This window comes from Medicago sativa, chromosome 3 (assembly GCF_051527215.1).
Source record: "Medicago sativa cultivar Bolivia chromosome 3, Bolivia_mono, whole genome shotgun sequence".
NCBI classification, from domain to species: Eukaryota; Viridiplantae; Streptophyta; class Magnoliopsida; order Fabales; family Fabaceae; genus Medicago; species Medicago sativa.
In genome coordinates this window covers 84743864-84888042 of record NC_140751.1, presented here as the reverse complement: position 1 = coordinate 84888042, position 144179 = coordinate 84743864, and the positions used below count along the sequence as shown (strand labels likewise).

At 34.6% G+C, this 144179-nt stretch overlaps 10 protein-coding genes, 1 non-coding gene and 1 pseudogene across 20 annotated transcripts; 3 read left to right on the top strand and 9 right to left on the bottom strand.

Annotated features, from left to right (window-relative positions):
• Positions 1-7536: 7536 nt before the first annotated feature.
• On the bottom strand, positions 7537-9863 carry LOC146941196 (putative indole-3-pyruvate monooxygenase YUCCA10; annotated as a pseudogene). The gene is made up of 5 exons (XR_015032270.1): positions 9180-9863; positions 8531-8764; position 8347; positions 8083-8208; positions 7537-7974 (listed from the first exon to the last, which is right to left on the bottom strand). The product of XR_015032270.1 is annotated as a putative indole-3-pyruvate monooxygenase YUCCA10 (transcript).
• A 28744-nt stretch (positions 9864-38607) lies between these two features.
• On the top strand, positions 38608-38679 carry TRNAQ-UUG (transfer RNA glutamine (anticodon UUG)). Its single transcript has one exon. It is a non-coding gene; the product is annotated as a tRNA-Gln (tRNA).
• Positions 38680-39935: 1256 nt separating this feature from the next.
• Positions 39936-43218, bottom strand: LOC146941194 (F-box protein SKP2A-like). The gene is made up of 5 exons (XM_085754976.1): positions 43125-43218; positions 42244-42532; positions 40937-41285; positions 40697-40838; positions 39936-40535 (listed from the first exon to the last, which is right to left on the bottom strand). Exons 2-5 carry the CDS (start codon positions 42492-42494, stop codon positions 40171-40173), a joined length of 1107 nt encoding a protein of 368 aa, XP_085611102.1. The 5' UTR covers positions 42495-42532; positions 43125-43218; the 3' UTR covers positions 39936-40170.
• Positions 43219-51481: 8263 nt separating this feature from the next.
• On the bottom strand, positions 51482-57156 carry LOC146941193 (ACT domain-containing protein ACR3-like). Of its 9 annotated transcripts, none has more exons than XM_085754968.1 (9): positions 56614-57156; positions 56413-56518; positions 55690-55807; positions 54918-54963; positions 54472-54586; positions 53584-53652; positions 52771-53390; positions 52254-52358; positions 51482-52122 (listed from the first exon to the last, which is right to left on the bottom strand). In XM_085754968.1, exons 7-9 carry the CDS (start codon positions 53119-53121, stop codon positions 51802-51804), a joined length of 777 nt encoding a protein of 258 aa, XP_085611094.1. In that variant the 5' UTR covers positions 53122-53390; positions 53584-53652; positions 54472-54586; positions 54918-54963; positions 55690-55807; positions 56413-56518; positions 56614-57156; the 3' UTR covers positions 51482-51801. The 9 variants fall into 9 exon arrangements, 7 of the variants coding, with proteins under 7 accessions (XP_085611094.1, XP_085611097.1, XP_085611101.1 ...); XM_085754971.1 differs by having other exon boundaries at positions 55690-55813; positions 56614-57132; XM_085754975.1 differs by having other exon boundaries at positions 52771-53405; positions 55690-55813; positions 56614-56907.
• Positions 57157-61947: 4791 nt separating this feature from the next.
• Positions 61948-65445, bottom strand: LOC146941192 (putative cyclic nucleotide-gated ion channel 16). The gene is made up of 6 exons (XM_085754967.1): positions 64965-65445; positions 64094-64306; positions 63693-64006; positions 63450-63561; positions 63070-63306; positions 61948-62832 (listed from the first exon to the last, which is right to left on the bottom strand). The coding sequence occupies exons 1-6, from the start codon at positions 65415-65417 to the stop codon at positions 62083-62085; spliced, it is 2079 nt and encodes a 692-aa protein (XP_085611093.1). The 5' UTR covers positions 65418-65445; the 3' UTR covers positions 61948-62082.
• A 1727-nt stretch (positions 65446-67172) lies between these two features.
• Positions 67173-69961, top strand: LOC146941191 (uncharacterized). The gene is made up of 9 exons (XM_085754966.1): positions 67173-67379; positions 67497-67616; positions 67714-67781; positions 68345-68453; positions 68548-68616; positions 68775-68832; positions 69256-69491; positions 69594-69645; positions 69737-69961. Exons 1-9 carry the CDS (start codon positions 67377-67379, stop codon positions 69802-69804), a joined length of 783 nt encoding a protein of 260 aa, XP_085611092.1. The 5' UTR covers positions 67173-67376; the 3' UTR covers positions 69805-69961.
• A 1028-nt stretch (positions 69962-70989) lies between these two features.
• Positions 70990-75976, bottom strand: LOC146941190 (proline-rich receptor-like protein kinase PERK14). The gene is made up of 10 exons (XM_085754964.1): positions 74206-75976; positions 73855-73991; positions 73642-73739; positions 73228-73553; positions 72405-72857; positions 72156-72316; positions 71911-71984; positions 71672-71822; positions 71376-71525; positions 70990-71290 (listed from the first exon to the last, which is right to left on the bottom strand). The coding sequence occupies exons 1-10, from the start codon at positions 74375-74377 to the stop codon at positions 71213-71215; spliced, it is 1800 nt and encodes a 599-aa protein (XP_085611090.1). The 5' UTR covers positions 74378-75976; the 3' UTR covers positions 70990-71212.
• LOC146941189 (2-oxoisovalerate dehydrogenase subunit alpha 1, mitochondrial-like) lies at positions 75837-81506 on the bottom strand. The gene is made up of 9 exons (XM_085754965.1): positions 81224-81506; positions 78032-78169; positions 77771-77953; positions 77233-77390; positions 77030-77129; positions 76820-76931; positions 76505-76644; positions 76224-76409; positions 75837-76108 (listed from the first exon to the last, which is right to left on the bottom strand). The coding sequence occupies exons 1-9, from the start codon at positions 81461-81463 to the stop codon at positions 75941-75943; spliced, it is 1425 nt and encodes a 474-aa protein (XP_085611091.1). The 5' UTR covers positions 81464-81506; the 3' UTR covers positions 75837-75940.
• Positions 81507-84758: 3252 nt separating this feature from the next.
• On the bottom strand, positions 84759-87366 carry LOC146941188 (Tetratricopeptide repeat (TPR)-like superfamily protein). The gene has a single exon (XM_085754963.1). It carries the CDS (start codon positions 87061-87063, stop codon positions 85174-85176), a length of 1890 nt encoding a protein of 629 aa, XP_085611089.1. The 5' UTR covers positions 87064-87366; the 3' UTR covers positions 84759-85173.
• A 291-nt stretch (positions 87367-87657) lies between these two features.
• Positions 87658-89471, top strand: LOC146941187 (uncharacterized). The gene is given in 6 exon segments (XM_085749930.1): positions 87658-87938; positions 88609-88720; positions 88828-89013; positions 89015-89087; positions 89169-89270; positions 89362-89471. Coding segments are annotated over 6 exon segments (864 nt in total).
• Positions 89472-91761: 2290 nt separating this feature from the next.
• Positions 91762-94889, bottom strand: LOC146941186 (putative pentatricopeptide repeat-containing protein At1g77010, mitochondrial). The gene has a single exon (XM_085754962.1). The coding sequence runs from the start codon at positions 94696-94698 to the stop codon at positions 92674-92676; it is 2025 nt and encodes a 674-aa protein (XP_085611088.1). The 5' UTR covers positions 94699-94889; the 3' UTR covers positions 91762-92673.
• A 19878-nt stretch (positions 94890-114767) lies between these two features.
• Positions 114768-118812, bottom strand: LOC146941185 (Tetratricopeptide repeat (TPR)-like superfamily protein). Its single transcript, XM_085754961.1, has 4 exons — positions 115599-118812; positions 115465-115496; positions 115281-115362; positions 114768-115172 (listed from the first exon to the last, which is right to left on the bottom strand). Exon 1 carries the CDS (start codon positions 118736-118738, stop codon positions 116609-116611), a length of 2130 nt encoding a protein of 709 aa, XP_085611087.1. The 5' UTR covers positions 118739-118812; the 3' UTR covers positions 114768-115172; positions 115281-115362; positions 115465-115496; positions 115599-116608.
• Positions 118813-144179: the final 25367 nt, after the last annotated feature.

The window sequence follows — 144179 nt, the reverse complement described above, 5'->3', positions numbered from 1 at the left end:
GCATCTCATCACACCCGAACTAGTGGGTATCTCATATGGCTTGACATAAAGGAGTGAATCAAGCTGTTACTTCATGCGATAATCTAATAATCAATGTCGTAGTTCACATGCTCTTGAAATTTTTCTACTAAATCCATTTACACTTGTATTGAATGCTTTTAACACAATTTCGTGTATCTTGTATGATATTAGCTTCAATACGAACATTGTCGTTTCCATAACATGTGCATACTTTCAAGTGTCGTCTCTTGTTAAATGATAACGATACGTGTTCTAGCATCTTCCTCAAAGAAATTTTCTTAAGCTGCTGGTATTCGGGTTCTTGGAACGAATAAATACATGACTAAAAGATTTTATCATTTTCCAAAACTGAATTTGTAATAATACCACAGAACCATCGGACGAGTTTCTATGTTTTGAAAAAGATTTAACAACTCGCCCCAAACTTGTCCACAACAAGTTGGTCCTGAAGTTTGTACGTCTTAAGTGAATTTACTTAAAACGTATCTTATTAGTTTCGAAAATGTATAATTTCATGAGTTAAACAAAAACATCGTTCCCAGAGTTCCATAATACCAATCCTAGCTTTAAAAGTTATAAAATCATGGCTTGACAAGTCTTAACAAGTATCGTTTTCACTTAACAAGTATTGCATACAAAGGTATGAATTTCATAACACACTACTCAAAAGTTGCTCCTCTCTCATGATAACATGCTTAACTTTGAAGATAGGTTCTTCCCTTTTTTATCCGAGATACAAACTCGCAATACCGCTTACATACCCGTAGGAAATCCTTGGACCTCTTGACATTAACTTGTTCCTCTTCTTTAGAACACTAATCTTGATTCTCCACATCATCTCATTCGGTTATCGCTTGAGCGTTAATACCTTTTCCGGAAACCGGTCATCATTCTTGATGCTTTGATTCTTTACTTAAGTCACGAAATGTAACCTTCTGAACCTTACATATTTCCGTATTTCATGATTATCGTTAACTTCCATGGCGCTACTCGATTCCCACCGGTTGGCTTAAACCAATACTATAATCCATTAGAGCGAGTAAACTTCACATTCCCGACTACCATTTGAATACTTACTTCTCGAACTATTCTCAAGATCCGCCTTGTTGCAACCAACATCATAACCTTACACTTATCTTGAAATTTCAAACTCCCGATAACTTATCTTATGTTCATAATACTTAACTTGGGGGTAATCCTTACGTTCTTGCTGGTTGCATTTACCATACATATCATACTTGAACGTGTTTCTAAGTAAACCCATATATCTTTGACAAACTAGTCTTGTACTTGAACATATCTTTCTTAAAAATTTAACATTTGCATTCTCGCATACTATATTTTGCTTAATCTTACCAATGCTTGCTCGTCAATTTTTTTTTCTTTTAAAGAAAACTTCGTAAACTAGCGCACGGGTCATTGACGTTGATGATTTTTCTACTATATACAAAAGCTGAGTTTAGGCCCCGGTCGTTACTCTAAAATCATAGAGTAACCTTTCTTGCAAACTAATATACCTTGTCCCATATCCATGAAGAATTCACCTCTTGAATCATGTTTGAACTTACAACAAACAAACCCTAACTCTTGTTTTCAAAGTAAACCTATGTTTGATTCTTGCTTGATTCATCAATCTCATGCAACATATTCATCAAAAGCTTCCAAAATAATAACCCAAAGCCCTAGCTTCTTGATCAAGACCAAACCCTAGATTTGAATCAATTCTTGAGAAAGAGAGAGAGTAGAGGAAACAAACAAATCCCAAGCTTCCACATGCTTTAGAGATCAAGAGGGAGTAAGATGAATTCACTTATCTTGGAAGGAAGAAGATTTGGAAGGATTGTGAAGAGAAGAGAGGAAGAGGGCGTGAAACTAGAGAGAGAAGGGAGATGAAATGTTTTCCAACATTTTAAGAGAGAGAAAAGAACAAAGGAAATGAGATATTTTCCCATCCAAAACATATAAATAATCATTCTGTGAAATTACAATAATGCCCTTGCCTCGAGCGTGTTTAAAACGATACGAAACTTATTAGTAAAAAGTGACATGTCATAAATATTTTCCATTTACTTACTTTTCCATAAATTTAATTCTTCGGCACAATCAACGGGTAATATCTCGATGCGACGGGGCGGGATATTACATTCTACCCCCTTAAAAAAATTTCGTCCTCGAAATTTAGAGACCATCTACCAATCATCATGACAAAGAGCTAAACATACGTGGTCTAAGCCATACATATCTATCAAAAGGGTTCTTCATATCATGATTTGAAACTTACCTTGCTACACATGAACTCATTGTCTTGAACTCATATCTTACCCGCTTAACATAAACCATTCATAAAGATATCTTATCATAAACATGAACACTCAAGATTTGCCTTTTTAACGGAATCCTACGGAAGCCGGGTTTGCCTGCGGTGCTTACTTATAACATATTAACATCTTTCATACATACATCTTATCTTGAATACATAATTCATGAATCATTCACGTCTTGTACCTTGAGGCATATGTCCCTTACTTCCATTACTCATCTAGACGATTCCACGAATCTCCTTCCGAGTCTTAAGAAATCTTCGTTCTCATTGAAAACTTATTGCATCTCATCACACCCGAACTAGTGGGTATCTCATATGGCTTGACATAAAGGAGTGAATCAAGCTGTTACTTCATCGATAATCTAATAATCAATGTCGTAGTTCACATGCTCTTGAAATTTTTCTACTAAATCCATTTACACTTGTATTGAATGCTTTTAACACAATTTCGTGTATCTGTATGATATTAGCTTCATACGAACATTGTCGTTTCCATAACATGTGCATACTTTCAAGTGTCGTCTCTTGTTAAATGATAACGATACGTGTTCTAGCATCTTCCTCAAAGAAATTTTCTTAAGCTCTGGTATTCGGGTTCTTGGAACAAATAAATACATGACTAAAAGATTTTATCATTTTCCAAAGCTGAATTTGTAATAATACCACGGAGACCATCGGACGAGTTTCTATGTTTTGAAAAAGATTTAACAACTCGCCCCAAACTTGTCCACAACAAGTTGGTCCTGAAGTTTGTACGTCTTAAGTGAATTTACTTAAAACGTATCTTATTAGTTTCGAAAATGTATAATTTCATGAGTTAAACAAAAACATCGTTCCCAAGTTCCATAATACCAATCCTAGCTTTAAAAGTTATAAAATCATGGCTTGACAAGTCTTAACAAGTATCGTTTTCACTTAACAAGTATTGCATACAAAGGTATGAATTTCATAACACACTACTCAAAAGTTGCTCCTCTCTCATGATAACATGCTTAACTTTGAAGATAGGTTCTTCCCTTTTTTATCCGAGATACAAACTCGCAATACCGCTTACATACCCGTAGGAAATCCTTGGACCTCTTGACATTAACTTGTTCCTCTTCTTTAGAACACTAATCTTGATTCTCCATATCATCTCATTCGGTTATCGCTTGAGCGTTAATACCTTTTCGGAAACCGGTCATCATTCTTGATGCTTTGATTCTTTACTTAAGTCACGAAATGTAACCTTGAACCTTACATATTTCCATATTTCATGATTATCGTTAACTTCCATGGCGCTACTACTGATTCCCACTTAGGTTGGCTTAAACCAATACTATAATCCATTAGAGCGAGTAAACTTCACATTCACGACTACCATTTGAATACTTACTTCTCGAACTATTCTCAAGATCCGCCTTGTTGCAACCAACATCATAACCTTACACTTATCTTGAAATTTCAAACTCACGATAACTTATCTTATGTTCATAATACTTAACTTAGGGGGTAATCCTTACGTTCTTGCTGGTTGCATTTACCATACATATCATACTTGAACGTGTTTCTAAGTAAACCCATATATCTTTGACAAACTAGTCTTGTACTTGAACATATCTTTCTTAAAAATTTAACATTTGCATTCTCGCATACTATATTTTGCTTAATCTTACCAATGCTTGCTCGTCAATTTTTTTTTCTTTTAAAGAAAACTTCGTAAACTAGCGCACGGGTCATTGACGTTGATGATTTTTCTACTATATACAAAAGCTGAGTTTAGGCCCCGGTCGTTACTCTAAAATCATAGAGTAACCTTTCTTGCAAACTAATATACCTTGTCCCATATCCATGAAGAATTCACCTCTTGAATCATGTTTGAACTTACAACAAACAAACCCTAACTCTTGTTTTCAAAGTAAACCTATGTTTGATTCTTGCTTGATTCATCAATCTCATGCAACATATTCATCAAAAGCTTCCAAAATAATAACCCAAAGCCCTAGCTTCTTGATCAAGACCAAACCCTAGATTTGAATCAATTCTTGAGAAAGAGAGAGAGTAGAGGAAACAAACAAATCCCAAGCTTCCACATGCTTTAGAGATCAAGAGGGAGTAAGATGAATTCACTTATCTTGGAAGGAAGAAGATTTGGAAGGATTGTGAAGAGAAGAGAGGAAGAGGGCGTGAAACTAGAGAGAGAAGGGAGAGGAAATGTTTTCCAACATTTTAAGAGAGAGAAAAGAACAAGGGAAATGAGATATTTTCCCATCCAAAACATATAAATAATCATTCCTGTGAAATTACAATAATGCCCTTGCCTCAAGCGTGTTTAAAACGATACCGAAACTTATTCCGTAAAAAGCTGACATGTCATAAATATTTTCCATTTACTTACTTTTCCATAAATTTAATTCTTCTGGCACAATCAACGAGGTAATATCTCGATGCGACGGGCGGGATATTACACAAACAAAGGTGGAATTGGTTTTCATTTTATCCCGTGTAAAATTTGTCAAATTTTTTCCTTTGTATTTTTTACTATATTTATGGTTAAATTAAAAACTATTTGAAAAACTAAACAATGCATGGAATTGAATTATCTAGAAGGAAGCAAATAAGGTGAAAATTCTAAGTGACGTTTTTATAAAATATTTAATAGTTTTTATGATTTTTTTTTATTAGTATTAATTAAAAGTGTGATAAATGTTATAGTGTTTTTTATAAATGATAAAGGTTATAGAATTATTAATTATAATTATTATAAAAATCATACAGGAGACAAATTTAATTTTTCCCTAATCAATTAGTTAAAAGATGGTCATTCATGAGTGAATTAGTTTAATGTGACAAATGTTTTTCACTAATATGTAATATAAGAAATTTTGTTTGGAACCTACACGAGAGTAATCCAAACTTTTTTTTTTGTTTCTACAAAAGAGACTAATCCAAACATGAAATCAATGTGTGTAACTGAGGAAGAAAATTATAAGTTAATGTTTTGATAAAAATAAAAAAATAAATGTGTCAAATCTTTTTTTCTTTTCAAGAAAAGGTGGAAAAGAGCCACCCTTAATATATTAAAAAGAAAAGGTAACAAGAAACACAGAAAATGGGGGGACTAGGCCAAAACCCCATCAAGCAACAAACCTAAAGCATGGCAGCCCTAGCTTGTTTTTAGCAAAAATCATCTCTAATGCTATTGTGAACATCATTAAACCAAACCAAATCTATCAAAGAAAGACCTAATTTGCTAGCTTGTCTGCACAATGGTTACCTTCTCTGAATATATGAGACACAAAGAAATCCATAGATTGAATGAGAAATAAACAATGATTCCATCTCTGTCTTAGCTGCCAAGGCATTATGGAAATGGTCTGGAAAGCCGAGACCACAAGTTTGGAGTCCGTCTCCAACCATAATTTCCACTTTCATAGCAAAACTGCCCAAGTGATTTGCATAACCATCTCTAAATATTCCACCAGCTCCAGCCAGGCCACTGACTGATCCCAGAAGCAGCCCCATCTGCATTACATTTGACCCAATCAAATATTGGAGGTTGCCAAATCACCTCCTTGATGGTAGGGGCCCTAGGAGGATTGATAATAACATTAACATTAAAAGTCTTCAGAAGCAGAAAATCAGAAATAGAGGGAGATGAAACTTTACTAGTGTAATTGCCAGAAAGATTAACATCAGTAATAATTCTAGCAATAGAAGACCTCCAATGTATCTTAGTGTTGTTGAATCTAATTTGGTTTCTTGCAAACCAAATAGCATTCACTGAGTGAATAACTGCTGAAATCAGAACCACCTTACATTGAGGAGAGAGTAATGCTTGTTCAACAAGGTAATCAAGTCCTCTATTGAGGATATGCTAACATTGCAGTTTATGATAGAAGTTAGCCAACTCCAAATACAAGAAGCAAAAGTGAAACCAAAGAAAAGATGCTTAGATATTTCAGGTTCCTTAAAACACAAGTTACACAAGCAAAAGTGTCAAATCCAAACAAGGGTAGATTAGTTTTTCTTTTATCCAATGTACGATTTGTCAAAAAAATTATTTCTACTTTTTGTTTATATATGTTTTAGAATTATTTGATAAAATAAATATTAAAGGGAATATTTATCTAAAAGGAAGCAAATAAGGTGATAATTCAAAGCAACTGATATTCTAAATATTTAATATTTTGAATAGTTTTTAATAAAAGGATAATGGAGACAAATATTTATCCAAGTGACATATTTTTGAAATATTTAATATTTTGACTAATATTAAGTAAAAGTGTGATAAAGTTTATAATATTACGAATTACTATAATTTATTATAGAAACAGTAGTGGAGACAAATATTTATCTCTAATTAATTGGATGTAAAAATTTCATTCACGAGTAAATTAGAGTGTACAAGAGGTACTCGATCCATATAACAAGTACATAAGATACCTTCCAACTGATTGAAATTAAACTGCAACCTAAAGTGAAAATTTATTGGGTCAAACATCATTCATAGAAAAGACAATGACCTATGTTTGTCTTGGTCAAAAACCATTTCCAAGACCGATTAGTTTTTTTTTTGAATGGCAAAATATATATATATATATATATATATATATATATATATATATATATATATATATATATAAATAAAAGATGAATAGTACAATATACACCCAAAGGGCCGTCAAATAGACGCTCCAGGCAAACCAACACCAAGGGATGCACTCGAAAACCCTACAAACGAGGACATGAGCGGACCTACGACAACACGAGAACAAAACAACGAGAAAAAAAACCAAGAAACACCAACAAACCGAGAGCTACAAACGGCAGCAACCCGGCAACACTGCGGGCACAAAAGCAAACAAAGATAACACGAAAGCCACACCGGGAAGGGAGGAGATGCAACCCCACCCAACCCCGCAAGCAACCCCGAAAAAACAACCACTACAAAACCCTACCGGTTCCAACACGGGACGGGCTGCACCTCCCACTCATAGAGAGAACATGAACTACAAAACCCTAAATATGTGAAAATGATAAACTAATTGTGAATCTACTATATAAGTGATGTTCATAATGCATAGTATCTACTTATATAGTAAATTCACAATTAGTTTACTATTTTCACATATTTCTCTCTTTTAACGGCAAAAGCATTGAATTAAAAACAAGAGTTTGAGCAAGTAGGGAAGAAAAAAAAACAGAGAGCATAGAAACATAAAACAAACTACATTTATTTGATTTTTGAGACGAAAAGTACATTCATTTTTTTCGATACAATGCAGTCATTTTATTTCATGACAAAACTTTAGACACATTTGATTATCTTTCATATAAATCTAAACCATATGACTCATGCATGCACCAAATTCCCAAGGAACTATAACTTAGTCATACACTTAAAAGTAAACCAGCAGCAAGTATAAAAACTCATTCATCCAATAACTTGACTCCAGCATTCGCCTCAGCATCATGTTCCTTCATTGCATTAACGGTGAGCGATATCATTTGCAATTTTACGAGCATCAAAAGAAATGCCTTGTAATCCATTTTGTGAGAATCCAACACAATAGATTCCATTTTCTCCTTTCCGTGATTTGGAAAACGTGCTTTAGGCATTCCATTCTCATTGAACAGTTCTTTGTAATCTTGCATTATATTTGCATGTCACATAATGAGTAATGAATTATTGTTTTAAATCTACATTTTGGTGTAATTAATTACACATAATATTATATAAGATTATATTATATTGCACCTTAAGCCACTTACGAACGTTGCTTCGTATCCGATAGCAAAGACTATGACGTCAAATTGACCACTTTTTCCATCAGCAAACTCAATGATCTTGCCCTTTTTGATGCTTGTAATAGCCGGGTACACTGAATACATAACAATCAAATCAATAATATTTCTTGAGTAAAATCAATGGATCTGAATTTTTTGTGATAAAAGAATCACACATTTAAACGCGATTAAAATCTCAAATGAGTGTTTTTTTTTGTTGGTAAACCCTAAACCCTTATACAAAAAAGATCATCTTACAAAACAACGGATCCAACATCAAAACTAACAACAATAAAATAAAATGACTTAAACAACACAATAAAAAAATATTAAACATTTTTTACCATTTACTTAGATGGAACAATCCGGATATAATACGGTATTAAAATGTATTATCTAAATCTTAATTGTATATACCTTAACTTTGCCTTTCTTGATCTTTTTGACGCAACCAACATCAATGGTAGGTGTACGGCCTCCCTTCTTTTTCATGGCAAAGGGTCCTTCCTTTGGTACGACCAAGCCGTACTTAGACATATCTCCGTACACCATTTTGCTCATAAACACCATGAGCTTGTCGATCTTTTCAATACTTATGTATTTCGGCAAAGACATTCCAATGTACACCATTTCTTTTGTAAGATAATGTACCTAAATGAACCACATAGATATTTGTTAGAAGGCAAACATACAAAAACATATGATTTGGTATATTTGATACTAACCAAGAAATTGAATTTATTTATTTACACAATTATTAAAAATTGATTTTTTTTAAAAATGTATGTCTTAATTTTGCTGTCTCTTACGCTTATCAATCTTACAAAAAATAGACTATCAATATCTTGATTGAGTGAATACGAGAGAACCTTCAACCGCTACTTGTTAAAAAAATTGAATTGTTGATTAAAATTAACGACAAAAACAATAAAAATTATTTCGATTCCGTCGGTAGACGTTAGAAATGACAAAACGAAAGACTAATTTCATAATTTTTATCTTGAATTTTTAGGGTTAATTCAATTTTTTCTAGTAACTTTTGTTTTTGAAGAGATAGAAGGCTTACGGGACTTCTTATAACCATGGAGGTATTTGCACCCCAAGTAGAGACATCATAAGCGATCTCCATGCCGAATTTCCACTACCAACAACCAAGACATTTTTATCATACCATGGCCTTCCATTCGGATATTTGCTTGCAATGAAGGTATTCACCTTCAAAGCTTTCAAGCCCATTTATCATGGGAATGTAAGGATCACAATTTTCTCCGGTTGCAACAACTAGATAATCGGCAACATAAATCTCATCAACATTCAATGTAGTATCATGCACACAAACCCTCCATTTTCCCATTAGTGACATCAAAAGAAGCATCATTGACATACCGGTTATACCGGATGCAGATCTTCATATGAGTCACATAATCGTCCAAATAACGAAGGAAATCAACCCTAGGGACAAAGGTTGGGAAATCAGATGGGAAAGGCATGTGAGGTAGGGCACAAAAATCTTTGCCCAAGTGAAGTTTCAAACGGTCATAGGCTCTTTTCCTCCAAAGAGATGCATGACAATCATCTTTCTCTAAGACAATGTTTGGGATTGAAAATTTGTTAAGACATGTTGAGGTTGCTAGGCCACCAGGCCCAGCACCTACAATCACAGCAGGAATTTCAGCTTCCATGGCTTGGTTTTTCTTTTTCTTTTTTGAAAAATGGTTTGGTTTTTTCTTTTTGATGATGTTTTATGTGGTTAGCACCTGAATTTATAGCCACCTACGTATGTTTTAGTTAGCATATGTAGTCAGTTGCATACAGAGAGTATGAACCTTATTTTAGTATTTTCTTTTTTTTTATTCTCTGGTCAACAATTAATTAAGTACAATGAATTTGGCCAAAATAATAAAAAAAAATTATTGTGTTTTTTTTGGTGAAAAAAAATAATTTTTCTATTGTCAAGTATTAATGCAACGAGGATAACTATATATATGTTTTTAACAAAATTGTTTTAAGAGGTGTCTAATATGAATTCGGTTAAAAAATAAACCTAACAAGCCATTCTTCACTAAAAATGGTAAAGATCCATCTTTAAAAGTTTTTTGAGAGGCTCATATTAGACAAATCTATAATTTTATATTACTGAGTTGCTTTGTAACGGTCACCTTTTTTTTATATATAGTTACGATTTACGGTTAAAACTCTATAAATTAATAATGTCGGGACCGGAGAAATTTATTAATTTAGAGAGTTATTAATTTATCGATAAATTAATAATTATTAATTTAAAGAGTTTTTAAGTAATTTTACTGTACATACCAAACAAAAAGGCAAATTAGTCTATGCCTCTTAGAATTACGTTGCGGCGAACCTTGGGATTCAACGTAAATTAGTAACTATTGTGTTCATATGCATTGGAAATCAATAATGACTTTTGAAGTACAGTAAATGTAAACAAAAGGAACAAATGTGTTCAATGTATTCTTAATATATTTTTTTTTCGAGTTTCTATGAATTATTAATTTATGATTTTCTTGGGACCGAAAATTATAAAGGGATCTCCCGAAAAATTATTATCTTATTATTTTATCGAGTTTTTCAATTTTTTACATTGGCCCAAGTCGGGACCGGACAAATTTATTATTTTAGAGAGTTTATTAATTTACCGAGTATTAAATTAAAGAGTTTCTCTTGTATTTGTGATTTTTTTTCTTCTTTTAACTAATTAGGTAAAGTTTTTCTTTTCGAAAATTACAATTTTTATATTTGATACAATGTATTAAAATAGTTTTTGATGCTTTTAATTTTTTGGAATCTTCTATATATTAATTACTATAATTTAAATATATATATATATATATATATTAATTAGAATATATCTTTTCAAAGAATACAAAATAAATATTTTGATACTTTTTTTTTTTTTTTTTGATAAGCAAGGAGATAGGACGGGCTTCGGGAGACAACATCGACATCCCAACTAGGTTGGCACCCCGAGTTGCCGCCATCCTAAACCGCCTACTTCAAAAAAAATTATTCAATAAAGGGGAATTTTGATACTTTTTTATTTATTAATTAAAATGACATTAATGATCATTTTACAACAGTCGAGAATTTGAACTTTGCAAGGTTAAACTCTTACCCTTAGCACCTCAATGGTTAAAATATACATTTCTACACTTGTTTCAAGTTTTAGTTTAAATAAAAATGTAAATATTTTAAGAAAAAAAAATCCCATGAACACGGGTTCAAAATGAACAAAGTACATACCTGATGTTAGATCGTTCAAATCAAACCTTAAAAAATATTGCTATGTTTTTTTTAAAAAATTATATATTTTCTTACCTTATTTTTAATCAAGGATATTTTTATGGCATGTTTTGGAGAGAGGACTCTTTGATTAATATGTTCAATGTCTCAGAAACTGATACGTACGGGAAAATGCACCAAGGGTTAGAAAGTGAAAATATTTTATTAAAAATTAACATGTTATATCAATTATTTCTTTTCCTCTCAAAAAAAAAAATCAATTATTTCTTTTTATTAAAGAATGTTATATCAATTCATTGAATAGAGGTCTTAATTATTTTTACATTTTCTGGAAGACAATGTACGTACCCTGCTTAAAACAAAATGTACATACCCAAAAAAACAACTTTTTTTAACTTGAAAGGTATATTTTACTAATAAACATAATTAAGTACAAAGGATATACTAGCCCCCGAAGAGAATAAAATACAAAAAGTATTAAATCCGCCCAAAAAAGAACATATTTAAAATGCAAACATATGCATGCAATAAGTCCATAACCATACGTACCGAGAATCTCAGTCAAATCGTTAAAAAAATTGGTTGATATATTGAAGTTTTAGGCAAATATTTTTTAGATAAAATTAAATCAAAATATATTTTTACACCCATAAATTGACCGTTTTAAAGAAAAAAATATATTTTATACCAAAAAAGAAAAAATATTTTTTTTATAAACAATTTCCTTCGAAAAAAATATATTTTAAAAACAAACATTAATGTGCCTCTGTTTCAAAATGAGTTTCATTTTAGTCAAAAAAATTATTTTAAAATAAATGTCACTTTCAGGTTTACAATGCAATAATAATTTTTTCTTTTCAATTGTACCCTTCAATTAATATTATATACACTACTTCCAAAGTATTATCTTTTCTTTAATGAAAAACAAACCAATAGTTTATTAGGATAATTTGGTAAAATAACATCTCTATTTCTTTTAATTAATGTATTTTTTAATATGTGTGTAAAGACCTTAAACGACATCCATTTTATAATGGAGAGAGTAGTATATTTAGGGTAAATTGCTTACCATAAAGAAAATTGCTTTGGTAGACCACCTTCATAAGTGGACTACCGTGGATGAGTATTTGAAATTATACGAAATTGTAACGACGATCGATGATACTATCATAAATAAAAATTCACAACCCTTCTCATATTTACGGCTAAGATGTTAACTCAATTATGTCCGATTTAATACGAACTACATGTTTATTTTTTGTTGTTTTTATCAAACTAGTATCAATTAATCATTTTTCAATTGTAAAAATGAAGAAAACCAGTAATATTTACTACCATAAAAAAAAAAAAAAAAACGTCCATCGCCGTTGAAGTTTTAACATTTTTAAGTGTGAATCCATGGTAGACCACTTATGAAAGTGATTTATATTAAAATTTCTCATACAATAATTTTTTTTTTTGAAGGACTCATACAATAAAGGGTTAATAGGCTTTTATCCCCCTGCCATTTGGGGGACTTTTGGTATACCCCCTGTAAAAAAACTTGGAGATCCCCCTCTGTAAAATGAAGATTCTTTGGTTTACCCCCGTACAGACCAACGATCAACATCGGCTTGGACAAATTTGATGACATGGCGGGCTGACATGATATTTCTTTATTATTTTATTTTTTTTAATTTCCACGTGGCATAATTTAAAAAAATTTAAAAAAAAACTTTTTATTTTGAAAAAAATCTGAACTTTTTTTAATTTTGATTTTTTTCTATTTTTTGTTTTTTAAAACCCCAGATTATTTAAAAAAATTCAGATTTTTTTAATTTAATTTTTTTCAATTTTTTTATTAATTTTGATAATTAAATTTTTAGAACTTTTAAATATTTCTTAATTTAAAAACCCCCAGATTTTTTTAATTTCGATTTTTTTCAATTTTTTTATTTTTTATTTTTCAGATTTTTTTTATTTTTAAATTAAATTTCCAAAATCTCTCTCTCTCTCTTCTTTTCCTAAATCGAGCCTCTTCTTTTGTTCTTCACCATCATCAACACAACGTACAACACCACCCTCAACAAACACACACTCCCATTTCTCTCTTTTCCCTCTCATCAAACAAAATGGAACGGCGGCAACAATCACCACCGTACCGTCACGCATCATCTTCGGTAAATACCAATCGTCACCGTAAAAGTCATCGACAAATCCAAACAACCCATTATTTTCTCCAAATCCACCACCGGATTCGGATTTGAATGGGTTGAATCGGATTCAATCAACAACAATACACAGACAACACACAAGCATTCTACTTCTTCTCGAAACACAAACATACAATATGAGTTCTTAATCCTTTTGTTCTTCAAATCACAAACCAAAAAATAGAAACAAACCAAAAAATAGAAAGGGATGAACAAAGAAGAATAAAAAAAACCGGGAAAGCACACAAATTTCACATGGCTCGGTTGTGTTGTTGTGTTTGGATTTTTTTTTTAATTTGATGTTGTTGTTTATGAAAGGAGGGTTGTGGTTTAATTTGATGTTGACGAAATTCCTTCCCCTTTAGATTTGATGATGTTGTTAATGAAAGAGATATTATGAAATGAAGAAGATAGAAAACTGAATTGTTATTATTGATTAATGATGAGATACAATGTCTATTTATATACAAAATGAAGGAGCACTATAAGCTACGTAGAATTTGAATAGCACCAAACTAAACTAATGCTAAGTGACTTGAGTAGCAAGTAATTGAGTTCTCTTTGTATCTTTGGATTCATTCTCTTTATCTTGTAATAGCCCCCCACAAGATGGAGGTTGATAGATGTCTATCAAACCCATCTTGGACAAAAGAATGGAAAAAGGGCGAGGCAAGAGGGATTTGGTGAAAAAATCAGCCAACCGATCCCGAGAGGATATGGGAAGAAGCTTGAACGCCCGCTTGAACCTTTTCTCTCACAATGTGGCAAATCAATTTCTAAATGTTTGGTCCGTTCATGAAAAACGGGGTTAGCGGCTATGTGAAGAGCGCTTTGATTGTCACAATAGAGGACGAGGAAGCTTGGAACAAGTAATGTGAAGATCATGAAGGAGATATAAAATCCATTGAAGCTCACAAGTTGCTGAAGCCAATGCCCTATACTCGCTTCAGAGGATGATCTCGGAAACAAGCACTCGCTTCTTAGTTCTCCATGAAATAAGAGAATGTCCTAGGAAGAAACATTGACCGGTGATGGATCTTCTTGTATCTAAGCATCTGCCCGGTCGGCATCGAAAAACCACGAAGAGTAAGAGATGAAGTTACGGGAAAGAACAATCCTTTGCCGGGGACAACCCTTCAAGTATTTGAGAGTTCTTAAAGGCTGCTTGATGATGATTGACAGTGGGATGAGAAAGAAATTGACTCAATTGTTGTGTAATAAAGGTTATATCTGGTCTAGTGGTATTAAGATATAACAATCTACCAACTAAACGCCTATAAGCGGGAACATCTTCAAAGGGTTGTTGGAATCATGATGTAACTTGGAAGAAGAATCGAAGGAGTGGAGACGAGGTTTAGAACCATCATGACCTGAATCGATAAGAGATCAAGGCAATACTTCCTTTGACATAAAGAGATGCCAAGCTTGGAGTGTGCAACTTCAATACCAAGGAAATATTTAAGCAACCCTAAGTCTTTAATTTTGAATGCGGTATCCAAAGCTGACTTGATATGTTGAAATTCATGAAGAGAGTCACCGACGAAAATGATGTCATCAACATACACCGGTAGGATAGTGAAAGAAGAAGCGGTCTTCTTGATAAACAAAGAGTGATCGGAGAAGATGCTTGAGTGTAGTGATGTTGAATGAGAACATATGTGAGCTTCTCATACCATTTTCTCGCCGGCTTCGCTTTAAACCATAAAGAGATTTCTTCAATTTACAAACTTGATTGGTTTTAGCGGTTTTAATGCTGGAGGAATTAACATATACACATCTTCTTGTAATTCCCCATGGAGAAAAGCATTATTTACATCAAGCCGATGTAAATACCGATTATTGATTGAGGCTAAGGCAATCACCAATCTTACGGTAGTAAGTTTTGCAACAGGTGAAAATGTGTCAAAATAATCGAAGCCCCTCAATCTCTGTGTGTATCCCTTGGCAACCAAGCGTGCTTTATACCTCTCTATAGGAACCATCTGCATTATGTTTAACCTTGTAAATCCATCTGCGGCCAATGGGTTTAACATGTGGTGGTATATCCACAATATCCCATGTACCGATCTTCTCAAGAGCTAATAACTCAACTTGCATGGCTTGATTCCAACAAGCATGTTTACTTGCCTCGGCATAGGTGGTAGGTTCGGTTTGTGTATGCAATGCGACAATAAAGGAAAAATGAGAAGATGAAATATTATTATATGAAAGATAATGATGCAAAGGGTAGGTGGATGCGTAAATATTACTACAAACAAACTCTTTAAGGTGTGTAGGAGGGTTTCCGACTCGGTGGAATGTCTAGGAGCGAGGTATGATGGGTGAAGAAGAATCGAGAAAGTGATGAATCATTGGTGGGAATGTCATCAAAAGTGAAGGGTTGACAGTTATTGGTGGAAGAAGTAGAAGGTTGGGAATGCGAGGAAACTTGGAATGGGAGAAAAGTATTCCCAACTCAAAGTGGTGGAAGTAGAATCAATATGATAAGGGAGGATGTTTTCATGAAAAGAAACATGTCTAGAGACAAAAATATCTCTAGAGAGCAAATCAAGAAGGACAAAACCCTTGTATCCTGGCCTATACCCTAAAAAGAGAGATTTGCGAGCTCTAGGGTTTAGTTTCGTTCTGTGATTGGTGAGAGTAGAGGCATAACATAAACAGCCAAAAACCTTGAACAAATGAACATCGGGAAGTTGATTATGAAGGATAAAGTAGGGGGATTGATTGTGAAGTAATGGAGTGGTAACTCTTATTGATAAGAAAAACTGCATGTAAAATAGCATAGGACCAATAGGAAGGAGGCAATTTTGACTGGAAAAGCAAGGCTCTACCAACATTAAGAATATCGGGTGTTTACGTTCAACTCTCCCATTTTGTTGGGGAGTTTCAACACAAGATCTTTGATGAATGATGCCATGAGAGGCATAAAAATCGGTGAGCAAAAATTACGGGCCATTATCGGTTCGACATATTTGGGAGTGATGTGAAATTGGTTTTGAATCAAGGCAATGAAATTTTTAACATGAGTAGATACTGATTTAGATTTTAAAAGAATGATCCATAGAAATCTGCTATGATCATCCACAATGGTAAGGAAGTATCTATGACCATGAACGAACAAAGTTGATAAAGGACCCCAAATATCAAAATGGAGAAGTTCAAAGTTGCTAGAAGCATGAGAAACACTATGAGTAAAAGGCGAGATGCGTATGTTTAGCATAATGACAAAGATCACAAACATCATTTTTATTAGCTTTGATAGAAGGATACAATGAAATCATATGAGATAATCTTGAATGAGACAAATGACCTAGTACGAAATGCCACAAGGCATCGAACTAATAATATTGCTAGAAATACAAGGAACTTGAACAGCACTATTACAAGTTTTATTCATAGAACTAGAGAAAACAGGAGATGACTCGAATTGGGTGGAAGGTACTTGTACAATCCATCCATCTCGTTTAGCAAAACCAATCATCCTCGGGGATTTGTTGTCTGTATAAGACATTTATCAAGTGAAAAATGGAAACTACATGATAATGAATCACATACTTTAGCAACAGAAATAAGGTTCAAAAGGAAATTTGGACAATATAGAACTCTAGTAAGGTAAAATTGAGGAGTAAAAGAGACGGTACCGGCTTGAGAAATGACGGTAAATTAACCATTAGGTAAAGAAACTCTAATTGGGGAAATAGTATATAGAGAAGTAAAACAAGATAAATGGCAACATATATGTTCATTGGCTCTGAGTCAATGATGAAGTAGTATTTCATACTATCAAAAGTAAGTATTTTTATATCGTCTCCACGGGGATGGTGTATATCTTTAAATATTTCCACAATATTTGTCACGTTAAGGATCTGAATATAATTTGTTTATTTGTACAAAACTAATTTAACTACTTGACATAAAAGTAAAACGAGAAGAGATAGAGTAATTCCGCTTGAGGTCGAGACATCAACCAAGCGTAACAACTGCAATTATCTCGATCAATTAACGGAGTTCTAGCATATTCAACAATATTATCACAATCATTTCTACAACATCCTTCGTGTCCAAAGTGATATTGTTATTTCCAAGTTATCGTTTAAACATTTGTGCCCAAAACATTTAAAAGATAACATAATCGATCGTGTCATAAAACGATATAGTTATTTCTAACGTATCTTTTAAACATTCGTGACCAAATCATTTAAAATATAACAAGGTCGATCGGATAACTTAACCGACGATTTCCCAACCGATTAAATGTCCGAAAGCATTAAGTTCTTGATTAAAAGTGATTATCAAAGATTAGTCAAACGCGTCAAGAGTGATAATTTAAGATAGATTGTTATTCTAGTTCTAGATTCAAGAGTTCGTGTCCAAATCATCTTGAATCTCGATGAAAGTATTAAGAACGAGAATAACAACAATATTGAATAAATAAGCTAGAACCTAAATTAAAAGATCAAGAAATTACATAATAGCTAGGTTGAATACCTCAAAACCACAAGTTAGATGCAGCTACATATGTCTATGATAGCTTTGCAAAGGATGAAGAAAGATGAAGATTCCATGAAAAGATCCATGATGTCTCAATGAATCCATTATTGAATCTACTCCTAACTACCTTGCTTGGTGTTTCTCTATGGAACTAACTCCTCTCTTACAAAACATAAACTACCTAAGAAAACATATATTACAGAATAGAATGAAGATGGGATGGAATGGGATGCATAATGGTATATTTTGGAAGAGAGGAGAATGCTATATTTATAGGACGAAATTTTCGCTATTAGCGACCATTTCGCTAATAGCGAAATATTTTGATGACGTGCCCGACAAAATACATTGAGTGGAGTGAATCACGGAGTGGGCATTATCTTACGAGTGGTGTAAACGAGTTTCGACCTAACTTATTTCGCCAATAGCGTGCTTGTCGGCGATAGCGAAATTCTTCAAGATTTGGCTTCGGCTTCGCTAAAGGTTACGCTATCGGCGTAACTCCCTGGACTTTTCGCTATTAGCGACGGTTTCGCTAATAGCGACCTTCTTTGCCTTTTTGCCATTTCCTGCTCCTTTGCTTGCATTTTCTGTAAAACTTGAGTAGAGTGAAGCATTTAAAGCATAAATGGATAATTTACAACAATGGAATGCTTTTCCTTGGATAACTTGCATAACAAGTTACAAAAATGCTTCTTTTAAAATATGAAAAGTAATATTTTTGAGCACTTATCAAACTCTCCCCAACTTAAAATTTTGTTTGTCCTCAAACAAAAGAATAGAGATAAAATTTTAAAGGTTTTTCGGACAATTTACAATGCCAAGCAAAAAATGAATTTCAAGTTGTGATTGAAATGTGAATGGCGAGCAAGCATGAAGTTCTGTTAATCCAAGCATAAATATTGAGTATAAAACAAGTCCTAAACACAAAATCGTCTCTTATAGTTCAAGTCACAAACATAATTTATCTATGAACCACACCTAACACACTTTAAAAGTAAAAAACAAAAATGAAAAAGGGTTAGTGTACACACATCCAATAATCGAAGCTAACATTACCGATTAAGTTATATGTCCATCTAAATATCATCTCAAAAAGTACAAAGCATGGATCAAAAGGTCTTTATAAGGTTATAACTTGGCTGGGCTACAAAAGAAATGTCATATGTGGGAAAATTGAAATCAAATAGTCGGACACATTCTTTGTAATAGCGAGATAAAATTAATAAACTTCCCTACCAATTTATTCAACCTTTGGTGATTGCAATCTAAAATATAACCTTGACAACTTATTCTATTTTTGATTTTTCTTTTTCTTCTTTTTCTTTTCTTTTCAAATAAATGTTGCTACTACTAATATATATGTACTTCAACGTTGTCAAATTAATTCTAACAAATCACCATGATACTTGCCAAAAATTACCTCCCTTTCTCCCCAACTTAAACCAATATCACCCTATTTGAAAGTTTCCCTATCCTTAGATAAGGGATATAATACAAAAAGGTTTTAGGGTTCAACAATGTAAAAACATCAAAGTCCTTTAAGTGAATCAAACATGAACTGAATTTTTCAAAATTTTGGACAATAAGCATTGTGCTTATGAGTATTGCTAGTTCATGTTTGAGGACTTAATTTGGCTCGATTGGGATATCAGATACTCACTCGTCTTGCGGGTAGGCTTTTTGTGGTCAAGTGTTTTGCTCAAGTTTGAAAAATGCCTTGATCCTTTCCATGCTTTCATACAATTTAAAATAATTATTAGATTTAACATAACAAAAACAAGTTAGTCAATGAATATTGGTCTCCGGCATATAGTATATAGATTGAGGCTACCTCACATTTAAGCTAAGTTCTAAGTGGTTCAAGAGTAAATATGTTTATGAGAAGAACTAAAAGAGAAAAATTTGTGCAAAGTACTTGTTCGAAAATTTTTATATGCTTTGGAAAACTAGGAACTAATACCTTGGCTTTGCGCTTTCTCAAACTTATCACTACCTGTAATTGTTGCTCATTTCTTTGGCTCTTTTGAGCACTTGATCAAAAACATTCATGAGCCATTTTCTTCTTTGAAACACAAGCAAGGATTTTTATTCACAACAACAAACTAAATTATTTAAAACAAAATAAATATTAACAAAAAATAATAATAATAATAATAATAATAATAATAATAATAATAATAATAATAATAATAATAATAATAATAATAATAATAATAATAATAATAATAATAATAATAATAATAATAATAATAACAACAACAACAACATACTAACTATTAAACTAAAAAGTTAAGAGGACTAAAAACAATAAAATTTAACCAAATCCAAAATAAAAAATAAAAAAATAAAAAACTAATAATTATAAAATGCATAGAATCATAAAATACATAAAGTCAAATGAAAATAAAAGCAAAAATGCAACATAACTAAAAATAGAATGAACCAAGGCAATGAAATTTTTTTTTTCGCCGAAATTTCGCTAATAGCTCGGATTTCGCTATTAGCGAAATTTTCCGAACAAAATTTTTCATTTTGATGTTTTAATGCTTATGACTTGGTCCTACATGCAATTAACGAGAAAATAATTAACTTACAAACCGGGTTGCCTCCCGGCAAGCGTTTGTTTCACGTCATAAACTCGACGCCTTTTTCTCGAAGAATTCTTGGTTCGTTTAATGAAATTGTCATGCTTGTTGATCAACTTCACCAACAAAGTAAGGTTCAAAAGGTTCTTCTTTAATCATAAACGGACTGGTCCACTTCAATTTGAGTTTCCCGGGATTAAACTCAAAATTGTTTCACAATCTTACCATAACGTTTAACCTTTTCTTTTCAAGTCATGATTCTTGAGATCAAATTCTTGCAACAAAAGATCCACCTCAACAGCCGAGGCTTTGAATTTTCTTTTGTCAAGCGACATTTTATAGCCGATAATCTGTAGAAACAATGACTTTGGAACCTTATTAGATTAAGAACAAAATTTTCTAATGCAAAATTCGCATTGGAAGAATTTGTTCTTGTGTTGGCTTAGGATTGCACAAACAGCATAATCACTTGCATCTTATATAAGTTAAAAAATTAAATTTCAATTAGATGCAAGAATTATTTGTACAATTACCAACTTGGTTTTAATCAAAGAAAAAACATTTAAATGTTATGAATCAAAATTAAACTTATTTTCTTTGATCAAGATGTTATAAAGGGGCTTGGATATTTTTGAAAATTTTTATAAAACACCGATCGAAACCGATATACCCACAAGAAATTCCTCACTTCATTAAAAGGTGTGGAAATTTCTCTATAACATCTATCTTAGCTTGGTTTACCTTGATACCCTTGAAGAAGTTTTATTACCAAAGACAACATCCTTGGTAACAATGAAGTGATATTTCTTACCTTTGAGTACCAATTTAATCTCTTTACATCGCTTCGGTACGATGTCCAAGCTTTTCAACAACGGGTTAGACAAATAAAAAAAAATATATATGTATATATACAAGAAAGAATTTTGTGCAAAATTGCTTAAAATGACAAAATTGTTTCCATACTTAAGATAATTACGCCATCCCCGGCAACGGCGCCATTTTGATGAAGTAGTATTTCATACTATCAAAAGTAAGTATTTTTATATCGTCTCCACGGGGATGGTGTATATCTTTAAATATTTCCACAATATTTGTCACGTTAAGGATCTGAATATAATTTGTTTATTTGTACAAAACTAATTTAACTACTTGACATAAAAGTAAAACGAGAAGAGATAGAGTAATTCCGCTTGAGGTCGAGACATCAACCAAGCGTAACAAGCGCAATTATCTCGATCAATTAACGAGTTCTAGCATATTCAACAATATTATCACAATCATTTCTACAACATCCTTCGTGTCCAAAGTGATATTGTTATTTCCAAGTTATCGTTTAAACATTTGTGCCCAAAACATTTAAAAGATAACATAATCGATCGTGTCATAAAACGATATAGTTATTTCTAACGTATCTTTTAAACATTCGTGACCAAATCATTTAAAATATAACAAGGTCGATCGGATAACTTAACCGACGATTTCCCAACCGATTAAATGTCCGAAAGCATTAAGTTCTTGATTAAAAGTGATTATCAAAGATTAGTCAAACGCGTCAAGAGTGATAATTTAAGATAGATTGTTATTCTAGTTCTAGATTCAAGAGTTCGTGTCCAAATCATCTTGAATCTCGATGAAAGTATTAAGAACGAGAATAACAACAATATTGAATAAATAAGCTAGAACCTAAATTAAAAGATCAAGAAATTACATAATAGCTAGGTTGAATACCTCAAAACCACAAGTTAGATGCAGCTACATATGTCTATGATAGCTTTGCAAAGGATGAAGAAAGATGAAGATTCCATGAAAAGATCCATGATGTCTCAATGAATCCATTATTGAATCTACTCCTAACTACCTTGCTTGGTGTTTCTCTATGGAACTAACTCCTCTCTTACAAAACATAAACTACCTAAGAAAACATATATTACGAATAGAATGAAGATGGGATGGAATGGGATGCATAATGGTATATTTTGGAAGAGAGGAGAATGCTATATTTATAGGACGTAAATTTTCGCTATTAGCGACCATTTCGCTAATAGCGAAATATTTTGATGACGTGCCCGACAAAATCTGTTGAGTGGAGTGAATCACGGAGTGGGCATTATCTTCGAGTGGTGTAAATAGTTTCTGACCTAACTTATTTCGCCAATAGCGTGCTTGTCGCCGATAGCGAAATTCTTCAAGATTTGGCTTCGGCTTCGCTAAAGGTTACGCTATCGGCGTAACTCCTGGACTTTTTCGCTATTAGCGACAGTTTCGCTAATAGCGACCTTCTTTTGCCTTTTTGCCATTTCCTGCTCCTTTGCTTGCATTTTCTGTAAAACTTGAGTAGAGTGAAGCATTTAAAGCATAAATGGATAATTTACAACAATTGAATGCTTTTCCTTGGATAACTTGCATAACAAGTTACAAAAATGCTTCTTTTAAAATATGAAAAGTAATATTTTTGAGCACTTATCAGTCAATGAGCCAATGTGTAAGATGAGAAGTGTTAGAAGTTATACCATTGGTGGAGGTTTGGGTGGAGGCAATTGAAGAAGAGATCAAAGGTGAAGCCGTGATATGATTGGAAGTAGGGTTAGAGGAGGATGATGCCGAGGTAACCAAATTTGCTTGTTGAAGCAAGGTAACAAGTTGAGAGTATTGCTGCGAAGAGAGACCAGTTGATGGACTGAACTAGCAACACTTGGTTCGAAGTAACGACTTCGGGAATCGGTATGAGAAACAACATTAGAACGTGCTTGTTGTTGCTTGATAACATTGGGATACCCATGCTTTTGATAGCCGAAATCCACCGTATGATTGGTTCTATTGCAGAAGGTGCAAAACCTTGGAGGTTTGTTTGAATTAGAGGGAAACCGGCCTTTACCACGAGACCGAAACTTTCTAGCATCGGTGGCATTCAATTGCACGAAGGATCCTCGGCAACACTAACGGGTATCAAAGAAGAGGTATTGCTCTCTTCTTGTACAACAAGAGAGTAAACTTTATTGAGAGTAGGAAGAGGATCAAGTAAGAGAATTTGCGTTTTAACAAGCCGAAAAATTCTCATTTAAACCGATTAAGAATTGCATGATGCGGTCTTCATTTCTATGAGTTTTAGCAACACGTGATGCTTCACAACGGCAAGGATGAACACATATGCAACTAGGTATAGGTACGTGTGAAGATAATTCTTCCCGAGAGAGACTTCAATTCGGTAAAGTATTCAAGAACGAGACTTTGCACCTTGTTTGAGATTGTGAATAGAAGCACGCAAATTAGAGATACGAATACGATCAACCTTGGAAAATCTTTCCTTGAGATCAGTCCAAACCTCAAAAGCGGTATCACAAAATACAATAGTTGGAGCAATCGAATCGAAACGAGTTAATAAGCCGGATCGAACGAGATGATTGCATCGTTCCCAAGCAACACGATTCAAATCATCCGGATCCGGTATAGGTATGGAACCATTGATGAACACCAATTTGTTCTTCGTTCCCAATGCGCGTTCAACGAGTGCGACACCAAGAAATGTAATTGGAACCATTGAGTTTGGGAGTAATGGATAAAGAAGTAGGACTTTCACTCGGATGAACATAGTAAACTGATTCGGTATCGTGTGAAGAAGAACGTGGAGCCATGATCAAGATGAAAAAGTTGCGAGAAAAACGAGTAATGATGCAACAAAGAAGATGAAGCAAGAAGAACGATTGAATCGAAAAATCAACCGAACAAAAGATGAAAATTGAATCAACAAACAAGAATCACGGTGCAAAAGAAGAATCGAAGCACCAAAAAACGAAGAAAATCGATCAAAGAATGAAGATCGATTGCAGAGACGCAACGGAAGAGAAGAAGAAAAAACGGTTACAAACCGTTTTGGATCGTAACAACCTTTCCCGCGAGGGAGAAGGCGCGTGATACCATATTATGAAATGAAGAAGATAGAAAACTGAATTGTTATTATTGATTAATGATGAGATACAATGTCTATTTATATACAAAATGAAGGAGCACTATAAGCTCGTAGGTGAATAGCACCAAACTAAACTAATGCTAAGTGACTTGAGTAGCAAGTAATTGAGTTCTCTTTGTATCTTTGGATTCATTCTCTTTATCTTGTAATAAGAGACGTTCAAGAAGGAGAAAAGGAAGAACAAAAACAGAATATGGGAGAGAAGAGAAGGAAGAAGAGAGAGAAGGGGATTTACGCGGGGAAAAGAAGAGAGAGAAGGGGATTTACGCGGGAATTTTTTTAATTTATCATTAAGGGTATTTTAGGTATTTCACTTTTTAAAAAAAATTTTAAAAAATAAAAATAAAAAATTATGACGTGTCGGTGCCACGTCACCCATCGTTACACCGTCGGCATGCCAAATCATCAAATTTGTCCGGTCGGATGCCGACCGTTGGCCGTGGGGGTAAACCAAAGAATCTTCATTTTACATAGGGGGATCTCCAAGTTTTTTTTACAGGGGGTATACCAAAAGTCCCCCAAATGGCGGGGGTAAAAGCCTATTAACCCTACAATAAATATTTGAAATTGATAAATATTGAATTGAGAGTGATGCAATTAGTATTAATTAAAGGATACAATTAAAAAAATATAACTAGTGTTGTATTGAAAATTAAAATGAGTCTTTTAGATTAGGATTTTTTGTGCAAATAAGTCGGGTAATTTGAGATTGGATGGAATAACTTATATTGATAGAATACATTGATACAATACAAATTCAAAACCGCTAAAAAATAAAAGGGATGAATCCGCAAACAAACTCACATCATCCATGCTAGGAGCATAAAACGGCAAAGTACATATGCCTACAAATATAACTATATTCAAGTCTCCGAAATACTCATGTCTCGGGATCCGCAACATTGACGACGCAAAAGTCATTGATAGAATATGCACTTGCTCAACCCGAATCAAATAAACAATGCACTAAGACGGGAAATCAAAAATCACCTTTTGCACAAAGACGTGAAATCAAAACAAATAGAGTCGTACAAAGACGACAAAATCACAAAAACAAAGGAAATAAGATTGGAAATATGTGCAAATCACTTATTCAACTAAAAAAAAGATGAAAAACAATTCGGATGAGTGATTTTGGATCAAAATTGATGATAAATCATCCCTCTTGGATAGATCAAGGAGAAAAAAGGTGGTGATGGGTAGGGTTTGAGAAGGAGAAAAGAGAGAACTCCTTTTAATTGGATGGAGTAACTCATAGTTGTTACATAACTCGTTGTATTTCTTAATGAGGAATGTTAGTAACATTCACTTTTTAACATTCTTGCACTCACTCTTTTATATGATGACATTAATGTAAGATCCATCACTTTGTATGGGTTCAATTTTCAAAGTGTTGACCCTTAATGATTTAAACCAATAAGAGATTGAATATTAAAGAATATGTTCAAAAGAAAGTGCTGCTAGCATTGCTATTTCTTAATTTAGGTAAAATTACTAGTGTTTATATAAAGAGACACCGGTAGTGTTTATTTCTTTATCATTACATCATTGGGCACACTTATTTTTTGTAACCAACCCTTGTCAATTTTTTTTTTGAAAGAGCCAAACTTATCAAATGTTAACAAGCTTATTAATACTACTATCTTTCTAATTCAGTTAACAAATCCTACATTGAAATTGACCACCTAGCTTACTGTTTGGAACAGATTGTGGAAAACTTCTTGGCCTTCAACTCCTTGGTGTATTTGGTTTGAGAAGAATGAAAAACAAATTCAATGTAAACGTTGCAAATTTGATAGATGTGGTTGATAAGTCAACACGATGTATAGTTTATAAGTAAAATATAGGTACATGCAAAATTTATCTATTTTTAAAAGGTTTGTAAACGAGTATCAACTGACATTTTTTTCTCGGGATTTGAACCACAAACCTTACATATAATGTACATTGTCGTTATCAACTGAGTTAAGCTCATAAAGACATAAAAACTTACTTTTTTGTGGTGTCCGGGATTCGAACCCTAAACTTTGCATATATTGTGCATTGGCCTTAGCGGCTAAGTTCACGAGGACATAAAAATTGACATTTAAAGTCATTAAAAATTGTCCATAGACAAGCGTTAATATTTTTTATTTTTAAATTGATGAAATATCTAATTATATTGCCTACAAATCGATTTACTTTGCGAATTTTTATCATACATTTTCAGTAAATATTGTTTAGGGGGAGCTTACATCAATAAACTCTGCATGCAAAACTTTTACACGAAAGCTTCCCACCTAGCGATTACTTGAGTCATAGTTTGCATGTCTTTCTTATTCTGATTCTTTGAAATCGTGGCACGTACTTTATTAATTAGTTTGACATTGGAGATGGTCATTAAACAAGTGAGACAAATTTATTGTTTTTAAATTATATATACTCTGACATCATAGGATGTTCTTATTTTCCTCCAATGATTCAGTTTTAATTCCCTTTTTCTATCATTACTTTTTGACTAGGGATGACGAACTTAATTTGAATGATAAAGGTTGAAGGATTCAGGGAATAACGATTAGGAAAATGCAGATATGATCAACAGTGAGGGAATGCAACATGATGCACGCATGTTTCTTGCTTAAAAAAACAGCATATAACATTTTAACTATCTCTTAGGGTTGTGAATTCAGTTTCAATTCACATCAATAAACGAGTAATGCTAAAGGTGCTCGAGTATTGTTTAAAGAATACACAAATAAAAAATTTGTTTAGAAAATACAAGCCAAAGTAGTTTTAAGGTAATAATTACATCTCTTTCTAGACAAAAGCTATCATTTTTAGTTGCTTAAACAATTCTCTAAGACCATCTACAATAAAGGTCCTTCCTCTATTTACCACCATGTTAAATAAGCACCCTTATTGTGATATCAATAAATATGGTGTTTATAAAGATGGGTGCTTTTATAGACACTCTCTCTCCTATTACTCATGGATCCCACATGTAAAATTAATTATATTTTTTCTCTAGATTCAATTATTGTATTATTTAAAAATTAAAAAATAAATTATATAATACTAGTTGAATTTGAATTTGCTTGATTGTAGCATATAGCATTTGGAAATTTTACACAATTGGTGGTTGACAATTCTTGAATTTGGCAACGCTTTGGGATTGATAGTCAACAAGATTAGTTGTTATTTATATTATGTAATTTATCATCTTTTATTTTATATAGTTTTTTCAAGTTTTAACTTTTTCTTGAATTATTAATAAAAATAAAAAATGTTCGTTTTTTTATAATTTATAATTAAATTACTTCAACATTTTAAAATTATATAATTATGAATGATTATATAAATTATTGTTAAAATTTAATGATATAGAGTTATTGTTGGGACCCAATTAATAATTTTTTTGAGGTGTTGGGTACGTTGGAGAGATTGGGTGCTTATTAAGTATTAATTATAAAACGAATGGCGTGTACGGTCGGGATCAATTTAAGCACCCAAATGGGGTGCCGCATTATAGATTGTCTAAGAGCACTTGTTAGCATTTTCTTTAACTTTAATGTGTAGAGCAAGTATATGTGACAACCAATAATCAAAACGTTATCAACTGGATTTTGAGCTAAGTGATTAAAAGAGTTGATGAGTTTTAGTTTAGAGTTAGTGATGTAGGCAAACCGACCGGACGTATTGAAGATGAAGTGGCGTCCAAGAAAGACTCAATGGGAATAATGCAGATTTGGCATCCGGTGTCGGATAAACTCGAATTAAACCTTTTCGAAAAGGGAATTCGCTCACGAGCAAAACTCACCGCTTCACCATGATGTATAGGTGAATTTAGCCATTTGAAGTCATCCGAAGGCTCAAAGCTGCATTTTTATTATTCCGGCAACTTTATTATTGTTCTCGTTTTGTGTCGGTTTGTTATTTTAGCCCATTAGGGTTCGTTATTTTTCTAGTATTTAAACTAAACTTTCGTAGGCTAAGAGACGAGTTTTTCATTCAATAAAAATATCGAGAACTTTTTCTCAATTTTGGTGGATTCCGAAAAACCTTTTTGACAAGTTTGTCGCATGCAACTTGTCTATTTATCTTTTAGGTTTAGTGTTTGTTAATCCTTGCTTCCATTCTGCGTTAGTTAGAGTCTTGACAAGGAGAAAACAAACATAACAATTAACATTTGTGATTCAATTAACACCATTAATTTGGTTACTTAATGTGGTCCAATAATGACCTACATTTAGGGAGTAACATCTATCTAATTCACTGTCAAAGAGTCATTATAAAGATTTACAAGAGATTAGCTTCAACAATCTCTCTAAAAGCAAACCATTTCTACCACTTTTTTCACTATCTTTCCTTGATCAAGTGAGTTACAAAAATGAACAAGAAATTTTTCCCAAGAGTCTCATGATCTTTTGGTTCTCCATAATTCACATTTTTCTAACTCTTTGAATATCATCCAAAGACCAGCCTCTAAGGTTTCAAAAAATTTCCTCCTTTAACTATCATGAAATTACACTAAAAGAAGTCTTGACCGTTAATACACTTCAAAAGCCGAAAAAACAAATCTTTATACTGCATTATTCGCCTAGCCCACAATCCCATGCGCCTAGAACATGACTAACGCTAGTGAAGTAAGAAGAATTCTGCTCTTTACCCAAATGGTTATGCTCATTCCCAAAGTAAATGATCAAATTGCCCCTACGTAAGTTAACATGCGCTTCGTGAGTTAACATGTGTTACGTGAGTTAAGTCACGTAGCGTGAATTAACTCACGCTAAGTACTATTTTTGTTAAAACCCAAGCAGGCAAGCACAAAATGCCATTTAAGTACTATTTCGTTAAGAAAATAGCATTTAGCCGGAACCAACAAAATAGCATTTTCATTTAGGTAAAGAGCAGAATTCAAGTAAGAATTGCATTTAGCCGGAACCAACAAAAAATTGCAAAATCATGCACCTGCGCATGAGAGAGAATGTCACATAAAATTTTCAACTTCCACATGAGATTTCAAGGCATAGTTCAACACCTATCAAAAATACAAGAATACGTGGATTATTAAATACTACAACAATTGAAAAGGATGACTTAAGTATTAAATTTATGTTTAAATGTACTTTTGATCAGGGGCGGATCCAGTGTTACATGAGGGTGTGCACCTGCACACCCTGAACTTTAGAAAATTGCATAAGTATCCTTATATATTTGCACTTTGCACACCCTGAATTTTGTATTTTGCACCTTTAACCCAAAGAGTTTACATTTAAACCCCAAATACCTATTAGGCTATCACCTCGTTTACTACCCCTTTCTGACAAATATCAGCTCTCTTTTAACTTTTTGTGTACTATACTACCAACGTTAGCTCTTTCCTTAGTATTTAATTTTTGGGTCGTGTTAACCGATGTCTGGAGACCTTTCGGTTAAAGTATCTAAAAAAGGAAAAATTAAATAAAAAATACATTTTTTTGACTTTTGAAGTCTTTATTACACAATTTTCAATATAAAAACTTCTACATTTGCTTTCTTAACCGGTGCCCCGGGGCACTTGGTTAACATTTTCCTTAATTTTTCTGTACCCATGACATGACAAATGATTTTCCAATCTTTTTTTATTATACTTCATATTCTCAAATTGTTCTAGATCTAGATAGAGCTCTATTTTCTTTCCATTTTTTATACAATAATATTTTCATTTTTATACACAATTATGTTTCAATCTTTGGATACATTAATGTAAAAGTGGTTTTAACTATAAATATATGTATAAAAATCAATTATAGAATTCAAAATTACAAATTTTAACTTGGAGTAAAATCAATTACGGAGGCGGAATCAATTCTATTTTATAGCAATTAAACATGTCACAATCAATTCTACGTCTCCAAAATCAATTATGGTCATTCTAGAAGTGGAACCAAATATACACTAAATAAACGGCAAAATAATAGTAATAATAATAAGTTATTATGTTCAAAAAATAAAATAAATAATTATACGGAAACTTGTTATCTCTCTCATAGCCTTATATATAGTTTTAAATTTTATTTAAATATTATAATATATTATATTTACGTTATAAATTTCGCACCCCCCGACCCGGGGTCCCGGATACGCCTTGCTTTTGATCATTCTTTTTTACCTAGAACTTGATTTTAGTCCTTTCATTTTAAAACTCAGATTTTTGACCCCCCAAAAGTAACAACTTCTTCCAATTTTCAAATGTCTAGTTATCCATTTTTTATTACTTTTTGTTACCATTTATTGGATTTAATTACACTTTTGATCATATTATTTTTATCAAAATTAACTTTTAGCTCTCTCATTATTTAAAGGGTTAAATATGTTTTTGGTCCCTATAAAATTGCGACCTTCTAAATTTAGTCCTTACTTAATTTTAATAGCTTTTTTAATCCCTACAAAAAAAAATTACTTATAATTTTAGTCCCTGCTAAAATAAATTTTGTTTAATTATCCTTAAACTCTTAAATTTTTTAACGATTCTTTTTATACAAGTTTAGAACACTATGAAAGGTTCATTTACTAAAATCTATAATTTTTTAACATGAAATAAATTAAATATGAATTTTTTAAAACGACAAAAGTTTAAGATATAAGTAACAAAAATATGGACGTAGAAATCAAATTTTTGCGATATTTTTTTTCGGAGGACCTTTTAATAACGTTCTTAACACGCCTATAAAAAATTGTTGAAAAACTTAAGAGTTTAAGCATAACTTAAACAAATTTGGATTGAGTAAGGACTAATATTGAGTGCAGAAAATTTTTGTAGGAATTAAAAATGCTATTAAAATTAAGTAAGGACTAAACTTACGAGGTCGCAATTTTGTAAGGGCCAAAAACATAATTAACCCTTATTTAAATTGGAATTTTAGTCTTTCCATTTTTACAACTTTCGAAATGTTTTTAGTCCTCCGTCATTTTTGAAATCGTCATTTTTTATGATGTAGCACAATCAAGGACGGATCTACTCTATAGATATTGGGCCGACACCACAACTTCAATATCTTGTTAACCAATAATTACCATGAAACTGCAGTAGTGCTTCAAAATCAAGTATTGAATTTAAAACATACATGTTAAGTAGAAACATATACCCCTCACTTTAATACTTTAATAGAAACAAAATCATAAAAAATGCATTCATCTTGTTTTGCGATCAAAACTGTTACTTCCACGTTCACTTTGATAATAGCATTCATCAAATCCAGATCAACCTCGTGAAAGAACCTTACATAGACATCATAGATATATACAATTTGCCACTACTTACATATCACGATATCAGGCAACAAAATTAACAATGTAAATAAGGATTAAGCATCCACACCCAACCCAACCATGTATTGGACCTGTTATCATTCAAGTATACTAGGATAGACACGTCAGAATTTTAGTGATTTGACAGAAAATATATTACATGGAACAGAAAAAGATGAGGTGACAGCACAAGAAAGTTGAGAGCTATTTTAGTAGATAACGGCGAATTATTTAAAGGGTCATGTTAACCGGTACTCTTGAGACATTGGTTAAGGAAGTTAAAAAATGAAGTTTAAGTCGAAAAAATACATTTTTTAGACTTTTGAAGAATTGAGTACACAACTTCTTTATACTACTATATTTATTCCTTAACTAATGTCTTGAAGTATTAGCTAGCATTTTCCTTATTTGAATATGTACTATTAATTATTTTTCAGCAATGCTATTCATCTAGAATGAATTTATCCCGATTTGATCCCGAAAGGGCTTTTAGCCAATCACAATTCATTGAGGCCTGAAGACAAGGGAAGTTATGGATGAAATTTAAAAATGATATTTACAAAATGGAAAATGCTACTTCTCAAGAAAAATAGCTTCAAGAATTTTTCAAGACACAGTTGGCAAATTTTAATTGGATGATTAATTTGTCCACTTCCTATTTTTCAGCCACACCTCCTTGAATTGTGGCAAATAATGCATTGTGATTGGCTATTCTTTATTCTTGAAGAATTCTTGATGTTATTTTTCTAGAGATGTAGCATTGCTCTTACAAAATACATGGTCGTGAAATCATCTTGAGATATTCTCTCGCGATACTTATCAATTCCCATTATTTTTATATCATATTTTGTAGTCATATTTGAAAATGAGGTGACAGCACAAGAACTTCTCTTGATCCAACAACTTAACTTATCTTTAGAAATTCAATTGCCTTCCGCTATTAATTATTTTTATATCAATTTAGATAGAAACTAATCTAACATCCAATGAAATATTAAACACATTGGACATTGATTTTAACTTCATCGAGCAACATATAAAATTAGGATTCCTCAACTTCACACATACATTCTCAGTAACAGCTAGCAACATGTAAAATATAATATATTTTAATTTAAAACGTCTAGCTAATAATCCATTATAATTCTCATGAGCATGCTTCTTTAACAGAAGTTTGAAGACAATCTTAGTCCAAACAATTCCTCAAGCTGTTGATAGAGTTCTAATTCTTCAATGCTTCATGAAAAAGAAAAAGAAACCTATATAAGCCATATAAAACATACTTCATCCGGTCTATTTACAAGAGAAAGTTAACTTTTTAGATACATTGAATAATATATGTATCTAGTCAAGAACCTAACCCAAATACATAAATTATTTAATGTATCTAAAAATTAAATTGTCTCTTGTAAATAGGACCGGAGGGATTAATACATAAGTGCCTACTTACATTACTAGTTGGTGCAATGCATTGAAATTATCAAATATCAAAACCACATATAGCATGCAACATCACAGTAGAAAGGATTTTAAGTTGTCAATCATCATAGTCAACTACACGAAACATTGTGACTTTTAGCACCACCGGATTCTTCTCGACCAGCTCAAACACGCAATAATCTCCAGCTGACATATTGTTGTCCCTTTGAAATATAGAAAATCCCTTCTTTATTTGCATTGTACCTTTGGAATCATAAGATACACAACAAACTTCCCACTGCTCTCCATGAGAATTTTGGAGCTTTATTGGAACATTTGACTTCAGATGGTTTGAAGCAAAATCAGAAGTAACATAAATAACTCAACATTTACTTTAAACCAAAAACTATAAAGTAAAACTCTCACCGCTTAATTTCCCTTTGTGCATTTTGAAAGGAAATAAGGATTTTTTGGCTTGAATGCTTCGGCAGCCTCCCTTACTCTTTTAGACATGATTTTCACCTATTGTTACAAATGAGTGTCACTTGACGGGAAGGATAAGAGTCAAGGAACAAAAAAGAAAGAAATGGAAGAAGAAGACGAAGAAAAAAAAGCAAAAGAAGTTTTTATGGGAAAGAGAGGAGTCAAGCAACAAGATCAGTGTAAACATTAGGAGAAAGTTACACAAATAAAGAATGTTAGCAATGGATATAAAGAATGTGAGATGAAGGGAATATTAAATGTGAAAGTGACTGTCAAAAATCAATAAATGCAATTTTTAAAAGTTGTCCAATTCCCATCGGTTCACAAAATTAATGCAATGTGAACGTCAGTAAAAAAGGGGGTCTTACTAGCGAGTGCCTTTCTCAATTAAGAAACTATTCATTGAAAATAGGCTATAAAAACTTGCTATATAAAGTCCTTAAAGAGTGGCTTAGGGCACTGCTAGAATTTCCGATAAAACAAATAGGCTAGTAATGTATGAGATTGCTTTTTCCAATCTATCTTAATCTTGATATATATAAATATTAGACGATCCGACCTAACCCTAATCCCGCCCTTTTTGGCGGATGCGAATATTTTTTATGAAAAAAAAGGTTTTTCAAGGATTTGAACCGAGTACCTCTTGGCTACACTTTACAACTCTCCCCACTAAGTCACTTCTTTTTTGATTGAAATATTGTTGCTTCCAAAATTGATATACCACGAGTACTAAAACATTTTTTTAAAGACGCAAACGCCCTAGCGGTTCCTTTTCTCATAACAATTTCTTTTCATTTTTAATGGTTCCTTTATTGATGGCGGTATTTATTATTATTATTATTATTATTATTATTATTATTATTATTATTATTATTATTATTATTATTATTATTATTATTATTATTATTATTATTATTATTATTATTATTATTATTATTTTTGTTGTTGTTATTATTTTCTCGTCGTTTACCACATAAAAGTTCCTTTTCATATTTCTTTTTATTTCGGTTACCACATAAAAGTTCATTTTCCTTTTCATTTTTATAGTATTAACGGCCCTTGCGGTTAGGATCGGTTTCTTGGTGTATGCTTACTACGTGTTACAATATTAAAGTTGTATTTTTAAAATTGTTGATAATTTGACTGATTCCGATGATAATTTTGTCGACCTCTTTGTTTCTCATATATTATTACTTGAAGTTATTTATTCGACTTTTTATTTGCAAAAATCACTACACTAGATTATAACATTACTTTGATTTCTCCCTCGACTTTTCAAAAATGTTTACTATTTTCAATTTGTTTATTTTAGTTGTTCTTTTAACATGAATGTAATCGAATATGAAGATTGAGAAAAAAGAAATTCAAGAACACAACCTCGGTAATATTATTTGGTAAGAAAATAAATTTAATAATTTAAATTAATGTAATTTTTGCATTTTTTGTTGTTGTTTTTTGCGGTCGTTTCATAGGATAGTATTGAATGTACAATCAATATAATATTTATATACAAAACCCGTGCATCGCACGGTTAGAGTCTAGTTGATATAAAGATAATAACGAGGCATATAATAACGCTCAAAATGGGCGTAAAGAATAGGGATGGCAATTAGACCCGTGACCCTATGGACACCCGCAAAAAATACCCGCTATTGGTAGGGTAAAACCCCGTTTTCATGGGTCTGGACTTGGGTATGGGTAATTACCCGCAAATTTGAATGGGTATGGGCACGGGTATGGACACGTACTACCCACCCCCGCAACCCGCATATATGTATTTTTATAATATGAAAAATAATTTATTTATTTTTTGTGTACAATTAATTAATTTATTTAACTATTTAAGCCTAACCCTAAAACATCTTAATGCAACTTAATAAAAACTTTAGTAACAATTTATTATGACTTTAACAAGCAATGCAACTTTTTAACGTATAACCGATGTAAAGTATCTATTTTCTCTTTCTTTCTAGGGATATTTTGGATGTTTTTTTATTTGGCTAAATACTACTATTCATACTATTTTATTATTTGATTTGAAATTTTTTGGATCATAATTTTATTTCAATTGTGGTGTTTTTTATTGTCTTTTCATGGTTAAAGTGCGGGTAACGGGTGCGGGTATGGGGACTTAAGTACCCATAGGGTATGGGGAAGGGCAATAAAGTTGTTGCCCACGAGGGTATGGGTTCGGGTACGGGTATTTTTTACAAACGCGGGTATGGGGATGGGTATTGTAGTACCCTACCCATTGGGTACCCATGAAGATAATAACGCTAACAACCTTTTGATATAAAGATAAAGGAATAATTCTAATGTTATTGAAGGGAATAATTCTAACGCCAAGTAAAATGCGAGTTAAATTTTAATGCCTTTTTTGAAAGGTAAAATAAAAGAGTAGACACAAACTAATATCAATGTTATCGAAAAAGAAAAAATTCCATCTACTATTTTAATGTGAAAAAAAAAATAGAGTAGAACACAACCTTTGCTCTTTCAGATATGCTTTTCCCCTGTTGCTTCACATGAATGTCACTTGTTTCAACCTTGATCCTTTTGCTAGGATTATGACACTTTGTGCTTGGCTCTCCATTAGTACTGGGAGTTTTGAGAGGATAGCAAATTTCAACAGAAGTCGCATCAAATATAATAACACTAAAATTTGAATTCCCTTCATATTTGAAAGTCAAGTAGCAACCGTATTCTATAGAATAGTAATCAGCAAACTGTTGCCATTTGTTGCAAAAGAAAACCTGCCCACCACGTTTCTCCATACTTGACCATCGGGAACAATAATTGTAGCAACATTCTTGAGTTCGATCGTTTCCAAATCTTGTTATAAATTCATGTGGAATTCTCTGCAGTGATAACAACTCATCTATTATTATACTATTGAAAAGAGGGTGCTGAGAATAGTTAGTTAATTAATTCATGTTAGTTAATATAGTTAGAGATCAAAATTTTTAAGTTAATTTAGGGCTGAGCAGCCAATCCAGACCCGCATAGACAAGTATGCATACGGATGGGTGCAATCAGATGTGTTCGGCCATCCGATGGAAGTTACAGTTTCTTTTCTTGTGGTTTGAGGTGGTCGAGAATGGTTTTGCGCCAAAACCAAATTGCTACAACCAAACCCGGCCGTTTGTTACACCAAATCAAGGCCCAATTGTACCATGCCCAAACAAATCTATTATCCAACTCAAAATATATATATCATTTCAACAACTACTCTCATCTCATCAAAACTCTAGTTAGAAACAGGCACAGCGGCGCCCCTCTCTTCTCTCTATAGTCTATACTCTCTAACCTCAAACATCAATCTCCATTGTTCTTCAAACCTTAGATCAAAACTACATCGTCCTCTTCTCTCTTCACCCTCATCTTCTGCTCTGCTTCTCTTTGTTGCAATTTGTTTGACTCCCACACACACTATTTTTTTATTGTATGTTTGTCGTTTTCAGTAGAGGTAAAAATAGAGGTTCAATTTATGTCCACTGTTTCAGTGCTTCCTCTTTCCTATTTCTCTGTAATTTTTTCCTTGTTGAGGCACATAACCGATCCAACCCACCCGTGTGGAGTTCAGGTATGCTCCAAAACTAAGAATCAGCCATATCAAAAACCTAGAATTGATTGGAATCATAGTTATTCTTATAACTAATCCCAAATTCAATTTTAATTCATATCACTTTTGTGCAGATTTGCAAAATCACAATGCTTATGAAAGAAACATCACACAAGCACCTCCTTTTCTTGAAAATCACCACACAGTGAGATTTTAAGTGTCCCAAAATTTTGAAAAGCATAATACCTTGACCGATAGCAGTAGCAATGGCAATGGATTGGTATATTATGACGAGGGCGAGGGCAAGACAATGATGAGAGGGGAGGTCATAGGTCGGAGCAGAGGAGGAATAGGGAAATTTGAGGAAGATGGTTACTTTTATTTTTTATTAAATAAATATACTTTTTAATTTTAAATCTCAACCTTTGTCCTAGTATGGTGATTCCTGAACCCGCCCGATGCTCTGTCCTAAGTTAATTTTCCAATCTCAGACCCATTTGATAGTAGTATGTCTATAAATAAATCTGTTACTGAAAAAATGTTTCATTCAATTTTTCTCCCAGCATTTCTTACTTTCCTACTATGAAGCACGGACAAGACACGGGCATAGATAATAGTATGAGAAAATGACATAATTTAATGTAACCATATGTGTCGGTATCGTGTAGCTTCATAGCTTTCCTATGACACAATGTGTGTGTATCTGTGATTAAAGTGTATTCCATCATATATTTGAAATCAATGTTTAGAAGCCAAGACCTAAAGGCAGAGTAAATTTAAAAACATGCAAAAGAGTGACAGACAAAGCATCTAAAACAATAGCAAAAAGATACTCACATTTTATGATTTGAGTGATAGTAGGTTAAAACGAGAGAGAGAGAGAGAGAGAGAGAGAGAGAGAGAGAGAGAGAGAGAGAGAGAGAGAGAGAGAGAGAGAGAGAGAGAGAGAGAGAGAGAGAGAGAGAGAGAGAGAGAGAGATTGTAACTTACCAGTTGAGTTGCATGAATGGTTGATGAAGGTATGAGAACCATAAAATGTTTTGATTCCTTCTCCGGCGACGACTGTTGTTCACATTTGCATTTCCGCTCCGACGACGAAAGTGTAAGAAATGGAACAAGGAAAACAAAAAGAGAAAAACCAGGGTTGTGCTTGTATATGGGTTGGAGCAACGCGACCCAAATTGACCCACAAAAGTCGGGTTATGTAGCCTTTTTACGCGAAAGTTAATAGAACATATAAAATGTAGTAGACATCAATTGGTTCTATGGTGTAGTGGTTAGCACTCTGGACTTTGAATCCAGCGACCTGGGTTCGACTCCAGGTAGGACCTACTTTTTGTATTTTTATCTTAAGAAGGAACTATTGAATAAATAAAAATGATCTCTTACAACTTAAGATTAAGAGAAGTTCTGAGACACTTATAATAATTATGTATAAAAAAATAAAAAACCAATCCAAACAACTCATTAAACTAAGGAAAATCATACTCCAAAAATGAATGAAGATTATGATTGTGGATAGAATCAACAAATGCCCAAGTCTCCTAGTATTTTTGTAGGAAGATCCAAAAGACGTGTAAATTGAAGGATTGAAAAGAGAAATTACTATCACTTGCTTGTAAAGGAGTTATCATTAACCTACTACATTCATGAGCCGCTTTCTCATTCAATTGAACATTCGTGACTAAATTGGAAGCCTGATTAGCAACCTCTGGTGAGGAGCAAAAATGGAGAACACGATTCATTGGGTGGATTGGAACAAGCTTTGCAAAACAAGGCTGAAGATTGACCAAGCAACCGAATTTCTTAGCTAGGTGGAACATACAAAGCATTCTGTTCACTATGTTAGGAACATACCAAGTCATGGAATAAAGTAAGATAAATGATTTTAAGCAGTGAAAAAAATTATAAACAATTTTTTTTTAACTGATCTAAATCACTAATGTTGAATGTCTGGAAGGGTCCCGGGAGCTTGACCAGTCATAACAAAGTAACAATTCAATAAATTATCTGTACTCAAGTGTCCTACTCTAGGTTACCCCCATGTGAGTTAACCATGATTTATTATTGTACTAAGTACTAACTACTATTCAGTTAGCATGCCGTTTTTGTAAAATGTGAAGAACGAAAATTTAACCAAATTTAACAAAGGCCTCAAATGGTTAGGGGGTCTTGTTAACAAATGCATTTATGGCACTTGTTAAGGATTCTAAAATAGAAAATTGGTAAGTTATATTTAGAGAAGATTACTTTTTCAAGTTTTAATGTGTCGAATGCATCAAAATCCCAAAACAAAATTTCTTCCTTAAGAACACTTGTTAGCATTTCCCGATAGTTAATGAGTTCAATTTTCATTAACTATTTGAGGCCAATCATAGTTAACAAAGTGATTGAACTGTTCAAATACCCGAATTTGAATCTCAATTAAACAGCTCTTAACCAAAAATATTACAGAAACTTAAAAAGGTAGTAGTGATTTTATAGGAATTAAAAACCTGTTTAACCATTGTTCAACCCACATTCTTCCAAAAGCCAAACAACGTTTAGAAGAAGTCCAAGTCCATGTCTTCCAATAAATTTATACAGCTAAACAGGAACAAGCTAGTTTTTTGCATTCAAAATATCTTATAAGTCCATAGTTGAGGTATTAATTAAAACAGAGAGTATGAGCACAACAACAAATGGCTGTTCATTTGTAGCTCAAGTCTCCAACATAAAGTCACAAACATATCTACACCAGGGGAAAGGGGAGGGGAGGGGAAGATAACAGCATCACTTCTCCGAGCCCTTCAAAGGGCACTTCCTCGAAGTCATGTGGTTTATTAATGAGCAGGATGCGGGAAAGCGTTCATTGCACGGTGTGCATGACCAGCACAAGCACAATGGACTTCGGTCAAATTGAGACAGCCACTCATGATGAGTGAATGCCTCCCTGAGCATGTGTGGAGAGCAGGAGATGAGTCACAAACCGCCTGAACAGCTGAAGGAGTGAGTGAAGTGCACTGGCTGATGTTCAATGTCCTTAGTCCATCTTCATCATTTCCTCCTTTCACAGATCCCCACATCCTGTTCTTCACTTTGCTTTGTGCCAATGAATACATGGCATTGTCTGTTATGTTCTTGCAAAAGTACAGTCCAAGGGACCTCAGGTGAGGGCATCCGTTTGCCAAAGCAATCACACTATCATCTGCAATCAAAGCCGAAATTACCCTCGTTATAAACATATAACAATAAATACATACAATACAAGTAGAAAAATAAGTGTCGAGTATCAATGCCGTGTCCGTGCTACAGAGCACAACATATTTTACAAATTTTGATAACAAATGAAATATTGAAGTAAAATACCTGTTATATAGACACAGCCACACAAATCAACTGTTCTTAGATCAGGACAACCATATGCTAGACTCATCACTCCAACATCACCAACTTTGTCACACCATCCAAGGTTCAAAGACTGCAACTGATTGCAGTAGTGTCCAATAGCCTGTTATTCATTCAGTAATGTCTCATGGGGGTTACAATTCAAATCCATCTTAGTTTTAATATGATTGTGAATGCAAATAAGAATATACCATATAATACCTGAAGTGCAGTATCAGAAGCTGCTCTAACACATCCACATAGATTTAGAACTTTCAGTTTTCTACAGAAACCAGCAAGGTAGGCCAGAGCATTGTCACTAAATGCTGAACATCCACTGATGTTTAGTTTTGTCAGATCACGGCAACCATGAGCAATAGCATACAGTGAACAATCAGTGAGCTTGAAACTTTTGCTGAGGTCAAGAATCTGCAGGTCATGACAGAAATTTGCAATAGTGCCAACAACATTGTCGTCCAGTTGTGGCTTATCTTGACGAAGGATTAGAGTTTGCAGTTTTGCAAACTTGGGAACAAGAGATAGGACCAAGTTGTTCATGTTCTTGTTACACCTGAAAAGAGGAATTACATAATATTGTTAATACCACAGTCAATGCACTTCACAATAAAGTATTATTTGAAACCACTTTTATAGTTTTATGAACAATCCTGAGATGAGTGCAAAAGATGGGGGAAAATCAACGGAATTTAAGAAATTGAATTCAACATTGGAACCGGTGTGCTATGATCTCCAAGAAACATTATAACGTCAACAAACTTAAGTTTTTCAAGTTAGAAGACTTGCAGATTTATTCCAGGAATGCAGGGGAAACCAACTTCAGAAATTATAAGAGGAGCTTACAGAAGCAATTGTGTGTGAGAGAGAAAGTAAAGTAAACAAAAGCTACAGGGCTTAGACAGCTTATTAATTATAAACAAACAATGCTTTCCACAGCAAAAATACAACAGGACATTCATAAACTTGACTTAGCCCTGTTTGAATATACAGTTTAATGCTTATGACTTAGCCCTGTTTGGATGAACAACTTAATCATTTGTGCATATGTATAAGCTACTTTTAAAAACAAAAGATAAAATAAGTCAAATAGTTTTCAAATAAATAACTATAAGTAATAAACTGTTTTCAAGCCAATCCAATCCAAACAAATCCTTCTCAGCTATACATTTTCTGATTCTCATCAGAAAATACCACCACATTTTGAAAACATCAAAATATGTGAGTTTTATTGACATGGTTATCAAACTTAGAGATTGTTTAATCCCCTTCAAAAGTAAGCAATTCATCTCAATGAAAAGAAAAAAGTTACATGAAACAAATATTTCAACTCCAAAAGAATTGATGAATAATATTGAAAACATGGCACCAGGATCAGGAATTGAAGAACCAAAATCAATTTAAACAAAAAAACAACAGCATAAACCAAGAAAAATACCCCAATTTGAGAAAAATAGTTTCACACATATATAAAAAAAAAAAAAAAAAAAATTATGAGAGTAATCAACATATACCATGAAAGTGATAAACGAGCAAGGCCAAAGTAAATAGAATCTCTCCAACCACGACAAACACCAGAAGCTCGAATCACCGTCTGATCATCCACAAGAGACAGAATCTGCATCAAAAGCTCAACAGGAATATCCTTCCATTCAGTGATCACACCAACCTTCATGTTCCCTCCTTTCTCACCACCAGCAACCATCATAAGATTCTCAAAAAACAAATTCAAATCCTCAGTCTTTAAATTATCCTTCCCAACCATTTCAGTTTCCCTTCACCAAAAATCATCAACTTTCCTAGCTGTCACAAAAGGATAAGATAACTACTAATTAGCCATAGCAAAATTCCAAAACTTTAATCAATTAATAAATAATAATCACCACAAATCAAAGAATTCTGATGTGACTGAGCAATTTGCAGAAAGCAACATGGGGATGATAATTACAATTATAATTGGAATACATAAAATCAAAATAAAAAACAAAAATAAAGGGTCTATTTTTTTAAGGACTATTCACACATTACAAAAATACCCATCACAAATTTCTCAATTACATCACATCTTTACATGATTAAGACTTTGCAAAAAGTTTTAAACACAGAACAAGTGGTACATCAGAAAGATCAAACACAGTTCAACAAATTATGAAAATTGTGATAAAAAGCACTTTTTTTAATCAAACTAGGCATGCACATACACAAAATAGGAATCACAAAGCCAAAATATTAAGAGGGCAAGTGAGAATCATCAAGAAATGAAAGTGGGCAAGATAAAAATCAAAACTTTATCATTTTTTTCTGGTAAATTAACTAATCAGATACATGCATGATGATGATGATGTTACCGTGAAAGAGTAAAACAAAAAATGATAGTTAAGGAAGTGGTAATTACCCGTTTAGAAGATAAAGCCAAATTCTTTGCCTTTGATTTAGGTTCTTTGTAATAATTTTTAGGGTGTTTGGAATACAGAGAAGCGTGCTTCTCTGAAATTGGAGTAGTGAGGGGAAAGAAGACTATATAGCGTGAAGAGAAACGAGAAAGAGGGGAAGAAACGTAAGGCTGCCACGTGGAATTGTGATCAATTGAGAATGGACAGGTTAAGTGGGTCCCAAGTAAAGTATTCTACTTTGATGAGAATGGAGGTCAGTGGCCTAAAGAGAAGGAAAAGAAAACCAAAATTAAGGAAATAAAGCAACCCTATTTTTGTTTCTTTCTAATAGGTGGAACCAGAAAATATTTAAAGAAAAATGATATTTGAACAACTAATATATATAATTTTTGAAGCAATAGTAAAAAAATACTCATAAATAAGTATCAGTTTGATTATAAAAAAGAAAAAAAATATTATTAAATTCATGACGGTTTAAAAATATGGTTAAAAAACTTTTTGATTGTTAAATAACTTTTATATCAGATTCCTAAGTTAGGTTTAATGGAAGAGATTAAAGTTTCATAATTAAGCAAATGTTTCAGGGTTTCATATGATTTAGTCTGCGTTAAAAAAGTTAAATATGAGTTTTATGTTTTGAGTTTAATATAACAACATGCCGAAAAAATTGATTTGATAATACGTAACGTGAAATTGTTTTAGTCAAATTGCATTTTTTTATATAAAGTTACTTAGTCTTTTAAAAACGTATTTGCCTTTATCTACTAAAAAATCTAACTTAAATTTGATGTAAGTTAGGCAATAGATATTCCTATGACCGTCCGGACCTATTCCACCACTACTATGTCTATGCATTTTAAAATTAAAAGGAAAAAAATAACAATGGCTGAATAAAAGGGGGTGGGGAATAAAAAGGGGGGTGGGGAATAGATATTCCTCTTATGTAAGTTAGAAAAAATTGAAATAAGGTTGGGAGTGGTGTGTAGAAGTTTCTAGTTGTTCAAAACCGAAACCGCTTAATAAAGAAGAAAAAATATGTTGGGATTCCTGAGCAAAAATAAGTGGTTGCTTGCTGTAAAGCAATTGCTTTTATTTTGGATTTTGTGACTTTAATGGTTATCTTGTTACTTATTGTTATCCCAAAAAATCAAATCACAAATAATTATTGAGAATTCAACCGAGGATGCTCCACACTGCTTGCTATTTTGATTACGAGCATTGCATGTATGGGCTCTAATCAACCACTTCTTTAACCGGATACGGAATTAAAATAGAGATATTTGGACAAACGTCACATCAGAAAGCAAGCTGCATTAACACATATCATGGAGATCACCTCTCATTAGAGTAGCTCTATGAGTTAATTGTCTCATATGGCATGGGCATGGACGGATCCAGGAATTTCGAGAAAGTGGGGTCAATCGTTTGTCATAAATATTTACACAAAAATATATAAAACCATAACCATAAATGGTGACGTCATTACCATTAAGCAAAACAGTGAAAATTACAAAAAATATATGACTATATCAAAAAACTAAATACACGAAGAATTACAATTGCACTCTTAGTGACGTCATATTTTGAAAGCGTTGTAAGATTTTTTCATTTTCAACACTATCAAATATATCACTCTCAATGAATGTTACCAAACAATCATTCAAAAACTCATCTCCATACGGTTGCGCATTTGATTCTTCACAAAATTCATAGCGAGAAACTCCTTTCAACAGTTGTTGTAGCCAGAGGTAAAAGTAATGATAACTCCAAGCACAAGTGAGACATAATAAAAATTGGGAGCAAAAATACTATACCTGATAATGCAGTATAAGTCAAAAATTGGGGAAAAATACTAAACCTAATAATGCAGTATAAGTCAAAAATTGGGGAAAAAATTAAATCTTAATAATATAGGAGAACAAGAAGACAAAAATAAGAATAAAGGCAACAACTTACTGGGGATTAATGTTTATTAACAAAATAACAACAACAGCTCCACCTTACAGGGAATTGAAAACGCATAAGAAAATAGAAGAGGTAGAAAAGCTTAATTATTTTTTGATATTGTGATTGAGAATTAAGATGGACATAGTGGTGTGGCGTGGAACTTGAAGTGAATCGCTACAGCTGCCTACATGCGGTAACAGAAGGTTTTTGCAATTGCTATTGCACGGCAGACACTCATCTCCTTTTTACCAGTGAGTTTGTGACACTCAATATCAATGATGTATGTTGTCTATAATAAAAGCTACAACATCATTAGTTGAATGAATTTAAAATGTAGATTTTTGCTTATAATAATAAACGGAGGATGTATTTCCTTTGTTTTGTTAAAAAATCTTTCTTTACTAGTCATTCTCTTGAAAGCCTTAAGATACTCATATTTCTTACATCCTTGAAATTTCCTATAATTTTAGATATATTTTAAATTTGAATATATCTTATAATTTTTTGTTTATTTCTTGCATTTGAAAACTTATATTTTTATTAATAAATTTTACTCTCAACTTGGTCCCTAGACTTAATTCCTGACTATGCCATCTATAGTTAGCAAGTTGATGATTAGTGTTAACTTCTTTTGTTTGCCATTGATTGAGTTTATACGATCAAGGCACTTAAGCTTTTTTCCAACCTTCGAAGATTTTTTTTGGTATGATGTCCATAGTTGCCCATTTTTTAGCCTAATATAAATACACTTTCTTGGTGCCCATGTTTAATTTTTCAATAAACTTTGGATACCTTTTGGAGCATAATGGAGCAATTGGGTGAGAAAAAGTAGATGGAAAAATGTTCTTATTTCACGTTTGCATGTTATTAGGTCTCCTCTTTGACAATTATAACAACAACAAAAAAAAAACCCAAAAATTAAGGGAAAAAAATTAGAGGGGGAGTGGGGGTGGGGGAAGAGAATTGAAGGAGTTGCTTTGAAATTATAGTAATGTCTTGAGCTCCAAATATTTATCTATATTAAAAAATAGTATCTATGGTTATGTGTTTATTTTGCTATGGCCTTGAATTACTTCTTTTTTGTTCTTTCTCACCAACTATGTAAATCCATTGGCCTCATTACAACCATGTAAAAAACCTTATTATGGTAGAGCATGGTTTTTAGGGTGTGCTTGAATTGAGGGTTTAAGAGGTCATAAAGAAAGGGTAGGACTTATTTTTCTTTTTAAATTACGAACTATATAACATGTTTTACTAAGATAAATTAAGTGTGATTGAAGTATTAATATATTACCATTTAAAAAAAAAACATTTTATAGTGTCCGTAATTTAAAAATAAAAAGTAAACTCTTCTCTCTCTTCCCCTCCTAAACCCTACATCTAAACACATCCTAAAGGAACTTGAGTGCTTTGTCTAATCCCTTAAACACTTTGAGAGTGGTTAGGAGAGTGTACTTATTAATTCGTGAGAGGCATAATTTCAGGGAACCTAAGCCTTTATTGGACTATATTTGATCATCGTTTCTGTTTTTGAGTTGTATATACTTGTTGCTTGAATTGTTGTTTGTTATCCTAGATTTCTTACGCAGTATGTCTCTTTGTCCTTCTTCTTAGTTTGGTCATAATAGTTGCTCGAGCTATGACAAGCAAGTTTCTAAGCTTGGTGTAGGTGTAGCCATTCTTCTAAGTAAATGAAAATGAACATGTGTGTGAAACAAATTTACATCGGAATGAAAAGGATCACAAAGTTGTGCATGTAATGTATGAAACTATATGATTGAAGCAATACTTTATTATACACACAAATTAGATTAGTTTTTTTTTATCTCATAACACACAAATTATGTAACCAATTGTAAGAAAGAAAGAAATATATATATATATATATATATATATATATATATATATATATATATATATGCAAAAAAAAAAAACCCACAAGAATTTCGTAGTTAATTGTATTCACTCGGAGCACATATTTGAGGGTTATGTTGTCAATAGTTTTTCTCCAAAAAAAAAATTGTGAGTAAACACAATTGTTGAAAGGCGCATAAGAGAAAACCATCAACTTCTTTGAAAATTTAAGATTGATTTTATGTATAACTTATCAATTATAAAATTTTATACGTGAATCTAACTCAAGACGAGTATAACCCGAAAGTCCATATATGTCAACCGAAATCGGTAATATCAATATATCAAGTGAAAATTTAATTAGATCCTTCATAATTCTTCTTAAAGATCAATATTTAGTCTTGACATAAATAAAACTCAATGTAATTTTTCGTAGAGCAAATTAAACTTTAAGAGTAAAACTAATTTGTTTTTGGTAAAAAAAACTTCAGAAAACACTTATAATTTTACTTTTATTGGAGACAAAATTGACTCACAAAAAATCGTAAAGGTTAAATTGAATCTTCACTAGGATATATGACTTTAATTGTTCAACTGGACACTTCTCAACCCCACCACTCAATTTATTTCGTGCAAATTGCATGGTGTTGGATCACATCATCCGCGAAAATTACATGGTGTGGGATCACATCATTTCATGAAAGGAAGACCTATAAATAAAATTGAAATCACCATTCCTATTGCCTAGCCTAGCACAATCAGGTAAATATCTATTCATATCCAAAACAGAAAATAAAATTCAATTTAATTGAATATATAGAATTTGGTAATTGAGGTAATGCAGCTTTTAGCACTTTGCCTTTTATCCTTGCATTTTTATTTTAATCTTATGAGTGTCCAACATGTTGTTTTAGTAGACAAAAATCATGGTTTCCTTTGCGGTTAGGAATCTACATACGTTGTGAATCTTGCACTATTTTCTGTCTCTGTGCATTCCATCGATGTACCATAACCAATCTTGAAAAGATATGATTGGAGTAGAAAAGATAAAATGTTGGACACAACTTTAAGAGGCAATAATATTTCGTAAAAAAAGAAAGGGTCTTGTTAACCAGGCCCCGGAAGCACCGGTTAACATTTCCCAAAAAGAAAAAGAAAGACGCATACATGGATAACTTTTGGAGTTGTAGGCGGTGTTAATTTAGAATTTTATAAAAAGGATAAATTTATTTTGATATCGATCCTTGAGATGACCACCTTAAAAAAAAAAAAGTTAACTATGTCTTTACGCAATATTAATTAATCTTTTAGCCTTTGATTTAATTTGTATATTATTTTATATTTTACAAAAAGTATCGTGAATATCCTTTAAAAAAAAAAAAAACTATCGCGAATACTTGCTCTAGTACTTTCGTAATCAGGGAAGTCTCTTTCTATATATATGATGATAATGAACAAGTAATTACAGGCTATGATGACTATGAAACGTATGTGTTTAGATAGCAGCCCTAAAAATATACAACAATAGCCATTTAAATATAAATGCTTGTTATTTTATTCTGAAACAAAACTTGCACCACACATTTTATATATGAACACTTCTATACTCGTTAAGCTAGGGATATGTATATATGTGATATGTCCATTGTCATGATATGCTGGAATATAATGACGAGATTCATTATTTGTTTGTGCGTGTGCAAACACGAAAGAGAAGAACCATTTTATTACTTGACATTGACATAAGTACGTACGTCTTACAACTCTTTGCTTTCGTTTCAAAGTAACTGAACGTTGACAATCAGCAGCTTACATTAATCACATAAATCCACTTGGAAACATTCTCATATATTCATGATTTGCCTTTTTTTGAATAAATATGAACCTCATATATGATTTGTGTCACTCTCAAGTATGTATGTATATACCGGACGTGTTATACACTCTCAAGAAAATACATGAATACTAATTAATAATGGTCTATTTTGTTTTGAAAGAAGTTTCTATTTTATTTCTTAAATTCTACCATCAAATAAATAAATATTAAAACACAGTAAAAAAATAGTTGTACTTATCAAATTGAAGAATTTAAGAAATAAAAAAGAGTGTACTACCTCTTTCTTTTTAGAGTAGTGGTATTTGAACAATCATTTGATACAACTTTTGGTGACAACTTCTTTTTCTCTCTTTTCATTGGTTAAAAACAATGGAGAGAGAAAAAGAAAGAGAGAGAATAAAAGAATAATGTGAGTATGAGAGAGAAAGTTGTCAAAAAGTTGTCACAAAGTGGTTGTACAAATATCATTTCTCTTCTTTCTAGGTGATTAATGAGGCTAAGCTCAATTTCTGCTATCTCTTAACCCCATTTGGTTTTTTTTTTTTTTTTTGGATTTTGTTATCTTATACTTTGAGAATTTCTTAAAATAACCCACACCGCCCTCTTTTCACATTTTAACCACTAAATTTATTTAAAAATTCTCTTTATTTTTTACTTTAAGCTATACTTCTCTTGCATTGTTGTCATTTATATTATGTTTTGTGAGTGTGCAGAGTATAACTATTGTTTTGCAGCAAGAGATGAACGATTTTTAGATGTCTATTCATCACGTCTCACACCAAAGTTGAATTGCTCACTATTTTGTATTAATGAATTTGAAACATTGAGCTTGAATAAAGACATTGTTGCAAACAAATTAGATAATATGATTATAATGTTTTTGGATTTGGAAATTTAGATTTAAAAAGAAGAAATGAAGGGAGAAAGAAAATACAGGAATCTAACATGTCTATTGTGAGTTGTGTCAAAAAAAGCATGTCTATTGTGACTGTGGGTTAGTTTAATATTACCCGAACATTGTTCAACACTCTATTTGTATACAAAAATAACGCATGCGTATACAAAGCAATCATAAAACATTTGTGGTGAAAAATGTAAACCGTAAAGATGATTTTTAAGGTAACAACAACCTTAAGGATTAGTTTTGTAAAAAAAAAAACTTAAGGATTAGTATTCTTTTCCTGAAAAAAATAAAAAATCACAGTGAAACATTTTTCTTATCTCTCTTTCCTTGTCATCTATTCACCCATGATATGCAAATCTCTAGCCTCCAAGCATTTCAAGTGGGCTAAGTCTTCTCCATTTTCTAATAGAATGGAAATGTTCGTTACAATAATTTTTAAGTAAATAAATGATATAAATACACATATTTTTAAAATTAAAAACATCTATTGAATATTTATACATTAAAACTATACTTACAGAGATGCTCATTTATTTTAGAAAATAGAAGGATTTCAACTCTTGAACTAAACCTCTTTTATTGAACAAGGAGTATATTTGAGCCTTCTCTTATCTAGGTGTGAAAATATAGATCATGCTGCTTGCTATGGTTCTACCCCCACGTCAAACCTAGGCCATGCCACCTTTTTAAATAAAGTCAATGGATCTTTTTGGAAGCCTAATTATTAAATAAGGTCGGACGTTTAGAACACCTTAAAAGACTTTTAGGCTTAATGGACCACAATTTTGTATATTGAGTTAAATCATTTATTTGCAAACATTTTTAATAATTTTAGTATTTTTTAAAGGTTTAATGATTGAAGTATATTTCCATACATAATTTTTTACATATTTAAAGGTCTTATTAAAATAAAATGTAAATATACTATAATGTGAGTACACATTGCACCTTAAATAAAATAATTATATTATTATACAAACAAACAAAGCTCATAAAACGTAGCTCATTCTATCTATTTATATCTTCGCGTCTCACCTCAAATAAATAAGAGTTGTAATTTTAGTCCCGTGAACATAACTCGGTTGGTAGAGATATTGCATTGTAATATGTATGGATCGAGTTCGAATCCTGGACACCTCATTTATTTGTCTTAAAGGTGAATTCCAATTATTAAGCATCGGACCCAAAAAAAAAATGGTTGTAATTTTATTTTATAGTTTATTACAAATAGAATTTAGTCTCGTTAGCCTACTAGTTCATTAGTCTATTTAAAAATAAATCGAAGGCAAAATTATGTTTGCGCTCTTATAAGTTTGATCCTATTTTATTTTTTCAAATTCATCTTTTATATTACATTTTATTTGTATTTGTATTGTTAGCCTTTAAGTTATGTTAAATTACATTTCTGGACCTTTAAGTTTAATTTTTTCTTAATTACAGCCATGAAGCATTAAAATCTAATTTCCAGTAGGAGAGTCAAGTTAACGAGATTAATTATGTGAATAGACCTTTATTACCAAATTTTCAAAGGTTGTACATGCATCTCGATGGTTGTAGAGAACTTCAAGAAATGTAGGCCGTTTATAGAGCTTGATGAATGCTTTCTAACAGGGGGGCAGATTTTTGCAGCAATGAACATACCATAATGATTACTACTATTTGCTTACAATAGCATTGGTTCTTGATGAAAATGTGAGTCGTGTTAAATAGATTAAACATGACCTGCTTAATGACTTCTTATTATGAAAATGTTGAATTAATTTTCACTTTCTACTGTGACTAAATAGTAATCCATATCCATGAACAGGGCTAGAAAATTAAATAAGGAACAAGAAGATATAGAAGGCGAAATATAAGTTACAAACATTCTGATATGAAAATGGTCGAAGTCGAAGCACTTCCTAAGACACAAATAGATTGGGAGGAACTTTCCACACACTCTAACAAGTACGCATTCGAAAAAAATGCAAATTTTTTGCTGTCTCGACGTCCATCCAAAGGTACACTTCCGAAAACATGCGTAGTTTTTATAGCATTGTGTGGATTGACAAAGTTACTCCCAAGCAGATTTATTCTTCTATACATCATACATAATGTGTCTTTATTAATAAAATTACCAAACTAAGATGCATGATTGTTAAGCCAAGAACCTTTCCAACAAGTTACCAAAGAAGAAGCTAGTTTTAGCCCATCCTCGTGTCTCTGGTTCTTTGTCATATGTTGGTACCTTCTTCACATCTACCATCATTGTCTTACCGATTTCTTTACGAAGTGCTTCTATAGTCTTCATGTCCACTGAGTTCCCTGATGCATCCCTCACATAGAAGACATTAAGAGCTTGTTCCCCTCTGGTTGATATACCTGCCCTACAAACTGTTAGGCCATTCTCTCTCAGAATTCTTGTTACTTCAGAGAGCAATCCCACTCTATCCTTTGCACACAACTCTAGGCTCACACCCTGTGTCCAAAATCCGTAGAATTTAATACTAAGACTAAGACATTCTTCGTTTCTTGAAGAAGAAGAAAAAAAGTTCTTTCACAAATCGTGGAAGACTTGCTAGCTGAAATCAATTTTAATCTGTAAGTTACCTCGCTTACTCTTCTTTGAATAGCAGCTTCAATGCATTTGATGACCCTTTCTTTCTCCCCTTCTGTATCAAGTGTGCATCCGTCCATGTGCCGAATAAAGTATTCCTAAAGGTACACGATCAACATTGTAATCCACATTCCTCAAGTCTTCATATTTCTAATTTCCTAAATTAATCCAAGTGAGAATTTATTCTTGTAACATTTTGGAATAATCATGTTAAATAATTTTCAGACAAACAAGGGTCCAATAAACAAAATTAGTAGGAAAACCAAATTGAGAAAAGCTGTATCTTCAAAGTTCAAGATATCTGTTTTGTCTGCAAAACATTATTCTGTTTCTATGTAAGGCCATTTGAATACACAAATCCTCCACAAGCCTTTCATGACCTCTATCTTATAGAAAACATTCTTTAGAAATCAGACAAATTAACTAGTTGTACTCTCGACATTTGAACCATTTAAGTACTATGTGTGACTGATAAGTGAACATGCGGAAATGAATATTAATGTGATGTACCTGCGATGCATAAGGGCGATCCGATGAGATTGTGGCATGGGAAACAACATATTGCATATCAGTAAGAGTGCAAACAATGTCAAACATGAGTTTTGCGCGATCTTTGCATCTGACATTCACCACCGAGTATCCTTTTTCCTCACAACATTCTATAGTAATTTTCGGCCGGAAAGAGGGAGGACATTCCCTGTCTGTTGTCGTTACTCCATAACTTTCATAATCCCGATCAGCAAACAACATTTGGTGGAGCCGCCTATCAATATGGGTGAAACTCATGGACAAACTGGTCCTACTAGCAACTTTCTCTCCATCCTCACATCCACGTAAAATGTTATTGAGCTGCTCCTCCATAAGAGATATTCTTTTTGATCATCCACGGCTTGTCTCGTACCATCATTGACATAAAGGACACAAGCTATTCTCCTGTTATGAGTCCACACTTCAGCTACAACCACGTTAAAATGGAGGCTGGCAAGGACAGCTGATATCTCAGACAAGAGACCAGGGCGGTCTCTCCCGATTAGCTCAATCGCTATATGATCACCAACAGAATGCACCCCAACCCATTTGCCTGACCAATTCTTCACTTCTTCTTTGTTCTGGCTTTTCGGTCCTAGAGCCTATTGTATGAAAAACTGTTAACAGGTAGCAATTATTCCCTTGAAAAATTTATTTACACATATATTGAAAGAATTGTGCTAGTTCAATTTTTCAGCAATGAATTCGAGTCTTCCACGTGGTAGTTAGATAGAAACCATATCTTGATAAATGAATATATCAGATGCATATGTTAGAGAAAGAAGATATGTACACCTTTTCAATGAGATCTATGGTTTTGCTATCTGTTATCTTTTTTTCCTTGTTGATCCGTGACATGAAATACTGTATATATCAATCGGTGAATAAGTTAGCAGCTTAAATACTTGTATCAAGTAGGGAATATTCAAGAACACATAACCATAAATGTGTGTGATTGTGTGTTTGAAAAGAGAGAGCAGGTATATGAATGTATACTAATGTTACCACCATACTTTTACATTGCATAATTTCATGAGTCTCACTAAAATACCTAGACTGACTCATTCACCCAATAATAAAGAGTGTTAAAGCGTGGTATTGGCCTCTTCCTTTTTCGTCTAAAACTCATGCCATTTCATTTTTATGATAGGCATACAAGTGCCGTTTTTTTCAATTACTCATCGCAAGGTATTAAAACAGCACTCCCGGTTCAAAAAAAAAAAAAGATACAAAAATACAAACACAGATATACACAATGTTTGGTAACAAAGTTCGGCTAATTGTGACCACATCTCCGACTACAGGGCGGCCACAACTTTCTTTCTATTTTTTTCAAGCTTAGGGTTTACAGTGTACAACTTGTATTTTAACACTAAGGCCATATTACAACATTACTCCTAAACTGTACTGCACTATGAGTCATACTCACTGATAGGAATTACTTGATACTTACATGACACATTCATATTGGCAAGATAGAAATGATAATAATGAAGAACAGCTTAATAACTGCCAAAGTTTTCAATGGTTACCATTACCACCTCTTGACTATTATTAATAATGGCGACACTTAATACTTATGACCATTTTACAACCGTCCCGTCCCATATGAAATTTGAACAGGGCACATATCTTTGTAGCTAATGCATTTTGGAAAGAAAGTTAAATTAATGAGAAACATACCATCCATGAACCATCCTCCATCAGAAGATATGTAAGCTTTGGTGATTATGAAGTCAAGGTCTGTCAAGATTTGCACCACTTCCAGTAGAATTCCAGGTTTGTTAACACTATCAAACTGCATATAATAAAAATGCAGTAGTGAAAAATTGCATATACTAATCTCCAAATAAATGATTCTTTATGAAACAATAAAGGAGCAATGTGACAAACAAGTGGCTACTTAAAAAGTGGTACTCACAGAGGGCTAGTGGAATATCATTTAACCTATAAGTTTGAAAATTGAATATAATTTGTAAAAAATAGAAAAACTCTAGGGGTCAAGAAACTTAAAAAACAACACAACCTAGACTTCTAAAGTAGCTGATGGCCAAACCACAACTCATATAGAGGCCATGGAAAAAAGTCATCAAAGAGGACACTTCTTTTAATTTAGAAATTATACGTACCTTGATTAGTGTACAGTTATGGCAACTTGCATTGTCCACGGAGACCCTGCAAAGTACAAATGAAGTTTACCATCAAAGAGGACACTTCTTTTTGTCTCTTAAATTTTTTTACCAATTAAAGTAGAAACTGAAGCTGAATAAGGTTGAATTTTACCAATTAAACATTTTAATTTTAAAAAATTGAAGCATTTAAGTGACCACTTTGTGTAGTAATATTTTGGCTCTGTACAAGATGATTCGATTTTGTTCTTTGCTCTCCTCATGATCAGATTGTGTTAAAAGGAGATCGGAGTTGGGTAGGTAAATTGGTTTCAGCTAAGATTAAGGTTCAAACTCATACGAAGAAGAAAAATATTAATCTAATAACTAATTACTAACATTGTATGTTTCAAAAAAGAATAAAGAGACCAAAAGAATTAAGATGAGTTTGAATTCTCTCCGTATTTCAAAAATAAAATAAAATTGAGAGCTCTGTTAAAAAAAGAGAAGGATATGAGATATTTAAATAATTTAAGTTTTTAAATGACAAGTTAGTCTATACATCAATTTCTCATAAATGGTACAAAGTCTTGCAAAGATAGTACTGCGAGTGAGACACTACATATGTTGGTCTCCTTACAAAAGTATTTTATATTTGAAATCTATAATACAGTACATGAAAATTAAAATATTTGCATAAACGTGTGAATTTGATGGTTTTAGGCAAAAGGAATATTACCATATTTGGTTAAATTTTAAAGCATAGAGAAATCAAGATAAGATTAAGGTAAACCTTGGAGGGTTGATTTTGTTGCTGAAATTCTCATACTCAGGATCAAAATATGGCCAACAAACTGCAGCCATTCTAACCAGCTTCTCTAGTCAATGAGAACTTTAGAGCTTTGTTATTTCTGCAACTTACCAAGTGATATAACATTCTAATTAATATGCAAAAGTAGTCACAAGAAGACAATACAATGCAATGCATGTTGCAAGTCGTTGACATTCAGTAGTAGTACATAAAAAAATAGAGTTTGGTAAGAATATACTTGCCTCAAAAAAAGGTAAGTATATACTTATTCATTTATTAAAGAAAGTCATTGTATTGGTTACTACTGTTATGACACACTAAAAATTGAAAACTCTCAAATCAATGTTTTGTTCCTGCATCCACTTTGGTATATTTTACTCTATAATATGGGAACTTAGACACTATAGTAATGTATTATATTGTCAATGTCAATTGAAAAACGCAACTGCAATATTATGCATGTCTTTTACTCATATCTAATACAAAGAGTGAAGATAATTAATTAATAGAGATTTCTTTCACTGGTAGGTTACAAAAACAGAACAATTTCTTTCAAAACAAAAACTTGTAAAAATAAAGTAAAATGGTTTTAATTGGAAGAGAATTATTCATACGACACAGACAGTAGTTTAAATATCAAACACATAAGTTGAAGAAAAACATATGCATGAATCAATATACATACATAGATAGATAAATAAATACCTTGATTATTTAAAAGAAATTGTTGCAATGTTCCAACACAAGCTTATGTACAGATTTATAGCTGTAAATTTTGTCAATGATGGACATGGAAGCTTGGAGAATGATACTGATAGAGGCAGAGTGAGTAGTGACATGTGAGTGTACAAAAATAAATATAGAAAGAGAGAGAAAGCAACAAACTAGAGAAAAGAAAAGAGAAACATGTGTGTCTCAGATGCAGATTCTCTACTTTCGACGTTGGAATACCACTTAGTTTAACAATCTCTCTGTCTCTTGTGTTCTTTCTTTTCCCTCTCTCTTTTGAGAAAAAAATATCTTGTTTCTCTTGCAAAGTGGTGTGGGCGTGGGGTTAATGGTGGAAACCCATTATTAAGTAAAAAATTACAAAAACAAAAGTAAACACTCCAATGTTTGGAGATACAATGTTATCAACACTCTATATCATTCACTCGTGAACGAAATCTACATAACCACACACTTCAGCAAAAATCAATTATATATCTCAAATCAATTCTAACTTTATAGCAACAATAATAATACATGTACAAAAAAATAAGTAGGTTAATTTAACTTCTTCAAGGTTTCGGGTTCGATTCTCTCCAGGTCAATTTAAGCGGGATAATTTAACTTCTTCAAAAAAAAAAAAAAAAAATAATACATGTATATCTCAGTTTCTTCTACACTCATTCAACATTTTATATTTCTTATCTCGTTTTTCTTATCTTATCACATCATCAACTTGTCACGTTTATAACACCACCCTCTCTTATATAAGAGGGTTGGATAACTCAACTTGTTTAGTTACAAATTGGATTTTCTTTAATCCTTTTCTCTAAGTGATCTTTGAGAGTATCTATAACAAGTTAGAGGTCCTTCAAAACAAAAACAAAACATTAATCTAACTACTAATATTTATCATAAAAAAAATCTTTTAAATATTTTTTTTAAAGTGCATACATTTCTATGGGTGTCCACCCATCAAACAATTTTCTTAAGAAAATAAATATCTTACATAACTCTGTTTTTTGCTTTTGGATTGTCCTAGAAGAATAGACAGTTGTAGCATGTCTGACGAGGTATTGTCGTATTTGTTGGAAGGACATAAACCTGGTAAGGTACAGTACAGTACAGTACAGTACAGTACTCTCGTGCTTTGAAAGGACTCCATATCACAAGAGTTTGGCGAGGTGTGACTATCATATCACGTACGCGTACACATGCACCATTTTTGGAGGAACAAACACTAATTCACGATATTTTGATGTGCTTTTGTCTCTTTTATTTTATGTCAATTTTAGATGATGATTTAGTGCATGATTGACTAAAAACGAGTTTAGTTGTTGTCATACCCCAATTTTCGACCTAAGGCCCCACATTCATATGACATTTGACCCCGATTAGTCTCCGACTTTTCGGTGAAAATTTCGACAGAGAGGTATTTTAAAATACCTCATTTTTTGGTTCCGAGTCGAACACTCTTCTCTCTATTTTTATTTTATTTTTTTTATCTTTCAATTTTTATTTCAATTTCCATCTTTTATTTTAAATCAATTTTTAAATTTTATTTCCGTTTTTTATTATTATTAGTCTTTTTATTATTAGCCATTTTTTTTAATTATTTTATTTTGTCCAAAAATGTCAATAGGTTCGAAAATGTCCGGCAAGGGTCCAAATTTTTTTCTTTCTTTTCACGCCTCATTTACGAGGCAATTTTTCGTGGGTCAAACGTGTTCTTTCTCGGCCAAGTAATTTCCATTTCCACTCAAACCCTAATCATATAAATCCAAGCCTCGCAACACACGAAGGGGGCTAATTCATTCCGAACCTACACACAAAAACGCACAAAAAGCCGTAAAATTCATCGCAACCCGGCAATTTCACACGTACATTTTTACACGCAAAAACCGGCAAAAAATCGGACTCGCAAACCACAAACCCCAATCGGCCTCAACAATTTTCAAACAACATTGACATCAAAACTATCACCAATCCATAATACCTCAACCGAATTCACCATCAAACAACATATACCAGTCACAAATTCACCATCAAACCCTACACAAATCCAAATCGACCGGCATCATAAAACCGGCACGATCTCGACAACCACGGGAGAATCACGACGACAACAACACCACAAACCGGATACCAACATCACGCCCGAAGCAAACCAACATACGAACCAAGGCATAGTCGCACAAAAGACGGATGCGTACCGAATCAAAGGACACAACAAGAAGCCGAAATCCATCCAAACACAAAGAGGTAGTATTTCTAACACTCTTATATTTAGGTCTTAGTTTTAAGCTTTTGGAAGTTTTTTTTTTTTAAAAAAAAGTGAGAAGGAGAGTAGGAGAGAGCGAGATAAAAAAAACAAAAAAATTATGTTTTAGGGTTCGACGTGGTGGCGCCGCCGTACCGGCCGGCCAACCACCGCCGGGAACCCCTCACATGTCGCCGGTTTCTGGAATGGAGATGAAGAACATTCATATGTTCTTGAATGGATCATAGAGAGAGAGAGAGAGAGAGAGAGAGAGAGAGAGAGGAGAGAGTTTTGAGAGAGGATTAGAGGAAGAGAGAGAAACGGAGACTTTGAAATGAAGAAAATCTCTTTGTACGGCCTATATATAAACCTTTAGATCTCGTGTGTGAGGGGTGTATGGCTTACCATGCACCCTCGCCTCCCATGTGTTGGATTTCGATCCATAGGCCACCGAATCCTTCTCTTCTCGGTCTAATCAAAACCACTTGATCTCGATCAAAGGGCTCGGTTTGTTCCCTCTTGAGCCCACACGCCCGAGCCGTTCGAGAGCCCAATCTCACCCCGTTACTTATTGCATCCCCCTTGCTTATCTGTTTACACCCCTTTTCGCATTCATTCATATTCGTTCCTTTTCTTTACTATATTTCATCGAGTTTATCTTCTCCATGCATTTTTTTACCTCAATTACATTTTATTTTACCGCATCATACATTATTTTAATTTACTTTCACATTTTATTTTTCAAGCATTTTTTTAATTGTTAGAATTGTATATTAGGCTTTAATGTAAATTATTCATGCATCGTTAGTTTAGTTTTATCGCTTTGCATTTTAATTCATTTATTCTTTGTCGTTTATAACTCGGATTTTAGAATGTAAATATAGGTTTAATGTAATTTATTTATTTTCTCGCGTACCATAGCATGTATCATAGGTTTAATGTAATAGTTTTAGGTGCATGTGTGCGTGTGTGTGTATGCCTTTTATCTCGTTTCTAGTCTAGGTCAATGGTCTTTGTGGTGATCCAACATCACCACAAAGCACCTACGCTTTTATTTTCCCGCTCCGTTAGTTTAATTTCATTCCCATTATTCAAAAAAAAACATGCAAATAATCAAAAATCACAAAAATATTTTCATATTAAACCTTGATTTTCAATCAAGTGATCGTTCATTTTATTTTCTTTCTTAATCAAATTTCAAATCAATTTTAATTCTACTTTGAGTCATTTTTTCAAAAATAAAAAAACACAAACGAGATTCTTTTTGCCACTTGGCTTTTCTCTTTAAAACTTTTTCAAAACTAATAAAAAACACAAAACCAATCAAACGTCAATTTCTACCCCGAACTACGTGATTTTGATCCTTCACGGGTACGTAGGCAAAGGACACTCGTCCTCTCAAATCAATAAAAATGTAGATAAATAGGTCTCCTTTTTTCTTTTAATCATTATTCTTAAGTTCCTTCTTTTAAATAAAAAGCAAGTTTATAGCACATTAATTAAGTAAAATCCAGAGGTTCCCGTAGAGTACTACGGACATAAGGGGTGCTAATACCTTCCCTTCATGTAACTAACCCCCGAACCCTAAATCTTTTCAATATGGGGTGGTTTGAACTTTTTTCCCCTTTTCTTAAAAAATAAAATGTTCGATCGTGAATAAAATAGTGAGTCAAAAGCTAAGCAAATAGCCTTGATCTCCAAAAATGACGCGACAGTTGTAAATTGCCATGTGCTTAATTTTGACAAATATACACTTTGTTTTGACAAAAACGTGTGAATATGATTTCATCAAATTTATCATGATTCCAAACATGTTTTCAAATTGAAATCAACATCTTCATAATCTCATTATTGAAACAGAAGTGCTATATAGCACGATGGAAGTCAGCAGCGAAAAATTAGATATTTTATCCATGAAACTTGAAAGTGTTTCACAAAATTTTATCCATGAAATTTGTGATAGAGAAATGGATTATTTTTTTTTCAAATTACCTTGAATATTTTTTTCCATGATTTTACCCTACTTTTTGTCAAGCCAGTAGACTTTTTAGGTTTGTTTGCGAGAATAATAGATTTTAATAAGTTGTCATCAAAGTTACCTTAATCAATGTCGGTCGTCTTTTGGGGCATCGTTATACCAAACAATGAGGTAGGAATTCTTAGATCAATTAAATAGTTTAATAGATCTAAAAGGTCCTACCACGCTGCTTTAAATAGCGAGGCCCCACATTGTTGACAGAAAAGAGCAACTTTGTATTGTTTTTAAGTAGGGTAGTTTAGTAAAAAAGTTATTTAAAATAAAATGTTGTAAGAAATAGTGATAGAATGATGAAAGGAAAATGCTAGATATCAAGAATGGTTTTATCAAGAAAGATTCAAGAATGACATGGCAGAATAATCACCCTTAGATTTCAGCCTTATTTATTAACCTTTCATAAAAAAAAAATACATAACACCCACCACCCATGATTTCCGGCCATTATGAGATTTTATTGGCTAACATTAATTTTGGGACAATTTCTTGATAAAACCTAAGGGTGATTATTCCGCCATGTCATTCTTAAATTTTTCTTGATAAAATCTTTCTTGATATATAACAATGCTCATGATGAAATACTCTCGTGATGGATAAGTATATCTCTATTATCCGTAACTAAATTAAACCAAATGTTTTAAACTATGTGATAGAATTTGTGACGGAACTGTTTGTGAGGGATACACCTTTGTCTGATTTTTGTCACTAAATTATTAATATGTTGAATTACAAGGTATTTGAATCGCTTAATTTGTTGGCAATGATATGTGTGAATTGAACATCTTTTGTGAGTAATGGTAAAGACTAAGTTCTTGAACAAGGTAATGCAATGAGTAACAAATCTCTCACTCAAGAGATTTAGCATTGATGCATTCTCATGGATTCAAACCTATGATTTGTAGTTAAGCTATATCCCTTCACTAAAATGTATTTTTCTAGTAGTGCTTTTTTTCTCTTCATATGTTTGAGGAGCTAGTTTATTATCAAATTCCGATTTTTACTTTTTTTTTTTTTTTACAGGAACTCTGATTTTTACTTGTTGAGCTTTTGAGATATCAAAGTGACCTTGTCAATAAAGACTACGATTATTAATAAATATATATTTCATATATTACTTTTTTATAAAAGAAATATTTCATATATTAAATGATAAAAGTTTTGAAATTATATTATTAAAATAATTGACATTATATATTGAATATATACCAAATATGTTTCCTATATATGAGAATTGGTGGGAATCATAGGAATGGGGAGACAAAATATCATTGCTTCTGTACAACTAGTTAGATACAAATTAAGAAACACAAATCAAGAATTACTTTTGTTCTCATTCATAATTCAGTCCTCATGAGACTTCAAAACTAATTAATTAATCTTCATGAAATGTTGAGAAATCGGGCATAGTTGGCTTAAACATCTTAGGCATCTTTAAACTGCTACTATCAGGGATCATTGTCACCTTTTTAACTGCTCCTTTCTTAGTGTTTGCAGCAAATTTTGAAGCCAAAAATGTAGCACCAAAACCATGACTAGCATTATCCTCCTCCAATCCCATAGAACTCTCTCCTCCACCACTCTCTTCATAATCCTCTAACTCCATCACATTTTCATAATACAAATTCTCTTTCTCTAACAACTCCATTGCCAATTGTCTCTTCCTATGACGCCGCCACGCCGCTTGTATAAAAGATGCCCCCCAAGCTCTCCATTGATGAGAGTAATATCTGAAAGCATGTTGCAGTTTCTTGCTATGAAGACGCTTAAACTGGCTTGACACAAATTTGAGATCTTCTGCTCTAAGTGCAAATGCTTCTACTTCACTTAGTGTCTTAACAGTTCTTGTAGACGATGGAAGGTTTAGACTAGATGCTGGCATCAAAGCCCATGTTAGCAATTCTTCACCACAAAAATCACCTGGTTTTAGTGTGATTGAATTGAAGAATCCTGATCTACCACCATCTGTTGTAGAACTGTCTACACTTCCTCTGATGATAAAAAGCATCTCTTTCACTGGATCACCTTCTCTAACTATGTATGAGCCTTTTGTGTTCAATGATGATACTAAACGTTCGCATATAGCATCTAGAAGTTGATCATCCATTTGGCCGAAAAATGGTACCTGAACATGACAACGGTTATTAATGTGATGTATTTATTAGATGTAAAAGTTAGTTATACTATTACTACAAAATTGTTCGCATTAGCTATATAAGTCTTATTGTACCTCTTCGTGTAATTAACGTTCTCATTATCAATACAAATTGCATATTACTTTTCTATTATCTAAGGCTTCTATAAAAAATCGTAATAGTATTCAAGATGTATACACATTTTCAACTAATAACAAGAGACTTACCCGGCGAACAATGTCAAGACAGAGATGCCTTTGAATTTGGCGACGAAGATCAACAGGTAAGGATTTTAAAATGGCTTCTTCATCAACACCTCTAGTAGCAAGCCATTTGTACTGAACAAAGCGACGAACACGTTCTTGTAGTTCTGGTGGAAGTTGGCGATGATTCATCCATTCTTCTGTATCTTTTTGTTTAAGTCTCCACTCTTCAAGTCTTGCAGTTGTAGATTGCAGATAATTCTTTAAATTTATTAAAAGATCAAATGAAGAGAAATTGTTAATATATTATTGTAAAAAGACTAGAGTTTATTTTTTAAAAACTTCTTCCCCTATATGTGATGCTAAGAATATGATTTTATAGTTTCACTTTACGATAACTATACCTGCATGTTACCAATGAGATGTGCAAACAGTATAAGACCTGCTATACATATGAAACTTGAAAATAATGTTTCACCACTGTAAGTGCTAGTCTTAAGATTTTGTCCATATGAACTGCACATTATAAAAAAAAAAAGTTTAGAATGAGTTATGAGATGACTGCTCACTACTGATATCAAATGGACTTGTCATGTATTGATGTCTTCGATACAATATTTAGGTAAAGAGTAGAGAGTAGAAGAAACCTTAGATTTTTCAAACCCCACCAGAGGCAATAAAAATATTTTTGGACGAATCTCGAGGAAGAGACATGATCAGTAAAAGCATCAGCAAACATTCCAAACTGAAAGTGATTTTTATCATTGAGTGCATCACAAGCTGTGAGGACTCTAGTCCGTCTGAACCAAACTTGACGTTCATTGTTAAAAAGTGTACTACAATCAAGAAAAGAAGGATTACAAGAAGGAGAATGTGTTCTGTTCATTTCCTTCTGGCACATTATTCTCCAGCACTCATATTGTCTCTGAATAGATGACACATACCATGTTGCTCCTAAAACCTGCACTGACAAACACAACACATAACACACAAGTTAACTATTATCAAAACATTATAGTAATTAAATTTGATACTGTTAAATAATTACATGGCTGGCCAGCATGTAGAAACCAAGATTGTACAATGCCCCTGCTAAAGCAGTTTTGGCTATAAGGCCGCTAGTCTTTAAGATTCGACGTTGTAAAGGAAAAATCTGAAAACATCTAGGAATGAACTGAATGAGAACGATTAGGGACAATGTGTGGTTTACATGAGCTGCATTTGAGTTCTTTGTCGCTGGAATCACAAACCAAATGACTATCTGAAATTGGAGGGTCCAACAAAATCAAATGTTATACTGTTATTACTGTGATATACTAATTTACAGTTAAATGTTCTTGCTGCTCAATAACTAAAAAACTGAATCGGCAGATTAGTCACCTAAACTTTACGCATGGTCGAAATAATTTTTCAATTTTTCGAATTGGCAGATACATTTTAGAAATTGTAAAATGTCACGCAAAATGTCCCTCAATTAACTTTTGTTATTAAGAGGGTGTGACGTGTCACATTGCACATCGATCTCACATAATGTTATCAGTTCACTATAAACTAATTTGACTATAAAATTTAGGTTATATCAATGACAAATCAGTGACTAGTTATTGGCAAATTAGTCTCCAAGAAACCTAAGGCGCGAATTAGTCTCTAGCTGCTCTTGTAGGATGAATTTGGAGGATTGCAAATTTAATTAATGTGTCACATTATACCTCTAATGTTATAAATAAATTAATAGATGGACTGTTTTGAATGACATTTACAATTTCAAGATGTATTTACCAATTCGCAATAGTAAGACACTATTTCAACCAATGCTAATAAATTCAAGAACTAATTTGCCTATTTACTCATAGCTATACACAACAAATTCGAAATCATAACTAACATATATTCTTTCAACAATTTTTCCACTAACTAACCTGAGGCAAAGGAAGGGTGGCAAGAAGATCAATAATGAAATCATGCTTGATATATCGGCGGGCGATCTGACCAGGATCAGTGATAAGTTCTTTACGACCATAAACATGAGAGGTTGGAGAATTGAAGGCAGTTCTAAACTTAAGAATCATGTGAAACAAGAAGAAGAGATCTGCGACGGTTCGCGAGAACGTGACTAACAAACCAAGAACCAAATCTGTTTCCATGCACGCTTTGTCTCCCGTAATAGGAATATAGAAATAAAGAGGGTCTAAAAACAAAGCAAAGAGACAAGCATAAAGGAATGTTACGTTCCATTTTGCCACAAATGGTGAACGTGGATGGAGTATTTGGTACCACCATGGCACTTTCTTACGTAAAGAGAATGATTTTGGAAAACGGCTATAAAAATGAGATGAAGATGATACTGCAAATTGTTGTAACTCTCTATTCATCTTTATTTTTAATTACTTAATTAATTGTTTTCTACCTACATGTCTCTAATCACCGGAAAATGTGCAATGTCACCTTAATGTTCATGGTTGCTGCAAAATTCATGGAGACCAAAGAGAAGGAGAGAGAAAGTAAAAGGATTTCAAAAAATGTCATCACTAGCTTATGGTTCAACGTTAAATTAGGAATGATAGCTAATATTATTTGTTCATGCAAATAGATATAAATAAACTTATGGTTACATTTTTAAAAGAATTGCTACTATTGAAATTATCTTAATTTTCTTAGAGGTTTTTTTTAAAAAATATTATAAATTTAAACAGAAATATTTTTAATTACAAGATTAATATGCATACACCAAATCTTAAACTTTGGAGGAATTATTATAGGTTTGAGCAGTGTTATATGGTTCGAACGATTCATTCAGGAATAGCAAGAATGTAAAGGTGTCTTATTTTTGTAAAAACAAACAACTACTAGTATTATGCTAAGGGAAGGGAGTTACCACGGTACATTGACAAATTAAGTACATTTTCTTTCTAAACTAATAAATTAACGGTCATTGTTTTGAATTAAAGAACTATACATCGATAGTCATAGTCAAATGGAGGGATATCTTGATGCCAAATGGTTTTTTCCTAGCTTATATTCCAACAAACATTCTTATGGAAAAGATATTCATCTTTGAAGATATCTATGAGGAAGCTTCGACTAGCGTGAAGACGCAGCCTACATGATGAGGCAACTTACGATTTTTTCATAACAATAGGATTGCACCAAAGTAAACCCTAAGCCCTTACATTTTTACTTTAATTTTGGATGTGCTTGTGGAACACATCCAAGAATTAGCACCAAGATGTATGCTCTTTGCAGATGATGAAGTCCTACTTGGAGAGTCAAGGGAGGAATTGAATTGGAGGTTAGATGAGACAAATCTTAGAAACGTATGACTTCCGTCCGAGTGGAAGCAAGACAGAGTATATGAAGTATAACTTCAACAAACGGAGGAGTAGTTCTACTTTCGAGTTGAAAAGTGGAGATCATATCATACCCCAAGTTACATGATTTAAATATCTTTGGTCCATAGTACAAAATGACGAAGAAATAGCGAGTAGATGTAAATCATCGTATTCAAGTTGGAGAAGAGTCTCGAGTATTTTATGTGATAAGGAAATACCACTTAAGTTGAAAGGAAAGTTCTATCGGACACCAAAGTGCGTACCGACAATGTTTTGTGGTACGGTGTGTTGGATTGGTAAGAATCAACACGATAATCAAGTAAGCATAACGAAGATGAAGATGTTGCGTTGGATGAATAGTTCAACTAGAAGAGATATGATTAGAAATGATATTATTAGAGAGAATTGGGGTAGCACCTATCGTAAAAAATGGGCTTATGCGACATTTTTTTTTAACCGGTGCTCTAGAGACATTTGTTAACATTTTTTTTTTGGCATTAAATTTCTTTTACCAATATTTTAAGACATTTAATTGATAAACATTTATTAAGCATTTTTTATTTTAAGGCAAATGTTAACTTGTGCCCTCTAGGGCACGTGTTAAGGAGCTCTTTATAGAAATATACGCCTCAAAAGTTGTGTAGTCAACTTCTAAAAAGCTTAAAATATCATATTTTTCATACGAAAGTTGCTTTTTTTGGGTTTAACTTGCGCTTTGCGCACAAGTTAACATGACTCTTATTTTAAATATGAAGACCAAATTTCCATTTAAAAAAAAAATTCTAGTCCCACAAGCCCAATCCATCGTTCACTCACTACCGCTCTAGCCTTGTATCAGAAAGAACTCGCACCCAACCCTAATTCGCCGCAAAAATCAAAATCCTGTCGGAAAACGCAGCCGGAGTTTTTTCAGCCAAAGAGTTACATTACATATACATATACAGAAGAACCGGTTTTGTGTTTTTAGTCGAAGCTTATTGGAGTTGAATTTCAACAATCACAATGGTGCGTTTCTTTTAGATTTCATTCAAAGTCACTATTTTGAACCTGTTTATGTTTTTCTTTGTTTAATTTCCCATTCTTTTTCTGATTCTGTTTTTTGTTTTTGTGTTATTTTACTAGCCGCAAAATGAGCATATGGAGCGTCACCTTAAAAAGTATGGCCGCCGTTTGGATCACGAAGAAAAAATTCGGAAGCAAGAGGCTCGTAAAGCTCACAAGCACTCTAAACAGGCCCAGCAGGTTTAATTCAAATCACATTTATTCATTTAAACAAGTTATGTATTTGTGTATATTTTCATAAATCTAACTGGGTTTCTGTTTAATTCCACTGGAACAGTCCCTTGGTATTAAGGGTAAGATGATTGCCAAGAAAAATTATGCCGAAAAAGCGCAGATGAAGAGGACGTGAGTTTTTTTTTTTTATCTTTTTTTCATAATGCATCTTAGAATGAGTGCAACAGATAGAATGTTTTTACATAATTCACATACATTATTGTTATATTGCATGTGTTTATGCCAATAAAAATTTGTGCTTGATTTCTTAAATATGGTGGAAAATAGGCTTAGGTGGTTTGGATATGTAGATAGAAGACCTGTATAATCTGTAGTAAGGAGAGTAAATCAGATGGAGGAAGACCTTGAAAAATTATAAGAGAAACTATTAGGAAAGGTTTATGATAGGTCATTATGGCGTAATTTGATCCATGTAGCCGGCCCCACTTAGTGGGATAAGGCTTGGTTGTTGTTGTAATTTGATTCATGTAGCCGACCTCACTTACCGGGATAAGGCTTAGTTGTTGTTGTTGTTGTTGTTGTTGTTGTTGTTGTTGTTGTTGTTGTTGTTGTATTTCTTCAATATGGATTATTTATGTTTATTAAAGAGTTGCTGGTTGGTGTTAGATAATGATTAGCACAGTAGGTTTTCATCGATACGAGAGAGAATGATTTTAATCTTGTTTTGTCAACAGTTTGGCCATGCATGATGAGTCAACATCTAGGCGCAAGGCTGATGATAATGTTCAGGAGGGAGCTGTTCCTGCATATCTTTTGGATCGTGAGAACACAACACGAGCAAAAGTATGTTATCATGCAGAATTGAAAGGCAATTTTCACTCTTGATTCCCTTGCATATTCTTGTAAGTTTAGTAATGTGAGTATTTTCTATTTTTAGATTCTCAGCAACACCATTAAGCAAAAGAGGAAGGAGAAGGCTGGGAAATGGGATGTTCCTCTACCTAAGGTGAGATTGCGTTCAATACTTTTAATTTGCTTCTAATTCCCATTATGTTGCTTTTTTTCCCTTTAGAAAGGAAATGATCATCGGAAGGCAGAAAGTGGTGTTGAGTGTTCCTTTTTAAAGTTATAATTAACTGTATGTGTGGCTTTTCATTTCCTTAGGTACGTCCTGTGGCTGAAGATGAAATGTTCAAAGTGGTCCGCACCGGTAAAAGAAAGAGTAAGTATCACATTTATTGCTTCTGGTATTATGATCTTGGTGTCACATGTATTAGGGTCTTGGTGCCACATGATTGAAATGGGTTAAGTACATGATTGTCATTTTGTTATCTTTCTGCATATCATGCTTCTTTATCATTCTTTGCTCCCTCCTATTGTTTATGGATATAGCCAGGAAATCTATATTTTCTCAGTTCTTTAAAGGTTGAGCTGCTTGAATTTTTGTGGGTGGTTAATTCAAAACGCCAACTCTTAAGTCACGGAAATTTTAATTTATCAAATGATGGGTTTGTAAAGGCGTTATGCTGTTTTTGTTTCTATAGTCGTAGTTCCTTGTTAGCATGTTACGGGGTATTAGACAGAGAGATGCATAATGATCATTTCCAGAAGCAGATCTCATAGTATTTGGTTCGCCATTTTGCAGCCAAGCAATGGAAGAGGATGGTTACCAAAGCTACGTTTGTTGGGCCTGGTTTTACCAGAAAACCTCCAAAGTATGAGCGGTTCATTCGCCCTACTGGATTGAGGTTCACTAAAGCTCATGTCACTCATCCTGAACTTAAATGCACATTCAATCTAGAAATTATTGGAGTGAAGAAAAACCCTAATGGCCCTATGTACACCTCTCTTGGTGTCATTACCAGGGGATCTATAATTGAGGTATTTATATTTCTTGTTCTTATAATTGAGGGGTTACTTTTGCACTCGCAATTTAAGGCAGCTGAGTTGACCCCTTTGACCTTTTCAATACTGTAATTTCAGGTAAATGTTAGCGAACTTGGTCTGGTTACACCGGCAGGGAAAGTTGTGTGGGGTAAGATATTTTTGTGACTTGTATTTTGGTTGTCATGGCTGAAATTTTAGCTGATATTGATGCATTGGATTTTTGTTTGCCATGAATGCAGGTAAATATGCCCAGGTTACCAACAACCCAGAAAATGATGGATGTATTAATGCTGTTTTACTTGTTTAAGGTCAGATCAAGTATTGGAGGTAAAGTTGTATTCACCTTTTTTTTGTAGTCTAATAGGTGAGACTAGCCAGTCTAGAATTTTTGATGAAAGCTGTACACTTCGTTGTTGATACCTATGATTTTGTCCGGGAAAATGGTGGAGATTTTTGTTGCTGGATTGGATACTGCCATTTTCTAGTATATTATTCTTCTCTTTATTTTCATATAAATGCAATAGTGATCACTTCTAGCACTGTAAGGTAGTAACTATGGTCAAGGGCCAATGCAACGGATCGTCAATGATTTGATAAGCTCAAAATCGAGTGCCACGGGGGAAGTCAATTAGTTTGAATACGGTTTCAAGAATCAAAGAGAATAATCTCTCATTTTTTAACTCAATCAAGTACCTTGACTCTTTTTAAAGCTAAATAAAAAGGAGCACAATGGCATCACTAATTCAGTATGATGTCTAACATTTCAACTATGATGACATGCTAGACAATCAAGTACTACACTTGCACATACAACATGACACATTAATATAATGAATTTTGAAAATTTGTCACGTGTCTTTCCCTTTCCCATGTGTGTTCTCACTTCAGGAATATTTTCCACTACCAGTCCATTATGTTATCAAATATCAAGTAGTTATTATTTTGAGTTTTCAAAGTGAACAATGATATTAGGAGTATTATTTATCATTAAAACAAGGATATGGACAAAGTTATTTCCATTTCTCTGGTCATGTCGTTTAGAGATATGGGTATACTGTATACTTTGTATAGTAGGTTGTGGTATGGATCTTGTCGTTTTCGGGGCCACAGAGGGAAAAGCAAGACATAAATCAGAATTGCGTCTCTATCTTGATAATCTCATTGGATTTTTGATATGTGGAGCAAGACAAAGCTGAAATAATCCTTTTTCATTTTGATAATTTATCAATCTGCCCCCTCGTGTTAACCAGAAGCACACTTTTAGCAGTGTATTTTTTCAAATTTAAGCAATGGACAACTTGTGATTGCGCATTTGTAACACCCACACATTTTACAATCGTCCCGCAGAAATTCAAACTTGGATTGTCCTCTTAAGATCAAACTTTTACCACTTTGCATCACAACACAGAAACACAAATGGATACTACTTACATCATCTAATAAAGCCTGACCCGGTTTTAACATGAGATGAGATTTTTAATAAAAGAGTAAATTGACGTAATAGCTATGTTTTTTTCATATCCATCTTATTGATCTTAATTTACATGCTAATAATCTCCCAAACACAAAAAAAGGGAGAAACAAAAACAAAAATCATTGAAAGGGAGAAACATGAAAATAATTCATGACTAAAAATAAGCTATCGCATTGACAAAATTAACCAATATCAGCATATAGATATTGATGAGTAGATCAAAACTCGGTGTTCTCCATGATCAAGTGTTATGGTTTGGTACAAATTCACCTTCCAGAGTATGGAAATGGTAACTTTCTCCCTCAAGAAATCGCACAACCTTAAATAACAAATTATTAATTATTATAAATTTCAGTATCTAATGAAATGAATGATGTAAAATTAAGGAGTAACCAATAAATTACCTCTCTCATTGATGGACGCATCTCAGGGTTTCTTTGCATACAGAAATTTGCTGCTTTAGCCATAAGGTATAGTTCATAAGTGTCATATGATTCACCCAAACGAGGATCAATCAGCTCATGTAAAGCCAACTTCTCCATGATTGGTTCAGCCTAAATTCAAATTGAATTAACATTGAAGAGTTTCGTAATAAATACTAAAGACATAATAAAATAGCAAATATCTATATCTATACAGATTAATTACACACGCATCCAATCAAATCATAGTGTTTACAAATATTAGATGGTTATATTACCCATTGTCGGAGAGATTGTTGTTGCTGATCTGGATTATTTAAATTGGCCACTTGACGTCCTGATATCAACTGTAACATAGTAACACCATAAGAATACACATCTGTCCCTTCAGAAACAATACCATCTTCAGCATACTCAGGAGCAAGATATCTATACAAACAATAACAACAACATTAATGTTATAATCAGACCAGTTGTTGTTGGTAATAATGAAAAGCTTGAACAAACAAATTCTCACCCAAATGTTCCCATTATCCTTGTTTGATGAGAATCATCACCAGTATTCCATTTAGCAAGGCCAAAGTCAGCTAGCTGCACCATGCATTTATAAATCATATACCACTTAATTAACCATTCACCCACTACATGGTATTATTTTTTTTTTTTTGAAGAAGAAGAAGAATAAGAACAAAATCATTGAATGAAATAAATAGAACTGGAGGAGAATAAAACACACACACAAAGACATTCCTACTTTATTACCATGGGAACAAAATCATGAGTGAGAAGTATATTGCTTGGTCTCATGTCCCTGTGAATAATAGGACCACCTCGACATTCCTCATGTAGAAAACGCAATCCCTTTGCAATCCCAAGTGCAATACCATATCTTTGAGGCCAATCAAGAACTGCTTCACTATTTTCTACAACAAAATAAAATAAACATTAAAGTGGATTTAAAATATATTTGTTAGACTTGAAGCATAAGATAAAACAACAGAAGACACTTACCAAATAAATGCCAATGAAGAGACTTATTGCAAATATATTCATATATGAGAATATTTTTATTTTCTTTGCAACAGTACCCCAACAGCATCACTATATTCTTGTGTCTAGCAAAACTCAAGACATACACTTCAGAATGAAATTCAGAAAACCCTTGTGCACTTTCTTCTTTCCTTACTTTTGCAGCTATTTGTTGTCCATCTTTAAGAACACCCTTATATACATGACCATATCCACCTTCACCTATTAAGTTATCCTTTGAAAAATCATTTGTTGCAAGCTGTATTTCAGAATAGCTGAACCTATTTGACTCCTTGATAGATAACTCTGTCCTTATTCCACAACCAACACATAGAATTGGTGCACCTGAAGATTTTGGTAGAAACACACATTGATTTTGCTTTTGGCCAATTTGGGAAGTCATGAGATGTCTATGTTCTCCTTTGATGCTTATACCTGGAATGACAATTAGATCCCACATTCATTACAATGAATGAACTAACTTTCATTGTGCACAATAATTAAAATTTGTGAGATTTTGTGTTTGGGAAGGCTGCAATAACTTAAACAGGAAGAATACGAAGATAAAGACGGTTGCACACAAATTACTCCAAATCGTATGTAGACACTAAGTTTTAGGTTCGATTCGCTCTCACCAGTTTGTGCAAACCGGATATAAAAGGGATAACCTTCCAAATTTATATTTTAGAAATTTCTCCCACAAATTTTTTATAACATTGCAAAAGAATGAATGTGGATAATATATTATATATAGTGCACATAAAATGCTTTGTGAAAGTTAAAAATTTAAGAAAGGGATCCTGACCTGATCTTTCATGCTTAGAAGAAGACCTAGAATGTAATGAACTGTTATATGAATGCATTGAATAACTCTTAATAGTACCAGAGCTATCAGATGAAGCTAAGGAATGTGGATAACTTTTGCAAGAGATAATAGACTGCTCAATGTCTTGCATGCTATGGCAATCTGATAATGATACAAACTTGGACAAAGAATACACTGGTTTTGTTTCTGCAATTTTGTCATGTGCATTTTGAGATTTCCATATATCCACAGACAAGTCATCTTTAACTAATGCTACATTACATGGTATCTTGTTAAGGTGGAATCTCATGTCGCGTCGAAGGTATCTGTTCAAATTTTGCCCAATAAAATTGAAAACCATTGGATAAAATAACAAGGAAACTAAGAAAAAAATGAAATCATAATTACTAATACCTATCAAGTACAATCCAAGATGCATTGTAGTTTTTAACCTCTTGTAAGATAATCTGTCTAATTGGAAAACCTGCGGTGACTTGAATGTCAACGGTAACCTGGACATGAACATAGATTAAAAATAATACTCACATATTATTACAAAGATTTGTCATGTGCATTATCAAGCATGTAAGGTGTATTTGCAAAGGTTTTTTAGAACATAAAATATACCCCTTGGATTTCAAAATCTTCAAGGCATGATAAAAGCTCATTTGCATATACATGCACTTTTTTTCTGACTTCTTCCTCCATTGCGCGAAAGTTGGTGCCAGCAAAAGACTCAGGACATGCTAATGTCTGGTATCCCACTGTTAATCCAAAATGAAGGAACAGAAAAGTAACAAAATTATTGAAGTAACAAATGCTAAAGCCATACAAGAAATTATAAAAATACAATTAGTCTCGTCAAAAGTAACAAAATTTATCGATTTTCTTGATAGCCGTCGTAAATAATTTTAAAACAACAGCTGAAAATGAACAGAGTGAGTAATAAGAGACGGGATAATATGATATAACACTTACTAGGGTGAGACACCTTATGCAAGATGCAGAGCACAAGCAACCTGTCACCGGAAGAGAGAATGATACCCCTGGCACGAACATGATCAATAACGAGCTTAATATCGTGCTCATTGCGGTCCCTAGTGGCATCACAAGCAACAATGATGCAAGAAGGAGAAGGAGGACTGTCCATATATGTTCAAATCAACATTAATGTGAATCATAAACTCATTGCGGTTCCTTTTTTGCTAGCAGAAAGTGTAATATTGGTATATATTGTCCTGATAAGTGAAAGTGGCATTGATTAATGAAATCATGGACCAATGATTCAATGACAGAAGCTTTCTTCTTCCCTTGTCACAACACTGGTCATGATTTTCAATGTGACAACATCAAGAAAAGATACTTAGAATATTCTTGGCACATAAATGTTGTGGTATATATATGCCGCCTTGGACATGCATGCTAACAAGGGAAAGAGTACGAGGAACTTGAAGACAGGTTTTGGTCTTTGCATGCTCTTGCTCGCACATGCTTTCCAAGATACTAGATTCTATTCTACTGTTCAGTGTTAAACTATTCAATCTGTCCTTTTCAGGTTTAAACAATTCAATTCAATATTACCTTACCCTTATTGCCGTTAGCACAGTCAACATTAATTGATTCCAGATAAACAACAAATATAAATAAATTTTCAACAAATGATTTTTTTTTTGTGCTTAACCATCTCATTCTATGGGAGAAATGGGTCATGAAAATTCAGAGTTCGGCATGGAGGTAGATAAAGTCTAACCAAACTTGAATAGTTTTCAAGAAATGATATAAGACTTATTTAAGTAAATAACTTAATTTAAGTACAATTTTTATGCATACTTTTAAGAAATTTAATCAAATTTCTATTTTTAAGAAATAAACTTAGGACATGCTTTGTATGTATATTTACATATCATGAAAATAACTCAAATGAATTCTTTGAAATGCTTTATTAGTTAATTAGCTGGGCCTGTTTCGGTTTGATTTATTTAAGTTTATCTATTGACATAAACGCTTATGAAACTGTTTGAGACAATTATGAAAACAGCTTATGATGACATGTTCAAAAGCTGTTTTCAGCTTATTTTCATAAGCTCTTCAAGATAGCTTATGAAAACAGCTTATAACTTATAGTTTATCTTTTGTTATAGAAATAGCTTGTACGTAAGTGCTTATCTTGATAAGCACTTATGCTATAAACTTCAAAAAAAGCTGTTTATCCATCCAAACATGACCATGATAATAGGAAAAGTTTTTCAACCATTGCAAAGTAAAGTGTTGTGTAAAGTTAAAATTGTAGAAGTGGTTTCCTTGGTTTTAATTGCATCGACATAAGAGCAACAGAAGCTACAGAGCAATATTTTATGCATCTTCACATACCTGAATTAATTTTGATGGCCTAATCCTAGTGAAAAGATTATTTGATTAAATTTATGAGATAGATCACATAATGTAGCCCATTTGATCAGCTTCTTCATGAATGAAAATTTAATCTTGGATTTGTCTCACATAACATTGTATGTATTTTCTATTGATTTGTAAGCTTATCTCTGATTCTAGTGTTTCTATAGTTAATTTCTAAGTTATTAAAATGTTACTTTTATGGTAGAACACAAGAATTTCGAAATAAAAAGTAATCAGAAGAATATGCATGCTGCCCCCAACTTTATTTTACATTCTGACTGTGAATTTGAGTACAAATGGTTATTTGAATTGGAAATATCTACAAAGGAACATCAGAAGGGTAATCTTTGGGATGCTTCTCAATGATTTTTCTAAGTTCTCTTTCTTGTTCCTCAAGGTTTGATGAAAGTTTGTCATAGACATCAGTAAACATGTCCTCAAGTGGAGGTTTTTGTGCTTTCTCTGCCACTTGAATAGCATGCATTAACTGTAATACAAATCAGAAAACAAAATGTCAAAACTCAAAACAGGTTGGTGCATGCATACCAAGATTTATATTATGGACTAAATAAATTGCAACAAAATTAACAAATTGAACTCACCTGCTTCCTTACATTGCTTCTAAGCTCCAATTCATCCTTGTCACTCCACCAACCATTCCTTTCAACCCATTTTTTGAATCTATTCACAGGATTTCTTTCCATCTTCCAATATTCAATCTCATCAATTGGTCTGTACTTGGTTGAATCATCGGATGTAGAGTGGTGTCCTACTCTATAACTAAGAGCCTGAACATCATTCACCATGAGATCAGTTAGTGAAAATACTCAGAATCATGATAATCTTAGCTTGACGTAAAATTAGGAGCTCAAGTCAATCATACCTCGATTAAGACTGGTCTTTGCTCTTTTATAGCAATTTCACGTGCAGTATGAACTGCACTATAAACGGCAAGTGCATCATTTCCATCTACTCGGATACTCCATATTCCATAAGCTTGACCTTTCACCACAATACCATCACCTAACCAAACACCAAACATGTAAGTTTCTAGTTTTTCTAATATCTCGGAAGTAAATGACATCACATAAACTTGAACATGAATTAGGCCCTTTAATTAAAGGCTTATGCGCTTATCAAATAAATGCATATGTAAAAGTTTGAGACTAAAAATAAGTAGGAAGAATTTGTAGAGTACTTCGAAATTGTTCTTCAACAGGGGTACTGATAGCCCATCCATTGTTACGACAGATAAAAATAACAGGTGCCTCCATTACTGCTGCAAAATTCATACCAGCATGGAAATCTCCCTACAATATTTCAAATATCAGCAATGAGGAACATAGTGATATGTTATTCTATTATTATTTCCTTAAGAGAGATAGTTCATATATTCATAATGACTAACCTCACTAGTACCTCCATCCCCACAAAATGTTACTGCACAAGCACTTTTTCCATCCATTTTAAGCGAATAAGCAGCGCCTACAGCTTGAGGAAGTTGTGTTCTGAATTTCTTGCCGAACAACATTAACTTATTCAGATTGAATGTCACAAATTAACAATTGCAATTATTATAACATGTTACAGTATATGGTATCTATGTCTTACGCAATAGGGGACGAGACTGTGAAGTAATTGTGGTTGTTAGAGCCATAGTGTATAGGCATTTGTCTTCCTTTACCAAAATCATTTGTGTTTCCAAAGCATTGATGAGCAAATTGTTGCAGAGTGAAACCGCGCCATAGCAGAACTCCAGGCTCACGGTACTAGCAGTCACAATGTTATGTACATTTAATTAAAAATAATTAATCAAATATAAGTGTTCAATAAAACAGGACTATTGTTCACTTATTAGTTAAGAAAATTGCAGGGTGGTGCCAACTTGGTCCATGAAACTAATGAAATTTCAAAATGAATCTTGAATTGAAAGTTCTCAATACGACTATTTTAAAATGTTGATAATTTCAGAGATTAAATTATATCATAAGTGTCTTAGATTGGTGATTCACATTTAGGAGTTTCAATTGTCCAATTTTGTTATTATAGATCCACAATAGCAGAAAGTGTAATATAGCAAAATGAAAAAAGGGAGTTGAATTTGAAAAGAAGCATGAGGGAATTTCAATGCCTTGCGGCAGAAGCAAACCTGAGGCAAGATAATATCATCAGAAGAAAGTGCAGCTGCTGATGCAATGTTAACTGCTTCTTCTCCCATTGAGGTGAGGTAGAAGGAAATTCTTCCTTGCCTCTGTACCTCGTAGAATATGCTGTCCATAGTTTGAAGAGTGACCATCTCAGAATACATCCTCACAGCCATTTCTTTGCTAACCTGAACATATTTCTTCAACGATATTTTAAGAGATCCGACTACATAGTACGATATGATTGATACAGAGATATGACATACCTGAACATGATTGGTGTGTTTCATGGGCTCACCATCTTCATCGAGGACTCGATAGCAAGGAACTCTTTTATGAGAAGCATCAGAAATGAATCTCATTTCAGAAGTGAATCCAACTTTCCCTCCAGGAAAATCGATGAACTGAAGCCGTGAGAGGGAGAATTAAATAATGCTGGGGAATGAATAATGCAACATTTATGGGAATAATTTGGAAATCAATTTTTTAGCTTATTGATAAAAGCCACCCTGCTTTATTTTAGGGATTTCAAAGCCAAAATAATTTTAGAACCTAATTCTGTTGATCTCATACACATATTTTGGCAATGCTTTTGTTCCAAGTATTTTATTTTTAACAGTTCTTTGAGATGTAATTTTAACATATTATTACTTATCATTATTTGAAATGAAATTAAGTTTGTAAATACTTTTCTATTTTTAGTTTAAAAGATAGAAATTTATTTGTTTATCACCAGTTGTGTTTTAACTAAAGAACACTGAATTGCTTTTAGATATATTATTATCATTGTCTAAGGAGTGATAAATTGGTCTATTATTGGAGGCTGCCTAGACTCTATTTTTGTGATAAAAAAAAGTTTGGATGACTTGGATTCCATCCCTAATCTTTATGGTCAGACCAAACCTCAAGGCTCAAAGAGTGTTGACAGATGTATTTATAAATTATCCACTAAAAAGGTCTTCAAACTCAAACGTGAGTTGAATACACATCTTTGCATAATATGAATTAACTTCTAATTAGTTGAACCAACCTTCATGCCGAGGTTGCCTCGACTTTGTGAAAGAAAGGAAAATATATATAATTAAAGATTTGATTACAATGTAACTTTTTTGAAGAGAATTACTATGTAATTTTGTATAGCTTTTTTAGTTTTATTTTGTATGTGTTGGACAGTGGTGACTATTTAGTTTTGTATTTTAAAGAAATGAAAAATCAAATCCACACTAAAAAAAGGTGATTATAATTTAAAAAATTTTAACAAAATCGCTGTAGTTATGGGGATATAAAGTTGACTAAGTTGTTGGGGAATAAAAAGGTAAAGTGATAAGAAGATAATTGTTCAATCTCAATCCTTAATAGTATCTCTTGGTAGTGGCTTGTGGAAAAACAATCTTGTGGTCCGTGCCTATTCTATTTGTAAACTCGACGAATTGTTTGATTAGATGAGATTAATTGGTGAACTTTTATGTTTTTTTGGATGGTCTTAGTACCACTTATATTAAGTCCCAAAATGTGGGTGTAGTACTACATGTACTGTTTTCCATTATTATAAATCAATAAAAAAATTGTCATTAAAAAAAAAAGGTCTTGTTAACTTGTGCCCTAAGGGCACAAGATAAGAAACTAAATAAATAAATTTAACGTTGAAAATCGTGCATTCATAACCTTAAAAACTTGTATTTTCAAGACAATATTTATTGTTTAATTCTACTTTAAGATCCTTATCTTGTGCCCTAAGGGCACAAGTTAACATTTCCAAAAAAAAATCTACCCCTAACAAATTACTAACGGTACAAATATTCCACCTCAAAAAATACTAATATTTGTTTTTTTAAATAATCCCTATGGTTTTAAAATTTTAAATATATTTTCTTCATTATTGACTTATAATTATTATTAACTCAAATTATAAGATCCAATTTATATAAATTTAAATAAATTATTCAAGATAATGTTTTTTAATCAGTATGAAAATCTTTATACTATTAATTGAATATATCAGTTAAATTCATGTATTTTATTTTAGTGGGGGGCTTATCACGAGAATTATTGAATAATGAATATACTATGATATGATGATTAGTGTGCTTTGTAAGAATTATGAAAGAAGTCTTCGTTCGAAGATTTAAGTTGAGGAAATTGGAATGCCCATCATTATATGGATTAGAGCAAATACCATATCTTTAGCAAAAATCACTTTTTCTTTCTATATTCCAAAAAGAACGCTACGACCCTTTAATTGAATCAAAAGATAAGACCTTGTTCACGTCTTGAATTGGATAAGTTTCTAATTTTATTTATGACTAAATGGGATATTTAGTGATTGTAGGAATAACTTTTGTAGTTAAAATATATATTAAATATGATCACCAAAAAAATATTAAAAACTGTATACTTAAAAAAACAAAAAAAAAACAAATGCCTTTTGTAAATGAAAAAAATAAATATTAGAATTGTATGTCATTTATTTTATTTTTCATATAAGTTAACCATTTTTTCATGTCATATTAGTCCTTTCTACTAAAAATGTCATCGATGTTTTGTTCAGAGGATGTCGACGATGTTGTATCGAAATTATAATAAAAAAAATCTTACTTAACCATTAAAAAATTAATTATAATTTTGCTAATATAAATTTAGGGTGAGAATCACATCTTCAATAATCGATATAGTATCTAAAATATATTATAAATCATCATTAAAACATGATTTTTAGTTTTTGGTCAAAAAAAAAACATGATTTTTAGTTAAGAATATAACTTCGTTGTTGTACTTGTAGCATTTGTAAAGTAAAATAAACATCTTCTAAAAAAACATGAAGGATTATTTATTAAACACCCCACGTGATTCTTGTAATAATTTTCTAAAAGAAAATAAAAACACCCCACGCGATTTTAATTTATAATTTAGATTAGCTGTCTCACAATCAATCGTGGGAAACTTTTATAAAATAAAAAACATATTATATAATTTTATACAAAAATAGTCTAAGTATTTTTTTTTACTTTTTTTTTACATATTTGAGTCTAGTTTCCCTAATTTTTACTCCACTCCACATTTTGTATTTCACTTCATCTTTTCTTGCTAGTGGCTAGAGACTGGGTGTCCGAGATTCTCAGCGGCGAATAAAATGAGATAAGTTCAGGTTGTCTCATCAATAGAATTCAGATGGTAAAAAAGCTATGTGAAAAGCATAAGTTACAATATGCAATTCTTCACTCCCTAGGCTGATTAGAACTAAAACTGAACGGATTGTATAATGAAAAAATATACTCCCTCCGGTCTCAAATATAAGAAAAGATTCATTTTTAGGTTCATTGAATAATTAATGTATTTGCTTTTACAATGTAGATTAGATACATTAACTACTCAATTTAACCTAAAAAGAATCTTTTCTTATATTTGAGACCGGAGGGAGTAGTACTTAGTTAACGGATAAATATTTTGAGTGCATGTACCTGATCATTATGGTCATCATCGTGGATGACATGCTGCAAATCCAACTGTGCATGTGCTTTGGTGGATTCATTACGTGATGATGCAACAAATGGCTGAGAAGAAGATCGAAAGGTGTGAGAAGAAGAGTGGTGGTTGATGAATGTTGATCCTGATCCTAGTAACAAGCTAGCCAGCTTACTTTGAAGGTGCTGGTGATTAGGAACTAAGGTCCTGGACCTTCTCAATAATAAGGATGCCATCTATCTATATTCAGTCACAATTTCACAGGGAAATGAAGAGCCTATAATAAAATGCTATAATGGGAAAATTTATGATGGGATGGGGGAAAAGGACAAATTCTAGTACTCAGCCATTATTTTTCTTCTTATCTCAGTACGTTGTCTCTTGTCTCGACAGCAAAGACGTGGAGAGCTTGTGTCGTGAGTTTTTTGAAAACCTTTTCTAGGTGTCAGTTATTTATTATATATCTTCTCATAATCTCATGAATATATGGGACCACGTCGGATGCATGTATTGTTGTTATCTTCTTGACTTAATTTTGGGGGAAGAAATTTAATTACAAGTTAAGTGTGTCGTCAAGTTATGTGAGGTTTGTTTGGACGTCTCATAAGTGCAACTCAAATAATTAAATGTTATAGAAATATTTGATACGTTGTAAAGTGAATTTGTTTCCTTAAAAAAAAAGTGAATTTGTTGTTTATCGTAAGTTTTATTATTAAACTCTTTAAACCAATATAAATCAATGCGCTCTATCTTCTTATTGTTTAAATTAATAAAAAAAACTGTTGATAAAAAAATCAATATCTATGTTTGTAAAACATCTAATAAGTATCTTTTCTTTGTTTCAATTAAATTAACTATAAAATTCATTGTTGAACTAAAAAGTTTGTTGAGGTATGGACACTTAATTCTCAATAGTGATTCTCTTTCTTCAATCGATTATATTATAAGAAAGTAAGAAATGTCCTTCATTATGTGTTTCTTAACTACTCCAAAGAACGTTAAGTACGGTGTTTTTGGAGTTTTTTTTTTTGAACGATTAGGGTTCCATTATGAAGAGAAGGGGTCAAGGAGAGTGGAGGATTGCAGAATAATTGTGACAAATTAGACTAACGAAGGAAAATCAAATTTTTATTAACGAAGAATGGAATGGATGAATTGCATGAAATATGAATCATACAAAGTTCATGATAAGATTGCTTATATAGCAAGAAATCTTAAGGAGCAATTTTTTTGCTTGGGATGTTTGGTCTTTGGACCGGCCCTAAGACCTAGGCCTCGATGGACTCATAACGCGTGAAGCAAGAAATAGTATTAGTCGGTGATGCAACAAATGGCTCTGATCGTTGGTTAATAAATGTTGTTCCTATTCCTAACAACAGTAGCAAATTATTTTCAAGGTGTTGGGTGATTAGAAACTACTCCCTCTCGTTTCACAATACATGTCACTTTTGAGGAATTTACACATACACCAAAAAATCAAATAAATTTTCTTATTTTTGATGAAATCATGTGTTTTTCTATAATACCCTTAACAATTTATTATTGCATACTATTATTTCTCTCTATGATAAATATGTAAGGGTATTATTGACAAACCAATAATTAATATTGCATTGAAACTTGAAAGTGAGAAGTAATGTGAAACAAAATTATTCTCCAAAAACGACATGTATTGTGAAACGGAAGGAATATATTATCCGGGACCTTCTCAATAACGACGTTGCCATCAATATGATTGAACAATGAACATTCACATGGAAATGCATGCCATTTAAAACTATAATGAAGAAATTAATGTACTGATGATAAACGATGTTGGAATGGGATGGAGAAAGGGACAAGCTACAGTGGTACATTACTCGGAGCCATTGTTTCATATCTTGGTACATTGCCTAATTTCGCGACAGCAAGGACGTGGAGCTGTGTCGTGAGTTTATTGAAAACCTTTTCTAGATCTGTTATTATCTTCTCATAATCTCATGGGATATGGGACCACGTCAGACCCATGTATTAACGTTATCTCAAGTCAAGTCAAGTGTCATAGATGTAGATTATTTTAGACTTCAAAAAAATCCGTCTGCACTAGGGAAAATGCTCCAATCTAAAATTGTTTTACATAAAGGAAAAATTACATCTTCCAAATATTTTGGGTCTCACCCACTCCTAGACCTACCTAGGGGCGGATCTAGACATTGCATATTAGTGTGGCAAAATTTTTAAAGAAACTATAATACAATTATACTAAAAATAATATATGACATTTTTTTACGGCAAATATTATTCATCGTCGAGAGGGTGTAAGACACACCCACAACTCGCGTAAAAAACGGCAGAAAATACAAAAGTGATCGTATATAGGCGGCACACTTAAACACCAAAACCACTCGGTCATGATGCCATAAAACTCGGCACCGGCAGTAGCAAAATAAACAAAGAAAATGATGAATTGTTAAACTTGCACATACAAAGGTTGAAATCACAGTTCACATCACCATAAAATTGCTTAAATTCAAACGGCAATGGCAGAGTAGGCCACACACATCAAAGGCCTAAATTGAATTTTAAGACTAGGGCTATCAAAGGAACAAATAACGTGAGAATTAGAATGTGGCAGTAGGTAATGTTTCTTTTCATTGCAGTATCATGTCAATAATTTCATTCATTGCAAAACAACATAAAATCTCCAATTCAAACCCGAAAAAAACCCCAATTCTCAATTCACAATTCTAAAACCCTAAAAAAGCAATTGTAGAATGAATGAGAAAGTAGAGGATCAATTGACTATTTCACTTACCTTGGCTTAGACTTAGAGTGAGAACTGAGAGATACACTAGATTTGAAGAAGGAGTGAAGAGAGAAAATGATGCTGCTGACCGATGAGAGTGGAAGAAGGAGAGGTTTGTTTGTTTGTTGTGAGAAGAAAGGCGATTGTGAATTGTGATTTATGAGAAGAGAAGAAGAAACAGATTGTTTGTGAGAGTAGAGAAGAGGAAAAAAAACAACGTGTTTTGTTTTGTTTGTGTTGTGTGTTTTCCAATTTCCACTTCCCTTCCCGTGCCTTATGTTTATGCATATAAAAAAAAAAAAAAAATTAGGCTAAAATCCGGTGTGGCAGCTGCCACACCATGTTTCACACTCCATCCGCCCATGGACCTACCCCGACTGAAATTAAATAATTCAATAGGGTGTTTAGTTCCACATCCACTCAAGAAAAACGCAAATCCACAGACTTTCTAACGTGGTGAAAATAAAAAGCTTCGAATTGCAGCTAAAATAAAACTAACATTTACAATTGAGAAAATGATAACAAGTGCTCCTAAGGCATTAATTAAGTTTTTCAAAAGTAGTATTTTTACATTAGAAATTATGTAGTTATGACTTTTACATATATTTAACTTGTATTTTCAAGACAAAAGTTTACGTTTGTGGTTCCTTAAACAATGTTCTTAGGGCATTTGTTACCAAGACCTTTCCAATTGTCCTGCCGTGGAAACAAACACTCGTTAAATAATTAACCAGCTACAAACTACATTTTTCGATTCACGAATAAATCACACTTCATAACCATGATAGATACTATCAAAGAATTTCCTTTGAAGTACTAATATATAAAATTTGATGTATCGGGATGATTAGTCAAGTTGTTTGAGATGGGACACTGAAAGACTATTATGACAGAGGTTCAGTGTATGATCTATGATCTTGGCTACTAACATTTCCTCCTTTCCCTAACAAATTATCTAACTAATATTTGCCTATAATGTTTATGTTGGTAACTGCTACATTATAAATTTCATCTCGTTCTCAGCAATAAATAGTCCAAGTCTATAACTCCAATAATATGATCCTCCAATCCCCTAACATTCACAAATCACAATCAGAGTTTGTAAATCGTAGCCCCACTTCAATTCACCATCCATATTCCCCACCAACTGCTATACAATATTTAGACACCACATTCTGTCTCCATCTCCCATACCAGCAAACTCAGCAACACATAAATATCTTTGCCACCATGATGCTGTAATTGATTTGATTCAAAAGTATATACATGGTTTTTTATGCCAACCCAACTGCATCCGATGAACTCTTTACTACCTCTATTTTCCATAGCCTTCCTCACTCGAACCGCGCTCTCCCATCTGCCACTCATCTGATATACCTGAGCCAACACCAAGTAAGGTAAGGATATCTGTGGTGCCCTCTCCATTATTTTCGTCGCAACTACTTCAATATCTTGCAAGTCTCCATACATTGCACAAGCAGAAAGAATTGACCTCCAAATGTCTGTGGTAGTTCTATATGGCATCTTTTCCACAATGTCAACGGCTTCTTTGAGGTTACCATCTCTACATAACATCTCCACAGCATATGCATAATGTTCTTCCTCTGGTTTTACTCCAAATTCCATCTCCATTTGGGAAAATATTTTAATTCCTTCATCAACCAAGTTCCCATAGTTGCATGCTAGTAGAACTGCAGCAAACGTTATTCGGTCAGGTGCCATTCCTTCTCTAATCAATTCCTCAAAGAGGTCCATGGTCACAGACACTTTGCCATTGTAAGACAGTCCCATCATTATAGTATTCCATGATACCAAATCTTTTGTTTTTATTTCGTTGAAGATATTCAATGCGTTATCAATAAATCCAAATTTAGCATACATATCAACAAGTGAATTGGCAACAACTGAATCTGACTCAAAACCAAATTTAGGAACCAAGGCATGGATTTGATTTCCCACTTCTACTGGCAAGAAAATGGAAACAGAACTCAGAAGACAGCTAACCGTGTATTCCGTTGGTCTGATATTCTTCCTCAAGGTCAGCATAAAGAGCTGCAGAGCGTCTTCCCCCAAATCATGTCTAGCATAACATGAAATCATCGAATTGCATAGAGCTGAATCCCATTGTTCTTGTTCTTCAAAGAGCCGCGCAGCATCCTCCAATCTGTTGCATTTGGAAAAGAGGTCAATAGCAGCACTTGATACAATGCTATTATAAACAAATCCCACCTTAAAACAAAAGGCAAAAACTTGCTTACCCTTTTCCAAATCACGCAAGTTAGAACAAACACTCATCAATGTTGAACATGTAAACTCGTCAGGCAAAAACTCTGCAGCTCTCATGCAACAAAACTGTTCGAGAGCAAGCTCTTGTCGCCCGGCTCTATGACAGGCCCATATCAAAGAGTTCCAAGATATAACATCAAGTTGCTTCATACTCAAAATCACGCCAAAACAATAATCAACAAGACCAAACTTCCCATACATAGCTATCAACGAATTTCCAATCACCACATTAGACAATTCCATCCCACTTCTAATCATCATACCATGAACCTCCTTAGCATGACAAGAACTCGACACAAGCGACGTCAAAATGGAAAAAGTAAACCCACTTGGTCTCACACCAGCACCTTGCATTTCAACGAAAACCCCCAAGGCATGACTAGAAAACCCACAAGAAGCATAACCCGAAATCATCGTGTTCCAACCAACAACATCTCTAACAGGCATTTCATCAAACATGTAACATGCCTTACCAATTTGCCCACTTTTAAACAACCCTTTTAAGCAAATGTTCCAGGACGTTGAATTCTTGTGAGAAATATCATCAAACACCTTCAATGCATCATTAATATGGCCAAATTCGGTATAAAGATCGATACAGCGATTACCCAGATAGGTATATGAATTAAAACCCAATTTGAGAAAGTGGGCATGAACAGTTTTGAGAAAGTTTGAATATTTATGAGATAAACAGTGATCTAGGAGAGTCGAACAATGAGAAAGTGAGGAGTGAAGATACTGTGTATGCTTGAAAAATGGGTTCATGCAAATGATGGCTATATACAGATAGGGCACAGAGGCATAGTTGGTAATAACATTCAAAAATTAAACACTGTTTCTCAATTTGAAGGGAGATAGCAAATTGCAATGTTTGAATTTTTAGTATCTTCAAGTTCAACTATTGTTTCGGTTAGTTATGATACTTAAACCCTAAACTATAAACCCTACCTACTTCCTTTTGTCCCACAAGTTGCTTCGGGCACAATTCATTTCGAGATAAAAATTGTTATCGGCCAAATTAAATCTTTTTTATTTAATAAACCAAATTAAATTTTTAGTCTTGGTTTCTTTTAATCCTTTATTATAAAAGCTAGATTTGCTTGGCTAGCATGTTTGCCCTAATCCTCCATATTTTGCCCTAATTCCCTAGCTTTTTTCTTTTCCTCCTAAACATGTAGTAATTGCTCGAGTAATCTCATCTGTTCAAGCATTTGATCACATCCGTTTATTCGACCTTGAAAAAAGTTCTCTCACTTCGTTAATGCAATTGAATATCTATTAAAGCTTAATCAAGTCGAAACATGTACTAATCACTCTACCAATTACCGCCAATTGAATACCTATTAATGCTCCCTTATAATGGCAATTAAGAACGTAGTTAATGGCTTGAAAACATCGTTAATGGCCATTAAAAATGTTTCACGCATACACATAAACATCCCTAAGTTTATGGCAATTGAAGATGTTTCGCGCATACATTTTTCGGGCCTTGCCGTTTCACGCATACATGCTTTGCCGTTTCACGCATACACTAATTCCCGTCGCATTAGGCTACCGACATTTCAATGTTTCACACATGGATTATTTACACCATCTTGTGCTATCTCGATACAGAGTGGTAGGAGGATATGTGTTTCAAGGTGAAATTTCCATCGAATTTTACCACTAAAATATGCACTAATCACTCTACCAATTACTACCTATTAAAATTAATTATGACGTACTTATTTCAAAAAATAACACATATCATGGTTGATCCGATTTTGAATAGTAATTATTGCGTATTGTTAATGGCAATTAAGAACGTAATTAATGGCTTGAAAATGCCGTTAATGGCCATTAAAAACGTCGTTAACGTCCTTTTAATCCACGGTACTCCACGCTTTTAGTTGATTTTATGCATTATGCACTAACCACTCTACCAATTACTACTTATTAAATACAATTATGACATACTTATTTCAAAAATTATTGTTGGTTAAAGGTTGATTCGATTTTTTTTTAGGGAAGGTTGATTCGATTTTGAATAGTAATTATGACGTAGTGTTAATGGCAATTAGAAACGTAGTTAATGGCTTTAAAACGTCGTTAATGGCAATTAAAAACTTTTGAATAGTAATTATTACCTTTAGAACACTACGATTATTCACATTTGAAACCGACGAAGAGAATTGTCAATTACCTATTTAAATACCACTTAGTTGTGCTATTACAACCATTCTCTACTTTAAGCAAATATATATCAAATATAACTCTTTCTTGCACTTGCTAATATGGCAAACACTTTCACCCTCATCTCATTTGTGACAGTGGAAGGAGGGATTTGAAGTTGATTGTCCGTGTGGCCCATATATGGCTGATCCGTGATAAGGAAAATCCGGACGATGTTATCTTCATGAACATGATATTGGTTGATGAGAAGGTATACTATATGTTTCGATTGTATAAATAAATGATCCTTTTTTCAAGTTGCCACTATGATAACATATAATATGGTTTATTTTTGATGACATGTTATTTTTTGTTTAGCGAGGAAGGATCCATGCCACCGTTCGTAAGTTCCCGGTGCCAACGATTCAAGGAATGGTTGAAGAAGGAGGAACATATAAGTTAGAGAATGTCATGGTAGGATTTAACGAGGGACCTTACAAACTCTTGTCACACAAGCACAAACTTAACATGGCGGCAAATGCGAGATTTACTAAGGTGAATGCGAGGCAATTTACCTCGGAACGTGTTTGAATTCATGTCTTTCAAAGACATTTTGATCTCTCCGTCGAGAGGACGTGGTTGCTTGGTATGAAATCCTACCTTTTTTTTTTGCGAATTTGTTACTAGTTGTAATGTTAATGCATATTTTTTTGTTGTAGATGTCATTGGTCATGTAGTTGAGAAAGATGGTGTACACGAAACCGAAAATAATGGAAGAAAAAGCAAAGTCATTGATCTTACACTCGAGGATTTAGAGTAAGATGTGCAATATATAACTTATCGGTTTATTTCAATTGATGACTTTATTCTCATGATCGAGTTGATTGTGTTATTTGGTGTTTCAGGGAACACCAGGGATCCGTTGCTCTCTTTGGGGTGAATTTGCAATCGATATTGAAAACTACTTTGCAATCCATGACAACACTAAGTCTGTTGTGCTATTGTACAATTTGGCAGATTGAGGAAGTATATGGGTAAATATTTTAATATGACTTAGTGTTGTGTTCGGTGTACTCACCGTACTTATGACTTTAATACCGATTTAACTAATATTTACCCAATAAACGGGTGCAATGGGCGTGGCGAATTCGTTTTTCGGGTCCAAGGTTATCATGGATGGTGATCTTCCCGAAGTTGAAGATTATAAAAGAGGATAAATATTAGTTAAATTAATAGTCACAACAATATTATTATGTTAGTTAGAAATTTGTGAATAGGTTCTTAATGTAAATGATGCCCGTTAACGGGATGAAAAATGGTCATGTTAACCTAACACAAGGTGTTAGTCGGATGTCCTCATGTATTGCACGCCCCGTATCCGAGGAGTTGCTTCGACACCTCCGAATGACTATTGAGGATCTTATTGAGGCGAGATCGGTGAAATATATTGCATAATGTATTTTTTGGTTTCGCCGTGATGGATTAAAATAAATTTTTGTAATCACGTTCAATCTATTGTTGATAGCACTTATCCAAACCTCGTTAGATGGTATGACCGATATATCATATTTTTAGGACAAAGCAATATTTGCTCCAACAAATGCAATAGTGGATCAGATCAACGATTACATGTTAGATTTGATTCTGGTGAAGAGAAAACATATTTGAGCTATGATACTCCATTGACACAGAATGGAAATTGTGATGTTGTTGATGATGTCCACACTCCGAGTTTCTCAACACAATAAATGCTTCAGACTCCCACGTCACAAGATAAGATTGAAGATTGGAGTTCCAATTATGCTTTTGAGAAATATTGATCTACGGTTAGGATTATGCAATGGAACAAGGTTAACCATAACCAGAATGGGAAAGTTTGTACTTGAAGCAAAGGTTATATCCGGAAGTAACATCGGCGAAAAAGTTTTCATACCTGTGTTATCTCTTGAACCGTCCGATATTAAAATTCCATTCAAATTTCGAGAAGACAATTTCCAATATCTGTTTCATTTGCCATGACAATCAACAAGAGGCAAGGGCAATCACTTAAAAATGTTGGTATTTATTTGCCGAGTCCCGTATTCTCGCATGGTCGGTTGTACATTGCAATATTCGTAGTCACTTCAAAACAAGGTTTGAAAATACTAATCGTTGATGGAGATGGAGAGAGCACCGATACGACCTCAAATGTTGTTTATCACGAAGTCTTTCGTAATGTATCTTGATGGTTAATGTTCAAACCTATTTGTTATGTATGCTACCATTTCATTTTGTTATGTATGATATAAAACTTCTATCGGCAATGTATGGTTACATTATTTTTCATTGATTCGATTAACTTCTATGTAGTAGGACCCGTGCGGTAGCACGGGTCAATGGTCTAGTTAGTTGTATAAGTGATAGTGTAAAAAGACTTCCTATTTGATCATATCTCGAATCCGAATCTAGTTCTAGGAACACAACAATGCAAAAATTAAGGGAGAATTTTATCGTCCATTGTAGTCTTATTCAACTTGAGATATTAGTTTCTATAATTATGCACAAAAGATTTCCGATTTAAAAAAAAAAAAAAAAGAGTAATATATGACCAATGTATGGTTTTAGTTTAAAATAATACTCTATAAAATTGGATTTAGATTACATCGACGACAGAGTGTTTTTAGGTAATTGTTCTTTAGACGGATAGAAAAACATAACGGTAGGTAATTAGCGTTCGGGAACATGATTGAGATTGGTTGAGACTTAAGTGTTCTCGGACGGTTGTTAACTACCGTTCGATTTTTTAGGATGTCTAAAGAGTAATTACCGTGTTTTTAATACTTTAAATAAAGACTCAATTTGATATCACAAATTACTTAGGTTCAATTCAATCTCTAACAAAAAAAATATTAAATTAGTCTGTCATTTTGATAAAGATGACAAATTGATCATTATGTTATAATAAGTCAAATTTAGTGTGGGAATTAATTTGTCCAAGTATGAAAATGTCAGTTTAATTTGAGTATTATTTTTTGTTAGTGGCTTGATTGGGCTGTGAGAAAATTACGATGGATTGAATTGGATCAACCACACTTGATTATGTATTGTGTCGCATCATGCTGGTGGTTAATAAACCTGCATATTAGTAATTAGCTTATCGACTCCAAACAATTTTGTACCGTGTTTTATTAGTAGGACTAGTTCCTAATAAAGATATGCTAGCTAGCAATACCTTTTGTATTACTTTACCATCAAATCAAGTGTATGACGAACATAAGAAAAGTGAAAACATTATCTCCTCTTATTTGAGCAGAAAATAAGAAGAGATGTATCTTAGTAAACCTGTCTCAATTAATATGGTATTTGTCTACTATTTTTCACAATCTATGGACAAAATAAGGGAGAAGATGCCCTCAGTGGAGCCTCTTCCCTTCTTGATAAGATATGCCTCAATCAACTTGAGGTTCCAACCAACCATCACCGCTTACAAGCCTTCAAATATTAAACTGATTATTGGACACCAAAATTAAAGCAGTCATGCAATTTCAAACAAGAATGTTTTATCCTTGTTCCTTAACTTCAACATTTTCTCCCAACTTCTGGTGCAATCATAGGGAGGCTTAATGTTCCCAAACTTTTGCTTCATTATAATATAGATATTAGATAGCAGTAGTTCTAAGCGACCCAACCTGCAAGGATCCAGCATTTGCAGATAATTCCAAATGTACCATTGTGAGTCAGAATTGAGGCTTCGTTCCAAATTCCAATCAGCTAGATTTCTGAACTTCAAAATACCTTCCTGTCAATAACTTCACTACATGATATGAATCTTGGGATTGATCTCTATACAAGCACTAAACTTCAGGCTTGGCGTAGACAGCATAACATTTTTTTATGTTGCCTAGATTTCTGTCACCTACGCAAATAATATGCTGCATAAGCACCATAAACTTTTCCAACTTTCGCCGCCTATTGTCCTACACTCAAGGCATTGCATGTATTTTGAGTAAAATCTTGTGCTTTTAATTCTAGCTGCTAGAGCTTTTACATTATTGTTGGCAAGAAACAATCTCAACCCAACTCAAGCCACTTTAAGCCCCTCGCTCTCTTTAAATTGGTTAATCAGATCTGAAAATAGCCCAGAAAACTTTGAAGCTTAATAGTAGTTCCAAGCATATTTCACAGGGAGTTGTCCTCCTTAGTTTGATTAATCTTCACCTGGAATTGAGAAGCCGAGTTTCTCATTTAACAATCCATCCAACTGCAACCAGGAATCTTCTGAACATTCTTATTTCTCATCAACTCTCTTACTTGTGCTAATCCTTCCCAGTCCTCAGAAGTTGCAAGTATGTTAGATAACTGTATATAAGCACCTGAATTTTCAGGATCAAGCTTAATAATTTTCTCTGCCGCCATCTTTCCAATAATCTTGTTTCCATGGGATACGCAGCCTCTTAATACTGATAACCACATGTATGCATCAGCCTGAAAAGGCATCTCTTCAATAAGATACATTGCTTCCCCAAAACAACCAGCTCGGGCAAAAAGGTCAACCATGCAAGAGTAATGTTCAATCCCTGGATTTATATCATACTCATGCTTCATAGTACGGAATAGATTTCTTCCTTCTTCTACCAGACCACAGTGATCACAGGCTGAAAGAACCCCGGTAAAAGTGATGGCAGAAGGCCTCACACCACCATACCCCATTTCATTAAAAAGGGTTATTGCTTCTATTCCATATCCATTTGTCGCATATCCCATCAACATTGTATTCCATGAAACTTCATCAGTTTTAATCATTCCATCAAAAACTTTTCGTCCCATCTCAACAAGACCACATTTACAATAAAAATCAACAAGTGAGGTAGAAATTATTTGGTCAGATTCAAGCCCCAAAATAACAGCTTTACCAAATACCTGCTCACCGAGTTCAAGGGATGATTTAATAGCACAAGCACTTAAAACACTGGCAAAGCTAAACTTGTCCATTTTCACGTCCAGCTCATTCATCCTAAAGAAAGTATCCAACGCCTCACTTGGACACGCATTCTGAGTGAGGCCAACCAAGATTGAATTCCATGAAATCAAGGTTTTATTCGGCATCGAGTTAAAAACCCCTTTTGCATCTTCAACTCTTCCACAATTACAATACACAGTAATCATAGTATTAAGCAAGATTGCATCATAAACTTTGAGCTCACCAAACAACTCACAAGCTTCATGGGGGTGTTGACATTTGGAGTATGCATCAAGCAGAGTACTAGCAACCACGATATCATGAGTCGCCCCAATTTTAAAAGCATGACCATGCATTTGCTTCACAAGTTCAACATTGAGCAAGCTACTAGCAGCACTCAAAATGTTTGCAACAGCAGAGAAATCTCCCCAAACCCCATTTCTACGCATTTTGTTGAATAGAGCCAATGCTTCCATTTCCTCACCATTGGACACATAACCTGAAATAATTGAATTCCACAGCACAGAACAAGGATCAACCTTGTTATCAAAAACCCTTCTTGCATCACTCATTCTACCAGCATTTGCATAACCCGATACCAAAGCAGATAAAGAAAAATCATCAACTTCCTTCACAAAACCAACAACCTGAGCAGCACTATCCAAATCACCACATTTCCCATAAAAATTAACTATCGAACTACACAAAACCTTGTCATGTTCGAATTCAAAACCATCAATAAAAACACGTGCATGAACTTGTTTCCCACAACCAAGAGCAAACAAATCAGCACACGCCCCAAAAACAGTTGACAACACAAACGCATCACGGTGCATCGTTTCTAAAGGATCAAAATTCATCTCCTTAAATAGTAAAATCGCTTTTCCGGGATACCCATGTCGAGAATAACCATGAATCATCGAATTCCAAACAAGAGGATTCTTCATAGGCATAGCATTGAAGAGACTACGAGCTTGTTGAAGATCACCCGATTTGGAAAACGTCGAAACAAGTAGGTTCCACGAATAATGGCTTTTGTGGGGCATAGCATGGAACAATTGCAATGACTTGCTTCTATTGCCTGAGTTGATGTAAGCTTCAATGAGGGTGTTCCATGAGAAAGGGTTTGGTTGCGGCATTTCGTCGAACAGTTTGGATGCATCATGGAGAGAACCGCGGCGTGAATAAAATTGAAGGAGGCGGTTGGTGGTGATGACGGATGAATGGAGAGTACCGGTTTTGAGGAGTGAGAGGTGGAGTTGTCTTGCTTCATGAAGCGTGCGGCACACGCCATGTAACTCCATAGTCATAACTTTCAAACCTCTTCATTCTTCATTCTCTCTTTCTCAGTCATTTTATAATATGATATAGCCCTCTTTGAATTGAATTTATCTTGAGCTTATGAAAAAAATAACTTACGAATATAAATAAGTTTTTTATTTTAATTTATGAGCTATCAAACGAAAATTATATTTTCATAAATTGTTTTTTCATAAGTTACCTTAAAAACTTATAAATAATTAAAAAAAAACTTATTTATTTATATAAACTGTTTTATATAAACTTTAAAATAAGCTAATCCAAACGGACCCATAGCCTTTACCAAGTTTTATTTATGTATTAAACCACGGTATAAAAATTTAACAGAATAAAAATAGTAACTTTTTTTAGGAACTAAATAGTAATTTTGTCAAAAAAAAAAAACTAAATAGTGATAATAGTTTATTTTTTTGACAAGAAATAGTGATAATAGTTTCTTTCAAAAAAAAAAATAGTGATAATAGTTGTAACCTAATTCCACGAAAACCATGATGAGACACAATGCAACAGTTACAATTTTTTTTATTTTAAAATAATATAATTTGGGATTTAGCGGCAATCATGGTAGGGCTGTGTTATTCTTAGTTTTCGTGGAATAATTTTCGTAGAATACAACATTTTTCTAGTTGTAATCCTTTAAATAGTAATTTTGCCAACCAAAAAAAAACTAAATAGTGATAATAGTTTTTTTTTTTGAGGAAATAGTGATAATAGTTATAATCCTTTTCTTTTTTTTGACCAAAGTTATAATCCTATTTAGAGTTTTTTTTTAATCAATCCTATTTGGAGTTATAGAATGGTTTTTTTCTTTCTAATTATATAACATTCTATATAGAAAGAGAATAAGATTAAATAAATTTTTCGTCTCTACGAACATTGAGTTTTTCGATTTTAGTCCGTATAAAAAGCATGAGATGGTTGTGTTTCTATAAAGTTTGAATGATTATTTTTAGATTTGTTTAGAATATTATAAAAAAAAATTCCCATAACTATAAAATTTGAATTAATTTCAAAAAAAATTAAAAAAATCATTTTGTACAACTAAAAAAAATATGTGGTTGTTATTTTTCAGACAAATATTTAATTCTTTCAAGGTAAATAATATTATTTGTCATATTGATTATTTTATTACAATGGATAAATCAATATAATTAAATGTATAATTGAATTATTTATCAAATCATAGAAAATATAGTGTTTTAAAATGTATTTTAATCAACAAAGATCATTTTAAACTCGTATATGACGGTTGGTTTAGCAAGTATACTAAATTGTCGTCAAGTAATAAAATAAGTAATTTATTTCAATTTGACAAATCAATTATACATAGGGTGTGTAAAATTGGGGGAATGGATAGGGCAATCACTTAAGAAATGTGATTAACTCATTTTTGAATCCCTTCTAATTTGCTATTTGGTAAGCATGTATGAATTACGACAATTAATTTATTAGTATTACGCCTATTTAACAAAATAGCTAAGCACGATGTCTTTGACGCTTAACTCTCTTTTCGATCACAATCTTTTAATGTTTTAGGTGAGTATGTGATCATTAAAGGTTTTTAAGAAAGTTAAATCAAATGTCACAAATGCATATGATGTCTCTAAAACTATTACTATTAAAAAAAATGAAACGGCAAAATTTATTAGCATAACCTACACAAGATGCGCCCGGTTAGCAAAGAAGAAAAATGGAGTACAAAGAAACGCGGGTGCCGTTCATCTATATCATGTATCAAAAGCTATGGTTAATAATCTTCCAACACATACATTGATTTATTAACATTTGTTAACGTATAAAAAACATTAATAACAAGTATTAACGGAATAATGCAAGAATTTAATCGCATAAAAAAGTTTCAACCGGATTACATGGTTAAAATAACTAGGATGAAGTTCATATATATGACCTAATAAAGAAAAGTTAAACCTATATAAAGGAAATGATGACTTGTTTTATGTTTATTTGTTCATCCTCTTCATCACATGTGCATTTTGAAGTTATCATAGTTAGAAGGAGGACGAAGATAGAAAGAAAAAATATTTATAGGTTGAACCCCATCTCAAAGGTTGACAATAGAAGCAAAGAAAATGTGAGGATGTAGATGAAATAGAAGATTTTATGAGCTACCATATATTTTTTATATTTTGTATTTACGCAATATTTAATTTTTGTAATGTTTATGTATGACATCAATAACGATGTTACAAAAAAAAAACAAATTTGTGCACTCTAATAATATATAAAAATGTATAATAATGTTCATAATAGGTTAATGAAGATTTATTTGAATATTCACGCTTGCACGCACACATGCACATAAAAGGCAAGTCTTAAGATTTTTAGTGTTCGAAATAAACTAAATCAATGGTACCCTTAATTTCTCTTAGCCTCTCCTCCAAGTACGTGATTTTTTTTTATTGTGTATCATCACTAGAAACCGGAGCTAGTTTCGAATTTTTAGAAGTATCTATATATGGAGCACTTGAGGTATGTTTTGTTGAGTCAATGTTGGGGCCACCAATGAACACTTTCTACCTCTCGAGCTCCCGCCGTGATTTTCCGATGATTGTATCCCAACCTCTACTCATCCTTCGAACATACTTGGGTCTCCACTTTTCACGTCATCCAAAACAAAAGCGTCCAACAATTCATCCGTGGGTTTTTCTTTCATAGGTTATCCAAATTGTATCAAAGGTAAAGTTGGATTATAATTAATGCACCCCTTGGTCCTAATGAGAGGTACGTTTGGGAAATCCCCACAACAACGGTAAATTACAACTTTACCGTAAAAATACCGTAAATACCGGCCGCGAGTATTAGGAGCATAGAAAGCCGAGAGTCCATAAGGGCGTCCATTGGGCATAACAAACCGAGCATCGCAGACCACGGTAGACGGTGGGATAGATGGAATCACTTCATTAGAAGCCGGAATCGTATGTGGCTGGTTGTTCTTGTGCAGCCATCATGGTAGACATAGCGTCATGAGCCTTAGCCAAGTCTTCTTTCATAGCAACCAATTCGGCACGGAGTTGAGCATTTTCTTCTTCAAAGTTAGCCATGTTTCTTCTCCTGTAAAATCTTGTTTGATGAACTCTATCTCGGTGGTAAACTTTACGAGCACGAGCCACTTTTCGATCTGCGGCGAGAAGAACCAGGAGGCAATGAGCACGAGGGAAGTTTTTTGTGACCAATGAATGCATATGATGCATGAAATGTGTAAATGCATATGAAAAAAGACTCTTTTTTTGTGTTATCGAAGGGTTTTAGACAAATTAGAAATTTGTAAACATTACTAAACAATTGAAACATCAAAACCGTACAAAACAATCAAACATCACAGAAGTCTTACAAGATAATTCCCTTTGAAATACTAAGCCAAGGGACAGACTTTGAAATGTAAAACAACATAAACAACCGGAAACAACAACGGGAAACGAAATCCTCGGACATAGGAAGTGGAAGCATCATCCTCGGACTCGGACCCGGACTCATAGCCGCAAGGTATCGGGCATAGAAGTTACGGGCACCCCTAGCCCTCTTGGAGTCCCTCATAAGCAACTTATCCTTTTCTTCAATTTCCTTCCTAGCTTTAGCCAACTCTTTCTTTAGTGTCAACACCTCATGAGTCTTCTCGTTCATCTTTTCCATCCAAAGTCATGATCAAGTTCTCGGCCTCATAGTATCTAGTTCTCCACCGATGCTTCTCCCGACTCTCCATAGCTAGATGCTCCCCGATACATCTCCCGAGTAGGTGGAAGTAAAGGCAACGACATGGTTGGAATAGATGCGTACACATATCTCATGGCGGGGTAAGGCATACCAATCTTCTCGGCTTGGTTTATCACGCACCGTGTATAGGCCTCATGAGCAACATCGGACCTTACACCCATGTGCTTCACCTCTTTCTTCCGGAGCTTGGACCAAGCCTCTATGAAATCTTCTCTTATTCCTGTGGGAGCATTGGAGTAATGGAAGAAGTAAGGAGATGTAGCAAGATTGATAGGCTCCTCTTTCATCGGGAAACCAAATTGTCGCAAGGCAAGCTCCGAGTTATAGTTGATTCCACCCGGCGGGTACCAAGAAGAGGTACATTAAGAAACTTCCCACCACCGAAGATGATTTCTTTGACTCTAGCAATGGGAGTGAGCCAAACCACTTCATTAGGGGTGAGAGCCATGATCCTTTGTGAAATAGACCAATTCTCCGGATTATCATGGAAAGACTTCGGAAGGTGCGAAATAAACCACCTATAGAGGAGCGGTACACAACAAAGAATGTATCCACGACCCTTGCCGGATCGATCGTGAATAGCATGGTATGTGTCGGCTAGCAAAGTAGGAACCGGATTCTTGGAGTGGAAGATCATAATAGCATTCATATCCACGAAGTCATCAAGATTTGGAAAGAGAATAAGCCCATAGATGAGGAGTGCAAGAATAGCTTCAAGAGTGTCTTGACAAGTAGTTTTGAGGTTGGCCTTCTCAAGTAGATACTTCGAAGTGAACCCTCGGATGTGAGCCTTAGTGACAAGATTCTTGGAGACATCGGTGATCTTGAGATAGAGATCTTTAGCAATAACCAATGGAGTAGGAGGATTCTCAAGTCCCGCGAAGGGTACCCCCTTAGCAATAGATAGATCCATCAAGCAAGAATAAGCCTCGAGTGTGGGCACCAACTGAAAGTTGGGAAAAGTGAAGCACCGATAATCCCGATCATAGAATTGCACTAGAGTGTGCACAAGCTTCTCATCCACATTAGTCTCGGGAGAAGAGTAAGTAAGGCCCCGTAACGATGTCGGAAACCAGGTCGGATCCTCGATCTTGAGTGCCAAATCTCTCAAACTAGCCAAATCAACCTCCATGAACTTGTAGGACTTAGTCTTCCCCATTCCTACAATGTTTACAAATTCAATTCGTCTAAGCCATTCGATAAATGCATGGAAAAAGAGTTTGTGCATGTATGCATGTACGCACGTATGCATGATTATGTTCAAGTACGGAGAAAACATGGTGGGTTGAAATTCAAAGTCAAGGAGTCATGGGTGGACACGGTGTCCGATGAAACTAGGGCTTTGGATAATAGTAACCGGGTTCTAAAAAGGTTCCCAAGTTGCAACCTCTCCGACGTATATCATGGTGCCACGAGAAAAACACTCGCTCCACGATTATCCGTAAGAAGGTCTAACTTGAGTGTAGTATCGCGTGACGACTAAAATTCGAGACAACACTCGGTTTAGCCTCCGCACTACATCCTAAGAAATGGCCATGGATGGGTTTGGTTATCTACGGTTCATAGCGTCATAGAACAATTAGAAGTAAAGTGCCTAAACGCGACAACACGCGTCGACAACATCACCCCCAAAATGCCTCGGCTATGTGGGATTGATCGCATAATCCAATACACGGGGCAACCCCCGGAATGAATTGTCGATTATATCCCTCCTAAATCCTAAGTTCACTCAGTCCGGGTGTAGGACTTTTGATATTCTCACCCCACACGTTTGCAAGAAATTAAACATTTATTCACATAGGAAAACAATTAAAAGAAACAAGTAAAAACAAAGCGCAAGCGTGGAAATAAAGACTAGGCGTAACTCTCGAATCTCCCCGGTGAAGTCGCCACTGTTTTATCTTGGTTTTCGGGTGTCAAACATTGATTACGTTTGAACCTTTTTAACCTTTGATATCTTATTTTTTCTTGGGAAGGGAAAAAATAAGCAAAACCCTTGAGAATCGAGGTCCGGGAGTTGTTTTCGCTACGGGAAGGTGTTAGGCACCCATAACGACTATAGTATCCTATAGGAACCGTCTTTACTTTCTACGCGCGCGCTTTATTTTTAAATGCTATTTGAAAAATGATATTTACACCTAAGAGTTTACTAAGTGAAGAATTGGAGGGAGAAGAAGATGTTTGAATTTTTATTTTATTTGAATTGAAGGAATATTGGTTCCTTGCCTACGTACCCTTTTAAGGGATCAAATCCACCGTAGTTCTCTTCCAAAAATGTTTTTGTTTTTGTTGGTTGATTTTAAGTTTGAAAATTGGAATTTGAAGAATGAGAGAGAGAGGCCTCAAGGGCATAAGATTGGAAAAGAGTGTGGTGGAATTAGTTATTTTGCAAAAGGAGTCTTGTATGGTTAAAGTTCATTAAAATTTTGTTTAAGAAAATAAAATGAAAATCAATGGGATTTTGATCCCAAAGTTTATTTAGAAAATGATTTGAGTGATATTGTTCATATTTATTTGGAAAATGATTTTTTGCTAAGTTTCAAATCCTAAACATACATCTAAAGCATTCAAACCCTAAACATACATCTAAGGCATGCATATCCTAATCATACATCTAAAGTATCTATGTGATGTGTGTGCATGTGTCGGTGCTTGTGTCGGTGTACATCATTAGAGTCCACTGTCCTTTACATCATGCCCTAGTTACATGCTATGGTCTTGCAAGAATTTAAAAGCATAAGGTAAAATACAAGAATTCCTAGGTATTTTTACATTCTAATTTTTGCATGAATTTTAAAATAAAGACCAAGAATAGAAGATGGAGGATGAGATGCTTTATGGAATGCATGAAACATGGAGTAAAGTGGTTAGTAGCATAGGGTATTATAGAATGGAAATTGCAAGCAAAAGAAACACTAAAAAACTTGGCAAAAAGTAATGAAACCCTTAACCTAAAAGTGGCAAGATATACCTAAAACTTATCATAATATCAAAACAAGTGTATGACCTATAATCCTCACATCATGCCAACTTTTCTAAAGGTTTTATCACATTCAATAATATGAGGATTATACGGATACACTCAAGTCAAGAACCATGATATGTTTTAGACATACTTGGCACTTTATTTTCACAAACAAACATTCCCATGACTTGTAAGACAAGTAAACTCATACAATATATTCACATGCAGTAAAAAAACACTCCAAAACTGCAAGAAATCCATTACAAATTCACACTTCACAAATCAACATCATGTATCATGATTAGGGATCAAGAACATGTACTTTCCACAAATTTTTAATACAAAACATCACAAAATAGCAAGAAAAGCATCATATTATTTTTTATCAATTTTTAATATGCAAAATCATCACAAAAATATCACAAAACTAACAAGAAACATTCATGAAATTTTTTAGAATTTTAAAGGATTTTTTAGACTCAAAAACATACAAAACTTCACAAATTTTAACAAAAATAGTAAACAAATTAGCAAGAAATACTACATATATTTTCCTCAGGTTTTAACACATAAAAATATCACAAAAATGTTAAGAAAAATATCAAGAACATATGGAAAATTTTATGGAATTTTTACAAGAATTTTTGGCAAGAATTTGGGGTGTAAAAATTAAAACACGGTATTGAAATAGCAAGAAAAAGAGGTGAAACGAAATCCACACAGAAACCAAACCTGTGCCCAAAGACCGAAATGGATTTGGATCTCGGGGAAGCAACGAGAGGCCGTAGGATTGATCCAGATGGATCAAACCCTAAGTCCAACGGCCAGGATGCAAAGACACACGAACTAAAGCCGAACCGAACCGGTCCGGCTATCTATATAAGGGTTTGTGGACCGGTCTAACTCATTTCTCTCTTCTCATTCTCTCTCTAACTCTCTCCTTCTCTCTCTAGCTTCGCCCGATTCTCTCTTCCTCTCACCGGTTTCGAAAGAAACTGGTCGAGAAGATGAAGATCGGCGGAATCTTCATGATTCCGCCGGAATCTTCATCCAAACCACCGTCACTTCAGATTCCGACGAGATTGAATCTTTCACCGATTAACACAAAACAAAACCCTAACCTAGACTACTTTTCATGCCGATTTCGAATATGAGTCCGTATTTTACAGATGAACGATGAATCTTAGTAGATCTACATATTCAAGCTTCGGTTTTAACATTTTTTAAAGTTTTTTGAGGGAAAAGACTTCAAATCCATAGATCTATTTCGATTCATCGTTTATTCTTTCATATAAGTCTTCGATGAAGTTTTAAAGCAAGAACGAAAGGGTTTTATGAGTCTTACCTGAACTCAAATAGAGATTTGAGTGAGACAATGAAGAAAGACCTTGCGAATCCTCCTTGAGCCTCGGTAGGTGTTGAACCGAAAATAAATCGGTGATCTCTTCTCTTTTCTTCACCGATTCGGTTCCTCTTCTTCTCTTCCTCGATTTCGTGATCGTGTTTGAATCCGCTACTACCGGTGGTGGATTCGCACCGGAATTGCAGGAAAGATGATTCAATGATGAAGATTCGTAAACGAATCAATGAGAATCATCTTGGATTTGTTGCATTTGATCTTGATTTTGCATCCCGGCATTCTAGGTTTTTGGATTATCCTTCGTGTTCTTGGTTTGATTCTCGAGTTTTGGTTATTCTGTGATGGATCGGTGTGGAAATTGTTGTGAATTGGTGTGTTCTTGCGATGAATTCGTTCGAGATTGATGAATTGGAAACGGTTAGGGTTTCGGTTCACGTGTTCTTGATGAAATTCATGTGAATTTGAGACTTTGATTCTTTTTTCTGGAAAATGGGAATGGAAATGTGTTTATGATGTGGCAAAATCTGAATGGGATTGCACTGTTGTGGCTATTTATAAGTTGCCATGTGTGATCCCGTACCAATGAGATAGTGCCACACGGAATGGACCTTAACGTACTCATCCTTGGCTAATTTGGACTTTAGGGACCTTTGTGCAATTCCCGGAAGTTGAAGGACTGTTCTGCAATTATCTAAAAACAAGGACCAAAATGCAATATTGATAAAAAAAACTTAAAACGAAATTACAAACATTTAAGGGCTAAAACGTAAAAGCTGTCAAAGGACTAGAATGCAAATTTTGAAGACTTTAAGGACTTAATAAAAAATTAACTAAAATTGGTTAAAAAACGTAAATTGAAAATAACGTAAAGTGAAACGAATAAAAAACACAAAAAGGACTAAAATGAACCAACTATCAAATGAGGTACTTTAAAGTAACCTCTCTCTCGTCAAAATTTTATGTGAAATGACCAAAATGCCCCTAGGGACTAAAATGACTCAAAATGTCTCGTATGCAATTTTAAAATGATTCTTTAACAGGGAGCTAAGGCAAGAGTTTATACAAGCAAATTTAAAAGACTCAGAGACAATTTTTAGAGATTAAACAGAGTTTTATCACAGAAAAGACCGAAATGCCCTTAGGGGCTAAACTCGACTCAAAATGACTCAAATGCAATTTTTGAAATGGACTTTAACATGAGATTGAAACAAGGACTTATTCAAACCATTTGTAAAGACTCAAACAATTTTCAAGGACTAAAATGGGTTTTGAATGCGGGAAATGACTAAAATACCCTTTTTTATGAATTTTGCAAATGACATTGAAATAAGATGCGAGAGGAAGGTGCAATTGATCAAGGACAAATTCAAATGACTTGAAATGCAAGAAAAGAAGAATTGAGCTAGTATTTTTAGGTCCAAAATTAGGGTATAACACTAAATATAATATATTTTGGTACTCAATTGAGATATTTTTGTACTAGATCTAATATGTGAATTACTTAATCATAAAGTAATATATTACTTGTTCCCAAAGTTTCTCATATTACTTGTTCCCAAAGTTTCTCACTTATTAGTTGTGAATTTTCTCTATAAATAGAGAACTCACATAGTGCATTCGACACACCAAAGAGTTTCATTGAGTTGTCGGGAACTCTTTCTCTCTTCTCCCTTTCTTGACTTGTGTTGACGAGTCTTTCTTCTCTTCATCTCCTTTTTCTCGTCCCTTTGGATTTAAGAGTGTTCTTAAGACCATAGTCCCTTTTCGGTTTAATGTCCCTTCGGAATTAAGAATGGTCTTAAAAACATAGTCCCTTCGATAATATAAGTCCCTTCGGAATAAAGAGTACTTTTAAGATCATAGTCCCTATTTGGAATAACAATGTTCCGTCGGAATTAAGAATGATCTTAACGGTATATAAAAATTATTCAATATTTTTCTTATTTGAGGAAAAATGGTGGTAACACCATATTTGAGTGGTCATAGTACCATATTGATAGTTTGGAAAAATTAAAGTTAGAATGGCGGTAACACCATATTTGAGTGGTCTTAGCACCATAATAGAATGGTAATAATACCGTATTAAAGAGTGGTCTTAGTACCATATTTGAAGGTGTAATTCTCGAACGGTTTTCTACGGTGCAGTAGTTAACCGCACAGTTGTAGCTGGACTTATTTTATCCCGGAGACGGCGTGGTTGATAGTCTACCTTGCACAATTTTGGGTAGTGCCACGAAACGTCTTAAAGAGAGCGACTGGTCGTGACTCAACCTAGTAACAACTTCGGTAAATTATAGAATTTGGAAATCCAAATACAACGGTTTAGAAATCCAAAAACAACGGTTAACGTATAAAAAACATTAATAACAAGTATTAACGGAATAATGCAAGAATTTAATCGCATAAAAAGTTTCAACCGGATTACATGGTTAAAATAACTAGGATGAAGTTCATATATATGACCTAATCAAGAAAAGTTAAACCTATATAAAGGAAATGATGACTTGTTTTATGTTTATTTGTTCATCCTCTTCATCACATGTGCATTTCGAAGTTATCATAGTTAGAAGGAGGACGAAGATAGAAAGAAAAAAATATTTATAGGTTGAACCCCATCTCAAAGGTTGACAATAGAAGCAAAGAAAATGTGAGGATGTAGATGAAATAGAAGATTTTATGAGCTACCATATATTTTTTATATTTTGTATTTACGCAATATTTAATTTTTGTAATGTTTATGTATGACATCAATAACGATGTTACAAAAAAAAACAAATTTGTGCACTCTAATAATATATAAAAATGTATAATAATGTTCATAATAGGTTAATGAAGATTTATTTGAATACTCACGCTTGCACTCACGCATGCACATAAAAGGCAAGTCTTAAGATTTTTGGTGTTCGAAATAAACTAAATCAATGGTACCCTTAATTTCTCTTAGCCTCTCTTCCAGTACGTGATTTTTTTTTATTGTGTATCATCACTAGAAACCGGAGCTAGTTTCGAATTTTTAGAGGTATCCATGGAGCACTTGAGGTATGTTTTGTTGAGTCAATGTTGGGGCCACCAATGAACATTTTCTACCTTTGAGCTCCCGCCGTGATTTTCCGATGATTGTATCCCAACCTCTACTCATCCTTCGAACATACTTGGGTCTCCACTTTTCACGTCATCCAAAACAAAAGCGTCCAACAATTCATCCGTGGGTTTTTCTTTCATAGGTTATCCAAATTGTATCAAAGGTAAAGTTGGATTATAATTAATGCACCCCTTGGTCCTAATGAGAGGTACGTTTGGGAAATCCCCACAACGGTAAATTACAACTTCCACCCCTTGTTCTTGTGAATACCATGAGATTGAACTTTTTTAAGGTTTGCGATACTGCGAGCCCATTCTTTTTATTAGTTTTGACTTTCATAGTGCAAACCTTCTTGAACATATGTGATATAAACCAAATATACAACACATGAAGGCAACATAGGATTATTCTGCCTTTTTTTTTCATGTCGAATATGAAGAGAATAATATGCATCCGCAAGGATCGCGGGAACTAGGTTCTCTCCGGTTTGCTTGATGGCTAGGAAGACGTCGATGATAGTAAAATCTACAAAATTGTCAATCTTAGGGAATAATATAATTCCATAAATGATAATAGCCAACACATCTCTAAAGGTACCCATTCTTTTTCACTTGCCAAATTCCGTGCCTTTTATCTACGTACTCCCTTGAGAACCCACAAATATTCCTTACTTTCTCCTCTTTTCTTGCCAACTCTCTTATGTCAATATTCAAAGCTTCTGCAATTATTTTAAGAGTATTGGATTACCTTTCACTAAAGGATAACCCAAGATTCTTTCAAACTCTTGGATCCAACTGAAAATCCCGAAAAGTGAAACATCTTAGAGGAGGATCATAACATTGGGCCAACGCAATGATATCCCTTGTTTGCATCTTTACTTCCAAAAGGTCCATGATATTTCCAAATTTGCTAGCAAAAACCCCACACCGAATAGTCTTCATTTCATTGACGAGGTCCCTTAAACTCTTCAAATCAAGTTGCTTACCTTGATCCCATTTTTCCAACTTATTTTAGACACTTACAACATAACCAAATGTCAAGAGGTATGAAATGTGGAAAAAAAAATTATTTAAAAAAAAAAAAGGTAATCCCAAAGAGGTAAGGTTAGATATAATGCCACTGTGACCTATATGGAGGGTTCTTATGTCGGAAAAGCTTATTATCTTCTCTATAGAACTAAACAAGGTTCCTAGAGTCACGGACTCCATTTTAAAATATTGCCAACAACAATAGATAAACTATTAGAAGTGACAATATCCTCAAAAGGAATCTACTATAGGTGAGATCTCCATGCCAACCAAGATGAATGTACATCCAAGGCCAACACTACAAAATCTCTAAGCGATCTTAAGCTTCACTCGGACATGGGTATAGAGTCTCACGCATAAGTGTGTGTAAAAATACCTATCTAAAAGGTAACAAAAAGCATAGACAAAAGAAAAGGAACGCACAATACACACAATGGTAAAAAAACAACAACACAAAGTAAAAGAAAAGTGAAGGAGAAAGTAAATATAGACGAAGTTAACAATTTTGCATTATTGACTATGTTAGTGATCTTTTGAGCAAGGAGAAGGAAGATTATCCGACACATATGGCTAAACATGAATAAATCATATTTCTAAGATCACATCATCCGCAAATGTATTAGTTATGAAAAAAGCATCTTAAAGGTTGGGACTTAGAAGCAAATGAGAGGATGAAGATGAAGTAGAAGAATAATTATCGTATTAATATGAGCTACCAGATAGTAATGATATTCAATGTTTACGCAATATTTGATTTATTCAATTTTAATGTGTGACATCAATGACGGTGTTATTTTGTCAAAAAAAAAAAAAAAAATCAATGACGGTGTTACAAAATAAACAAATTCGTGTACTATGATAATATATAACAATATATAATAACGTTCATAATAGGTTATCAAAAAATTATTTGAATACACACACGCATGCACGCACGCACACACGAGAAAAGGCAAGTCTTGAGATTTTTCGTGTCCTTCACAAACTAAACTAATGGTACCCTCACAAATATTACTACAATTGTTTCATCTCGCTGATTATTTTTAAAAGATTATTCAATTTTGTCAAAGAAAAATGTTTCTTCACCGATACAATAGTAACAAAGAAGTTAATTTTATTCTATAAAGTATTCATGAATTAAAAAACAATTAAATATCTTCAAATATCTCAATATCATAAAGTTCGATTTTGATTCAACTGTTAAAATGTGTCTCTTGAAATTTAATTCTTCAAATATAAGTTCACCGTAAATATCATCAAAACTATCATGTTTTTGGATGAATTTTAGGATGTTTGAGATGTACTTTAAGTGATTATTAGAGATGATTTAATCGTTTCAATACTAAACAAAAATATCAAAATATCATCATATGTGTTATACTATTAAACTCGTTCTATTAAGTGAATAAAAAAATTATTAATATTTCAGAGTCGGACACTAAGTATAGAGAATATAGATATTGTAGGTTCGAATATGTGTTCCATCATAAATATATGATAAAAATAAACATTTGACTCTAACAAACATTCAGCTCATAGTTTTTTGACCAAAAACTAAATTTCATAGATCATACATGTTCCATTGGACTTACAACTTCATGTTTTATGTTTATCCTTCACATCAATCAAGCATTAGTTAGCATGTAACTTTTTTAACATAAATCTTGAATTTGAGTTTGACACATCGCCTGTCACAATTCTTCATCCGTTCTATTAATGATAAAAAAATTCTAGAAACTAAAGATTCATTTATAATGAGATCTCTACCTCTAGCAATGACAAATGATAGTAACATCATGGACGTTAGATGGAAGAAACAGAAAAGGAAAGAAAAAGTTGGAAACAGTAGACATTAGGGAAGAATGTGAATGAGATCGGTGAGAGAGAGTATAATAAATACTCCTCCGTCTCGGTTTAATTGTCGTATTAGGATTGTACTTGGTTCTTAATGAAATGAATAGTTGAACCGATTTCAATGGTAAAATTAGTATCATTTGCCCTAAGATTTTTAGTTTCAAACTTAGATTAATGTCATCTCATTTAAAAGCTCATGGGTAATCACTTTAGCATATAATCATACTATGATAACAAAGATTCTTCCATACCCGATTTATTTGAATACACTCGCTTGCATGCACGTAGAAGGAAAGTCCTAAGTTTTTTGTGTTCTAAGCAAACTAAATCAATGGTATCTTCAATCGCTCTTAGCCTCTATTCCGGGGTGGATTCTAGGGTGAGTGTCCAATTAAGTCCCTCACCGGTGTACCACTCATCTTGACCATTAGATCTAACGGTTCCACCTATTTTTCTATGCACAACACTATATTCAATCTTTCTTCTCTCTTTGTTTTCTTGTCTCACAGCCTCACCCAAAGGCACCTCTATCCAATACACTACCACCACTATCCATGACAACGCCAACAAAAAGTCTGTCGGAGAATTGCATTTACGACATTACGCACCCCATAAGATTTCATAGGAAAATCCAAAGTTATAATAGGGTTGATTTTTTTTTTCAACAAAATAATGATAAGGGTGTTTTAAAAAAATTGCAAGCTTGTACTTTTTCCATGTTCATGTCATCGATTTTACTCACAAGGTGTTTAAATGGTAAAATAAAATTTAGGGCTCTTCTAAATCTTGGCGTGAGAACAAATTTCGGGTGAGGTTTAACACAGGAAAGGAATTTTGTTTCCCACAATGGGAAAAAGCTAGTTTTGAAGGACAGGTGGCAGTTGCTACTTGTTTGAGACCAAACAAAAAAAAAACTTTCATATTTTAATGTTTTCCGTTCCTTTTACTAATTGACCTCCCCCTTTATTATTACAACACAACTTACTTTATCTAACAAATTAATTGAAATACAGCTCCACCACTGTACATCTTCTGAAAATATGAACTTCGTGTGAGAGAATTTAATCATCAATATTTCAATCTATTTTCCAACACACAGCGGAATGTTACTTCAAATGACAGATTTCTTAAAAAAAAATTAAATTGATGATGGAAATTCTTGATCTGTGTTTATTCTTCAAATGCATGTCTATATATATATATATATATATATATATATATATATATATATATATATATATATTATTTTTAACGTTGAAGCTCCCTTCCATTTCCCTTCAGATCTGATGCACCATGAAAAAGTTTGTGAATGAAATATTTCATCTTTTATTCGGTGAGTGAAAGGTCATTAAAATCGTCATCTTGTTCGTTAATCTCAGCAGTTGAAGTTAACAGAATCCCAGTGACCGGAATCTCGCTAGAAAAGTGGTACTTGAAAAACTAAAATTGATGATGGTTTAAATAAATAAATGGAATTTATAAAGGATGACGAAAGGAGTTTAGTGGCGTGTTCAAAGGAAAAAACGAGTTATGGTTATGGAGCATGGTTGAGACCTGAGAAGAAGAAAGACAAAAGTGAGGGGGTGAAGTTTCCGTTAAGAGAGAGAAGGAGGATGACAAAGAAATTTGTTTTTAAAATAACAAACAATTTAATAAATAATAATAAATGAATTAAACCTAAAAGTCATTGCAATTATCAGGTAAACAATCTCAACCATTGAAATAAAATACTATTATATCTATTGTCATGTTTAGCCTTTCCCATCATGGGAAACAAATTTCCTTTCCCATGCTAAACTCCACCCAAATTTCATTGTTTTAATTTGTTGAAACAATTGTGACTTAAACAATGCTTTGAGATCAACACAGTTGTAGTTAAGAAGGTTTCGTAATGAGGGTAGGAAGAAGTAAGAAAGTTCGATTTTTTATATCTATGACCAGAACAACGAACTAAAGAAATGGAAGTTATCCATAAGTAGTTTCTTGGCTGATGGTTCTCAAAACTCATTTTTTTACTTCCCACAAAATTATCCACAGAAGAATCAATCTAAAACACTCATTTAATGATTTTTTTAACAGTTTAGTTTGGTTTTCTAAGATTGTTTCTGGTGAACATTTGAAGCATTCATGAATATCGTTCAGGCTGTGGAGAACGAATGAGTGCTAAAAAAATAGAAAAAATAAGTGAATCAACGTGTTGTAAAAGTTATTAAGATAGTATGTGCTTATCTCATCTAAGGGTTAAGATGAGTGGTACACCTATTGAGGATTTAATTGAACCCTCACCCTAGAATCCACACTATAAATAGGAGTTCGTTGCCAATTTTTAGAAGTATCTATATGGAGCACTTGAGGCATGTTTTGGTGAGTTAATGTTGCGGTTACTAAATAGTAAATCAAATTTTAATCGGTTTAGAAAATTGTCTCTTCACCCATACAATAATATTCCCTCCGTTCCATAATATAAGCAAAAACAAACTCATTTTCTATAAGCAAAAAGGACAAACTTTTATCCTATTTAATCTTGTTTTTTTAAAAAATTTCTTTTCCAAAAAAAACTTTTGTTTATTCTCATAAAATTAAATGCAAATTACATTCAATTTTCTCTTTCTTTCATTTTTTCTATAACCAATAGCCAATGAAAATTGTTTTTACATCTTCCTATAAAACTTTTTCCAAAGAAAACACAAAAAACTATACTCCAAATTCTTATGATTTAGTTTTCTTAATAAGTGTGATTTTTTTTTCTTATAATTTGGGACGGAGGGAGTAACAAAGATAGTTAATTTTACCCTATAAATTATTCATGAATTAAAAAATAGTTTTTTTAGGGAAAAAAATAGTTAAATATCATCAAATATATCAATATCATAAAGTTTGATTTTGATCCAAACGTTAAAATGTGTCTCATGATTTTTAATTCTTCAAATATAATTTCACCAAAAATATCATCAAAATATCATTATATAAATTCATTGTGATTTAAACTAAAAAAAAAAAATCAAAATATCATCATGTGTGTTATACTATTAAAATCTTTCTATTAAGTGAATCAAAAACATTTATTGATATTACAAAGAGTCTAATGACAAAACTCGGTGACACTTGGAGAACATGGGTGTTGCAAGTTCGAACATGTGTTCCATCAATAGATACAGGGCCGGCCCATAGCCCGTCGAGGCGGGGCTATGACACCGGGCCTCAATTTTTTTGGGCCCAAATTTTTTTTTTTTATATACAAGGCCATAAAAACGAGTTATATATGTTCAGTGTCGGAGAGATAGCAAATGATGCGCGGTGGTCCAGCGGTATTAATTTTGATTTGCAGCTTCTTGACATGAGTTCAAGTCCTGGCAGGCACCTTCTTTATAATAATTTTAGTCTTTTGTTATTTTTTTAGATATTTTTCCCATATAGGTCTGTCGTTTGTGCTAAAAATTTTATTTATTTTCAACATTAAACCCATTCCAAACCCTTTGTTTTTGTACCCCAATTTTTTTAGACCATCATTTTTTTGTGCTTTCTTTTTTGGGGCCAATATCTTAAATTATAACGGGGTCTCTAAATTGTTTAAGACGGCAACTTGAATAGATATGTGATAAAAATAAACATTTGACTGTAACAAACATTCATCTCATCGTTTTATGACCAAAGACTAAATTACAACCAAAAACTAAATTACATGGATCAAATCTGTTCCATTGGATTTACAGCTTCATGTTTTATGTTTATCCTTCACATCAATCAAACATTACTTGGCATGTAATTTTTTTAACATAAATCTTGAATTTGAGTTTAACATATCGTCTACCACAATTCTGCATCAAATCTATTAATGATAAAAATAATCTAGAAACAAAAAATTCATGGATAATGAGATCTCTATCTCTAGCAATGACAAATGATAGAAACATTGTGGGCGTTAGATGGAAGAAACTGAAAAGAAAAGAAAAATTTAGAAACAATAGACTTTAGGGAAGAACGTGAATGAGATTGCTGAGCGAATATAATAAATAATCCCCCGTCTTATTTTAATTGTCGTTTTAGGGTTGTGCGTGATTCTTAATGAAATGATTAGTTGAATTGATTTCAATGGTAAAATTAACATAATTTATTAAAACACTCTTATTAATTGTAGTTAGTGGAGTAGGTAAGTGGAGTGAAATTCAATAAATAAAGTATACCGTTGAAAACTAATAATAAATGGTATATTGGTATTCTAAAGTGACAATTATTTTGAGGTAGAAAAATATGTTAAAATGATAATTAAAATGAGACGGAGGAAGTAGACTTAAAAGTGAGATATGGAATATTGAATGTCCACATTATAATTTTAACAAATAATTATTGACCTTAAGATTAAGGGAAATGAATGTTTAAGATTTGGTGTCAAAGTTAATTTGATACTTGATATATGATATAAAAAATCGTCTATCTAAATAACACAACAAAAAATATAGCAAATACTTTTTTTTTTTTCGAGTAGCCTAGTGGATAGAATTCACCTTATAAGGTGAATAAGTGGGGTGTCCGGGGTTCGAACCACGGCCCCCGCATATAACAATGCAATGTCCCCGCCAACCGGAAGCTATGCTCACGGGGACTTCAAATACTTTACTTGTCCCTTTGTACAAAACTCATTGGTTTGATTTTTATTTTTGTTTTATAACCACTTCAGCATTTTCTTTTTCTTTTATAAATCGGATATCTTTTGCGCACAAAGATTAACCTCTCAAAATTTGTGGAACCTAATTGTCCGACAAACTCTCCCTAACGGTTTTAACATTAATACATGTCCAAACTTAGCTTCGAACCCAAGATCTTTTATTTCAAACTTATATTCATGTCATCTCATTTAAACGATCATGGATAATCACTTTACCGTATAGTCATACTATGATAACAAAGAGTTAATAATTTTCTAAAACATTTATAGTTCGAAAAGGAAAAAAAAAAAAAAAAACTTAATTTCCATCGTGCAAACAACCAAAAAGTCCAAGGAAAAGTGACTCCTACAAAAGATACACGATTTGCACTTGACCATCAACTTTTGCAAGAATCCAACCAATTTCATGCAGCCATAAAGATACCTTTTAAACTAACAAAAGAAATAAGTGAAAAAAGGTAGTGATAGGACGCAAAACATGTTTGTGAATGAGAAGATACATTTTGAGTAGTTTGAAAACAAGTTCGTGATAAAAGAACGAAGAACGGTTTGAAAATATGCAAAACAAAAACTTGTGTTTATCTTCTTTGGAGGCTTACATAAAAGCTTAATTAATTTGAGGAAATCTTGTGTAGTTAATTGACTTTTCTTTGACGATAATAGTCCCTAATAAGCACGTCCTATTGAGAGTAGGATATGGCTTAGCCACTAAACTGGCAAACTACAATGCCAAAGCACCCATGATATTGATAACAGAGTAAACGAAGGAATAGCAACACATTTCTTAAAGATTCTCTTATTTGCATTTAAAAAATAATAATACAGTACAATCCAATAACTAAATTACTATAGTTTTGGTCTGATTATATTTACTACTTGTATTGTCTGTCTGAGAGCTGCATATGCTGCCTGAGGTAACCAACCCAAGTATATCAGTCATTAAGGATTAGAATTGCATAAAGCCTAATCTAGTGATTGGGGCTCAAGTGGTAATTGAGCTCTACCAAACGACGAATTGTTTGGGAGAATCTGAGTTCGATTCCTGCATGGAACAATTACCGGCTAGACTTTACTTACCTCTGGCCGAACTCCGGATTACTAGTGCCCTCTTCCCTTAGAAACCGGATTACTACTGCCCTCTTCCCCTAGAAACCGGAGGGTTAACACCAAAAAAAGAAAATGCATAAAGCCTCTTAAAGAAGGGTTAAAAATACCTGAATACTATCCTATTTGAAAAGCACATGACAGAGCTTAGGTTTTGTATTCTACTATTCTTGAATATAGTTTAATAATAAACGAATCTCATACAATCTCTCTAAAAAGAAGGATCAATAAAATCTGAATATCTATAATGGGTGGAGATACAACTATCTTTGGTTCAAAAACTGAAACCAAACAATAAATTTATATTTGAAACATCTCAAAACAAAAAGAGACACAACAGAGATAGAGTCTCATTTCAACACGTACGGAACACTAATAACTCATGCAAATTAATTGTATGTAAATTTTGGAGACTCAAGTCTGTAAACCAGTCAGCAGAGTTTCATGACAAAAAAAGGAGCTCAATGCATTTGCAACAAAGTCACACACATTGTTCACATTAAACCCAAACAACAGGAAATCACATTCCAAGGGGGAAAAGTTGGCAAGTAATACAAATATGATATGAACCATGCAAAATATGCAGAGCCGCAAAAGTAATATCAATTTCTTCCCCAAATAAGAGCTGGAAAAATGGAGATGCTGAGAAGTCTTCAAATAGGAAATTGGGAACCTGTGAATGAAAACAAGATAAATGGTATTCAAACAAACCAAAACATCAAAGTAAAAATATGCACACACGGGAATCGCAATATCAGAAGAAGCAAACATTCTTCCATACCAGACACTAGGAGAAGAACACAGATGTCTTTCAGCAAGAGAAAGCAACACAAAGGTTAGAGAACACAGCTTCCCCAATGATCCTAGCAATGAAGGAAAATGAGATCATAAGCCAACAACTTTATGATTAGAGAATAGGGTGATTAAAATGGAGAAACCATAAGTTATATGCAAAATGTTCTCACCTTAAAGGATGTGGAAGGCCCACACTAAGGAACTGCAGGAAAGAAAAACAACTGAGGAGATCAGAAGGTATAGGCTTTCTGTTTAAATATTTTGCTGAGGAAAAGTCCAATATATGGTTAAACATGGTCCTTACTGGGAAATTTTGGTTACCCGAGGTTGCTATCATACTTCACCCATTCACCATGCCATTGGCCCATTGCCAAGACACGTGATCCTTTGCATATTTTAACAAATTTACAAGAGTCTTACATTGAGTAATGATATGGCATGAATAGTGGTTATAAGTGGACATTATTCATCATATAAATTGAGTAATGATATGGCATGAATAGTGGTTATAAGTGGGCATTATTCACCAGACAAAATTGGTTTCGTTAGGTTGAGTTAGGCCCAACTCAAATTCTAAGATAGCATCAGAGCATGTCCTAGATTTGTTGGGTCACCCGTTGTCCGACCACTCAAGTAGCTCTGGATGTCTAGCCTTAACCGTGAGAGGGTGTGTTGAGAATCCCACATCGAATAAAGATAAAGCCTGAATAGTAATAATAAATGGTGGACCTCCATCAAGTTGCACGCGATTTGGGCCCAACCTAAGTTCTAAGACAAATTATCCATCACGATCAATACTTGCAGTTCTAAACCAGTTATAACTTCATCAAAACTCAATTCCCAAATGCTTCATTGTGTTTATTCTACAAACAAGAATCAGGCTTTTCCTAGATAGGATACTCCCCTGATCATTTTTAATGTTATATAGTTTCCTCAAATGAATCATGAATTCACAGTCTTCTAATTGTCCCTCAAAGCCAATATCAATTGGCAATATTGAGGAAAAATGTAGTTTTTCCTTCTTTGCATATAATTGCAACATGAAAAATAGCCTGCTCCTTGTACACCTTAAATCCTGCTCATTTTCTTTTACCAAAACCAGAAAATTTCCTGCTCACTGCTAGTACATTTTTGCATATATTAGTCATCCTGTAACAGCACATTAAGGTACTAATCTGATTTTCATCATTACAGATAGGACCTTGATCATCTTCATATTCCATTGTATATACTTGCTGTCTGACTTATGACCCTTATGCCAAGACATAGATAAACTCCCTGCTATGATACACGCGTTCTACAAGTTGAAATCAATCAATATTCAAATTCATGAATTTTTTTTGCAATCCATTTTCCCAGTCTTGGGGAATCATTTTTCTGACAAGCATCAAGGGCTCGTTCCAACATGGGAAGTGTAGGCTCTATTGTCATTGTTTTCATAAAACTCTCGAGCTCATCCATGTATCCATGCCGACTATAGAGTTCAATCATGCAGCCATAATGCTCCAACCGAGGCAGGACACCGTATTCATTGCTCATAGACTCGAAGCATTGAGTGCCAAACTCAACAAGGCCTTCTTCAACACAAGCAAGAAGAATGCCCTCAAAGGTCACACGGTCTGGCTTGATGCCTTCTGCTTCCATTATCCCAAAAAGTTCAAGTGCATCTCTTCCCCTATGATTGTGACAACATCCCAAAATTAAGGTATTCCACATTATCACGTCCCTAGAAACCGCCCCTTTCAGAATCTCAACAGCATACTCAAGACAGTAGCATTTACAGTACATGTAAATCAAAGCAGTCCTGATTACACTATCTATCTGAAATCCATGTCTAATGATAAATCCATGAATTTGCTTGCCGAGGCGTAGCGAATAAGTATTTGCACATGCTGCTAAAAGGGTTCCAAAAGTATACTTGCTTGGTTTTGCCTCCCATTGCATCTCTGAAAACATTGTTAGTGTTTGTTCGCTTGAATGATGAAGGCCACAACTAGCCAATAAAGCATTCCAAGAAACCCTGTCACGCCAATTACTCATCAGGTTAAACCAAACTCGGGCACTGTTCAAGTTCCCACATTTACCATACATGTCAAGAATGGCATTGCCAACCATAAGGTTCGAGTGGAAACCATGTCGATAGACAAATCCATGAAGCTGTTTCCCCATTTCATGATCCAAAAGGCCAGCAGACACATTTATCATCAAACCAAGAGTGACATGGTCCAAGTCCTTTACAGTGTCAAGCATCAAACAAACAAAATCTAATGCCTCAGACCATTTAAAGAATCGGGTATATCCAGCCAACATAGCATTCCACGATATCACATTTCGTACAGGCATCTGATCAAAAAGCTTTCTTGCGTCCCAAGTTTTCCCACTCATTGCATACCCTGACACAATGCAAGTCCAACACACTAAATCTTTCGAACCAAGCTGATGAAAAACCCGAGAACCATTCTCCAATTCACCACACTTGACATACATATTGATTAGCGAGCTCGAAACAACATTATCCTCATGAAGTCCCTGTTTCACAACAACCCCATGAATTTGCATCCCCTCCTCAAGTGCACGCATACTAGAACAGGCAACAAGAGCATTAGAGAATGTAAAATTCAACGGCTTAACTCCATCAGAAAACATGTGTGTGAACAACAAGACAGCTTCCTTTGCATCACCAACATCAAGATACCGCCTTACAATAACATTCCAAGTAACAGCATTTGGACGAGGAATTTCATGAAACATCCTGCGAGCATAAAGCATAATCCCACATTTAGCATAAACATCAACAAGAGCACTCCCAATTATCACATTGCTCAAAAAACCAAATTTCACAACAAGCCCATGAACCTGCTGCGACAAAGAAAGCTCATAAACATCAGCACACGACCCAAGAACACTGGCAAATGTGATGTTATTGGCACGAACACCAGCCTTATTCATTGAAAGAAACAAAGAAATCGTCTCATCTGGATACCGCAATCGAGAATAAGCAGTAATCAAAGCATTCCATGACCCACCATCTCGTTGAGGCATTTCATCAAACAGTTCCTGTGCATCATGAAGAGAGGAGCATTTCGCATAAGCTTCAAGTGCACGGTTGCGGAGGAATATAGGTGGATTGCGAGTGGTGGCGACTAAGTGGAACTCAACCTTATGGGCTGAGGCGATGGATTTTGGAGAGCGACAGTGACGGAAGAAATGGGCGTAGAGAGAGTGAGGGAAGGGTAGTGGGAAGTCGAAGAGAATGGATGCGGCTTTTTGGATGTGGCCAGATTTTAGACAGTTGAGGATTGATTGGATTACTTCATCTTGGGTGGCGGTGGTGACGGTGATGGTGGTCGGTGGGTGGTGGTTCGTGGTGGGGGAGTTGGTTCGGCGCAGAAGCAGCGACATTTTACGGCCATAGGAACGGATGGGTAATCGGCGATCACTCATAGATGGGTAGTTTTTTCACCAATAACGAATCTTTGACCTTCTACTTGTACGAGTTTTGACCTAAAAAAGTCATCTTTATACAAAGGCTAATGTTTGGTCAAGCTGCATAACTTAGTCAAAACTCTTGATAAAATGATAGAAGCTTTCATAATGGAAAATACTCCCTCCGTCTCACAATTTTTTCTTCTCAAAATAATTGTCACTTTATAATATCAATATCAATGCGGCATTTATTATTTTTTTCCACTATTATACCCTTATTTATTGAATTTCATCCAATTTGACTACTTCACTAACTACAATTAATAAAGGTGTTTTAGTAAATGTCACTAATTTTACCATTGAAATCAACATAACTAATCATTTTCTTAATAATCGTGCATAAACGATTAATATTGTGAAGACGAGAGAAGTAAGTACTTGTCTTTATAAGTATCACATGATATATTATGTAAACGGTTTTTTGCAAGTGTCATGTGTGACGAGGCCGAAAAAATCTATAGGAACTTCATACAGGCATCAGCATCATTAGTGAGAAAAGAAAATGTCATTTAATTTCTTGAAAAACTGTTTGTAAACCAAAAAGTGAAGGTGGATTTGGGTTTAGGTGTATGAAAACCCTGGATGATTTGTGAGTTCAAGCTATGAAATTCAAGTATAAATGTGGTTGTAATAACATGTCTTTTACGAGTGTTAATTCAACATATTCTCTTCTTTAGAGAACTATTGTAAAAGTTTGGTCAAATTTCATAACAAATATATCTGGATAGTTAAGGATGGAAATACCACCAGATTTTATAAAGACATTTAGATCCTTGGATAGGTTAATCTTGAAGAACAAGTTGGTCCTCTTGTCCCTTCTAATGAAACTAACTACCATGTTGCATTTTACGACAATAGTATGGGATGAAAATGAGAGAGAGTTGTGAGACATATTCCTATGTATACGAAATAAGTTATTGATCTTGTTCAACCTCTTTCTTCTGGCGGCTCAGATATGCACCATTGAAATGTAGCTTCTAATTGAGAATTCTCTTTAAAAACATCATATGATATATTGAGTACCAGAAATGATACCAAGGACATCATGAATTCCTCTGACATAGTTTGGAAGTGGAAGAGACCAACCGGAATTAAAGCCACTTTGTGAAAAATTGTTCACGAAAAACTACTTACAAATGAAGAAAGAATCGAAAGATGCATGATTTCTATATTGAGTGGCATAGATGTATAGACATAGTTTTAAAACTCGGCTCGGACATCGACTCGGCGGATGTCTTAGGGTCAGCTGAGTCAATGGTCGAACCAATCGAGTCCTTTGGTTGAATCGTGTGACCGAATCGGATTAAACCGGATAGCTCGGTTAGATCACTCGACCTTAAGATTATATTTGTATAGGTATTTAACTAAATTAAATTGTATTGAACTGATGACTCGGCCACTATAAAACTTAAAAAATGACATGTAATATGTATATCAATATTTTTGTTTGAAGGAATGTATATCAATATTTGAATAACTATATTTTGTTGAGAGGAAATAAATGTTGTTTTTATGTATATATGTATATATTTTCTAAAAAAATGATATGTATATTAATATTATTATAAAAAGAATAGTAATGATATGCTCTTTTTTTATTAAAAAAATAATGATGTTACTATTGAACCAGATGAATTAATCTATAAAAAGAATTTTTAAAAATTATGGCATCTATAAAATGTCAAAAATCATTAAACTCATTAATCATTTCAAGTATATTTTATATTTAACGTCAAAAAAAAAAGTATATTTTATATTTCAAAAATAATTATATTTTATTATTCAAACAAATATAAAGTATAATATCTAAATAAATTATATAATATTTATATAAGTATTAAAAATTCTTTCAAAAACAAATAAGTATAAAAAATGTCTTAAAATATGTAATTTTTTTAAACGGAATAAAAAAGTCTTAACACATGTAACGGACAGATTTGTTAAAATGAGGTTTTATTTTCTCTAAACATTTTACTATTTATTGTGCTGGAATTTGATCATACATGCTATTTAATGTTTTTGAATTTGATGATATAATTATCAATTATAATTGTTTAAAAGCAAATGTATATCAAATTGCATAGCCTACTGTAGTGGTATATACTGTTGGATGCAGCAGGTAGGTCGCGGGTTCAACCCTCCCAAATGCCATTTTTTTTTACTAAAATATATCGGCTTCCTTTAAAAACCGGTTCGATTCCTAAAACCGCCGAGTCACCGGTTTTCGCCGGTTTTGACCGAGTCACGCCGGTTCATGCCGAGTTAAGCTGCATAACCGATCCAAAACCTAGACCGAACCGGTGAGGGGTCCGGTTCCCGGTCCAACCGGCCGGTCCGGTACGAGTTTCAAAACTATGTGTATAGAAGCCTCAAAATCGACTTTACATATTCTAAGAGATTGTGAAGATACTAAAGAGCTTTGGTCCATGGCATAAAAGAATAACATTGGAGTGAGTTTTTCGGTCTCGACCTTTTTGTTTGGATTGAAGATCCAAAACCTAGACCGAACCGGTGAGGGGTCCGGTTCCGGTCCAACCGGCCGGTCGGTTTGAGTTTCAAAACTATGTGTATAGAAGCCTCAAAATCGACTTTACATATTCTAAGAGATTGTGAAGATACTAAAGAGCTTTGGTCCATGGCATAAAAGAATAACATTGGAGTGAGTTTTTCGGTCTCGACCTTTTTGTTTGGATTGAAGATCCAAAACCTAGACCGAACCGGTGAGGGGTCCGGTTCCCGGTCCAACCGGCCGGTCCGGTCTTAGTTTCAAAACTATGTGTATATATAGAAGCCTCAAAATCGACTTTACATATTCTAAGAGATTGTGAAGATACTAAAGAGCTTTGGTCCATGGCATAAAAGAATAACATTGGAGTGAGTTTTTCGATCTCGACCTTTTTTGTTTGGATTGAATGGAGCTTGATATGTAAGGACAATGATAATCTACCTTGGGATTGGTATATCTTATTTGGAGTTATGATGTGGACTCTTTCGAAGGATGGAACATGCTCATATTTTCTCAATGTTGATGGATCACATTTTACCAACAATGGAAGTTCGACTTGTAGGGGGTTGATTCATGATCAACCTGGTAAATTTGTTGTGGGTTTTATGTGTAAAATTATCTCTACACATGAACTATGAGCAATCCTTCTGGCCTTCAGCTTGTTCAGTCCCAACACCTGCAACATATGATAATTGAATATGATTCTAAAGTTGTAGTGGATATGATTCAATGTAGTTATACCAATATTTTTTTATCTATAACTTGCACTTGCAGACATCCTCTACATTCTCTAAACTCTTAATATGAATTTTAGTTACATCAATGTGTTGATTTGCTTGCACATCGAACTCATTCTAATTCATTCAACTTAACTGTAATGGAATTTCTTTTTCCTTTATTAGACATTCTTATTTGTAATGATTCCTCTTGTGTATTTTTCTTCTTAGCATTGTAACCCAAAGAATAAATAAACAACAACATATGTAATCTTTAAAATAAAAAAAATAAAAAACAACATATATGAGTAATTTGGATTTGATTTATTTATATTTTATTGATCCATATTTCTTTTTGGTTTATTGATCCATTTCAATATGTGTGTATGTTTACGTTGGATTTTCGTAAACAACCGCCGGTTTACAAATGGTAACTTGCAAGATCAACCGGTAAATCTTAGGACATATTGTGTTTGTTCTTGTTGTTAGAAATTCTGTGTCTCTGGTGTCGAAAATATAAGAAATATGATAAAAACAATCGAATTCAATCCACTTGAACTCAATCGAACTTAATAAAGTAAAGTGCAAGAACACTTAAAGAAAAAAAGGTAAATTGTATTGATTAAACAAAAGTTGGTACACGAATTCATACATTGCAACTTGTGACTCGTTTCTCGCTTCCATACGGATACTTTGAGTGTAAGTTTGTATGATGGAATTGTGACCCGTTTTTCCTATGAAAAACTACTATTTATACTAAGTCTAGAAATAACTACACTTCTTTGAAATTCAAACTACAATCGCCACAAGTCGACGGTTTTGCTTATTTGAAAACAAACTTAAAATACAAAGGCGACTTAAAGAATAAGCGTTGATAACCACCTTCGAAAACTGCTCTGTCGAAGTCTTCTACCATCTTCGAACCTAAATTTGCTTTCAATACAACACTCTGTTCGAATCTTCTTTAAATCTAGGTCAACTATACTTTGACCACATTTATTACGGCTAGGAAAATATATTGGCTAACAAATTGCCCCCCGAAACGCCATTTTCGATTTCACCGAAGAAGAAAAAGACGTTTTTGAAAAAAAAAATAACTAACATTCTCCATCGAAATGAATGATGTCGGTATTTAATTCAAAACTAATTCAAATTTCCTTTAAATACGACCCCACAATCTTAGTTAGTGGGCCACGTTCTCTAATATTGGAAAAGACGCCATTTTTAATGGTAAAGCTGTCAAAATAAGATCTTGACATGTGTCATGATCAAAGGTCCATATAGAAACAAACTCACCTTTACTCTTCTCACTTTTCACCATTTCATTTTCACTTTCACTGTTCCTCTTCTCCGCCAAAATTCTCTCAAAGAAAAAGCTTCGAATTTTACGCAACTCCTATCTTTAAACATGAAATCTTCACTATTCATCAACTTCTCACAAAAACATTGAAACAATGACAAACGCAGCGGGAACTTCTCATGTGAATCGCGAAGAACCCATTGATTTCAGCGAAGAAATAGCCAATGCGCTCTTTGCTTTTGTGAACGAACCGAGAGATCAATGAAGGTGAAAAAGCTATCTGGAAAACCCAGGTAATCATCCCTTGTACCGATACTCCACATGCATTCTTAGGCCCCATTTCTCTAGAACACTGAAACTCCGTAAATTAACTCTCTTTTTCCATGTATTGAAACTCAACCTCCTTTAATTTTCACAAAAGGTCCTTTTGACCTAAGTTTTGTAAAATCCAAAATTAGGACTGAACCAAAACCTTCTCCGGAATACATTGCTTGGTTAGACAAAGTTCAAAAACAAAAGGGACAATTCTGGAAGGAGAAAGGGATTTTTGATCTCATCCAAATATCTCGATATGGTCCAAAATACCATAATGAATTGATATTTCTTGCTTTACATTTTTGGAACCCATCGAACAACGGCCTTCACTTGAAATGTGGAATGCTCACTCCTACCCTTTTAGATGTGGCCGGCCTTACTAGCTTAAAACAAGCTTGGATACACCTTTAATCCGGATGTTACCACCTCTCAATACTCGGTAAATTTCGATAGCCCTGCCTATGGTTTGTTTATAGCTAACAACCATGATACCAAATGTCTTGAAGTATCTGAGATGAACATGTAGCTTTCTTGACCTACCGGTTATCTATGCATGTTTTTTGCTCAAGGTCGGTACAAGTCCCTAAGAAATTCATGTGTCTAGCTAATCGGTTACATGAAGGAACGGATATCTGTTTAAGCAAACTGATTCTAGGTTCTTTGTATGAAACCCTTAACCATACAACTAATAATCTTAGAGATTATCCCCGAACCGGTGGGAATTTAGTTGTATCGGGACCCATATGGTTGTTCCAACTATGGCTTTTAGCCATTTTTGGATCAAAACTTGCTTCGATCCTACCTTCCTCTTACACATCGGCATACTCGGAAAGGACCACTGAAGGTATAGGCTTAGCTATGTTTCACCACGATGGGAACAAATCTTCGCAACAACTTTTTGAGAATGCTTACAAAACCTTGCTTGATTGTCCCATTTTCACCCCTATAATGGCACCATTTACCACTAGGAAATATGGACCTAACTGGTTCAAACACCTGGTAGTCCTTATGGAGTATATGGTTACCAACCTAACCATGTAGCTAGACAGTTTGGTATGGTTCAATCGAAACCTAGCTCTTTGTTCAAAAGTATAAGTGAATGGAAAATTCCTCTGATCGAACTTGTGTGGAAATCCATAATTCAAGCCAAGAGAACAAGCGTGTTCGAGCCTACATATTTCTCAACATCATTTGCATGCTGCGAAACATTCTTTCGATGGTGGCGAAATTATTACATACGCCAATCCAATCGAGGGAATCTGATGAATTGCTGCCTCAACCGACCGGTACTTTTCACACTTTGCGGAACAAAGACAAGAACACTAGAGGTACGCACATTAAAGAAATTCAGCAATTTCAAAGATATTATCAAACAGCATATAACCCTTTACATCCAAGGAGGACGGTATATTATCTTTGCTCGGACCTTGAGAGACAAAATTCGAGAAAAAATTCCGAAACAATTTTTCCCCACTGGAACACCCAATAAATATCTTTATGTTTTAGAAAAGAAAATGAGACTAGCAAAATTTCCATCTTGTAATCTTGCTTTGGCCTTTAGGCCACCATACCCAAAATGGTTACTTTATAATTTCAAAATCCCACGAATAATTTAGTAACCTATGCTAAATGCAATTTATATCAATATAGTGGTGAACTTGGCTATGAATTATCCCAAGTTCGAATCGAAACTCCCAGTATCATGGGTATGATTTTTTCCTTTACTAAAATACATTAATAATATTTTTAGAAAAAATAGTACTTATCTGTATAATCACATATTTCAGCTTTGCCTTTAACTCCGGGATGTTTTATCTTGGTTTTCGGGTGTCAAACATTGATTACGTTTGAACCTTTTAAACCGGTGATATCTTATTTTTCTTGGGAAGGGAAAAAGTAAGCAAAACCCTTGAGAATCGAGGTCCGGGAGTTGTTTTCGCTACGGGAAGGTGTTAGGCACCCATAACGATTATAGTAACCTATAGGAACCGTCTTTAACTTCTACGCGCGCGCTTTATTTTTAAATGCTATTTGAAAATGTTATTTACACCTAAAAGTTACTAAATGAAGAATTGGAGGGAGAAGAATGTTTTTGGGTTTTTATTTTATTTGAATTGAAGGAATTTTGATTCCTTGCCTACGTACCCGTTTAAGGGATCAAATCCACCGTAGTTCTCTCTCAAAAAATGTTTTTGTTTTTGTTGGTTGATTTTAAGTTTGAGAATGGATTTTGGAAGAATAGAAAGAGGCCTCAAGGGCATGAGATCGGAAAATAGTGAGGTTGAATTAGTGAATTGCAAAAGAAGTCAAAGTTTGATTATTTCCATTGAAATTTGATTAAGAAAATGGAAAAGAAAATACAATGGGATATTGGATCCCAAGGTTTATTTGGAAAAGGTTTGAGTGAAGTTGTTCACATTTGTTTGGAAAATTGGGTTTTTCTAAGTATGAATCCTAGGCATTCATCTAAACATACAATCCTAAACATACATCTAAACATGCATATTCTAGCTACTTAGTGATGTGTGTGCATGTGTCGGTGCTTGTGTCGGTGTACATTACTAGAGTCCATTGTCCTTTACATCATACCCTAGATACATTCTATGGCCTCTTTGCCAAGAAATTAAAAGCATAAGAAGAATATTACAAAATTTCCTAAGTGTTTACATTCTAACTTTGGTACAAATCATATTGCAAGAAGAATAGAGATGAAAATGGGATGAGATGATGATGCTTATGGTGAATATGAAATATGAAATGAAAAGGTTAGTAGCACAAGATATGAAACCAATCAAAGCTATCATAACAAAAGTAAGAAGATTAACATAAAAACAAGCAAAAATAATGCAAAATAGGCCTAAAGATTTATTAATGATGCAAGGCTTGAACAAAACCTATAACTCCCATGGTTTAACACATTTTTAAGATGTGAAATCCAAGTTTAAAAATGAGAATTCAAGAGAATTAGCAAAGCCTTACATTTTAATGTGAATTTTAGGCCTATTTTACACCACCTATTCACCAACATTACTTGCAAAGCAAGCAAGTGAGTAACCAAATGCACATGACCGGTAGGAAATATACTCGAAACTATGGCAAATTCTTCACAAAAACACCCCTCATGAATCACGAATGTGCATCAAAAATAGAAACAAAAATTGAACCAATTTTACCCTAATTTTAACATGAAATTCAAGAAATGTAACAAGAAACTATCTCAACATTTTTTATCAAGTTCTCCAAGTGCACAACCAACACAAAAGCATCACAAAAATACTAAGAGAATCCTATAAATTTTGCTAAGGCTTCTTAAAATGTTTCAAGCATGCCAGGGGTGTGATTATCAAACAATAACATGGAAATAGCAAAAACAAGCATTAGAACACGGGAAAAACGGGCTTAAGGCCCAAACCCACACACAAGTGGATCTGGATCACCGGGCGGCTGCGGACCGCGGGATTGATCCAGGAACCCTAAACCTAGATCTAACGGTGGGGATTCGGGTTTTAGGAGTGAACCGGACAGGTCTAGCTGAACCAATCCGGTTCACTCCGGTATAAAAGCATGGAGACCGGTCCAAAATCATTCTAACCCTAGCTTTCTCTCTCTCTCTGCTTCGGATTCTCTCACACTCTCTCATTCTTTCTTCATCGTTTCATTCATCTTCATGACTCTTGACTCATAAACATGATTTAAACCACAAACTAGCATGGATCGACACGGAACGTTTCGCTTTGGTGATTTTCGAAGGATGAGGCTCTAACCGTTTCGAACTTGTGATTTTTTTGAAAGATGTTGTTTAAACCATTTCGAATTCGTAGTTTTTTGCGGAAAGTATTCGGAACACTTCGATCTTGAAGTTTCTTGAAAGAAGCTTGTTCGAAGCTGCTTCGATTTTGACATTTTTGACATGAAATTGCTCGAAATAGTTTGAACTTGTTGTTTTTGGTGGAAAATTTGTTCGAAGCGATTCAAACTCTCACCGAATCGAAACGTTTTGGATATACGGAGTTTTTTGGGATTGAAACCCTAATTCGATTCATCCTCTACGTTAATGATGAATTTACGCTCTGAATCAAAAGGTAAACGGTGAATTTTCGCTATTTTCGAAATTAGGGTTTCTTTTCAAAAATTTTTTTGAGCTTTTCGAACTTTCACTCCAATTCACCGTTTAATCCTTTTCGTATAACCTTCGATGATGATTATGGATGAAAACGAGAAGGTTTATGCGAGTTTACCTGGATTTGTTTGAAGGTTCGAACAACGAAAGATCCTGCACTTGTTCTTGATCGTTACGATAAACTCTATGGAGGCACCGAAAATAAATCGAGTTCTTCTTACTTTTTCTTTCGGCGATTCGAACAAACTTCGATTATCTCTTCTTCTCTTTTCCCTTTGCCTCTGTGATCGTATGATTCACCACTCCAATGGTGAATTCATGCTTGAATTGCAGGGGAACGAGCTCAATGATGAAGATTACGCAAGTAATCTGCGAGAGTTCGTTGAATTCGAAAACGTTTCTTGATGAATTGCAAATTTTTGATTTCAATCCTTGGAATTTTGTGTTGATTTCTTGTATTTGATGATGAACTGATAGATTTGTGGTGGTTTTTGTTCGAATTTGTGAAGAATAGGCGTAATGTGTGTTTGTTACGGTGGCCGGAATTCGTTATGGTGGTTTTTGCGGTGGGTTTGTGATGTTGGTTACGGTGGCGAAGGTTTCTCTGAAGAGAGAGAGAAAGTTTGTTAGAATTTTGATGAGGTGTCTTTTTTGGAATGGGTGAATGCTGACTCTTTGACCTGAGTTGGCACCATTTTATAGGTGCCAAGTGCTCCTCCCGCCCAATGAAATGCCGACACGTGTTTTGGACTTAAAAAAAAAGACTATGGACCTATTTGCAATTTACTAAAATTGAAGGACTGGAATGTGATTGAGAAAAAGACTTAAAACGAAAAAAAGGATTTAAGGGACCTAAAGGACTAAAAAGTAAAACCTAAAAAAGGACATAAGATGGCATAAAAGGACCAAAGTGCAATTTCTAAAAGTTTAAGGACTAAAATAAAAAATAATAAAAATTGGAATAAAATTGGTAAATTGGAGAGAACGTAAAGTGAAACCAATAAAATTGACAAAACGGACTAAAATGAACCAATGGCCTAAATGAGGTACTTTAAAGTAACCTCTCTCTGCCGAAATTTCGTGTGAAATGACCAAAATGCCCACAGGGCTAAAAACGACCAAAAAAATGACTCGAGATGCAAATTAAAATGGATTTTTTAACGAGAGAGATGAAACAAAGACTTATACAAGCAAAATTAAAAGACTCAGAGACAATTTCTTGGAATTTAAACAGTGACTTGACACTTGAAAAGACTAAAATGCCCCTAGGGGCAAAGGCAGGCATAAAATGACTTCAAATGCAACTTTTGAAATGGATTTTGACATAGAACTGAAACAAGGGCTTATTCACACTATTTGAAAGGACTTAAACACATTTTTGAAAGACTGAGAGAAATTTGACATAGGAAATGACTAAAATACCCTTGCATGTGAATTCTGCAAATAACATTGAAATAAAATGCGAAGAAGATGCAATTGATCGAAGACAATTCAAATGACTTATAATGCAAAAAAAGAAGAATTAAACAAGTATTTTTAGGTCCAAAATTAGGGTATAACGGCTGCCCCTATTTAAGTTTCTTTGTCGGGGAGTCAAGAGACGAAGTCTTAGAATTGACGGGACGAAGATACTTAAATATTAACATTTGCACTGCTTTTGGACATAAAAATACGCTTTCAGCATTTTCAAAAACATGAATGCCATGCAACATTTCATTTATGAATGCAAGACAATCGAACGGAATCTACGGGGCCGTGTCACACCACCAAGGGATTTATAGACATCAAGGTAGAAAGAACGGGCAACAAACGAGACGGTACAAAGTGTTCTTTGGATCGAACTTGCCACTTGACCGAGAGATACAAACAAGAAATGGGTACAAGCTGCTCTTGGGATCGAACTTGACACTTGACGGAAACATAGACATATAGGCGGATACAAGCTGTTCTTTGGATCGAACTTGACACTTGATTGAAAATACAAACGAGATAGACGGACACCTGGCTTGTTCTTGGGATCGGGCGGCCGTTCGGCTGGAGACATAGACAAAAGGGTTGATACAATTGTTTCTTTGGATCGAACTTGCTTGTTGGATTATCACCACATCATGTGGGAGAGTGCGGTATTTGTTCTCTTAGATCGAACTTGTCGTTTGACGATAACAAAGCATAAAATTTGGGTACAAGCTGTTCTTCGATTGAACTTGCCGTCCGATCGGTAACAAAACATAGATTTGGGTACAAACTGTTCTATCGAACTTGCCGTTTGACCGATAACAAAGCATAGGCTGGGTACAAGCTGTTCTATCGAACTTGCCGTTTGTCCGGAAGCATAGGTATACAAGCGAGGTACAAGTGGTTCTTTTTTGGATCGAACACGGCACTTGACCGGTGACAAGATACCAATTGAAAGTCTGGCTTAACAAGATACCAATTGAGGGTAAATTGTCATTGACTTGATTTGAAAATAGACATGACCATTTTTTGTTGGCCCAAGAGTAAACCGAGAGTTAATTGGCATTGATTTGAATTGAAAATTGACATTGACATTGACATTGAAATTGGAATTGAATTTGACATTGGATATTGGAAGGTTGCAATTGACATTGAGATTGGATTGAAATTGGAATTTGACATTGGAATTGGATTGGAATTGGAATTTGACATTGGAATTGGATTGAAATTGGAATTTGACGTTGGAATTGGATTGAAATTGGGATTTGACATTGGAATTGGATTGAAATTGGAATTGGAGATTGACATTGACATTGTCATTGGATGTCAACATTGGAATTGGAGATTGACATTGACATTGTCATTGGATGTCAACATTGGAATTGGAGATTGACATTGACATTGTCATTGGATGTCAATATTGGAATTGGAAATTGACATTGACATTGTCATTGGATGTCAACATTGGAATTGTTATTGAAGTTGAGATTGCTTTGAATTTTGACAATTGAAATTGAATTGGATTTGACAGTTGGATTTGAAATTGGAATTGACGAGTTGGAATTGAGTTTGACGAGTTGAAACTTTGATTGAATTTGGCAGGTTGAAAGTTGGATATGCAACATGTATGTATGATATAGCAAGATTATTGGATGCATGAGCACGTAAAATGCATGATTATGCATGTATGAATGCTTGAAATGCATGATTGGCTTGGCAATTTGACGAGAGAAGTTTCTCAAAGGCGAGATGAGACATTGGAAGATTGGGCACGTAGTGGCTCGTGCCGCAACATATTCACGGGGAAAAACCTCTTTTGGAGAGACCGTCGTTGAGAGACGTATCCAGCCCATGGCTGAGGGCAATAAAATATGTAAAGGAGGGACCCTTGGAAGGTTCTTGGATACAGGTCGCCGTTGCTAGGCGGGTCGGTCTTGGGTAAACATTGGATGTTCGCATCTGTGGTCAATGCTTTTCAACTTTCATTCTTTTCATTTTTCATTTTCAAACCCCATTTTTGCACGAACCGCCCTTTCGGGTTTTCGATTCACCGGGGAATAAAATTCTTTTCATTGCCCCATTTTTGCCTGAATTGCCTTTATAGGTTGTCAATCGGCGGGGTGCTCATTTTTGCCTAAGCCGCCCTTACGGGTTTTCAACTTAGCGAGCCTTTCATTTGCATTTTTCATTTTGTCATTTCATTCTGTTTTTTCATTCTTGCCATTGACCACGGATCATCCCGGGAGTAACCTGCTTGTAACATGTATTGAAATAGACATTGATATTCATTTATTCATGCATGTTTCATTGAAATGTACCCTATTGCTCGGGTTTGCTTTCAAAATAGACGGAAAAAGATTTTTCAATTTTCAAAAATGTTTGTTTCGGACATTGACATTATCAAAATAGAAAGAAAATATTTTGTATATAGCATTGAAAGTAGGAAGAAAAATAGAGTTTCAAACGGTAGAAAGGCTCAAATTGATGTAGAAGAGTGAAAGTCGGCCAAGGGCATGACTTCACGGATTTACAAAGCTTGGAAAATGGTAATTTTATTGGTTGGTGATACATTGAACACGATGACCGCTACATTTCATAGAAATTTTGAATTCACAAGTACGAAGCCCACGATGAAGACGCCTATTGACGATTTGCAGATGCCCCAAGGGGTGATGGTGACTTGCCGGATATAGTTACTTGTCTTTTATTGTCAACCTCATTCTTGCATGAACCGCCCTTTCGGGTTTTCGGCTCATCGAGGCGCTCATTCTTGCCTGAGTTGCGTACAATCTCGGCGAGCTCTTTCATATTTGTTTTGTCCCTAACTTTTGCTGGATCGCCCTTTCGGGTTTTCGATCCACCGGAAGCGCATTTTTGCCTAGGCCGCCCTTTCGGGTTTTCGACCTACCACGCTGTTCTTTTCTTTCTAGACAAAGTATTTCTTGACTATATCGGCATTAACGGGATTTGGAAGCTCAACACCATCCATGTGTGTAAGAATCAAAGCACCACCAGAGAAAGCCTTCTTGACAACATAAGGACCTTCATAGTTAGGTGTCCACTTGCCCCTTGGGTCGGGTTCTCGACTTATTCTTCTTTTCAATACAAGTTCGCCTTCCTTGAATTCTCGAGGTCGGACTTTCTTGTCAAAAGCATTTTTCATTCGCACTTGATACAACTTGTCCATGAGTCATAGCATCCATACGTTTCTCTTCAATCGATTCAATTGATCATACCGACTTTGACACCATTCAGCCTCGGTTAACTTTGCTTCCATGATTACTCGAAGAGATGGAATCTCCACTTCCAGAGGGAGAACTGCTTCCATACCATATACCAAAGAGAAAGGAGTTGCCCCGGTTGAACCGCGCACCGTAGTACGGTAACCATGCAAGGCAAAAGGTAGCATTTCGTGCCGGTCTTTGTAAGTAGTGACCATCTTCTGAACAATCTTCTTGATGTTCTTGTTAGCGGCCTCAGCCGCACCATTCATACGAGGTCTGTAAGGAGAAGAGTTGTGATGTTCAATTTTGAATTCTTCACATAAAGCTTGCATCGTACTATTATTCGGATTGGAACCATTGTCGGTGATAATTTTGTTGGGAACACCATATCGACGAGATGATGTTATTCTTGATAAACTTGACAACCACTTGCTTGGTCACATTAGCATAGGAAGCAGCTTCAACCCACTTGGTGAAGTAGTCAATTGCCACTAGAATGAAACGATGTCCATTGGAAGCCTTTGGTTCGATTCTTCCGATCATGTCAATGCCCCACATAGAGAAAGGCCATGGGGAAGAGATAACATTGAGAGCATGTGGAGGCACATGAATCTTATCAGCATAAACTTGACATTTGTGGCATCTTTTGGCATGTTTGTTGCAGTCACGTTCCATTGTTATCCGGTAATAGCCGGCTCTTAACGAGTTTCCTTGACATGGTGTGGCCCGAAGCATGGGTCCCAAAGGTACCATCATGTACATCATGCATCAACTTCTCGGCTTCTTGCTTATCAACACATCTCAACAAGACCATGTCATAGTTCCTCTTGTATAGGATTTCTCCGTCCGAAGGAATTTGCTAGCCCATCGTCTCGAGTCTTTTTATCCCCGTTGGAAGCACTTAGGGTGGATATTCACGATTCTCGCAAGAATTGTTTGATGTTGTAATACCAAGGCTTTTTGTCATTCACATCTTTATTAGCTTGATCTGGCATATTTTCAATGGTAAACACATGAGCGGGTCTATCAAGAGGTATTTGCACTTTGATTACGGGCACATCATTCCGGTAATTGACACGAAACATAGAAGACAAAGTAGCGAGAGCATCACCATCTGGTTTTCATCCCGAGGGATGTGGTGCGGTTCAACCTTTGTAAAGTATGTCAACAGGACGCCTTGCATAGTCACGGTAAGGGATCGGCTTCTCATGATGAGTCTCCCATTCACCCTTTATCCGATTAATGACAAGTGCGAATCTCCATAGATGTCAAGGTGCTTAATCCTTAGATCAAGGGCTTCTTCAATGCCCAAGATGCATGCTTCATATTCGGCTATGTTGTTTGTGCGGTCAAAGGTTATTCGAGCGGTGAAAGGAATGTGGTGCCCCTGCGGAGTTACAATGATGGCTCCAATTCCTTTACCATAAGCATTAACGGCACCATCAAACACCAATCCCCACTTGCTATTGGGATCCGGCCCTTCATTGATCGGTGGCTCTTCACGGTCTTTTGCTTTCGGGTACATAATTTCTTCATCGGGGAAATCAAACTTAATTGGTGGTAATCATCAAGAGGCTGGCAAGCAAGATGCTCGACAAGGACGCTTCCTTTGATGGCTTTACGAGCTTTGTATACAATATCATATTCGGACAACAACATACGCAACGTGCGATCTTTCCGATAACGACGAGGCTTTTCAAAGATGTACTTGATTGGATCCATTCGGGATATCAACCAAGTTGTATGATTCACCATATAATGACGCGGGCGTTTGGCGGCCCAAGCTAAAGCACAACAAGTTTTTTCAAGCATCGTATACCGAGTCTCGCGGTCGGTGAACTTCTTGCTCGAGATAGTAGATAGCATGCTCTTTCTTACCGATCTCATCTTGGCTGACCGAGAACACGGCCCACCGAATCATCTAACACCGACGGATACATAATCAAAGGCCTTCCTTCCCTTTGGCGGGACAAGGATAGGTGGCTCCAACAGTATTCTTTAATGCTATCAAAAGCTGCTTGGCATTCATCATTCCATACAACGAGGCTGATTCTTTACGAGCAATTTGAAAATTGGACCACAAGTAGTAGTCATGTGAGATATGAATCTTGAAATGTAATTCGGACGTCCGAGGAAACCTCGACTTGCTTCTCGGTTTGAGGGGCCGGCATCTCTACGATGGCTCGGACTTTATCGGGATCAACTTCAATGCCTCTTTGACCGACAATGAAGCCTAGCAACTTCCGGATCTTACACCAAATGTGCACTTGTTAGGATTCAGCCGCGGCTTGTACTTTCTCAATCTTTCAAACATCTTTTTCAAATACACAACATGCTGCTCTTCATCACTTGACTTCACAATCATATCATCAACATACACTTCAATCTCTTTGTGAATCATATCATGAAACGAGTCGTCATACCTCTTTGATAGGTAGCACCGGCATTTATCAAGCCAAACGGCATTACTTTATAACGAACGTTCCCCACGGAGTGATGAAGGACGTCTTTTCTCTATCCTCGGGAGACATTCGTATACGATTATAACCGAGAGAAACCATCCATGAAGGAGAACACTTTGGATTGAGCGATGCGTCAACAAGCACATCAATATGAGGCAATGGGAAGTTATCTTTCGGATGGCTTTATTCAGATCTCTATAATCAACACACATTCGAACTTTCCCATCTTTCTTTAGTCTTGGTACGATGTTGGCAATCCACTCGGGATACTCGAGTTGTCATGAGGAAACCCGCATCAATTTGTTTACGCACCTCGGCCTTGATCTTAAGAGCCATGTACGGGCGAGACCTTCTCAATTTACGTTTGACGGGAGGGCATTCAGGCCTTGTCGGTATCCGATGTTCCACAATCTTGGGATCTAGACCGGCATATCTTCATAGGACCATGCAAAGACATCTGGATAATCATGGAGAAGGCTGGACGATCTTCTTTTTCACCTCTGGTTCGAGTGCAGCACCAATCTTGATCTCTCGCTTGTTCTCTTCGGTACCCGGGTTGATGAGTTCAATCTCTTCTGGTGAGGCTGAATGGCTCTTCTTTCTTGCTCAAGCAGTCGAGTAATCTCATACGGTATCTCTTCATCATCCTCATCTTCGACTTCATATACGGGGAATTCAAAATTTGGAGGAATCATAGGGTCACTTTGTGTTCAACGGGTTTATTATGGTTCAATCTCGCATAATATGATTGGGATGATTTTTAGAAAAATGTTTTTCTATGCGATTTTTGAAATTAATAAGAAAATATAGATGTTTTGGTTCTTTACGGCATTACCATTATTTCCAAGAAAAAGGCACTAAAAGTAAAAAACAAAGAGTCGTGAGAAAGACGACAACTTTTTATTGATTAACGGCAATGCCGAAACAAACACGCCCTTACAAAGATATCACTTTCGCCTTGGGCAGCGAAAGGATTGTTATTTTGAAAACAAGAAAAACATGAGCAACAAGACACATTACATGGAAGCATGCATGACTAAAGGAACATCAATAGCTTCCCAATTTCTCACGGTGCCTCCTGGTATAACAAATGCGGGCACGTGACTACTTCAGCGGCGTCTTCGGCAATAGCATTGATGAACCCAAAGATCTGTAGAAGGTTCCCTTTGAAACGAGATGTCGGGGAGAATCCAAGGCCCTCTTTACGCTTGTTTTCCAAGATCTGGATCACCTTGCCCCAACCGGCGGCTTGCCACCGCGAACGGCCTTTCCGGGCGTCTTTCGGTGAGGCCATGCTAGCACCGGCCCTCGGGGCCTGCACCCTCAACAGTCAAGCCTTGAAACGACGTCCCTTCGGCGGACCTCGCTTCAACACAAGAGAAAGATGATATTTGGCTAACCGTAAATGCCTCCTCACCATATACGGTGACAACCTTACCGTTCCTCATGAACTTGAGCTTCGATGCAAAGTGGATGTGGCTGCTCCGGCGTCATGGATCCATGGTCTACCGAGGAGACAAGCGTAGGAAGCATTGATGTCCATGACTTGGAAGGTAATGCGAAAGGTCTCGGGACCAATAGTAATTGGTAAGTCTACTTCCCCGAGAACATCTTTGCGGGACCCATCAAAAGCTTTAACCGGATAGCCGCTACCCCTCGGGGAGATTCCATGATGGCTCAATTGCCTTAGTGTGGACTCGGGCATTACATTCGAGAGAACGATCCGGTGTCTACCAACACATTAGATATCATGTCGGATCCAATGATACGAGATATGTAGAGCCAAGTTGTGACGTTTCCACTGCCTCGGGAGCTCATCATCTCCAAACCCCAAGTTGTTGCGAGCGGTAATATTGCTTACTATCCCATCAAACTGATCTACAGAGACTTCGTGGTCAACATAAGCTTGCTCAAGTATCTTCATTAACACCTTCTGTGAGCTTCCGAGCTCATGAGCGAGAGACAAGATGGATATCTTTGATGGGGTACGCGCGGTGGTCAACAATCTTATAGTCACTTTTCTTGATAAGCCTCGGGATTTCGTCCATATTGGACTCTTCAATAGATTGGCTGTTTGGGCCGGGGTTCTTATCAACGGGAGGAACGACGGGTGGAGTTCTTGTGGCAATGGGTGTGACCATCTGCCTTTGAAACAAGGGTGGACGGACTTTTCCACTTCTCGGAGTCGTAACTTCACTAGCAACATTGTCAGCGTTGCCGGGGATACAGAGGTACCTCCACTCCGTTCTCAATCATGGTTGCATTGTACTTGTAGGGAATTGCTTTGGTAGAGGTATAAGATACCGGACCGAGCGGCGATCACCAAAGGCTCAACATTCTTTGCACTTTCAACGGGAGAGTCATGGAACAACGGGATAATCACACATACGTCACTAGCAATCAAGTACTTGTCATCCATCGGGCTCTGGATATCATCTTGTACCACACGGCGGCCCCTAGGATTGCGGACATTACGAACGAGGAAGCATGATCATGATTGAACGAGAGAAGCTGGCACGGCTTGACATGTAATGGTACCAAGGGAGTAACGACATTGCGGACATCCAACATGGGATCCTCTTGAGGAACGGGAACCCTTTCAAAGGCCTCAATCATATTGACGGCGGCGTGGTTTGGAAGCGGGTTGTCAAGGACATGAGGAACACTGTTCTCAAAGGTCAATCGTCCCTTTTCTATCAAGTCTTGCACAATATATTTCAGAGCAAAGCAATTTTCAATATCATGGCCTTGAGCACCCCGATGAAATTCACATGTTAGGTCTGTCGGAACACGGGAGGCAATGGATTAGGCGGAGGCTTGCCGGTACGAGTGACACGGTGCCCCTTGGCCGGCAGAGTTGGGAGCAATTCACCATACCGCATCGGTATTGGTGGAAAAGAAGGCTTGGGTCGGGGACCTGTTGTTCTTGCCGTTGCTTTGTTGAAGCGGGGAGGTTGTTGTTGTGCTTCTTTGAGGAATGGCATTGACGGGCATTGGTGGTTGACCGGTGGCGAGAGGATATTGTTGGTAGAATGGTGGGAAGAACGGATGCCGAGAGTATTGCATGTAGTGATAAGGCGGAGGTAGTTGCATGGCTGCTTGCAGATGGGTTACCGAGACACCATTCCTACATCGTATTCCTTTCTCTTGTGATGACCATTACCGTATTTCTTTGGTGCCTTGGTTGAAGATTCACCTTTCTCGAGGACAATAATACCATCTCGGACGGCCTCTTCTAGGCGTGTTCCCATTGTAACCATATCGGAGAAGTTGTTTGGGGCGAGACTATCATTCTCTCCTTATATTCCTTCTTCGAGTCTTCGGGAATGTACGTGTCGGCTCTTCCTCATCCGGTCGAGGAGAAACACAAGCGAGCTGCCCCTCTCCACCTCTCGAGCATATTCGCGGAATGTTTCATCGATTTACGAGATAGGGCTTTAAGAGAGTCCTGTTTGGCCTCGGACGGGTATTGAATTCATATTGACCTTGAAAGGCGACGGCAAGTTCCTCAAAAGTGTGGATGTTATCTTTGCTCGGACTAGTGTACCAATCTGCTGCATCATCTGTCAAGCTACTGCGAAAGCGGTGGATCATCGGTGCATCATTGTCGGCATAGTTAGCCATCTTGCGGACATACCCGGATAACATGGTTATGTGGGCAAGAAGTCCCATTGTACTTGTCAAATTACGGCTCTTTGAATTTCTTCGGAACCTCAAATCGGGATACCAAGCACGAGATCACGAGCTTTAGCGGGAGCACCATTGTTTCCTCGGCTAGCCTTGACCTCACGGAGTTCTCCGGCCAACTCCCTTGCTTGTCTCTTCATAGCTTCCATTGCGGGATCTTGTCCACGCGGAGTATCAACATCAATCACCTGTTGCACGGTGTGTACAATAGGGTCGGTAACAACGGTGGTTACTTGAGGCATAGCGGTAGACACGGGAATCTCGGCGATGCTGGAACGAGAAGTGGCTGGTTGTTCTGTGCAGCCATCATAGCGGACATAGCGTCATGAGCCTTAGCCAAGTCTTCTTTCATAGCAGCCAATTCGGCACGGAGTGAGCATTCTCTTCTTCAAAGTTAGCCATTATCCTTCTCTTGTGAAATCTTGTACGATGAATTCTATACGGTTGGTAGACTTTGCGAACACGAGCCACCTTTCGAATTGCGGCGGACAAAACCGGGAGGCAATGAGCACGAGAGAAGTTTTTTGTGGTCGATGAATGCATATGATGCATGAAATGTGTTGATGTATATGCAAAAAGACTCTTTTTAGGTTATCGAAGGGTTTTAGACAAATTATGAACTCGTAAACATTACTAAACAACAATTAACATAAACGGGAATCAAACAACTAACATATAGTTTTACAAGACAAATCCAACATGGAAATAACAACGGGAAATGGAAATCCTCAAGCATAGGAAGTGGAAGCGTCGTCCTCGGAGTCGGACTCATAGTCGCGGTATCGTGCGTAGAAGTCACGGGCACCCCTAGCTCTCTTGGAGTCCCTCATAAGCAGCCTATCTTTCTCTTCAATCTCTCTCTTAGCCTTAGCTAACTCTTTCTTCGGTGTCAAGACCTCATGAGTCTGCTGCTCACCCTTTCCATCCAAAGTCATGATCAAGTTCTCGGCCTCATAATATCTAGCTCTCCAGCGATGCTTCTCCCGACTCTCCATAGCTAGATGCTCACGATACATCTCTGGGTAGGTGGGAGTAGAGGCAAAGGCATGGTAGGAATAGTTGCGGACACATATCTCATAGAGGGGTAAGGCGTACCGGCCTCCTCGGCTCGGTTTATCACCCACTTTGTGTATAGGCCTCATGAGCGATACCGGACCTTACACCCATATGCTTTACCTCTTTCTTCCGAAGCTTGGTCCAAGCTTGCATGAAATCTTCTCTAATTCCGGTGGGAGCATTGGAGTAGTGAAAGAAGTAAGGAGCTGTAGCAAGATTGATGGGCTTATCTTTCATCGGAAAACCAAATTGTCGCAAAGCAAGCTCCGGGTTGTAGTTGATTCCACCCCGGGTACCAAGAAGAGGTACATTAAGAAACTTTCCACCACCAAAGATAATTTCCTTGACCCTAGAAGCTGGAGTGAGCCAAACCACTTCATTAGGAGTGAGAGCCATAATCCTCTGTGAAATAGACCAATTCCTCGGATTGTCGTGGAAAGGCTAACGGAAGGTGCGAAATAAACCACCTATAGAGGAGAGGCACACAACAAAGAATGTATCCACGACCTTTGCTTGGACCGATCGTGAATAGCATGGTATGTGTCGGCTAGCAAAGTAGGAACCGGATTCTTGGAATGGAAGATCATAATAGCATTCATGTCCACGAAGCCATCAAGATTCGGAAAGAGAATAAGCCCATAGATGAGAAGTGCAAGAATAGCCTCAAGAGTGTCCCGACAAGTGGTATTGAGGTTGGCTTTCCCAAGAAGATACTGCGAAGTGAACCCTCGGATATGTGCCTTAGTAACGAGATTCTTGGAGACGTCGGTGGTCTTGAGATAGAGATCTTTAGCAATAACCAATGGAGGAAGAGGATTTTCAGGTCTGAGAAGGGTATCCCCTTAGCAATAGATAGACTGTCAAGGAAGAATAAGCCTCTAGAGTAGGCACCAACCGAAAGTACGGAAAAGTGAAGCACCGATACCCGGGATCATAGAATTGCACTAGAGTGTGCACAAGTTTCTCATCCACATTGGTATGGAGAATAGGTAATAAAGCCCCGTAACGGCGTCGGAAACCAGTCGGATCCTCAATCTTGAGTGCCAAATCCCTCAAACTAGCCAAATCCACTTCCTTGAACTTGTAGGACTTGGTCATCTTCATCCTACAATGTTTACAAATTCAACTTGTCTAAGCCCTTCGATAACAATGCATGACAAAAGGTTTATGCATGTATGCATGTATGCATGAATGCATGATTATGTTCAAGTTCGGAGAAAACATGGTGGGTTTGAAGTTCAAAGTCGAGGAGTCATGGGTAGACACGGCGTCCGGTGAAACTAGGGTTTTAGGATAATAGTAACCGGGTTCTAAGAAGGTTCCCAAGTTGCAACCTCTCCGACGTATCTCATGGTGTCACGAGACAACTTTCGTTCCATGATTATACGTGGAAGGTCTAACTTGAGTGTAGTATCGCGTGACGACTAAAACTCGAGACAACACCCGGTTTAGCCTCCGCACTACGTCCTAGAAAATGGCCATGGATGGGTTTGGTTATCTACGGTTCATAGCGTCATAGAACAATTAGAAGCAAAGTGCCTAAACGCGACAACTCGCGCCGACAACATCACCCCCAAAATGCCTCGGCTATGTGGGATTGATCGCATAATCCAAAACACGAGGCAACCCCGGAATGAATTGTCGATTATATCCCTCCTAAATCCTAAGTTCACTCGGCCCGGGTGCAGGACTTTTGATATTCTCACCCCACACGTTTGCAAGAAATTAAACATTTATTCACATAGGAAAGCAAGTAAAAGAAGCAAGTAAAAAACACAAGCGCAAGCGTGGAAATAAAGACTAGGCGTAACTCTCGAATCTCCCCGGCGGAGTCGCCAACTGTTTTATCTTGGTTTTCGGGTGTCAAACATTGATTACGTTTGAACCTTTTAAACCGGTGATATCTTATTTTTTCTTGGGAAGGGAAAAAGTAAGCAAAACCCTTGAGAATCGAGGTCCGGGAGTTGTTTTCGCTACGGGAAGGTGTTAGGCACCCATAACGACTATAGTAACCTATAGGAACCGTCTTTAACTTCTACGCGCGCGCTTTATTTTTTAAATGCTATTTGAAAATGTTATTTACACCTAAAAGTTACTAAATGAAGAATTGGAGGGAGAAGAATGTTTTTGGGTTTTTATTTTATTTGAATTGAAGGAATTTTGATTCCTTGCCTACGTACCCGTTTAAGGGATCAAATCCACCGTAGTTCTCTCTCAAAAAATGTTTTTGTTTTTGTTGGTTGATTTTAAGTTTGAGAATGGATTTTGGAAGAATAGAAAGAGGCCTCAAGGGCATGAGATCGGAAAATAGTGAGGTTGAATTAGTGAATTGCAAAAGAAGTCAAAGTTTGATTATTTCCATTGAAATTTGATTAAGAAAATGGAAAAGAAAATACAATGGGATATTGGATCCCTAGGTTTATTTGGAAAAGGTTTGAGTGAAGTTGTTCACATTTGTTTGGAAAATTGGGTTTTTCTAAGTATGAATCCTAGGCATTCATCTAAACATACAATCCTAAACATACATCTAAACATGCATATTCTAGCTACTTAGTGATGTGTGTGCATGTGTCGGTGCTTGTGTCGGTGTACATTACTAGAGTCCATTGTCCTTTACATCATACCCTAGATACATTCTATGGCCTCTTTGCCAAGAAATTAAAAGCATAAGAAGAATATTACAAAATTTCCTAAGTGTTTACATTCTAACTTTGGTACAAATCATATTGCAAGAAGAATAGAGATGAAAATGGGATGAGATGATGATGCTTATGGTGAATATGAAATATGAAATGAAAAGGTTAGTAGCACAAGATATGAAACCAATCAAAGCTATCATAACAAAAGTAAGAAGATTAACATAAAAACAAGCAAAAATAATGCAAAATAGGCCTAAAGATTTATTAATGATGCAAGACTTGAACAAAACCTATAACTCCCATGGTTTAACACATTTTTAAGATGTGAAATCCAAGTTTAAAAATGAGAATTCAAGAGAATTAGCAAGCCTTACATTTTAATGTGAATTTTAGGCCTATTTTACACCACCTATTCACCAACATTACTTGCAAAGCAAGCAAGTGAGTAACCAAATGCACATGACCAGTAGGAAATATACTCAAACTATGGCAAATTCTTCACAAAAACACCCCTCATGAATCACGAATGTGCATCAAAAATAGAAACAAAAATTGAACCAATTTTACCCTAATTTTAACATGAAATTCAAGAAATGTAACAAGAAACTATCTCAACATTTTTTATCAAGTTCTCCAGTGCACAACCAACACAAAAGCATCACAAAAATACTAAGAGAATCCTATAAATTTTGCTAAGGCTTCTTAAAATGTTTCAAGCATGCCGGGGGTGTGATTATCAAACAATAACATGGAAATAGCAAAAACAAGCATTAGAACACGGGAAAAACGGGCTTAAGGCCCAAACCCACACACAAGTGGATCCCGGATCACCGGGCAGCTGTGGACCGCGGGATTGATCCGGGAACCCTAAACCTAGATCTAACGGTGGGGATTCGGGTTTTAGGAGTGAACCGGACCGGTCTAAGCGAACCAATCCGGTTCACTCCGGTATAAAAGCATGGAGACCGGTCCAAAATCATTCTAACCCTAGCTTTCTCTCTCTGCGCTTGATTCTCTCACACTCTCTCATTCTTTCTTCATCGTTTCATTCATCTTCATGACTCTTGACTCATAAACATGATTTAAACCACAAACTAGCATGGATCCGACACGGAACGTTTCGCTTTGGTGATTTTCGAAGGATGAGGCTCTAACCGTTTCGAACTTGTGATTTTTTTGAAAGATGTTGTTTAAACCATTTCGAATTCGTAGTTTTTGCGGGAAAGTATTCGGAACACTTCGATCTTGAAGTTTCTTGAAAGAAGCTGTTCGAAGCGCTTCGATTTTGACATTTTTGACATGAAATTGCTCGAAATAGTTTGAACTTGTTGTTTTTGGTGGAAAATTTGTTCGAAGCGATTCAAACTCTCACCGAATCGAAACGTTTTGGATATCCGGAGTTTTTTGGGATTGAAACCCTAATTCGATTCATCCTCTACGTTAATGATGAATTTACGCTCTGAATCAAAAGGTAAACGGTGAATTTTCGCTATTTTCGAAATTAGGGTTTCTTTTCAAAAATTTTTTTTGAGCTTTTCGAACTTTCACTCCAATTCACCGTTTAATCCTTTTCGTATAACCTTCGATGATGATTATGGATGAAAACGAGAAGGTTTATGCGAGTTTACTGGATTTGTTTGGAGGTTCGAACAACGAAAGATCTGCACTTGTTCTTGATCGTTACGATAAACTCTATGGAGGCACCGAAAATAAATCGAGTTCTTCTTACTTTTTCTTTCGCCGATTCAGAACAAACTTCGATTATCTCTTCTTCTCTTTTCCCTTTGCCTCTGTGATCGTATGATTCACCACTCCAATGGTGAATTCATGCTTGAATTGCGGGGAACGAGCTCAATGATGAAGATTACGCAAGTAATCTGCGAGAGTTCGTTGAATTCGAAAACGTTTCTTGATGAATT

Excerpts from the sequence above, each read along its gene's own strand:
- LOC146941194 (XM_085754976.1), bottom strand. The coding sequence starts at position 42,494 with ATGGTTGGGAAGGATAATTTAAAGACTGAGGATTTGAATTTGTTTTTT. Across the intron at positions 41,286-42,243 it reads GCTCGTTTATCACTTTCATG|GTGTAACAAGAACATGAACA; the intron begins GTATATGTTGAT and ends TCCTCTTTTCAG. Across the intron at positions 40,839-40,936 it reads CTTCTGATACTGCACTTCAG|GCTATTGGACACTACTGCAA; the intron begins GTATTATATGGT and ends AATGAATAACAG.
- LOC146941193 (XM_085754968.1), bottom strand. The coding sequence starts at position 53,121 with ATGGAGGAGCAGCTCAATAACATTTTACGTGGATGTGAGGATGGAGAG. Across the intron at positions 52,359-52,770 it reads ATCGCCCTTATGCATCGCAG|GAATACTTTATTCGGCACAT; the intron begins GTACATCACATT and ends GTGTACCTTTAG. Across the intron at positions 52,123-52,253 it reads TTCAAAGAAGAGTAAGCGAG|GGTGTGAGCCTAGAGTTGTG; the intron begins GTAACTTACAGA and ends TTTTGGACACAG.
- LOC146941192 (XM_085754967.1), bottom strand. The coding sequence starts at position 65,417 with ATGAATAGAGAGTTACAACAATTTGCAGTATCATCTTCATCTCATTTT. Across the intron at positions 64,007-64,093 it reads TCTACATGCTGGCCAGCCAT|GTTTTAGGAGCAACATGGTA; the intron begins GTAATTATTTAA and ends TTGTCAGTGCAG. Across the intron at positions 63,307-63,449 it reads ATCTCATTGGTAACATGCAG|AATTATCTGCAATCTACAAC; the intron begins GTATAGTTATCG and ends ATAAATTTAAAG.
- LOC146941191 (XM_085754966.1), top strand. Across the intron at positions 68,617-68,774 it reads GGGATGTTCCTCTACCTAAG|GTACGTCCTGTGGCTGAAGA; the intron begins GTGAGATTGCGT and ends TCATTTCCTTAG. Across the intron at positions 69,492-69,593 it reads CCAGGGGATCTATAATTGAG|GTAAATGTTAGCGAACTTGG; the intron begins GTATTTATATTT and ends CTGTAATTTCAG.
- LOC146941190 (XM_085754964.1), bottom strand. The coding sequence starts at position 74,377 with ATGGACAGTCCTCCTTCTCCTTCTTGCATCATTGTTGCTTGTGATGCC. Across the intron at positions 73,740-73,854 it reads AAGATTTTGAAATCCAAGGG|GTTACCGTTGACATTCAAGT; the intron begins GTATATTTTATG and ends GTTCATGTCCAG. Across the intron at positions 71,985-72,155 it reads CTCATGATTTTGTTCCCATG|CTAGCTGACTTTGGCCTTGC; the intron begins GTAATAAAGTAG and ends TGCATGGTGCAG.
- LOC146941189 (XM_085754965.1), bottom strand. The coding sequence starts at position 81,463 with ATGGCATCCTTATTATTGAGAAGGTCCAGGACCTTAGTTCCTAATCAC. Across the intron at positions 78,170-81,223 it reads ATGATGACCATAATGATCAG|TTCATCGATTTTCCTGGAGG; the intron begins GTACATGCACTC and ends TCACGGCTTCAG. Across the intron at positions 76,410-76,504 it reads AAAGACCAGTCTTAATCGAG|GCTCTTAGTTATAGAGTAGG; the intron begins GTATGATTGACT and ends AATGATGTTCAG.
- LOC146941188 (XM_085754963.1), bottom strand. The coding sequence starts at position 87,063 with ATGAACCCATTTTTCAAGCATACACAGTATCTTCACTCCTCACTTTCT.
- LOC146941186 (XM_085754962.1), bottom strand. The coding sequence starts at position 94,698 with ATGACTATGGAGTTACATGGCGTGTGCCGCACGCTTCATGAAGCAAGA.
- LOC146941185 (XM_085754961.1), bottom strand. The coding sequence starts at position 118,738 with ATGAGTGATCGCCGATTACCCATCCGTTCCTATGGCCGTAAAATGTCG.